Here is a 144,179-nt window from a genome sequence, read left to right on the forward strand (position 1 = left end):
AAATATATATATGCAATTGTAACGTCCTCATTTTCTTTTGTATTATTACAATAATGTCATTGGTAAAATCAATTTGATTTTAGAATTTTAGTTTCACTATTTATATATCAGTCAGTTCTAAGAGGAGCAGAATGCGATTAAATTAGCGTACTGAAAAATGTATGGTATTTGTGAATCCAAATTCTGATTTTTACAATAGCTATTATTTAAATGTTTTATGATTTTAGTAATTAAGAATACTCTGTAGGTCTATATCACTAGCTTACAAAAATGAAATATAAAATTATAAAATGCATAAAAATAAACAGCATTGTACAAGAACCAACTTCATAAATAATTGGTAATTGCAGAGCAATGTTTCAAATACTGAATTTTTGGCCTTTGGTCATGTCCCCAAATTAGTTCATTGAACAAAGGCATTGAAAATCAGACTATAAATATCAAAATATTGATTGGAACTTCAGAAATACTAGTTGCCATTATAATTCTATAAGATTCAGATAGTCATAGATTTCTTAATTGAGCCCAGTGTGCCTTGATAAAAAGTGGTATTATTTCAAGTAAGGAGGAAAAATCTTGCTCTGTCCTTGAATTTCTATGCTGATCCATATAACATAGGATTGAAATAAATTTAACCTAGTAGCACTAAAACATGATAAACATTTATTTGCTAAGCGCTTAATCTATTAAAAACAGAAATGTAAAGGGCATCTTAATGAATATACAGATATTATCATTTCCTAAATATTTTTACATTATGAAATAGAAGTCATAATATGCTTTTAACTTACTAAATATACATTATTTATATAGCTTAAAATATCAAACTATCTCAAGTAAAATAATATAAAAAATATTTTCAACACATCACTTTTTTCTTTACCATTTCTAAGACCCACAAACATGGGAAAAAATGAGAACTATATATTTTATTTATTTAGCAGATGTTATAAAAGAACTAATTAATCACTGGGTATTCCTCAGTACAAAATTATACTGACAAAAATCATTTCCCATGTAATGGGTAAATGTTTGGCTCTGCCTAGTACATATGAAAAATATTTAAAGAAATAAAATTTAATGAATGCATATACAAATTGTTTCGCCTTTCAAATGTTTTAAAAATTTTCTCACAGTGCTGTACACACGGTAATGCATTTGTCTTGCATGCAGCCAATTGGGTTTGATCTGTGGTTCCCTGAGAATTTCCAGGAGAAATTCCTGAATGCAGAGGAAGACTAACCCCTGAACATCAGTGAATATGCCCCAATAGGAAACGAAAGAAACTACAACAACAACAACAACAACAACAACAACAGCAAGCAAAAACAAAAATGTTTTATTTTGCCTCAAATTTTTTTTAAATTGGAATGATATCAAAGTCTTTTTGTGTAATTAATGTTACAGTATATATAAATTGCTTCATTTATTTTAATATATAAAATCTGATATTAGAAACATTATTATTTATGTTTATATGCTTATAAATATGAATGTGTGTTTTATGATAAGCTAGTTCAAATAATTCTGCTTATTTGATTTGTTTTATAATATAAATTAAACATAATGAGATCTTGATGGGATGAGTTTTTAAAATCTTCACTTTAGGAAATAAGGCATAGTACAGCAGGAAAAGCACTTGCCATGAATTTGGCCAACCCAGATGGGTTTCATGGTGTGACACATTATTCCTTGAGCATAGCCAGGAACGATTTCTTAGCATTGAGTCAGGAAAGAGCCCTGAGCAGTCTAGATATGGTTCAACAGAAAATACATGAATGAAATATAAAAAAATAAAAAGCAATATTTCATTATCAGAATAAAAGAAATAATGTAACATATGTGTTGACAAATTTGCAATATTCTAGCTTGATTCCTCCAGCATCCATTTTATGTTTCAAATTCATTCATAGGTGAATTTATTTTTTGTAGTTACGATTATTTCAAAGTCATTTTGTGTAATTAATCCTCAGTGAGGCAAGCTTACCTTTTATTTAATTAAATTAGTTAATTAATTTTGGTCATTGGGACACACCTGATGGTGTTCAGGCTTACTCATGGCCCTGTGCCCAGGGATCATTCCTGGCAGACTCAGGGAATTATATGTGATGGTGGAAATCAAACCCACCATGCAAGTAAAGTGCCCAACCTGTTACAATATTGCTCTGACATGACATAGTCTATTTTTTAAACATTTTGTTATATTTTAATTTAGTGCTTATTGTTTTGATGTGCCAAGTTAACACAGTTTCACTAGGAGACTACCTTCAGAGAGCCTTCTGGAAGGGCTTCCTGTGAGACACTGAGCGTCCCTGCACACACGTGGACATTCACTTCAGGACCTCCCAGGCCCCTGTGCTCCCAGACCTTCTAAGGAATGTGCAGCTTTCAGACAGGGCCCACTCTCCCGGGGAAAAAAAACAAAGAAACCCCCTCTTTAACCTCCCCGACAGCAGCCTGCCTGGGCTTCCCTGCCCTCCACGCCAGAGCCATGGACGCAGCTCTGGCCAAGGTCCAGGCAGAAGCCACCTGCCCCATCTGAGGATGTCCTCGTGGAACCATCACCACGGAATGCAGTCACAACTCGGGCCTTGGCTGCCTGCAGAGGCTCTGGGAGGAGCCACAGTGGGGATTCCCTTGCCCCCTCTGCTGCCACCAGTGCCAGCGGGAGCTCTGCGTGAGCAAGGCAAGTCTGGAAGAGCTTGTGAAGACTATACTGCTCCTGCACCCAAGAAGAGCACGCCCGGGAGCTGAGCCTCTCCAGTGAGGAAGACCCGGCACTGTTGTGTGTACCCTGCGCAGGGCTCCCGGCACAATAGGGCCACCTCTCCTGAGGCCTCCCCAGGGCACTGCACGACCCAAGGCGTGAACTGCAGGCAAAGCTGCTGCAGCTGAGATGCTGAGCCAGGCCCTGGACCGAGAGCAGAAGGGATCGCTCTGCAGGCTGGCAGAGGAGGAGAAGCACCGGGGGCACAAGTTCGGGGTCAGCATCAGCTCCCTGGCAGACTACCTGCAGGCAATCAGGGCGCCGCTGGTGGAGGTAATGGAGCAGAGGGTGCTGGCATCGAAGGCCAGGTTGCTCCAGAGCGCCAGGATGGTGACGCCCGGGGCCAGGTGCTCTCCCCGCACCCACCTCCCCACCCTCAGCCTCCCACTGAGCCAGCACGCGGGGCTACACAAGATCATCTCGTGCTTCTCAGAAGATGGGCATCTGGACCGCAGCACCAGGCAGCCTTATCCCCGGATGGGAAGTCAGTGATCTTCGTGGGAGGTGCAAGTGGCCACCAGGCCGAGTGGGCCGTGGGCATGTGGCAAGGCTCTAACAAGCTCTGAGTCGTGCAGCGGCAGCACAGTGGCCAGTAGTGGCGCCGAGCTCTGCGGCCGCTGTCCCCTGATGAGGGTGGGCAGGCCCCATGGCATCGGTGTTTACCTGGACTGGGAGCTGGGCCAGGTTTCCTTTTACAAGCTCGGCGGCAGGTCGCACCTGTCCAGACCTTCTGGACCACGTTCGCCCAAGTCATCAAGCCTGACATATGTGTAGGGCCTGACCCTATACCCTCTCATCGTGGGGCTCGTGGCAGAGGAGTCTGAAGGCTGAACTCTGGCTTGATATATATTTTTATTTTTATTTTTATCTTAAAATATTTTTTGATGGTGGTAATGGGGTATGTGTATGGCGTGGTGGTGGTGGTGGTGGTCATGCTCAGGTCATGCTCTAGAGGTCAGGGCTCAATCCAGGCTGGTGCTTGAGACTGAACCTCCCGCAGGCTGCTTACAATGCAAGGGTCTTGCCTGCTGTATTTCTCTGGCCTCTGCCTTAATTTTTTTTTTTGCAACACAGAGTGTTGTTCCCGGGTCACTCTGCGGTGCTGGGGGACTCAAACCTGGGTCAGCCACGTGCAGAAAAGTATCTTTACCCTTGCACCTTGACATGATTTAATGTATGAGTGGGAAAAAATGTACAATATCAGTGATTGTAGCGCCAACAAGTTATTGTTTTAATCTTCTTTTTGGAGGGGGCATCCAAATGTATGAGTAAGTAAAATGTGCAATATCAGTAACTTTAGCACCAACAAAAGTTACTATTTTAATTTTTCCCCCTTTTTTTGAGGAGGTGGGGGAAGGGCACATCCAACAGTTATCAGCTACTCCTGGTTCTGCTCTGGAGTGACCCCTGGAGAGCGTTCAGAGGATCTGAGGGGCTGTTAGCAGTTGGGGGTTGGAACTGGAGTCAGCTACATGGAAAACTCAGACTGACAAAGGCAGGCTGGGGCTGCGGCTGAGCACAGGCATGGATTGTGAGGGTCTGGCTTCTAGCCCCCCACTATGCCAGCAAAGGAAGGAGGAGTGTAAACATAATTCTCATTTTTGTTTTCCTTTTGTTTCCTTGGGCTGGAGTGATAGCACAGTGGTAGGGCATTTGCCTTGCATGCGGCCAACCCAGTTGGCCCAGGTTCGATTCCTCCACCCATCTCGGAGAGCCCGGCAAGCTACCAAGAGTATCTCGCCCCCTCAGCAAAGCCTGGCAAGCTACCTGTGACGTATTCAATATGCCAAACACAGTAACAACAAGTCTCACAATGGAGATGTTACTGGGCCTGCTGGAGTAAATCGAAGAACAATGGGAGAACAGTGCTACAGTGGTGGAAATCAAACCCACCATGCAAGTAAAGTGTCCAACCTGTTATAATATTGCTCTGACATGATATAGTCTATTTTTTCTTAAACATTTTGTTATATTGTAATTTAGTGCATATTGTTTTGATGTACAAAGTTAACACAGTTTCACTAGTATCAAAATAGAAATACCCTCATCGTACTTTTTTAATTTCACTTCTAGTCCATCTTTTGCTTTTTTTTTTTTAATTTAATTTTATTTTTTACAGTTGTAGATTTACAATTTTTTGTGCTTGGGTTTCAATTATACAATGATCAGATACCCATCCCTCCACCAGTGCCCGTTTTTCACCACCATGGATAATATCCCTCCACCCCCATCCCCCCAACCCCCCCTGCCTCTGTGGCAGGGAAATCCCCTGTGTTCTCTCTCTCCTTTTGGGTGTTGTGGTCTGCAAAAGATGCATGGAGTGGCAAACATGTTCAGTCCATAGTCTACTTTCGACATGCATCTCCCCTCCTGGGAGGATCATCCAAACATCCTTTATTTGGTGCTCCCTTCTCTATCTGAACTGCCCTTTCCTCTAGGATACCCGGCTGGCCTCTAAGTTATGGAGTAATCCTCCTGGTGCTGATCTCAGCTATTCTTGGGTATTAATCTCATACTTTGTTACTTTATATCCCCCAGATGAATGCAATCTTTCTATGTCTATCCCTCTCTTTCTGACTCATTTCGCTTAGCATGATACTTTCCATATTGTACCACTTGTATGTAAATTTCATGACTTCATCTTTTCTAACAGCTACATAATACTCCATTGTGTAGACGTACCAAAGTTTCTTTAACCAGTCATCTGTTCTTGGGCATTCGGGTTTCTTCCAGTTTCTGGCTATTGTAAAGAGTGCTGCAATGAACAAACAAGTGCAGATGTCACTTCGACTATACATTTTTGCCTCTCTGGGATATATTCCCAGGAGTGGTATTGCTGGGTCAAATGGGAGCTCAATTTCTAATTTTTTGAGAATCGTCCATACTGTTGTCCAGAAGGGCTGAACCAGTGGACATTCCCACCAACAGTGAAGGAGTGTCCCTTTCTCGCCAGATCCATGCCAGCATCAGTTGCTTTTGTTCTTTTGAATATGGGCCAGTCTCTGAGGTGTGAGATGGTATCTCATTGTGGTTTTGATCTGCATCTCTCTGATGATTAATGATGTAGAGCATTTTCTCATGTGCTTTTTTGCCATTCGGATGTCTTCTTTGAGAAAGTTTCTGTTCATTTCATTGCCCCATTTTTGGATGGGGTTGGATGTTTTCTTTTTGTGGAGTTCAACCAGTACTTTATATATCCTTGATATCGACCCCTTATCAAATGTGTATTCGGCGAATGTCCTTTCCCATTCTGTAGACTGTCTTTGTATTTTGGTCACTGTTTCTTTGGAGGTGCAGAAGCTTCTTAGTTTAAGATAGTCCCATTTATCTATCTCTGTTTTCACTTGCTTGGCCAGTGGCGTGGCATCTTTGAAGATACCATTAGCTTCAATATCATGGAGGGTTTTGCCAACTTTATCTATAATGTACCTTATGGTTTCTGGTCTGATGTGGAGGTCTTTAATCCATTTTGATCTTACTTTTGTACATGGTGTTAGGCAGAGTTCTGTGCCTATTTTTTTGCATGTAGCCGTCCAATGATGCCAACACAATTTATTAAAGAGGCTTTCCTTACTCCACTTCACATTACTTGCACCTTTATCAAAGATTAGATGATCATATGATTGAGGGGAGATGTCAGTGTATTCAACCCTGTTCCATTGGTCTGCAGTTCTGCCTTTGTTCCAGTACCATGCTGTTTTAATTATTACTGCTTTGTAGTACAGTTTGAAGTTAGGGAGCTTGATTCCTCCCATTTTCTTTTTCCCAAGAATTGCTTTAGCTATTCGTGGGGGCTTATTGTTCCATATAAATTTCAGGAGTGTTTGCTGCATTTCTTTGAAGAATGTCATGGGTATCCTTATAGGGATTGCATTGAATTTATACAATGCTTTTGGTAGTATTGCCATTTTGACAATGTTAAGTCTCCCGACCCATGAGCAGGGGATATCTTTCCATTTCCTCATGTCCTCTTTTATTTCCTGAAGTAGCGTTTTGTAGTTTTCTTTGTACAGGTCCTTTACTTCCTTAGTTAAGCTGATTCCTAGGTACTTGATTTTCTGGGGCACAATTGTGAATGGGATTGTTTTTTTCATGTTGCTTTCTTCTCTCTCACTGTTTGCGTATAGGAAAGCCATGGACTTTTGGGTATTGATTTTATAACCTGCAACTTTACTATACGAGTCTATTGTTTCTAGGAGTTTTTTGGTGGAGGTTATTGGGTTCTCTAAGTAGAGTATCATATCATCTGCGAATAGTGAGAGCTTGATTTCTTCCTTTCCTACGTGAATGCCCTTAATATCTTTTTCTTGCCTAATCGCTATTGCAAGTACTTCCAGTACTATATTGAACAGAAGTGGAGAGAGTGGGCATCCCTGTCTCGTCCCTGATCTTAGAGGGAAGGCTGTCAGTTTTTCCCCATTGAGGATGATGCTTGCTGTAGGCTTGTGGTAGATGGCTTTAATTATGTTGAGGAAAATCCCCTCTATACCCATTTTGGCTAGGGTTTTCATCATAAAGGGGTGCTGGATCTTGTCAAATGCTTTCTCTGCATCTATTGCTATAATCATATGCTTTTTATCTTTTCTTTTGTTGATATGATGGATTATGTTGATTGATTTTCGAATGTTAAACCATCCTTGCATCCCTGGGATGAATCCTACTTGGTCATGGTGTATGATCTTTTTGATGAGTAGTTGGATTCTATTTGCTAGTAGTTTGTTGAGGATCTTTGCATCTGTGTTCATCAGGGATATCGGCCTGTAATTCTCTTTCTTTGTGGTATCTCTGTCTGCTTTTGGTATCAGTGTGATATTTGCTTCATAGAAACTGTTCGGAAGTGTTTTTGATATTTCAATTTCGTGGAAAAGCTTAAAGAGCATCGGGAGTAAGTCCTCTTTAAAGATTTGGAAGAATTCACTGGTGAATCCATCCGGGCCAGGACATTTGTGCTTGGGGAGACTTTTTATTACCATTTCAATTTCCTTGATGGTGATAGGTCTGTTCAGGTATTCCAGGTCTTCTTGGTTCAGCCTTGGGAGTCGGTAGGAGTCTAGGAATTTATCCATTTCCTCGAGGTTTTGATGTTCCATGGCATAAAGCTTCTCAAAGTACTCCCTGAGGATCCTCTGAATTTCTGTGGTTTCTGTTGTAATGACCCCCTTTTCATTTCTGATTCGGTTTATTAGGGTTTTCTCTCTCCCTTTCTTTGTGAGTTTTGCTAGAGGCTTATCGATCTTGTTAATTTTCTCAAAGAACCAGCTTTTGGTTTCATTGATCTTTCGGATCGTTTTTTGGGTTTTCATCTCGTTAATCTCTGCTCTGAGTTTTATTATTTCCTTTCTCCTGTTCGCGTTGTGCTCCTTTTTTTGGTCCTTCTCCAAGCTCTTAAGCTGTGAGGTTAGGTTACTTATTTGTGCTTGCTCCTCCTTCCTGAGCAATGCTTGTAGAGCTATAAACTTTCCTCTTAACACAGCCTTTGCTTTGTCCCATAAGTTTTGGCAACTCGTGTTCTCATTTTCATTCATTTCTAGGAATCTTTTGATTTCCTCTTTGATTTCCTGTCTAATCCACTGGTTGTTCAATAGTGCACTGTTTAATTTCCAGGTGTTTGATTTAGTTTTCTGTTTTTGTGTGTGATTTACTTCTAATTTCAGCGCATTATGGTCTGAGAAGATTGTTGATACAATCTCTACCTTCTTAATTTTATGGAGGCATGTTTTGTGTCTCAGCATGTGATCTATGTTGGAGAATGTTCCATGTACGCTTGAGAAGAATGTGTATTCAGCTTTTTGTGGGTGAAGTGTCCTGTATATATCTACTAAGTCCCTTTCTTCCATTGTTTCCCTCAAATGAAGTATGTCCTTGCTAAGCTTGAGTCTGGTTGATCTATCAAGAGGTGACAAAACAGTGTTGAAGTCTCCCACTAGTATTGTGTTGCTATTGATGTCTTTTTCCAAATCTATGAGTAGTTGTTTTAAGTACTTTGCTGGTCTCTCATTAGGTGCATATACATTTATTATTGTAAGTTCTTCCTGTTGTATAGATTCTTTGATCAATAAGAAATGGCCTTCACTGTCTCTTATGATATTCCTCACTCTGAAATCGATGTGGTCTGATATAAGGATGGCTACCCCAGCTTTTTTATGGGAGCTGTTTGCCCGTAGGATTGTTTTCCAGCCTTTGACTCTGAGTCTGTGTTTGCTTTGACTATTGAGATGCGTTTCTTGCAGGCAGCAGAATGTTGGGTTCAATTTTCTAATCCATCCAGCCACTCTATGTCTTTTAATTGGTGCGTTTAGTCCATTGACATTGAGAGAGATTATTGTTATGGGATTTTGTCCCATTGTTCTGTTAAAATTTGGTGTATTTGAGGGGCCTTTCTTGCCTTAAATTAGCCCATTTAGTTGTTCTTGTAACCATGGTTTTGAGTCTATGAAGTTCCTGAGCTGTTGTTTGTCTGTGAAACTGTGTGTTGTTCCTTCTATTATGAATGAGAGTCTCGCTGGGTAAAGTATTTTTGGAGAAGCATTTATTTCATTGCGTTTTTTCACTATGTCCCACCACTTTTTTCGGGCCATGAGGGTTTCATCAGAAAAATCAGCTGTGAATTTTAAGGATGCTCCTTTGTAAGAGATTTCTTTCTTCGATCTTGCTGCTTTCAGAATTTTGTCTCTGTCTAAGGTTTTGGTCATTTTGATCAGAATGTGTCTTGGGGTATTTTTATTCGGATTTCTTCTAGCTGGTACCCTTCGGGCCTCCTAAATGTGGTCACGAGTTTTCTTCAGCTCTGGAAACGTTGTAGCAATGATGTCTTTGACAGTTTCTTCTTCATCAAGGTTTTCTTCCTGTACCTCTGGGACTCCAATAATTCTTATGTTACCCCTCTTGGCTTCATCACGATCTTCTCTTGCCATCTGTTCCCGAATTGTGAGTCTCTTTTCCATTTTCTGCTCTTTTCTGGAGAGTCTCTGAACTTCATCTTCGAGTTCACTGACTCTGTTCTCAGCAGCTGTTACTCTGCTGCTGAGGCCTTCCACTGAGCTTTTCAATTCGCCTACAAGATTTTTCAGGTCTGATATTTCTGATTGCATTTTCCTCATTTCTGCCTTCAGATCCTCTTGTCTTCTATTGGCATTGCTTTCCATTGTTTCTTTTAATTCCCTAATCATCCTAAGTAGCTCCCTCCTGAATTCCTTGTCAGAGAGGTTGTCTAACACTACAGTACTGTTGGTGTCATCTGGGCTAGACTCTTCAATATGAAAGTTCGGTGGGCTTTTGCGTTGCTTTACCATTGTGAGAGGTGTGGTTTAGTCCTTCACGTTCACTGTAACTATTCTGCTTGATATGCAGTGTGAGTTAAGATAGGCTTATGAGTTATTGGCTACTGTGTTTCTAGTGGCTAAGATAAAATAGAGAAATTTCCATCTAAGAACGTAGCTTATGGTTCTTATGGCATATGTAGTGGGAAAATATTTCGCGGCCACGTTAGCAGCTGTGGCTCCGGAAAGAGTCCCTGGCACTGGGCGAAGAGTTGGGAACGTCTCCAGTTTGGAATTGGAGCCATTCAGCTTTGTTGCCCAGAGCTGGGCCTCTGTGCCCATCCCGCGCAGCTCAGGGGTTGAAAACCGGCTTTCTAGGGGCTGGATCTATGTGCGCATGCCCAGAAAGGGTCCCAGGCCCTTGGGGGCGGGCTGTACCTGTTTGGAATTGGAGCCGTTCAGCTTTGTTGCCCAGAGCTGGGCCTCCGTGCCCGTCCCGCGCAGCTCAGGGGTTGAAAACCGGCTTTCTAGGGGCTGGATCTATGTACACATTCCCAGAGAGGGTACCAGGCCCTTGGGGGCGGGCTGTACCTGTTTGGAATTGGAGCCATTCAGCTTTGTTGCCCAGAGCTGGGCCTCCGTGCCCGTCCCCCATCTTTTGCTTTTTTGCCTATCCATTTCCTCCACTATTTGGTAATCTCAATTTTGGAATCCAAGGCCAGGATTCCTTTGATAGTGTATCCCCTTGTTTCATTTCTCTTTATCTTACACATGAGTGAGATTTAATATATTTGTTCCCTCTTTTTGGATAACACTTGGTTTTTTCTGCTGCTCCTGCAGGGAGCTTAAGGTTTATTAAACCTTTCCTATAACAATGCAACTGAGGCACAACTAATAGTCCTATATTGCTTTTCTCTTTCTTTTGTATCATTTGTATGGTTTATTTAGCAATGTCCTTTTTTTTGTGTAGACATAGGAAGACAATTTATGCTATGCTATGCTATGCCATGTAACATGGGAGTTGATTGACTATAAATTCTTTTTTTTTTCTTTTTGGGTCACACCGGCAATGCTAAGGGGTTACTCCTGGGTTTGCACTCAGGAATCACTCCTGGCGATGATCAGGGGACCATATGTAATGCTGGGAATTGAATCCAGGTCGGCTGCGTGCAAGGCAAATGTCCTACCCGCTGTGAAATCGCTCCAGCCCCTCCAAAATATTTACTCCTGGGCATCCATATTTACTTGACTTAAGCCTCTGTTGCCCTTAGTTCCTATCACTCCAAGAGCAGGGTCCCAGCGAGGGAATGATGGACCCAAGGCAAACTCTGAGCTACCCTGGCATTTAAATATCCAGGCCAAGCACAATGAAACTTATCTATAAGTTAAAAGCACGGTCATGGACAAACTCTGTCTTGACCCCCCCCCCAAAAAAAAGGTAACTGAGTAAGTACCCTTCTGGGTTAGGAAGACTAACCTGGCCTGAGGATTTTGGTCTGAAAAATACAGTGAGATGTCCCCAGGAAGAACCAAACTTTAACCTTAATATATCTCTTACTGTGCTCATACAAAATGACATTGCTAGAAATATTATAAGTAAATTTACTACGACTGTTTAAGTGAATTTAAGTGGTACTCTGTGCCAGGCTGTTTTCAGCAGGGGTGTCCCAGAGTGGGGTGGGTGAAAGCGCTCCCCACCCCAAGGGACACAGCCCCAGCGACTGACCTCCACTACCCAACTGCCACCATGATTCAGGCTGTTTTTCGAACCATGTGGCCTCAAAGTGGCCACACAACACAGTATAGAACACTTTCTACCCATTTTTCATAATTGTCACACCATATTTGATGGGTTCAGACAGTAGGCAAAAAACCATAAAGAGAAATATATAAATATATGCCTCTCGGAGAGTCAGGCAAGCTACCGAGAGTGTCCCACCTGCACAAGCAGAGCCTGGCAAGCTCTCCATGGCATATTCGATATGTCAAAACCAGTAATGGCAACAGGTCTCATTCCCCTGACCCTGAAAGAGCATCCAGTCATTGGGAAACGATGAGTAAGAAGAGGCTGCTAAAATCTCCGGACTGAGAGGAATACAGACGTTACTGGTGCCCGCTCGAGTAAAATGTCAAATAACGGGATGACAGTGATACAGTGACAGAATAACTATTAATTATTATTTGTCCATGCAGATTATTCAAATACAATACCTATAATTTATAAAATGAATATGTCACCTTGACTATACAAGTAATTTTTTTTACCTTGATTTTTGGGGCCTTATCTGGCTATGCTCAAGAATTACTCCTGGAAGTGCTTGGGATTCATGTGGGATGCAGGAATTGAATCTGGGTTGGTGTGTACAAGGTGTGTACAAGGTAGGGTCCCACTATACTATCATTCCAGTCTAATTTTTAATTGAATATTTAAAATCAAACCAAAATAGAATTGATTTTTAATAATATTACTTTCAATCCATGTTACTTTAACAAGTTACCTGTTACTGTGCTCTATAATTGTCTACAAAAAAACAGTACTAGACATATCTGTCTATCAGATAATTTTTAGACTATCAATTACTTCAATCTTCTTGAAAAAGTCTCAGTGCCACCTTTGAAATATAGAAGGATGCATTGTTAATGAACCACAATAGAGTTCATCAAAACTACAAGTTGAGGTTTAAATGCCAATATGCGTTTAAGAAACGTCTTCATGGTTTTTGGAAGGGGATCCCAATAGTTAGCTGTGAGACTAAAGTCACTTGTATTACTTGTATCACTTGTCATCTTGTTGCTCATCGATTTGCTTGAATGGGTGCCAGTAATATCTCCATTAGTCCTATCAAGTGCTAGTGTAGCCCAATGGTGTATCCTCACTCCAAGAACATGTATAGCATCAAGCCATTTGTTCAGGATCTTGACGAAGAAGTCTGTCCATCTCGTAGGTGGACTGCCAGGCATGCTTTTGGTATTCCATGGAATCCAGTCGGTAATGGCTCTAGTCAGCAGTCATCTCCAAATTCTATTATGTGTTCGACCCACGACCCATCTGATTTCATCACCTTAGCAAATGAGGCAGTCATACACACAAAAAAATCATGCTCTCTCTCAAAAAAAAAAAAAACTGGATCATTTTAGAAGTTTAGAAAATTAGTTATAGAGATAGATAAATAGAAAATAGATACATATATAGTATATCTAACAGTGTTAATAGTATATCTATATAGTATTTATAGTTTATAATACATATGGTATGTATTGCACTATAGCACTGTCCTCCCGTTGTTCATCTATTTGCTTGAGCAGGCACCAGTAACATCTCCATTGTGAGACTTTGGGTTACTCTTTTTGGCATATCAAATACACCATGGGGAGATTTCCAGGCTCTGCAGTGTGGGTAGGATACTCTCAGTAGCTTGCCGGGCTCTCTGAAAGGGATGGAGGAATCGAACCTGGGTCTGCCACATGCAAGGCAAACACCCTACCCGCTGTGCTATTGCTCTAACCAATGGTATGTATTATAATACATATATAAACATATAAGATATATGTTAATATATTCTATATAACATACTATATATATTATAGTGTTATGTATATATGTATACACATGTACTTACGTCTTTTTTTTATCCATTTACCTCTTGAAGGATAATTAGTGAATTCTCACATCTTGGTTGCTGTGAGTAATGCTGCAGTGAACGTGGAAATGCAGCTGTCTCTTGTAATCACGCATTACTTCCTGTGGATCCAAAAGTAAATTCTATTTTGAGTACTTTGGAGAATCTGCATACTATTTGCCATAGTGGCTATAGCATATCCCCACAAATAGTGCATAAGGCTTTCTTGTCTAAGAATTCTCATTAGTGCCTTCCATCATATGTTTTCTTTGTGATATTTAATTTCTTCATTTTTTAAAACTGGGGTGGGGGTAAGTTGGGCCACAAGTGGTAGTGATTGAGATTATTCTAAGCTCAGTGCTCAGGGCTTGCTCTGCAGTAGTACTTAGAGGACCATGTAGAGGTTGGCGATCAACTGTAGACCAGACCAAGCACTTTCACACTTGTCCTATCTCATTGGCAAAATCTTTTTCCATGCAGACATTCAAACAAGTGTGAGTGTGAGATGGTTCTGAGTAATACTACTTTGCAATGTGTGTAAGGGAAGTGTTTTTACCTTTGTGTGCTCCCCCCGCCACCTCTCTCTCTCTCTCTCTCTCTCTCTCTCTCTCTCTCTCTCTCTCTCTCTCTCTCCTCCAAGATAACAAATTTTAGGAGCTAATATTGCAGGCATAAATTGCAATTGTCTGAGAAAAAAATAAATATTGACCTTATTGTGTCGACTTTTTTGCAAAATATACCTATATATTTAAAATAACTACATTTAACAACTTGACCTAAAAAATATTATACTTCAAATATAGCTTGATAGAGCTAAAATATAAAATAAGTAAAACTGAATACTAGTATGGCCTCTGTCTTCTGCCTGGAGGTGGAAAGTAAACGGTTTTATTGAAACATTATCTTTTAATAGAACTTTTACATATTCATATTTCAAAAATAATTTAAAGTTTTTTGTGCTCTTTTTCATTTTTCAGTATAGAAAGATAGCTTTAAATTATAGCTGACTAAAAAAAATCTAAGCAAGTTGCCTCGTAACTCTGTGACACATATTTCTCTGTCTTAATTATTTAACATTTAATACAATAAAACATTTTGAAAATTCTCAAGATATCTATGTCCTATATATCTAAATGCAGTACTTAAAATGTGTCATCCTGGTTGCTCGTATTATGTGCTATCCAATTATAAGAGGAAAGAAAATACTATGTATTAAATATTATTTCAGTGGTTTGTGCTTCAAGATATCTAAAGCAATGATAACTTTTTATTCAAAGTATAAGATCTTTCAACTCATGAGTTGTCGAAATAGTTTCTGTAATTGGTTTCTTCCTTTCTAAAGAAACCCACAAATGCTCCCACTTTATTTCTATACTACAACATATTGCTTCCAACCAAGTCGTCTTTCCATTTCTGGTTGACTGTGTTTCAGTTAAAAGAAAAAAAAACAGAAATTTTCCATTTCCTTGAAAAGATATAATCCTCTCATTTGCGAAACTTAGGGGAATATATAGAGTAGCATGATACACTTTCTAGCTCTTTCTTTGCTCATTGAAATAATCCAGACCCAATTTTTTTTCTGATTAACTTTTATCACTCACCTCTTACCTTTTCCTTTCTGATCCTAATATAAGTTTGCTATCAAGAAAATATGAGTGCTTCCTCTTTGGAGGCCTGCAGGAGATAGACAAACAAAACCCCCATTATAGAGTCATATCTTTGCTCTTGCAGGAAATAATTCACATTTGGAAGGCATACCTACTCATTCTACACTGTCTCATTCTATGAGCAATAAAACTTTACACACCTTCTTGCAAATACCATCCTACATCTCTTTTGCTACCTGCATTTAAGTGACTTCACGGTGGCTTCTGTACAAAATTTTCATCTTATTTCTATACTGTTCTCTAAATCAGTACTCATTCAATGAAGAACAGCCCTGAATTTTGATGGAAAATCATGAAGACAACCAAAAGAATGAGAATTACAAGTACGTCTATAAATACATCAAGGGCGGTAATCCTATTGTAGATTCAAGTTTGCTATGTGACCTTCGTGTCAAACATAAATTGTGGCAATAAATTATTGTGCGCAAGGACCAGAGTATGAATGCTTGCCTTGCGTCCTGCCAATCTGGGTTCATTTTCTGGGATTCCATATGGTCCCCGGAGCCCTCCAGAAGTAATATCTGACTGTAGAGTCAAGAATACTCGAGTACAACTGGATGTGTCTCCAAAATAAAAAAGTGTCCATTTAAAACATTATAAGTTTTTGTTAAATTAATGAACAAGTCTAAATAAGTAGATGACCATAGGCAAATTTTGATAGAGAAATGCTTTTAAAATGCATGTTTTACATCTGCATGCCTCCTCCTCCATATTTTGGTGGTGCTAAATTGAACCAAGGACCTTACACAAGTTTACCAGTGGAGTTGCATCCTCAGCTAAAGGGACATGTATTAAAATATGAATAAAAAATATATTTTAAGTCACAGCATAGTCCAAAGGAACTACATACATATATAATATACATACTTTTACATAGATTTTACAAAGGAAAGATACAAAATAATGTGATGACCAAGAGAAATGGTTCCTAAATGATGAGACAGTGAAACTGTAATTTTACATAAAATGACATCAAGGCTTTTTTTGTTTCACTTTGCAAAAATTTGAGATGAAGGAAATGTTAAATACGGAAGTTTTAAATGGTGCAGTGAAGTTTTTGAGATTAGGTATTGTTCAGCTGTGTGATTTTGGAAAGAAGTTTGAAAAGTTTAATTGAGGTCAGACTAGGAAAAATGCTAAATCATTTCTAAAGATATTTGGAGTTTGACTTAGCTAATGAAAAAATGGGAAATATTTAGTGTATTGGTTTTTCAAAATGCTGATAGTTGCTATGTCTAAGATTTTCCTAAGAACTGCTTATGTGATAAAAGGATCATGTAAATTGGATGTAAAACAGCTAGAAAAAATCTATAACTTTGTACTTTGTACTTATGCTAAGTTTTGAAAACATGGGTTATTCTACCACCATTGTCTTATTATTGTTCATTTTTAACTTTCTAAGTTTAGTCAAAATTGGTCAATTTCATGTAGTCATATTAAAACCATAGTTCACTATTTTCTTGGCTGCTTTTATAAATTGTGGTAAAATACTTGCCTATAGCTACATTAAAACCCCAAAGGCAAAATCACTTTACAATGAGCAATATATATACACAATCTTATTAGGTGACATTTTGAAAACAATTCTGAGAATTTAAATCTTTCATGTAGTAGGATAATGTTAAGCTGACATATTAGATAGCATGTCTTTTCTATTAAATGTAATGATATTGTTGGCACTTCGCTGTTGTACTTAAGAAAGAAAATGTACCTAACCCAGGTGCCTGATTGATAGTATTGGAAATAGGGTGTTTGCCTTACACAATCCTCAGCATTTCATGTGGTCCCCTGAGCCTGCTAGAAGTAGCAAAACATGATCACAGCCCAGTGTAGTTCAGTCCCCAAAACAAACAAGAGAAAAAAATTTGAATTATCCTTCATGTTTCTGTCAATTCAACATTTTTGTATGTATATTCAGTCTTGAAATTACAAACGGTCCCTAAAACCTGAATATAGAACAAAACACAAAAGTTGAAAGAAAAGAAGCAAGAATTATGCACAACATTATTTTAAATTTTCTGTAACTTTGCATAACACTAATATTGGGCATATATAACCAGAAAACAATTGTGTGTGTGTGTGTTGTGTGCATTCTCACTTTTATCTAGAAAAATGATCCCTAATTTAGGCAGAGTTAAAATTGTTCTTCATATTGCTACAGTGTATGTAAGTGGAAGGTAAAAGCACCAGATAGAGTAGTTAATTTAATTGGTCAATTTAAATCTCACCCACTCAACAGCTATATCCCATGTAGGAAGTGGGATAGCTGAGGATGGAAGATAGCAGTAGATAAAAGGAGAAAAGGACCACCCCCAACCCCCTTATCCCCAGCCAAGAAATTTCCTCTCTTTGTCCTCTCAACTATGCCCAGCCAGATGGACACCGATGCCGTTCCTCACCCATGGGCAAAAAACTTTGGCCAGCGACTCAAGAAACCAAAGAAACAGAGATGGGAATAGTATTGTACTAGAGTACAAGAAGAAAAGGCCCAGCAACTAGCTACAGAGCAGGAATCCCCAGCAAGGAGATGCAGGTTAATGTATTACAAGGAATATTTCACACTAGAAAAAGTATACACTGTATGAGTTTTGCTAAAGGCTTATCGATCTTGTTTATTTTCTCTAAGAACAAGCTCTTGGTTTCATTGATCTTTCGGATTGCTTTTTGGGTTTCCATCTCGTTAATATCTGCTCCAAATTTTATTATTTCCTTCTTCCTGTTCGGATTGGGCTTCTTTTGTTGGTCATCCTCCAAGCTCTTAAGCTGTGAGGTTAGGTTACTTGTGTGGGCTCGCTCCTCCTTCCTGAGAAATGCTTGTAGACCTATAAACTTTCCTCTTAACACAGCTTTTGCCATAAGTTTTTTGTCCCATAGGTTTTGGGAATGTGTATCCTCATTTTTGTTTGTTTCCAGGAATCCTTTGATTTCCTCTTTGATTTCCTTTTTAAGTTACTCATTGTCCAATAGTGAGTAGACATGATATCTGTACCTATATGTTCATTGCGGCACTGTTCACAATAGCCAAAATCTGAAAACAACCCAAGTACCCTAGAACAGATGACTGGTTAAAGAAACTTGGTAGATCTACACAATGGAATACTATGTAGCTGTCAGGAGAGATTAAATCATAAACTTTGCTTATAAATGGACAGACATGAAGAATATCATGCTAATTAAAATGAGTCAGAAAGAGAGGGACATACATAGAAGGACTGCACTCATTTGTGGAGTATAAAACAACATAAAATGAGGCTGACACCTAAGAATAGTAGATACACGGGACAGATAGATTGCTCCATTGCTGGAAGTCTGCCTCATGAAAAATTGGGAGAAGGCAGCTGGAATATAGAAGGGATCACTAAGAAAAAGATAGCTGGATGAATCGGTTGGGATGGGAGATATGTGGAGAAAGTAGATAAAGGACCAAATATGATAGCCTCTTAGGGTTTTTATTGCAAAACATAATGCCCAAAAGTAGAGAGGGATTATGGGGAATTATCTCTGCCATGGAGGCAGGAAAAGGGGGGGGGGGTATACCAGGGATATTGATGGTGGGAATGTGCACTGGTGGAGGGATGGGTGTTTCATCATTGTGTGATTGTAACCTAAACATGAAAACTTGTAACTATCTCATGGTGATTCTATAAAATTAAAAAAGAAAAAAGAACAAGTATACACTGGACAAAGAACCATGAAGTGAAAGACTACATCATCATATGCAGAAGACGGTCTGAGGGCAAAGATTAGTCTAGGGTATCACAATCTGGACCAGGCATCAAGAAACAGGCCGGGTGATATTGTACAGATGTAAAAGGAGAGACCTGAATGTTGAGCAGAGAACTGGCGCATCTACTTATATTGTACAGTAAATTTAACTTCTGAAGCGTTTGAGTTTCATATGCAAATCTTTCCTACACTTTCCAAGCACCCACAAGTGCAGGAATAAATCCACTTTGGGGCTAACGGTATATGAAAAGAATAAATGATTTCTAAGTAATCACGGAATAACATCTTTGCCAATAGTACAATAGATTATTTCTCAGATAATGTATTTTCATCAGTTAGACTTAGAATCACACTTTGATGCTATATGTTTAAATTTCACATATCATAAACTGTGTTTTGGATGTGTTTAAGTCTGTTTTTCAAAATGACAGAATTGAAAGACAAGAAGGCATGAGTAAATGTATACTAAATGAATAACTGAAGCAGCAGGTCTTACTAACCTTAGAAAAACCATATGTATTTTAACAGAATGTTGTCTGCCCCTGAGAAATAGTAAGTTCATATTGTGGCTTTTATAACTAAACTGTTGTGGAACTCATCATTGGGAAAGAAATCCTGCATCCATCCCTCGCTTGGATTTCCTCTCCCAATCTGAAATATGAGATATATCACATAAACAACTTCTCAGTATAAATTATGAAAAAAATTGTTTTCTACCACTTCAACATTGGCATAAGATAAATCTGAGTTATTATGTTGACAAATGGTCTGTCTTTAAATACTTCTGGGGTTAGCTCACAAAAATGTAGAAGAAACAATCCTCTGAAGTACATTAAATTGCCAAAGATTTCTGCAATCGACCTGGGTTTCTCCATATTCAGCTCTTTACCTGCAACATCAATTATGTAGCCTCTGAATTAGAGACAAAGCAAGGAATTCTCTTACCACGTGTCATGTTGAAGATTAAATATGATCATGCTACCAGTAATATAATATAGAATATCAAATTACTTCATAAATAAAAATGCAATTGCTTATTCTTATATATCAAGGAACCAAGATAAAAAGAATAAATAATGATAATTACCATTAAGTAATATTTATAACAAGAAAAATATTAAAGTAATAATACACAAATTATCATTAAGGGTTTTCAGAAAGATGGTTTCATAGCCTGACACATGTTTTCCATATGGGAAGATTGGGGATTTGATGCAAGCTCCACATAGTTTACCAAACACAGCCAGAAGTGACCTTCCTAGTCCAGACATGACTCCAAAACTACACCTATCTATCTAAATGTGTATAAGAAATATTAAATATTAGCAGAAAGTGTATAAAACATATACTTAAACCCACTTAAGCATACATGCTACAGAAAATCATAATGATCAGCTCTATTAACTGCAGATAAACACTTGCAAATTGTCTAATATTTTATTTGCTCACAAGCTTATATTTGATTATATAATTACTCAACTATAATTTCAAAGTGAACTAACACTAAACACACATACAGTTGTATGCAAAGATGTAGACATTGACATGATAATTATACTCATGTATGTATATAAAAGTGAATATATACATATGAATTTGGTTGTATAGTTTACTTGATTTTGAATCATTTTTATTTTGAGTGTAAGACATATTAGTCCTTAATTTTTTTCTGACTCTGCTCTCTCCTTTGTGATATGAGTCATTAACTGGCACTCATTGTGGAAAGTGTTCATACCTACTGGTAGGAAAATGATGTTTATTCTACCCCCTTCTGTAATGCCCTGGGTTAGAGATCACAACTTTTCTCTCTCTTTTTTGTTTCTTCACAATGTAATGATTATAATGTCACACTTTCTGTCAGGGTTGTTTGAAGAGCAAGAGTCATGAAAAATGAAAAGCTTTGCAGATGCAAGGTGATTGAGCTGTTCCGTGACAAGGCAATGGATGTTACCACCAATTAATAACCATGAACTGAGATTTTTCACTGGTGAATCTAAATTTTAATCTAAAAAATTTCAAAGGAAGGGAGGCCAGTTAAAAGACCAAGTCTGAGCAGACTTGTAGTTCTTACAAGGTTAGATCTAATCTAAATCAAAGGCAAAGTAATCTCTGCCTTTCTGAAAGGAAATTGAGTTTTCAGTTAATTTTCTAACAGTATTCATATATTTGTAAAGTAAAAACAGGGTTTTTATTTAAAATTTTGTGGAAGGAAATGGAGGGAAGAACGAAAAAGTAACTTGCACTAAGATAATGTGTTCTTCTTCAAAGGTTGCAGGAACCCCAATACACATCCTGGCATTAGATATGAAAATATAAAGACTGTCCTCCCATTGTTCATCGATTTGCTCGAGCGGGCCCTGTAATGTCTTCATTTTGAGACTTGTTGCTACTTTGTTTGGCATATTGAATACATCACAGGTAAAAGTACATATGTCAATAAGGTAGATGCGAGTGACATATGTACTTGGACAGCGTATGTGTGCCAAAAGTGTATATCTTTTTAAAAATTAAATAGATATTCATCTGTAACTCAACAGTATCTTGTAGTGAATAGTCCAAGTAATTTGTGATAATAGTTCATCAGATATGACTTCATTTTCACAGTTTTAATTAGATGATAGGAACTTTCTTCCACAGATTTAAAGTAATAAATCAAGTTTTTTTTGTTTATTTGGTTGTTTTTTGTTCTTGTTCTTGTTCTTTTTAATAATTAAAAGGGATCAGAGGAATAGCACAGCAGGAAGGGTAACTACATCAGCTGAGGCTGACCTGAGTTCCCTTCTGGAATCCCATATGGTGCCATGAGCCCTGGAAAGATTATTGAATGCAGAGCCAGGATCACCCTGAGTGTGTATCCCCGAAACTCCAGAATATCATTCAGAATCCCAACTAGCTTTGGTTAATTTATATTTATTGAATAGGCATGAGATACTATTACAAAGCTTTCATGATTGAGTTTCAGTCATACAACGATCAAACACCCAACCTTCTACCAATGTACATTTTCCACCACCGATGTCTTCAATATCTCATCGGCCAACTCCACCCCTGCCTCTGTGAAAGGCACCTTCCTTCTTACTCTCTCGTCACTTTTGAGCATCATGGTTTGCAATACAGACACTGAGAAACCATAATATTTGGCCCTTAATCTGCTTTTAACACATATCTCCCAACTGAGAGATCCTTCAGTTTAGATGGATCATAAGCAACTAATATTTTAAAATAGTTATTTTGATTTGGAAGGGGCACACCGAATGTTGTTAGTGCTTACTGCTGGCTCAGCATTAAGGAAACATTACTGGCAAGCTTGGATCTTGGGATGGCGGGGCGTGGGGAGCGGGATGGTGAGGTGGGAAGGGGTGACATATGGGATGCCAGAGATCCAACTGTGAAGCCTGGTAGGCCCCTGCAAATCGAGCACTGTACCCACTGTACTGTCTTTCTGTTCTCATATATGATATTTTAATAAGACAATAAACAGGTTTTTGCTGCCATAAATAATGATTTGAAATGACAGTAACTATTTTCCGAAACAGTAACATTTAGTGAATATAAGTCACATTTTCTTTTGTGCAGTTTATTTCATATGTAGCTTCGTGGAAAATAGCTTAAATTTTATATCAGTTTTATTTTGTGGAGGAAAGGGTAGAGGGACCCTTTGTGTTCAGGGATGATTTCTGGGTCTGCACTCAGAAATGATTCCTGGCCGTGCTAGGGGGACCATTTTTGGTGATAGTGAATGAGCATGGATAAGATGCATGCCCACCCAAGTACATACTGTCCTCTGTACTATCTCTCCAGGTTCTCTATCTGTTTTCCTTAGCAACATATGATTTTATTACTTATACTATGAAAGCGCCTCTTGTTTCGTGGACAAAAGTGAAAAATAGAACATAAATTAGGATTTTTAAGTAACTGTGGATACTGTTTGCTTTGTCTATAAAAAGTTTAATGAGAAGTGTTTGTTAAAGGGATTAGAAATGTGGCATCAAAAACCAACATAATGCTTTTCAACCCTCCAATAAACTAAAAACTATTTACCAGTCTTCTATAGCAATATTATATCAATAAATTTTGACCAATCATGAATTAGTTACTAGGAAATACTCATTCAAACACATATGCTGATGGTTTAGATTTATAGCACTTTAATTTGATTCTTTTAGAGTTTCCCATCTCCTCGTTTACAATACTCAGCTCTTACAGTATATTCAGATTTTTTCCCCCAATAGAACATCTGGTGTATTTATTATAAATTTGAAATCTACTTCTTTCATTTAAATGTACTCATTCTACTCCTTAACATTGTGTGTTTAATCTTTTTGAATGCTTGGAAAGTTCTGCTTACAAACTGAAGAGTAAATGTTCAGGTTTGTTTCCTACAGACAACTCGGATTTAAAAATTCATGATTCTCTATGCCATAGCCCATTTCTCTCCAATACTGTGGGGACAGCTTCCATGCAATTCCAATTCTCCACCCAGTTAAGAATTGTTAATTGTCAGTTTGTCCTATTTTATTTTCCTGTTATGAGAGAATGAGTGATAATGTCAAATTCCTTACAAGCAGACTGGACTGAAAATTCTTTTTCTTTTCACAGCATGTGGTAATAATGAATATAAAGACAGCCCAGACAATTTGGTGCTCAGGTATTGATGTGTGCTTAAATGGTAACAGTTTCCTATCCACTGTTTTCATCACAGAGAAAAATTTAAATGGAATATTAATACCAACAAAATATATACAGATAGTTTCATTTTGAAAAGTTAACTCTATCACTTGAAAGAACATTTCTAATATTTCTTTCACTCTTATACAACATTTATTTAACTGTAAGAGTTCCAGTTTCTCAGCTATTTTTATGTATCATCTTCAAGAAGTGCAACATGAACATTTTATCTGTTAGGTGTGTCTGTAGGTTTTCCATTTTTATTCCAAAATTTATAATGAGACCCAGGTATAAATATGGAATTTATTTTTAATTTGTTTCATAAATTTAATTTTATACATTTGAAACTTATTTTAACATCAAAAAGCATTTCTCAATTTTATTCCTTCATTGGTAACATCACACTATGAAGAAGTCTCATTTTATAAAAAGTTAGGTAAGTGAATAATATTTATAAAAAAATAGAAAAAGTAACTTATCTGTGGCCAGAGAAAAGGAGCAACAGGTTAAGTGACTTTCCTTGCACGCAGCCAACTGACTCTGATTATTGGTACATGTATCATTACACGAACACCCAATCTATGGGTGATTTATTTCTGCGTCTTTGGGATCATGGCCGTTAAGCAGTTCAATCAGGAACCAGAGAGGCCATACCTCCAATTATATAGCTGAGCCAAAGGTGGTTTGTGGGTGTGTCTCCTACATACTAACTTTTGGCCATTTACTTTCTTGGTAAACTTTGCCCCAAGTTTTTGGGGTCTGTCCCAAGGCACTGCAGCAAATTTGGGATATCTGGAAGTCTGAAGGCGCCATCAGGCTGCTGATGCACTCACTTCACAAGCACAGATTTACCTGCTGGCAGCACCATACCCTCAGACATACTTTACACATTTTTAATAGAATGCAAAGATACACACACATCCTACTATGTGTCAGGATAATGCCATCATAATAAAGACAATCCACATATTAATTCTCTCAACCTTTAGATGAATAGTTTAAAAATAAGATATCAAAGAAAATATTAATTGTGTGCTTTTTAAATAATTGAAAATATTACAGGTTTTAATAAGACACAGATTATTATTTTGGTTCTACAATTTCTCTTCATGCTCAAAAATATAATTATGACTTCTAAATAATAACAGTTACACATAGAACTTAGTAAAGTTATGGCAATTTTACTATTAATGGTTAATGCAAAAGACTTAGGTTGTCATTAATATTTATCACTTTTCAGTTACTATTTGATTTTCATTTATCAGTGTGTATACTTATTTGTTCATTTTCAAATATGAATAATATATTTAATCAAGGGTTATTATTTGGTAGTGGCAAACATGTATTTTACAACCTAGTAATAATGTGAAAGTAATTGAGTAACAGTCTTTATATGAAGAAAGACTTGCAGTTCCTTGTAACAGAACATAAGCATCAGAAGGTCAGCTATTTATAAAAGTAAATATTAAGTTAATGGGAATTGTAGATTTGATTGAATACCATAGAAAGACTTAGAGTGGTTTTAAATAATCAACCTAACCCCCAAACCAATGTCTGTTATTTGTTTTAACATAAAAATTTTGTATGAGGTATAGCTACTATATAATGTCAAAGTAATCACTCTGTGCATCATGGTCATGGTAAGTTCACGGTCCTCCCGTTGTTCATCGATTTGCTTGAGCGGGCCTAGTAACGTCTCCATCATAAGACTTGTTACTGTGTTTGGCATATATTCATTATACTTAAATCTGAAAAAATATTTGATCTTTCAAAAGTAATAAACATATATGCAAATAGTTTCCAAAGAATGCAATATTACCTCCTTAATATTTTTCACCAAGACACTCATCCAAGTACCTGACTGGTGGCAGGGCCTCTTCCCAGGGCTGCGTGTTTATCTAGACCCCTTGAGAACGGCTGGTTTTCATCCTTGGTCTGCAGGGGATGGAATTGAGACACACTGTGCTCACCCAAAGCTGAATCATTCTGGGCACCCTCTGCTTACTCATCCAGGTTTCCGCTAGGCAGCAGGACTCCTTTCCCTGGCTGCACGTCTAACTAGACCCCCATAAATGGCTAGTGTACATCCTTGGTCTGTGGGGGATTGGAATTGAGATACACTGCACACACTTAAAGCTGAACCATTGTGGGAACACACTGCTCTCTCATCCAGATATCCACCCAGCAGCAGGGCCCTGTCCCTGAGGCAAAGCCACATTCTCCCCCTACATATCCAATAGGAACCATAAATTACCCTCTTAGATGGAACTTTCACTAGGTTATATTAACAACCAGAAACATATTCACTTATGATTCATTAACCCCATCTTAATTAATTCTGCATCATAAACAGAGTAGTAACAGTGAGCATGAAGGTCAAAACCACAGAGGTTACCATGGTAAAGTAATACAGAAGCCCACCAAGCTTATTGAAGAGGCTGGCCCAGAAAACCCCAACAGTAATGAAGTCCTAGACAACCCCTCTGACAAGAAATTTAGAAGGGGGCTACTGAGGATACTTAGGGAGCTAAAAGAAACAATAGAAAGCAATGCCAATAAAATATGAGAGGATTTGAAAGTACAAATGTGAAAAATACAAACAAAATTACAAACAGAAATGTCATTCCTGAAAAACCTGGTAGGTGAATTAAAAAACTCAGTGGAAAGCCTCAGCAGCAGAGTAATAGCTGCTGAGGACAGAATCAGTGAGCTCGAAGATGAAGTTCAGAGACTCTCCAGAAAAAAGCAGAAAATGAAAAAGAGAAACACAATTCAGGAACAGATGGCAAGAGAAGATCGTGATGAAGCCAAGAGGAGTAACATTAAGAATTATTGGAGTTGCAGAGAGACAGGAAGAAAACCCTGACGAAGAAGAAACTGTCAAAGACATTATTGCTACAACATTTCCAGAGCTGAAGAAAATATGCAACCACATTCATGAGGCCCGAAGGGTACCAGCTAGAAAATATCCAAATAAAAATACCCCAAGACACATTCTGATGAAAATAACCAAAACCTTAGATAGAGATAAAATTCTGAAAGCAGCAAGTTCAAAGAACAAAATTTCCTATAAAAGAGCATCCTTAAGATTCACAACTGATTTGTCTGATGAAACCTTCATGGCATGAAAACAATGGTTAGCTATAGAAAAAAAAACTCAATGAACTAAATGCCTCACCAAAAAATACTTTACCCAGTGAGACTCTTATTAATAACAGAAGAACAACACACAGTTCCAACGACAAACAACAGATAAGGAACTTCAAAGACACAAAACCATGGTAATAAGAACAACCATATAAGCTACTTTAAGACAAGACAGGCCCCTCAAACACACCAAATTTCAACAAAAAAATGGGACAAAACCCCATAATAATAGTCTCTCTCAACGTCTATGGGCTAATCGCACAAATTAAAAGACATAGAATGGCAAGATGGATTAGAAAATTGAACCCAACATTCTGCTGCCTCCAAGAAACACATCTCATTAGAGAAAACACAGGCTCAGAATCACGAGCTAGAAAACAATCCTAAAGGCAAACAACTCCCATAAAAAAGCTGGGGTAGCATTCCTAGTCTCAGACCACATTGATTTCAGACTGATGAAGGTCACAAAAAAAGTGAAGGCCATTTCTTATTGATCAAGGGATCTGAATAACAGAAAGAACTTACAATACTAAATGTATATGCACCTTGTGAGGGGCCAGAAAAGTACTTAAAACCGCTACTCATAAACTTGGAGAAAGACATCAACAGCAACACAATACTATTGGGAGACTTCAACACCACTTTATTACCTCTTGATAGATCAACCAGACTCAAGGTTAGCAAGGACTTACTTCATCAAAGGGAAAAAAGGAGCAAAGGGACTTAGTAGATATATACAGGACACTTCATCCTCAAAAAAGCTGAATACACATTCATCTAAAATGTTCATCGACCATTCTCCAAGATAGACCACACACTGAGCAACAAAACATACCTCCATAAAAATAACAAGATAGAGATTGTATCAACAATCTTCTCAGACCACAATGCACTGAAATTAGAAGTAAATCACATATATAAACAGAAAACTAAATCAAACACCTGGAAATTAAACAGCTCACTATTGGAAAACAAGTGGATTTTAAAGGAAATCAAAGAGGTAATCAATGATTCCTGGAAACGAAAAAAAAAATGAGGACATGAATTACCAAAACTTATGGGACACAGCAAAAGCTGTGTTAAGAGGAAAGTTTATAGCTCCTCAAGCATTCCTCAGGAAGGAAGAGCAAGCCCACATAAGTAACCTAACCTCACAGCTTAAGAGCTCCGAGAATGACCAACAAAAGGAGCCCAATCTGAACAAGAGTAAGGAAATAATAAAACTCAGAGTAGAGATTAACAAGATGGAAACCTAAAAAACAGTCCGAAAAATCAATGAAACCAGAGCTTGTTCTTCCAGAAAATAAACAAGACCAATAAGCATCTAGCAAGACTCACAAAAAAGGGAGAGAGAAAACCCTAATAAACCGAATCAGAAATGAAAAGGGGGACATTACAACAGAAACTACAGAAATTCAAAGGATACTCAGGCAGTACTTTGAGAAGCTTTCTGCCACAGACATGACAAGCAGGAAATAGGATAAATTCCTAGATTCCTATAGCTTCCCAAGACTGAGCCACGAAGACCTGGAATACTTGAACTGACCTATCACCACCAAGGAAATTGAAATGGTAATAAAAAGTCTCCCCAAGCACAAAAGTACTGGCCCAGATGGAATCACTAGTGAATTTTTCCAAATCTTTAAACTTCCTCCCAATCCTCTTTAAGATTTTCCATGAAATTGAAATATCAAAAACACTTTCGAACATAATTGAAGTATCAAAAACACTTTTCGAACTTTCTATGAAGCTAATATCACCGCGATAACCAAAGCAGACAGAGATGCCACAAAGAAAGAGAATTACAGGCCAATATCCCTGATGAACACAGATGCAAAGATCCTCAACAAACTATTAGTAAATAGAATCCAATGACTCATGAAAAAGATCATACACCATGACCAAGTAGGATTGATCCAGGAATGCAAGGATTGTTTAACATTTGGAAATCGAACAACATAATGCATCATATCAACAAAAGAAAAGATAAAAAGCATATGATCATATCAATCAACATAGAGAAAGCATTTGGGAAAATTCAACACCCATTTATGAGGAAAACTCTCAGCAAAATAGGCATTGAAGGAATTTCCCTCAATATAGTGAACACCACCTACCACAAGCCCATGGCAAGCATCATTCTCAATGGGGAAAAACTAAAAATCTTCCCTCTAAGATAGGCAAAAAAGAAGGTTGCCGACTTAGCCACTTCTCTTCAATATAGTACTGGATGTCCTGGCCATTGCAGTTAGGCGAGAGAAAGGTTTCAAGAGAATACCGATAGGAAAGGAAGAGGTAAAATTATCACTATTGCAGATTATATGATACAATACTTAGAAAACCCTAAAGACTCTACAGAAGTGCTCCTAGAGACAATAGGTTTGTTCAAGAAAGTGGCAGGCTACAAAACCAACACCCAAAAGTCCATGATTTTCTTATATACAAATAACGAAAGAGAAGAAATAGACATTAAAATACCAATCCTGTTCACAATAGTACCTCAGAAAATCAAGTACCTCGGAATCAGCTAAACCAAAGAGGTGAAGGACCTATACAAGGAACATTACAAAACACTACTTCAAGAAATAAAAAAGGACACTAGAAAATGGAGTCACATCCCCTGCTCATGGATAGGGAGGATTAATATAATCAAGATGGCAAAAGGCCCAGAGCACTATACAAATTCAATGTGGTCCCTATCAGGATACTCATGGCATATTTCAAAGAAATAGACAAAACACTCCTTAAATTCATATGGAACAAATCCCCACGAATAGATAAAACAATCCTTGGGAAAAAGAAGTTGGGTGGAATCACCCACTCCAACTTCAAACCGCACTACAAAGCAGTAATAATTAAGACAGCATGGTACTGAGCTAGAAACAGACCTGTAGACCAATGGAGCAGAGTTGAATATTCTGTCACAGACCCCCAAATATATGACCACTTAATCTTTGACAAAGGAGCAAGAAATGTGAAGTGGAACAGGAAAGCCTCTTCAAGAAATGGTGCTGGAAAAACTGGATAGCAACCTGCAAAAGAAATGAACTCTGACCTCTGTCTAATGCCAGGCACGAAAGTCAGATCAAAGTAGATAAGATACTTCAATATCAGACATAAATCCATAAGGTACATAGAGGGAATTATAGGCAGAACTCCTCATGACTTTGAAGCTAAAATCATCTGGTGGAGGGATGGGTACTTGATCATTGTATAACTGAAACCCACACACAAAAATTTCAGAGTCTATAACTATACCTCATGGTGTTTCACTAATAAAAAGAAATAAATAATTAAATAAATAATTAAATAAACACACACAAAAGAAAATTAAAATAATAAATGGTAAAAAATAATCAAAACAGATGAAACAGCACTGATCATGCAAGTGGAAGAAAACATAAACAAATGGGACTACATCAAACTAAGAAGCTTCTACACTTTAAAAGAAACAGTGACCAAAAATATAGAAAGATCCCACAGAATGGTAAAGAATATTTACCCATTACCCATCTGCTAAGGGATTAATATCCAGGATATACAAGACATTAGTAGAATTGTACAAGAAAAAAACCTCCAACCCCATCAAAAAATGAGGAGAAGAAATGAACAGAAGATTTCTCAAAAAAGAAATACAAATGGCCAAAACACACATGAAAAAATGCTCCACATTGCTAGCCATCAGGAAGATGCAAATCAAAACAATGAGATATCATCTCACAGCACAGAGACTGGCACACATTCAAAAGAATTAAAACAACCAGTGCTGACGTGAATGTGGGGGAAAAGGGATACTCTTTCAATGTTGGTAGGAATGCCCACTAGTCCAGCCTTTCTGGAAAACAATATAGACAGTCCTTCAAAAACTAGAAAATGAGCTTCCATATGACCCTACAATATCACCTGTAGGAATATACCTGGAGGATGCAAAAAAGCAGAGTAGAAATAGAATCTGTACCTATATGTTCATTGCAGCACTTTTAACAATATTCAAAATCTTGAAACAACCCAAGTTCCCTAAAACAGATGTCTGGTTAAAGAAACTATAGTACATCTAAACAAGGGAATACTATGCAGCTGTCAGGAGAGATGAAATCATGAACTTTGCTTATAAATGAATAGATATGGAGAGTGTCATGCTAAGTGAAATGAGTTAGAAAGAGAGGGACAGACATAGAAGGACTGCACTCATAACAACATAACATGAGGCTGCCATCTAAGGACAGTAGATATATGGGACAGATAGATTGCTCCATAGTTGGAAGCTTGCCTCCTGAGCAAAGGGGAGAAGGTAGCTGGAATAGAGAAGGGTTCACTTAGAAAACGAAGGCTGGAAAAATCAGTTGAGATGGAGATGTGTACAGAAAGTATATAAATGACCAAACATGATGGCCTCTCAGTAGCTATATATTGCAAAACAATACCCAAAGTAGAGAGAGAGTTGGGGGAAATTGTCTCCCATGGAGGCAGGGGGAGGTTGGAAAGAAGGAGTACACCATGGATATTGTTGCTGGGGAATGTGTGCTCGTGGAGGGATGGGTGTTTTATCATTGTGTGATTGTAACCCAAACATGAAAGCTTGTAACTATCTCATGGTGATTCAATAAAATTAATATATATATATATATTTTTTCACAATTTTACTTCTGCTCAAATGCAAAGCTGAAAGCTTCTGTCAGTCTAAATGTTTCTCATGAGTGCACTCTATACTAACACAAAAGATGTGTTAGTGACCCAGGAAGGATCTTTTATTATTGCCTCTCTCAAATGAATGTTCCCAAATTCTTTTAAGAAAATTTTAATTCAATTCCTCATGTATGTGTATGTATGTAAAATATATATGCATATATATAGATAGAGAGATACCAAAAGAGGTTGTCTTATACCATGACTACTTTTTATACTTACTTGTAAATAATTTACAATAAATTAAGAAGTTAAGCATTTTAAATATGAACATATTCAGTCAGAAAAATACCAAAGAGAAAGTTCACTAGTTCTCTAATCTGTATTGTAGAATATGACATCCTGTTGCTAAACAGCATGAGATAAAATTTAGAAAAGTTGAGGTTGACTTATCTGTTTTCACATTGGTAAAATTTGTCAAAGTGGGTAAATTATATTATACTGAAGTTATTTTTATACCAAATAGTATTGATAAATATCTTCCTGTGTTGAAAAATCTTTGCAGATCTAACAGAGTAAGTAAATCTTTGTGTGCTTTAGAATATCGTGATGTTATTTAGTTTAAACTTAGTATACTATTAACACATAACATTATAGATAAAATGAAACTATTAATTTTTAGAACAAAAAAAATTTCTCTGATTCTTCTGAGGAAAATATGCAATTATTTAGGTGATGATGGTTGAAGTGTTAAAAAAACATATTTAGAAATAGACCAAAAAAGGAAAAGTTTACAGAAATTCTAGGTTCTATTTCTTTTTCCCCGCACTTTAAATTTTATGCATTATTTTGGCTGCTGCCAAGTCTCTAAAGACCTCAAATATTCAGAAAATTATTACAATCTCTGTAGTAGTCTAGAAGTACCTCTATAGTCTATATCAAGCATTCCATCTCCAGCTTGTATGATCTGTAGAAGAGAACTCTAAAAATTACAATGATTCAATAAAGAAGTAAGTAAGAGCTGGAGCGAAAGTACAGTGGGTAGGGCATCAGCCTTGCATGCAGCCAACTTGTCCGACCTGAGTTCAATTCCTCCACCCCTCTTGAAGAGCCTAGCAAGCTTCCACACAGCAAGCCTGGCAAGCTTCCCATGATGTATTAGATATGCCAAACACAGTAACAACAAATCTCACAATGGAGACATTACTGGGCCCATTTGAGCAAATTGATGAACGATGGGAGGACAGTGCTACAGTGCCACAATAAAGAAAATGATGGTAATGCACTGCTAATAGCCACAGAGCACACACCACCACTTAGTATTACAGTGTCTTTAAACCTATGAGGTAAGGAATCCATGTCCCTTTCCCTAGTAGATATGACAGTTAGTACTCATTTCGCTATATCTGTAGAAGTATCCCGTTAATATGCTGCTTGGAAATAAAATTGTGCCAAGTAATCAAATAATAATCACATAAATAAGCATAATTTAAAAGTATTAATTCACTGAGACCCTGTTTATCTTATTATTTTAATAATAAAAAATACTGTCCTGCCTCAGTCAAAGACAAAAGGGCTATAACTAATCATAATTCATAATTAGAGAGACACCTGTGCTAAATAAAATTATTAAACATCTTTCTACAGTGTTTAAATGATTTTGTATGTTCAATTTACTTCCTGTAGTTATAAAGTGGTTTCCAATTGTGATAAAATATAAAGCAACAGGAAATGATTTTCAGAATATTTAGAAATAATTGGTTTTTAAATGTTATTTTTCTTAAATCCTTACTTTTATGCTTCAGTTTCTAAATTTTTCTGCAATTTGATAATTGGGTGATATTGATCTTGGGTTAATGATATCATCACTGAATTTTTGAAAAGCAAATATTTTCTTCTACTTCAAAATTTCTAACAGTATATGTTTTTATGTATTTAAAAGAATAAAAATGCCAGAGGGATATTCTATTTTCATTTAAATATAATCCTGGGACATGACTGATATCTTCTATGCATTTAGTTAAAAAAGGTTAAAATTAATTTCCTATATAATGTCAACATACAGAAAAAATCTTTTAATACTTAAGAATGTTTTCAATCACACAATATATTGACAGAGACAATGGAAATTCTGCTTTTATATTTTCGTACTCAGGATAATTTCTTATATGTGTCTGTCTTCTGGAAAATGACTACAATTGTAACCTGGCAACCTTGATTATCCACCTCCTTTGCATAGTATTGTCTAAACTTACTCAATCTCTATTTCAAGTGGAAAGGAAATTAGGTTTTAGACTCAATAACCATTAATTCAAAATAACAAATAAGTCAAAACCAAAAAAAGACATCATCTTGCTGATTTATGAATATTAAATATGACTAAAAGCAAGAAAAACTAGATTATTTAGATGGACTAAATTATCTCAATATATGTGTGAAGATTTTACTCATTGTAAATCTACATTTTGAAAGGTGATGTAATACAAAGCAGTGGCCAAAGGACCAAGAGTCCCTTCTGGTCATAGCATACTTACATTCTCAGCCAGATGGGGAGGCCAGAAAATTCAGTGCCACGGCTAGAGCAAATCCAGCCTCCAAAGGCTTGGAGCTGGCCTTCCACAAAGAAACACACAGATGGGGAATCAAACTTGGGATCCCTACTGCTACTCTTTGGTGGTGAAAATTGTTCAGTTGTAGAAAGACTTTTATGCGGTGATGAGAATATACATTCTTTCCATGACACCACCCATGATATTCAACAAGCCCTGCACAAATCCTAATGAGCACCAGAGTGTCGAGAGCAGAATCAAGTGTGGAAAAACTACCGCCAAGTGTGTAGATCTGGTCATAGTAATATCAACAACAAAGAAGGAGGGGGTTCATTTTTTTAATTGATATTTTTGTTTTGTATTTATTCACAGAATTAAACCCATGACCTGTTATGATTGAAGCATGCTCTCTAATGCTGTGATATAACTACATTCAGTATGCCCTTTCTGATAATTCTGACATTTGATAATAAATGAAAAGTAATTTAAATTAACACACAAAGGAGTGTTTTAAATTATTGCCATGTGGTTAACTCCAAGATTTCACCTGAATTATTTCTAGATTTTGGCAACTATTAATAGAGCTGCAATGAACACCACGAGCACAGTTGTCTTTTCTTAATCGATTTTGGGCCCTTGAAATAGGTGTTTAGGAGAGGAATTTCTGAGTCATTTGAAGTTTACTTCTTAGTCTTTTTAGGGGGTGGATTGTCATACCCAGTGGTGCTCAGCATTTATTCCTGGTTCTGAGCTCAGCAATCGTTCCTGGAAGTCTTTAGGAGACCATATGAGGTGCCTATGCTGGAGGCGTGCAACACAAACACCATACCTGCTATAAAATCTCTCCACACTCACATTTCTTAGTAGTTTCAAAAGTATCTATATTGTTTTCAGGAGAACTGAAGCAGGTGATATGTGCTCCAGAGTCTTGAAAGGGACTTCCTTCCACTTCTTCCTTTGATTATTTTCTTCTTATTTTATTTGTAAATTTTGTATTGAGTCACTGTGAGATTGCACAACTACAAAGCTGTTTGTGATCAAGTTTTAATCATACGATGTTCCAACACTCACTCGCCCACAGGGGCACATTTCCCACCACCATTAAATGACCCAGTTTCTCTCCCACAACCCTCACCTTCCTTTATGACAGGCACCCGCCCCCCTCTCTCCTTTTGAGAACTATGGTTTGCAATACAGATACTGAGAGGTTATCGTGTTTGTTCCATTCCCTACTTTTAGTATGCAGTTCTTATCCGAGTGATCATTTCCAACTATCTTTGTCATAGTTGTCCCTTCTCTATCCCAACTGCCTTTTCCCCCAAGCACTTAAGGCAGGCTTCCAAGTGTGGACTACTCCTGGTGACCCTTGTTTTCTAATGTCCTTAGGTTTTAGTATCATATTATGTTAATTTACATTCCACAAATGAGTGCAATGTTTCTGCAATCATTCTACATCTCTCCCTCTCTGTCTGACTCATTTCGCTCAGCATCATACTCTCCATACCCATCCATTTATAAGTGAATTTTATGACTTCATTTTTTAGCCCGGCAAGCTACCGAGAGTATTCGATATGCCAGACACAGTAACAACAAAGTCTCCAATGGAGACGTTACTGGGCCCGCTCGAGCAAATCGATGATCAACGGGAGGGCCTTTACCTTTACCTTTACCTATTTTTTAACAGCTGTTTAGTATTCCATTGTATGGATGTACCATTGTTTTTTTAACCAGTCTTCTGTTCTAGGGCACACGGGTTGTTTCCAGATTCTGGCTATTGTGAATAGTGTTGCAATAAACATAGAATTGCAGATGGCATTTCTGTTGTTTGTTTTTGTCCCCCTAATGCATAGTCTCAGAAGTGGTATTACTGCATCATATGAGAAGCTCAATTTCTAGCTTTTTGAGGATTGCCCATATTTCTTTCCAAAAAGGTTGCACCAGTCAGCAGTCTCACCAACAATGAAGGAAAGTCCCTTTGTCTCTGCCTCCTCCATATCAATGCCAGCACTAGTTGCACTTGTTCTTTGTGATGTGTGCCAGTCTCTGTGATATTAAATAAGATATCATTATTGTTTTGACCTGCATCTCACTGATGATTAGCAATGTATAATTTCTTTTATACAAGAAGTTATATGCAACTTTAATAGAGCTATAATGTGATTTATATTAATAGATTTGCTAATATACCTTTTCTTTCTCAAGATAATCTCTGGCAATAATATTATTCGCATTTATAGTTTTATGTTTCAGTAAATTAAGAATAATTTATTTTATTTTATAAAGTTGTTCATAAATTACATTAAATAGTCTAACACTAATTTCACCACCATTACACCTTCTCACCACATATTTCGAATGTTTTATTGTCTTTTGGTCATCTCTATTTCTTCTTAAAGGAAGCTTCTCTTCATTTCTCCTCCCTATTTTTTGATGGGGTTGGATTTTTTTTGTAAAATTGTACCAAATTAAGTCAGCAATTAAATATCACTTCAGATCAGTGAGACTGGAATACACTAAAAAGATTTTTATAGATATGAGGCGTACATAATAGAAGAGAATGATGTGTCTAATAAAACGTCAGGTTACTAAAGGGATGTCAACGTCTCTAGCATCATTACATGTATAGGGATTAAAACAAAATTTACAAAATTTAGGTGTCTTTGTTCCACCCAGCCCCCAAACTCTGCCCCCGAAGCAAAAGCTTAATAATTTATTTTGTATTTCTTGCTATGAATGTAATCTGCTAAAAATGATCCAAAAAGTATCCTTAGAGGAAAGTGTGTGAATATTGTTGTATTTCACCCTGGAGCCATTAAGCTCTTGTATAAGAGTTTGATAACATGTTGATAAAAGTTGAGCCATTTCATGGGAAAGGGGACGGTACAGGCTCGTCCTTTACACCCTACTGAAGTCACAAGTTGCCCCCCCCCCCCCCCCATGAGCGGCTCTCTGCCAGGGCCATGGCTCCAGAGACAAAAGGACTTAGTCCAGAGCCCAACAGCTTGCGGCAGAAAAGTGAATTGACCATGCGTTAAACTATGGCATCATGCCTCCCTGGGAGGGAAAGGATGTTGCTCCCTTCTGCCTTTCTCCCCCGGGCAGCAAGGTGGCTGCAGCCTCAGAGCTTATGAGCTCTGAGCCGGCGGTGATGGGGTAACTGCAGTCTGATGGGAAGGGGGCCGGTACTGGCTTGTCCTTCACACCCTATCAAGGTTACGCATTGACCCCAACGAGTGGCTCTCCAGCACAGCCATAAAACCAGATGCACAGAAACCAATCTTGTAATTATCTGTTTCTTTGCAGATCCAAAATCATTACATGATTCTCATAACCAGCTATAGAAAACAAGGTATTTCACAATTCCTTTTCAGCAATTCTGATTGTTGGAGGGGAAATTCTAAATAATAATGGTCCATCTTTTGTTGAAATAATGAATGTAATCAATGTAGAGAAGAGTTAAATAGAAATCATCTGCCTCACAGGCATTGGGAGGGGTTGGGGGGTATATTGGGGTTCTTGGTGGTGAAAAATGAGTACTGGTGAAGGGAAAGGTGTTTGATCATTGTATGACTGAGACTTAAACCTAAAAGTTTGCAACTTTTCCCACAGTGATTCAATAAATAAATATAAAAAGAAAATAAATAAATAAATAAATAAAATTATGAAAAAAAAAGTAAGGCGGAGTTCATGCCCAATTCAATCAGCTAATCAGTGGCTCAATAAATAGTTGTACTCCTACATAAAACAAATAAAAAAATAAATAAATAAAAATACATAAATAAAAGTTGAGCCATTATTTGATGTGCTATGCTTGGTACATCAATGGTGTAGAATATGAGATGTTGCAGAGCAGAGGAAGTGGCCACACACTCCAGGAATTCTGAAATTTTAAATGTGGTGATACAGTTGAGGTTAGTGTAATTTCTTTTTCTTTTTTCCTTAACTTGATGGTGACTTTGGGGTCCAGATGCATCTCTGCCGCATGTTACTCTCTTCCTCTTCTGGGGTTTATTTGAGTCTCTGGACCAAGCTCATTAATTAGGTTATATAGTGCTAGAGGCAGTTTGAAGGCATGACTGCCTGGCTACAAGAAGCACAGGGAAATGGAGGAAGGTTGCCTATTCCCAATTCCATATGAGCCTGGAGATTTCAGTCACAAGTCCCTCATACTTCAGTTTTTCAGCAGATTCACTCTTGAATAAAGCTCATCTGATCCTGTGGAGATTGGTTGTGAGCATGGCAGCATTTGGATTCTGGAAGTTTTCCACCGCCAGGGGAGCTTTTTTTTTTTTTTGGTCTTTGGTTATCTCTATTTCTTCTTAAAGGAAGCTTCTCTTCATTTTTGCTCCCCATTTTTTGATGGGGTTGGATTTTTTTGTAAAATTCTACCAAATTAAGTCAGCAATTAAATATCACTTCAGATCAGTGAGACTGGAATACACTAAAAAGATTTTGACAGATATGAGGTGTAAATAATAGAAGAGAATTATTATGTGTCTAATAAAACGTCAGGATACTAAAGGGATGTCAACGTCTCTAGCATCATTACATGTATAAAATCCCTCTTTAGTATAGGAATTAAAACAAAATTTACAAAAATTAGGTGTCTTCAAGGAAAAACGTGCCTGCTGAGATTTAATCCATAAATCAATACATAATGATTTTCAGAAATAGAAGCAACTTTTCTGAAAGAAGTAGAATAGCTCTAAGCTAGTGATATTTGAATAAAACCAATTTAATACATTAAAACTACTTAGAGAAATAATATACCCATCAGAAAACATAGCCAGATACAGAAATTTCACCATAAAGTCTCAGTGCTTTGTAAGCAACGTCTAAAGAAGACTGGTCTCTATTGGAGATTTTAATTTACCTACTCATACATTTTTTTCCTGGATACTATGAAAAGTTTCATTATTTGTTCATGTCTATCTTTGGGTCTGTTTCCCTGCTTTATCAAAATGCCTCCTGGAAAAATTTTTCTTTGAATTTTCATAGAAATTTCTTTGCAAAAATGAAAATACAGCCAACCAGGGCCCCAGGTTTTGGGGTAAACTTGGAAGAAATATGTCTTGTTTCATCATTATTTCTCATAAATTTGTGACACTTAGTTGGAAGTAGAACTAGGGAAAGGGAATTAGTTAATGATCAATTTTGTGACTTCTGAATTTGCAAGAAAAAAATTTTAATATACAAAGGCTACAGTCAGTTGAGAGCAATATTTAGAAGAGGCAACTTTCTAGTCCTGGAGAAGCTGATCAATATCTTTGAACTAAAGCTCCTTGGAATCTGTGTGTAGGTAAGGAATATGGGATTTGTTAGAGTATTTTGCACTGAAATTAAGGAAATATGTTTTGAGTATGTACTTAAACTTTACATCAGAGTAATTACACAATCAGGACATATTTCAGACAATTAATCTGAATAGCTGTAGCCATTTAAAGCACAGTAGCACTGTTATCCCATTGTTCATTGATTTGCTCAAGTGGGCACCAGTAATTTCTCACAACAAATTGTGAGAGGGCTGGAGCGATAGCACAGCAGGTAGGGCTTTGCCTTGCACGCAGCCTACATGGCCGACCTGAGTTCGATTCCTCCGCCCCTATCTGAGAGCCTGGCAAGCTACCGAGAGTATCTCGCCCCCACGGCAAAGCCTGGCAATCTACCCGTGGCATATTCGATATGCCAAACACAGTAACAACAAAGTCTCACGATGGAGACGTTACTGGGCCCGCTTGAGCAAATAGATGAACAACGGGAGGACAGTGACAGTGACAGTGACTGTTTTTGCCATATTGAATAAGTCACAGGTAGCTTGCGAGGCTTTGCTGTGCAGGCGAGATACTCTAAGCAGCTTGCTGGATTCTCCGAGAGGGCCGGAGGAATCGAACCCGGGTAGGCCATGTCAGCCGCATGCAAGGCCATGTCAGCCGCATCACACCTTACCTGCTGTGATATCACTCCAGCCCAGACATTTAAAAAAGATGTGAAATAATCCAAACCAGGTTAATGTTGGCACCTTTATCCTAGTTTACTAGTTCTGAAGGCAAACTAGGTCAGAACCCCAATATCTACTCCTGGGAATCCTGAATTGAATTTTCTAGTTAGCTGAAATTGAAATTTTATTTTCTATTGTACTTATGTCATTCCAAATGCAATGGTAATAATTTACTAATCTGTGTGTTCTACATCTGAATACACCTAGGAAGCCAAGTTATGATATCTCTAATGAAGATCAGTACTCATAACTTATGTGTCACTGTCATTGTCCTCCCATGTTCATCGATTTGCTCAAGCAGGCCCAGTAATGACTCCATTGAGACAATTGTCACTGTGTTTGGCATATTGAATACATCATGGGTAGCTTTCCAGGCTTTGCCATGTGGGCGAAATATGCTCGGCAGCTTTCCAGGCTCTCCAAGAGGGGCAGAGGAATCAAGTCCATGTCAGAACGATCCTGATGTATTGAGTTTGAACACCCTGTTTGGCTAGGGCTTCGATAACTGGTTCTGTCTCAACAGAATCAAAGGCGTTTTTAAATCAATGACCATTAGACAGAGTGGCATCTTGAACTCCCAAGAAACCTCAATGAGCTTGGTTATCATGTGGATATGGTCAATCATGCTGAATCCTTTGCGGAACACGGCTTGCTCGCATGGTTGCCCTTTATCTAGTTTTCTGCCAATCCTATTCAGGATGATTCAAGTGAGCAGCTTGTAGATGACAGATCATAGGCAGATCAGGTGATAGTTGCCAATGTCGTGGATGTATCCCTGTACAGTAGTACAGTCCTGCTGGTTTTCTATTGGGATGGAACCTTGCATTCAGACAGGTAGTGTGTGAAGAGCCGAGCCAGTGTATTGATGAGCTCCGGCTGCAGATTCTTCAGGTATTCGGGTCTGATCTTGTTTGGGTTAGGTGCTGTTCGCTTCTTTACCGATGAAATGGCGTGTCAGATTTTGGAAGGGAGAACATTGGGAACGACATATCCATCCTGCAGAATTTGGTTTGTGGGCAGGTGTATGTGGCTATCGAAGAAATCCGAGTAGAAGTCATGGATAATCTTGTCCATTGCCCTCTTGGAAGATGTGATAGAACCATCATGACATTGGAGGGCAGTCATCTTGGTCTTGTAGTTGGCAAAGGTCAGGCTGGTGTTGTGAAAATTTTTTTCCACCTTCTACCATATCTGCCAGCACCACTGCTCTTCTCTCTTTGAGGTCTTCCTTTATTGCTTCTCTGCACTGCTTTGAGAGCTCGGACATTTGCTTGCAGTTGCCTGAGGCTTGTGCCAAGCCATGTTGGCGAATGAGCTAAAGAGTTTTCAAAGAAAGGCGTTTTTCTGTGGCTATCTCTCTTCAGCATTCCTTGCACAATTATGTAGGTGCTTATGTAGTCGATTGTATTCTTCGTTAATATCATCAATGACGGCATCTTCCTATGTTGCCGCAACAGTACCAAAGAGCTCCCAGTTGATTGTCATTCTGGGAATTCTCTTCTTAAACTTTGCATTCCTTTCTCCCCTCTCCATGAAGTAGAATTTTTCATGAAAGAGATGGTGGTCCGATCCTGTTTGGAATTTTGAGACAACAGCAACATTGGTCAGGCAAAACCGCTGATTGAATATGATGTGGTCAATTTCATTATGAAACTGTCCACTGGAAGACCACATGCCCAACGTTTAGATTAGACCTTCTGGAACTGTGAGTTACCATGGATGGTTTTGGTCAACATGATGAACTCAGACTGTCTCTCACCCTGTTTGTTCCATTCTAGATCATGGGTCCCCATGTGGAATTCTTTGGCTGATCTTCTCGGTCCTATCTTGGCATTAAAATCACTGACAATGATCTTGTACAAGGTGTGGTCTTCTTTATAGGACTTCTTCAGCTCCATGTAGTACTTCTAAATTTCTCCTTCATCATAATTGGGTGTTGGTGTGTAGAAAATGAAGATAGAAGCTGCTGGCAGTGAGCCACATCTATTCAAGTGTAATCATGCAATTTGGATTGTTAAGCATCCGAATGAATAAATACTCATGGACAAGTCTGTGTTGACAATGACACTGACACCTTTGATGCCTCTTTTTTTGTTCCAAGGAACAGTTCTTTTCCAGTGTCGAAAATAGCATGATGTAGTTGATGCCTTCTTGTCTCATTCAGATCACTGATGTCATACTTGGTCTTTCGTGCTTGCATCATTAGGTCCTTGATGGATACATCTAATGCCAGCATACGTGCATTGAAAATACAGACAGTGATTTTAGTCCTTCTTCATTTTGGCAGCCTAGTTCAGCCTTGAGTTTTATTAGCCTCTCCTTCCTCAACCTTCTTAATTCTACCATATTGCTGGCTCTTTCAGTGTCAGGCAAATGACAACCATTGTATTTACTATTTTTGGCATATCGAATATGCTATAGCTTGCCAGGGTCTGCAATGAGGGTGGGATACTCTCGGTAGCTTGCAAGACTCTCCCAGAGGGATAGAGGCTTTTAAGGAGGCCTCTAATTAACCTTGCAGGTGTTCCCATGGTTCAAACCATATTTGAACCCCATCAAATATGGTGCAGTAATCTTGAAAAATGGGTACTAAGTGTCTTATAATGTGTCTGGAGTGGCCTGGAGTGTGGTGGCAGTGCGGTAGTGAAGATATAGTAGAGGTAGTGGAGGTCTGCTGATGAGGTATTTATCTGGTACCGGTAGGGTGGGACTTCTGCGTGTGACCTGTGGGTCACTGGACATTGGTGGGAGCAGACAGAGGATCTCTGTTTCTGGGTCCTATTGAGCCTGGAATCCAAGGTCACAAAGTTCCGCTTACCTGGTTCTGTGGGGCTTCACATGTGCATAAGTCTTGGTCTGAGCATTCGGAAAGTGGCCTAGGACATGGCAGAACCTGGGTAGTGGAGGTAGTGGAGGTCATATGGTAATGACGTTTTTTAAAAATAATTTTGTGTCATAATTTATTTTCTCATTTTTACCCCTATGGGATAATTTTCTTTTAATAAAGGAAAGGTGGGAGAAGGAATATGTTTAATCCTAAAAGGGCACAAGTGTGAAAGGAATTGCATTGTTCTGTAATACGCATTTAGATTTCATAAACTTCCCTTTACATTATTTTTTTGCCACTGCCATTGCTAATGATTTAGGGTTATTGTTTTTTTTTTTAAATAAACTTTTAGATACATAAAAGCTATATTGACAAATTGCCTTAAAACTAAGTATTTTGTTTTATTTCCTCAGGAACAGATATTCGAAAAAGAGATTTCTTTCTAGTGTGGAACATGGCAACAGTTGCCAGAGCAGATAAAATCTGTCCCTTCATTAGTGACCCAGTAGGGAGTGTCTGGGCTCATTTTATAAGACCAGGTATCTGGCCTTGAATCTCACTCAAACCTCCAAGAATTGTCACCTAAGATTAGTGAGCATGCGACACTTGGGTAGTGGAAGTAGTGGAGTTCATATTGTAATGAAGTATTTTTAAAATAATTTTGTGTCATAATTTATTCCTAACAGCAGCATCTAGGCCTAATTTGGATTGCATCTGGAAAACCAGAGTTGAAAAGGTGATAGCTCAGTAATGCTAAACTTCATGTGATTAGACCATCCTCTTAGGCTGAGACCCTTTATAAAATATGTGTGTATTTAGCAATAAAGTGAGCGGCCATCAGCTGTCTTCAGGAATGGTTTCTCCATGCGCCCGTCATTCTTTGCCTCACGTCTGCGCAGACCTGGTGCTCAAAGTGTTTGGGTACGTTGGAAAAACACTGTTCTCCAATACTTTAGAATCCTTGTTTTATTTTTTTTCAGATTTCAGATAAAAAAAACAAAAAAATGTAAAATATTAAAATTAAGACATTGCTCTTGTTCATTAGAATCTAGTTGCACATCTTGTGTTTTTCTATAGTGAATAATCTATTCTGTGGATGAAACCAATTTGTGATATTACATAGCTATTGAATGATTCATGTATGGTTACTTTATCTTTTCTTCTCTAATCTGATTGCCTTTTGTAACTTTTGATTTTCTTGTATTACCTCTTTTATATTGTGGATGAACTTGAATAATCTAAGGTAAATGTAAATGTAATAGCCTTCCTATTAATTTCTTCTATGATCACTGTCCTCCCATTGTTCATCGATTTGTTTGAGCAGGCCCAGTAACATTGTGAGATGTATCACTGTGTTTGGCATATCGAATGCATCATGGGTAGCTTGCCAGGCTTTGCCATGCAGGCGAGATATTTTTGGTAGCTTGCCAGGCTCTCCAAGAGGGGCAGAGGAGCTTATATGATAAATTTAGTATATTTTGTGAGTAAAATATAAATAATTACAGATTTATGTCATAATATTGAATATTCTCCTTTATTATTTTTATCCATAGGATGATTAATACAGTCATAAACAATTAGTAAGTAGTTCTATTACAAATTTCTAAAATTATAAAATATTAGAATTTCAAAGTACTTCAAATATAATTCATTCCAGCATCTATTTTTGATAATGGCTAAAATACACTAGAAATGTAAAGGGAGGCTAAAATAAAAATTGTACCTCTCTAACCTCAAAATCTGGGATTAATTACTGTTTAGAAAACAGAAGCAAGAACATAAATTCTGGATATATAGCCTCGTTTTATGCTTTGAGACTATTTAGAAAAACATATATTAAAGCCAACCTTATGTATGTCCTATTTCTGAAATAAATACAAACCATTTAACAAATTCAGCTCATGCCCCAATAGCCAAGCTATTCAGCTAAAGGAGAACAGTGAGTATCAAAGCGACTTTGGGCTATGATGAATAATGTGTAAGCGAACGGGCTAATTAATTACACCAGGACAGTGTAAGTCACTTCATTGGAGCTTTAAATTTTGGTTGCAAAAAATGCATAGAAATGATTAATATTCACTACATAAGGTCAATAAAATTTACTTTTAATATTAGGAAATCCAATTTTATATTTTATAAGTAGAGTAGAAAAGTGGTATTAAAAAACTTTATACTAGTGGAGGGATGGGTACTCAATCATCATATAACTGAAACCCAAGCACAAAAATTTGTAAGTCTACAACTGTATCTCATGGTGTTTCACTAATAAAAGTTAAAAAAAAAAGAATAATTGACGTTCACTCCATGTCTTGGAGGCCAGGCACACCTGCTAGGGGAAAAGGCAGCTCAGATAGAGAAGGGAACACCAAATGAAGGGTGTTGGGAGTATCCTCCCAGGATGGGAGAAGCATACTGAAAGTAGACTATAGACCAAACATGATTGCCGCTCAATGCCTCTTTTGCAAACCACAGCACCCAAAAGGAGAGAGAGACTAAAAAGGAATGCCCTGTCACAGAGGTGGAATGGGATGTATGGGGGAATGAGAGAGATACTAGGATCACTGCTGGTGGAGAATAGGCACTGGTGGAGGGATGGGTACTCAATCATTGTATAATTGAAACCCGAGCAGAAAAACTTGTAAGTCTACACTTACCTCATGGTGTTTCAATAATAAAAATTTAAAAACATATCCTTTATGCTAAAATAGAAACAATTGCAACACAATTTATATATCCTGACCAAAAAAAATTGTGGACCATATTACACAAGTAGATTCAAAGGATAAATTTTTAATTTTACATAAAAACAATTAAAAATTAATGAAATAACGACATGGTCAAATCATTGATTCCACAAAACGCTTATTGAAAAATAATTTATCAAACTTAAAAAGCGTTTAATTTTAGGATTTTATGTACTAGGTATGTATATTTAATATTTAATTCATTAAATAGAAATATAATTTTAGAATTTGCAAAAGTTCTCTGTCGATTAGGCCCCTAGTAAGTTATTATTTTTCTTTGTTTTTCTTCTTAAATTCAAGTTATTACTCATATTTATCAGAATTATTAATTCTGGTAAATGTGTGTTATTACACACATTACAGTATCTAATCTTGATTTGTTGAGTTATTTGTATGGTTACACTTAAGTCTCTCAAAATCTACCATACAGTTTTATGTTTTCTCTTTATATCCTCTCTTTTCATCACTAAAGTCTTCATTTTTATTCTTTTTCCTATCTTCTACTGTTTTATTAGCTACAACAACAACAACAACAAAAAGCAATATAGAAATTAAAAAGTAAAAAAAGTGAATAAAAAAATCCACTGGAATCTCCAGATGAGATCTTTATATTTTATTACACTATTCAATATATCATCGTGATGAAAATTTTTAATCCCATGATAAAAAGTTCACATTTTTCCATTGCAAGACAAACTACATAAATATCATTGATTATCCCTTAGTTGTAATGTAAAACAAAATATCTATACACTAAGAGACAGAGGGGTCTTGTTTTAGTAACTGACTATAAAAATTTTAATAACTAAATAGAAAGTTTAAAATTAATGTTCAGGATCACGATCATCCTGTTGTTCATCGATTCCCTTGAGCAGGCACCAGTAACGTCTCCTTCTTCCTAGCCTGAGACAGGCACCAGTAACGTCTCCTTCTTCCTAGCCTGAGATTTTAAAAGAGCCATATTCAATGCTCTTTCAGGGCTAAGAGAATGAGACCTATCATTGTTACTGGTATTTAGCATATTGAGTATGACACAGTAAATTTGCCAGACTCTGCCGTGTGGGCAGATTACTTTGGGTACCCTGCCGGGTTCTCCAAAGTGAAAATGAGATAATAAAATGTCGGGCAGCCGCAAATGCGGCTGCACACTTCCGGGAGCTGGGTTTTATAGTCTCTGGGTCTTGGCCATTGATGGGACCACCTGGTGCCACCAGCAGCTAGTGAGTGTAACGCCTACCTATTGGAAGATGGGGGATCTGGGTGGAGAAGGCACAGTCCCAATCTGAGTAGGCTTGGAGATCTGAGCCCTGGGATCCAAATGCCTGGGTTCCTCTGCCGGTTCCTTCATGCGTGAGGTTTGTCTGGACATATGGAGAGTGGTCTCAGCATGACTGTGGCTGCTTCTGGAGGTCTTTGGCTGCCAGGGGTCTGCTCAGGGAGGGGAGGGAAACTCAACCCTCCCCCCTCCAAGGGGCCCCAGTGAGGATAGCCAGGCGCGCGAGGGGCAGGGGCAGGAGACTCTGTGCTGTTCTCTTTCAGGAACTGGGTTTTAAAGTCTCTGGGTCTTGGCCATTGATGGGAGCACCTGGCGCCACCAGCAGCTAGTGGGTATAATGCCTACCTATTGGAAGATGGGCAATCTGGGTGGAGAAGGCCCAGTCCCAATCTGAGCAGGCTTGGAGATCTCAGCCCTGGGACCTGCATGCCTGGTTTCCTCTGCCAGTTCCTTCATGCATGAGGCTTGTACGGACGTGTAGAGAGTGGTTTCAGCATGGCTGTGGCTGGTTCTGGAGGTCTTCGGCTGCCGGGGCTCTGCTAATAATTAATGTTAATAAATTAGAAATATTTTCTGAATAATTACTGTGTCCTCCCATTGTTCATAGATTTACTTGAGTGGACCCAGTAACTTCTCCATTTTGAGACTTGTTGTTACTGTGTTTGGTATATTGAATATGTCACGTATAGCTTGCCAAGCTTTGCCGTGAGGGCGAGATACTCTCAGTAGCTTGCCAGGCTATATTTAATATTTATATTAATTTTACTAAACATAGAATTACCAAAATTGTCAAATTTGATAATTATTAGATAAGAAATTTGTTGTTTCCCTCAAAGCATAGTACTTACTATTTGAAACATTTAGTAAATGCTCATTTGGGGCCATGTATATAATAGACACAGAGCATTATATTAAATTTAGTAATATTTTCCCTTAAATGACCCTTTTCCTAATTTCGATATTTTTTCTCCATCTGAAATATGAAAGAGATTTATTATTTTTCTAAAATCTACTGTTCTTTCTGTAACCTTTATCTCATCCTTTTCTGTTTTGTTCAGTTATATATACATATTTAAAATTTATATACATATATATAATTTTTGAAACTTCATTTTAAAGCATCCCTTCTACCCAAAAAAAATTCTTTTTTTTTCCCCTTTATTTTATTTTATTTTTTTTAAAGTTGTACATTTACAATTTTTTGTGCTTTGGTTTCAATTATACAATGATCAGATACCCATCCCTCCACCAGTGCCCATTTTCCACCACCATGGATAATATCCCTCCCACCCCCATCCCCCCATCCCCCCTGTCTCTGTGACAGGGCAATCCCCTGTGTTCTCTGTCTCCTTTTGGGTGTTGTGGTCTGCAAAAGAGGCATTGAGTGGCAAACATGTTCAGTCCATAGTCTACTTTCGACATGCATCTCCCCTCCTGGGAGGGTCCTCCAAACATCCTTTATTTGGTGCTCCCTTCTCTATCTGAACTGCCCTTTCCTCTCGGATACCCGGCTGGCCTCTAAGTTATGGAGTAATCCTCCTGGTGCTGATCTCAGCTATTCTTGGGTATTAATCTCATCCTTTGTTACTTTATATCCCCCAGATGAATGCAATCTTTCTATGTCTATCCCTCTCTTTCTGACTCATTTCGCTTAGCATGATACTTTCCATATTGTACCACTTGTATGTAAATTTCATGACTTCATCTTTTCTAACAGCTACATAGTACTCCATTGTGTAGATGTACCAAAGTTTCTTTAACCAGTCATCTGTTCTTGGGCATTCAGGTTTCTTCCAGTTTCTGGCTATTGTAAAGAGTGCTGCAATGAACAAACAAGTGCAGATGTCACTTCGACTATACATTTTTGCCTCTCTGGGATATATTCCCAGGAGTGGTATTGCTGGGTCAAATGGGAGCTCAGTTTCTAATTTTTTGAGAATTGTCCATACTGTTTTCCAGAAGGGCTGAACCAGTGGACATTCCCACCAACAGTGAAGGAGTGTCCCTTTCTCGCCACATCCACGCCAGCATCGGTTGCTTTTGTTCTTTTGAATGTGGGCCAGTCTCTGAGGTGTGAGATGGTATCTCATTGTGGTTTTGATCTGCATCTCCCTGATGATTAATGATGTAGAGCATTTTCTCATGTGCTTTTTTGCCATTCGGATTTCTTCTTTGAGAAAGTTTCTGTTCATTTCATTGCCCCATTTTTGGATGGGGTTGGATGTTTTCTTCTTGTGGAGTTTAACCAGTATTTTGTATATCCTGGATATCAACCCCTTGTCAGATGTGTATTCGGTGAATATCCTTTCCCATTCTGTAGACTGTCTTTGTATTTTGGTCACTGTTTCTTTGGAGGTGCAGAAGCTTCTTAGTTTAAGATAGTCCCATTTATCTATCTCTGTTTTCACTTGCTCGGCCAGTGGCGTGGCATCTTTGAAGATACCATTAGCTTCAATGTCATGGAGGGTTTTGCCAACTTTATCTTCAATGTACCTTATGGTTTCTGGTCTGATGTTGAGGTCTTTAATCCATTTTGATCTTACTTTTGTAGATGGTGTTAGGCAGAGTTCTGAGCCTATTTTTTTGCATGTAGCCGTCCAGTGATGCCAGCACAATTTATTAAAGAGGCTTTCCTTACTCCACTTCACATTACTTGCACCTTTATCAAAGATTAGATGAGCATATGATTGAGGAGAGATGTCAGTGTATTCAAACCTGTTCCATTGGTCTGCAGTTCTGCCTTTGTTCCAGTACCATGCTGTTTTAATTATTACTTCTTTGTAGTACAGTTTGAAGTTCGGGAGGTTGATTCCTCCCATTTTCTTTTTCCCAAGAATTGCTTTAGCTATTCGTGGGGGCTTATTGTTCCATATAAATTTCAAGAGTGTTTTCTCCATTTCTTTGAAGAATGTCATGGGTATCCTTATAGGGATTGCATTGAATTTATACAATGCTTTCGGTAGTATTGCCATTTTGACAATGTTAAGTCTCCCGACCCATGAGCAGGGGATATCTTTCCATTTCCTCATGTCCTCTTTTATTTCCTGAAGTAGCGTTTTGTAGTTTTCTTTGTACAGGTCCTTTACTTCCTTAGTTAAGCTGATTCCTAGGTACTTGATTTTCTGGGGCACAATTGTGAATGGGATTGTTTGTTTCATGTTGCTTTCTTCTCTCTCACTGTTTGCGTATAGGAAAGCCATGGACTTTTGGGTATTGATTTTATAACCTGCAACTTTACTATACGAGTCTATTGTTTCTAGGAGATTTTTTGGTGGAAGTTATTGGGTTCTCTAAGTAGAGTATCATATCATCTGCGAATAGTGAGAGCTTGATTTCTTCCTTTCCTACCTGAATGCCCTTAATATCTTCCAAAAAAATTCTTAACAGACAAAAGCATTTAACCAATAAATCTCTTATTATCATTAATTTCATGGAACTAAAAAAAAGTAAGCAATAATCTATGTTATGATCATTATAATTTGGAAAGGATGATACTGTCCCTCCAACTCTAACCGAAATCGGACATTTTCTGTAGGAATATTATATATATATATATATATATATATATATATATATATATATATGGCCAAACTGAGTTCTATTCTTCCATCCCTCTCAGGGAGCCCAGCAAGCTATCGAGAGTATCCCACCCACAGGTAGACTCTGGCAAGCTCCCCCCAGCATATTCAATATGCCAAAAACAGTAACAAGTCTCACAATGGAGATGTTACTTGTGCCCGTTCCAGCAAATCATTGAAAAATGGGACGACAGTGCTACAGTGCTTTGTTCCCAAAGCATAACCATTTTCAATTATTTAATACATTTACTATGTTGTTAAATCTCAACATTTTATTGATAGCCACTCTAATCTCACAATGAGACAGCAAGGTGGCTCAATGTGTTGCCTGTTTAAACTTTCCTATGATTTCCATCTGTGTGGAAATAAAAGAACTTCAAGCACAATCTAACTTCAAGGCGGTGGCATAAATTCATGCATCCACACAATGATGGAAACATTTTGTGAAGATAAGCAGGAAGCTAAACTTTTATATCACCTCTGCTATCAAGTACTCTGAAGTGAACCGAAGCATGCTTTACTTGCTTTAATTTGGACTCAGTTGCTTTACTTTGGACTCAGTTGAAGATAATACCAAGCACCACCTTATTTTGTGTGCTCACACTAAACCTCAGCAGACAGCCTAGAAAGTAGATGATTAAATTATAACCTAGACTCTCAACATAAAGCACAAGATCTCAAAGACAAAACTGAAAAATGACTTGACATAACAATAACTGTGAAAATAATTACTTATATGAGAACAAAGCAATGAGTGGGTGACAAATTTAAGTCAGTTGCTAGAATCATCTGACAATTTAGAAGCCTTATTCTGTAAAAATTTCCACAAGCCATTATAGAAAATAAATCAAAACATCTAAAATTTCAATAAAAAATTGGAGATTGAAAAAGGAATTAAAGAAAATTTTACAAAAAAGGAAGCAATAAGCCCTTCAAAAATTCAATATAAATAAAACATTTTAAAAAATTTAAACCAGAGTAACACATTTTCTAATCAAAAAAAGAGAAAAAATATTTTAGAAATAATAGCTGGTAGCTCATAAGACAATAGCAAAAGATCTATTACACAATTATAGTCCTGATAAGATAGAGGAAAGCAGATGGCTTTACAACAGCAATTAAAGAAATAATGGCAGAAATTTTCTCTAATGCAGTGAAAATTAATAGACCAGTTGTTTCCAAACTTTTTGTACCTGTGACCCATGCTGTGCTGTGTATACCAGCTATCAAAGCCTACTGTTATTGAGTCAATAAGTTGAACAGACTCCAAGTATGATAAAGGTAAATTAATGCATGTCAAATGATCATAATTGAATATTTTTGAAAACTAAAGATATAGCATCCTGGCAACTTTCTATTTGCTATAAGTTTTAATAAGCTAATGTTTCCTGCTTCTGCAGAGCCCCACAGAATTGTTATATTGTGTTTGTTTTCTTTATGTTAGTTTGTGGTTTGTTCCTCATACTTGTGAGTGCTCAGGACTTAATCTTGGATATGTATTCAGGGATCAGGGATCACTACTGGAGAGGCTTGAGGGACTATATGGGCTGCCAGAGATTGAATCCAAGTCAGCTGCATAAAAAGCAAATGCAATACTCTCTGTGATATCACTCTAGCCCTGTTTTTTTTTATTATTATTAGACAGTGGAGTTGTTCATTGGTACACTTAAATATTACAACATTTTAGGTGTTTAATATATTTCTTTTTATTTTTCTGTCTACTTTGATGTCTACTTTGTTTCCAAGTAGTCAAAGAATATATTTAGCAAGATTCCAATCAATATTAAATCTTGAAGCATGTTTTATGATCAGAATATAGTTTGGGTAAATATTTTTATTTGAAAACTCCGGGGTCTTCTCAAAGTGTGGGGAGATCTCCCACAGCCTCTTTCCCTATGCTCTAGTACTGCTGGAAGCACACCTACATCCCACAGCCACCATAAAAATACTTCATGACTATTTTTTTTTTTTGTATAGATGCGATTCCAATGTAACTCCCAGGTATAAAGATTCTGGAGCTGCTGGAGCATGACACCTTCAAATTGCATAGCGAAGGCAACCCAGATAAGAGCCCAGCAATTTAGACAGGAAGGCAGCGTAGATGCCAACTAAACTCAATACTCCTGCACCATGTCCCTCACCAGAATACAATACTCCTCCACTTTTGTCACAAACACTTCTCCCTCACTCTTTCTCTGATAGCCTCAGTTCTCAGTTCTTTCTATAGTAGCTAAGAGTTTGTTTCTATAAAGCAGTGATTATTCTCTTGCTTCAATTCTTTATACTTCACATGTGAGTGAGAAAATATCACATTTGTCTTCTCAAGGTTGAAATTGAACCTCGCAAGTACTCCTTTAGTATTTGTCTTAGACTAAATACCTCACTGTATAATATTACAGAGAAATAAGATAACCCTATTTTATTTTTGTGGACAGCATGTAATGTTATTAGATTTCACGTCACATGCCTTCAGTGTTACAACTTTTGGATCTAACAGCTCTTTATTTAACAGCTCACGTAGCTCATGTGGGCTACTGCTTGTCTCCACCAATTTGAATTGCTGTCCATATCTGTTGAGCTGAATCATTTGTTTCTGCCACAAGCAGAAACATCTTCCTGCCTGTGTCATCTGTTAGTGCTACTTACTGAGCCTTAGCCTATGTGGTGAATAGTTCCATTCACTCTGTTTAGCTTTACTGCTACCTGCTCGGTTATACCCTATGTAAACAAGATTAAAATTACTATTGTCTATCTTGATTCACTATTCCCCTTTTTCATTTCCTCCCAAATACTACAAAGATGCTTTTATAAAATTTCTATTTTTGTCTCTACTTTGCCTGTGAGCTCTGTGTTCATTTTGGTCAATGATTACCAAAGACTACTTTTGTTATCTTATAAGAGGTTGTATGGATGATATTGAAAGAATAGCATGAAGAAATAACAGCAGAGTTAAACATTTGGAGTTTCTGAGGCCTTTTGCCAAGTGACTACTTGTTTGTGACTAGTTATTTGTCTTCAATCAGACTCTACAGAATTGGTTTCCTTCCCCTTGGTTTTGCCTTTTGTTGACACTAAAGTTATAGTGTTACTCAACCTGATAAGTTAGTTAACAATTATCATCTGCTTTTCATCATTCAGAAATGTAATTTCCTACTCTGCTGCTCTTTGTCTAAGAGACTTAATATTATATAATTTCTTCCAATATTTTACTAAAATGTTGTGGAAGACGGGGTGGTGCGATAGTACAGCGGGTAGGGCATTTACCTGGCATGCGGCTGACCCAAGTTTGATTCCTCTGTTCCTCTCAGAGAGCCCGGCAAGCAATTGAGAGTATCCCGCCTGCATGGCAGAGCCTCGCAAGCTCCCTGTGTTGTATTCGACATGCCAAAAACAATAATGACAAGTCTCACAATGGAGACATTACTAGTGCCTGCTCAAGCAAATCGATGGACAATGGGAGGACAGTGCTACAGATATGGAATGTTAAATATAATATTTATTAATTTTCTTAGCTCAGTGAGGAGTTTTTAATTGCTAAAATAGCTAATCAACAATACTTGTAATAGCCACTAAAACTTTCTCCCAATAAAATAACACATTTCATCAAAGTGATTTCAGAACCTAAATTAAATGTTTTATTTTTGTTTGTTCTTGTTGTTTCCTGATTTTGCATTTAATATCCCTCAAAAAAGAGAGTGTCAAATGACTTATATTGATTAATATTGTTAGTGCTGCAATGGAACTGAAATACAATCTATCTTTAAAAAACAATATTACTTGAAGGCGCTTAAGAGAGAGTACATTGGGTCGGATATTTGCCTTGCATGCAGCCAATTTGGTACAATCCCTGATCCCACATGGTGTTCTCAGACAGAGCCAGGCAAAAACCCTGAGCACTACTGTATGTACAACCCCCGCCACACAAAAACAAATTAGTTAAGATAGCTCTGCTATTGTTACTTACATTGTTAGGTGATTATTTTCTTATTACTTTTGAATTAAATCATGCCGACTATTGTAGTTTTGTTTTGGTTTGTTTCAGTTCTGGGGCCACAACCCAGGGTACTCAGAGCTTATTCCTTGTTTTGTGCTTGAGAATTACTCTTGGTTGGTCTCCAGGGACCATATTGAATACAAGAGATTGAATCCAGGTTGGCCATGTGCAAGGTTAGCGCCCTAAATACAGTACTCTCTCTCTTGTTCAGCATACAGATATTTTAAAAAAGCAGAAAAAGGAAGTAATAACTGGATTGAAATGCAATGTAGTCTCAACATTTTGAAAAAAATTTCTTAACTTGCTCCTTTCCTTGCTCAATGCCCTGAGGCTTTATGCTGGGTGAGATACTCAATAAAAATGCTAAAGTGTATTCAAGTGTAACTGTAAGCTCAATTAGGTACAGAATTGTCAGTTTCAAGCAGCAAGTTACACCCATCTTACTGAAAATGAACCCTACAAAACTTATTTTGTGAGAGAGTTTTTACAGGACCCTAGCTATGCACTGAATATACCAGTCTATTACTGTACAAGAATTGTGCACAGTTGAAAGAGCACTGCTTCAAAGCACTGTTGTGATATAAAATTTTAAAAGCAAAGGTACAAGGTCAGGTTTAAAAAAATTACAGCAGAGAAGTTTAAAAGCATTCTTGCACCTGGGAGGTCTTTATTTTTCATTTTTGTTTTCTTTTTTTTGATAGATTGACATCACAAATATTTGTTTCCTAGAACATAAAATCAAAATTTTAAATTTTAATTTCTACTAAACTTATATTAACCAATAATATATTTTAAAATATATTTTAAAATATTTAAAATATATTATTTAAGTTATTTAAAATATTTTTATTGGATTGACTGAAAGTGACTTATATAAGTCTAAAATTAATTGTTATGGAATGAATTTAAAATAGCACTTTTATTGATTTATTTATTTTTCTTTTGGGGTCACACCCAGCGATGCACAGGGGTTTCTCCTGGCTCATGCACTCAGGAATTACTCCTGGTGGTGCTCAGGAGACCATATGGGATGCTGGGAATCAAACTCGGGTCAGCCGCGTCCAAGACAAATGCCCTACCTGCTGTACTATTGCTCCAGCCATAAAATAGAACTTTTAAAATTCAGTCAACATTTAAAAAATTGAGGCTGTCTATCAGTTGAAAATAAAAATTCTCCCATTTATTGTGATAAATGAGTCATTTGGGTCAAATTGCTTTGACTAAAATGGAGGAAAATAGGTAGAGATAAGAAAACATTACAACTTGATAGTGTTTATTAGACAATAGAATTTAAAATTAGTTTGAAAAGTCAAGCTAAATTTGCTAAGTTGGGAATATATATTAGTAAATTTAGGAGTTAAACCATTGGTTCATTGAGGAATGATTTTTCGAGGGCGCTGGAGTCCTAGTACAGTGGCCTTCCCAACAGCTGAGAGGTTTGATCATCAGTATTCCACATGGTCCATAGAGCCCTGCAGAAATAACTTCTGAATCCAGAGCCAGGAGTAAGTTCTGAGCCTGAAAGATCTGACCCTAAAACAATAACAAGAAAAACAACAAAGATATTTCATAGTGATGGTCAAAGTAAGAAATGAACATGTTGTATTGTTTTAATGCCTTTTCTTTTTTTTTTTTTAACTGTTTCCCTTATGGGTAAATTTTGTAACTATTCCTTCTCTGCTTCTGACTTAGTCAAGAATATAAAATAATTTATCTCTATTGTTCTCCTTTTCTAAATTATGACTCTCCTTTCTTTTCTCCCTCTTGATCCACTCTCTCTTCCATTTTTATTTTCTCTTCACATAAAACACGAGGAGCTGGAGCGATAGCACAGCAGTAAGGCGTTTGTCTTACAAGCAGCAAACATGGCCTACCCAAGTTCCATTCCTCTGCCCCTCTTGGAGAGCCTGGCAAGCTACCGAGAGTATCTCGCCCGCACGACAGAGCCTGGCAAGCTACCTGTGATGTATTCAATATGCCAAACACAGTAACAAGTCTTATGATGGAGACGTTACTGGGCCTGCTAGAGCAAATTGATGAACAACGGGAGGACCGTGATCCGTGAACCATGATCACATAGAACACAAAGCTAGTAGAATTTTAAACTTTAAAAATCTTACACGAGATATTTTACTTATTAATGTCAATGAATTCCTCTATGAATATAATTTTATTTTTATCAAATTTTATTGACTATGGTTCACAATTACCATATAATTTTGGTCACAATTTTTTACACCTAATATGTGTGTGATTTACACACCTATAAAGTTTTATTACTATACACTATCATATTAACACCCTTTGCCCATTCTTTCTAATTTTTATTCCTCTTTTTATTTTTAATAACCACTATTTTTCATAGACTGGGGATGTTTTTAATTGGCTATTTTTATTGTTATGTAACAATATACCAAAGAAAAGTCTTTAAGGCCTCTGTTATTGGCATTTTAATACAATGACATAAATGGCCAATATTTAAAGTATGTTTTATACAAGTTCCCCTTTCTACACAGTTTGTTGTCTTCTCTTATTTTTGTCTGTTTTTTTTTTTTTAAGTTTTTGTAACATGCCGTGCAATGCTGCGAGTCACTCTTGGCTCTGCACTAAAGAATCAGTCCTGACAGTGTCAGGGGACCATATGGGATGTTGGGGACAGCACAGTGCCCACCTGCTATACTGCCTCTCAAACCCTGTCAAATTGATCTTAATCTTCAGTTCAATTTATTAAGAATCAGAACTTAAATTCTTAAAAATATCACTTAATGGATAAGAGAAGGAACACATGGAGGGTGCGGGATCCCGGAGGAAAAAAAAAAGAAAAAACAGGTTCCAAAAAGAGCCGAGATGACCGGCAAGTTCCAGATGGAGTAGGCGCCGCATCCCGCCTCCGCCAGATGGAACCCCGGTGACCAGAAGCCTCTAAAAACACAGCTCGAGTATGCGGGAACGAGGACTTTTTCTCAAATCTGCCGGACTACACCTCCCAGGTAACCTCTGATTCCGAAAGTCATGCCCACAGTCCGCCCCCCAGCGCCATCTTTGAAGCGCTCAGCATAAGAGAAGGAACACATGGAGGGTGCAGGATCCCGGAGGAAAAAAAAAAAGAAAAAACAGGTTCCAAAAAGAGCCGAGATGACCGGCAAGTTCCAGATGGAGTAGGCGCCGCATCCCGCCTCCGCCAGATGGAACCCCGGTGACCAGAAGCCTCTAAAAACACAGCTCGAGTATGCGGGAACGAGGACTTTTTCTCAAAACCGCGTGGCCGCTCTCTATATACAAAGTGATCAATGAGAAGTAAACCACCCAGTCTTTCTCCCTGAAAATCAGAGTTAAGTTTGGAGCACGGCCACAGCCCCAGAAACACAAGGACTTAATGCAGAACCCAGCAGCTTAGAGCAGAAAAGTGAACGGACGATGAGTTAACCCAGGCCATCATCTCTGCCCAGAGGGGAAAGGGTGTTGCCCCATTCGCCCTCTCATCTCTGGAAAGAAGGATGGCGGCCGCATGGGAGCCTTGTGGACAGCAGGTATGAGCCGGGGGTGTGGGGGCGACTAAAACCTCATGGGAAGGGGGGCGTTCCAGTCCATCCTTCACACCCTACCAAGGTCACCAGTTGCCCCCCACGAGCGGCTCTCCAGCACGGCCACAGCCCCAGAAGCACAAGGGCTTAATGCAGAACCCAGCAGCTTGGAGCAGAAAAGTGAAAGGACTATGCGTTAATCCAGGCAATCATTTCTGCCCAGAGGGGAAAGGGTGTTGCTCCCTTCCGCCCTCCTGCCTCTGGAAAGAAAGATGGCGGCCACATGGGAGCCTTGTGGACAGCAGGTATGAGCTGGGGGTGTGGGGGCGACTAAAACCTCATGGGAAGGGGGGCGTTCCGGTCCGTCCTTCACGCCCTACCGAGGTCACCAGTTACCCCCCACGAGCGGCTCTCCAGCACAGCCACGGCCCCAGAAGCACAAGGACTTAATGCAGAACCCAGCAGCTTGGAGCAGAAAAGTGAACGGACTATGCATTGATCCAGGCCATCAAGTCTGCCGGAGGGAAAGGGTGTTGCCCCATTCGCCCTCTCCTCTCTGGAAAGAAAGATGGCGGCCACAGGGGACCCTTGTGGACAGCAGGTATGAGCCGGGAGTGTGGGGGCGACTAAAACCTCATGGGAATGGGGGCGTTTCGGTCCGCCCTTCACGCCCTACCGAGGCCACCAGTTGCCCCCACGAGCGTCTCACCAGCACGGCCACAGCCCCAGAAGCACAATGACCTAATGCAGAACCCAGCAGCTTGGAGCAGAAAAGTGAAAGGACTATGCGTTAATCCAGGCAATCATTTCTGCCCAGAGGGGAAAGGGTGTTGCTCCCTTCCGCCCTCCTCCCTCTGGAAAGAAAGATGGCGGCCACATGGGAGCCTTGTGGACAGCAGGTATGAGCCGGGGGAGTGGGGGTGACTAAAACCTCATGGGTCGGGGGGCGTTCCGGTCCGTCCTTCACGCCCTACCGAGGTCACCAGTCACCCCCCGCGAGCGGCTCTCCAGTACGGCCATGGCCCCAGAAGCACAAGGACTTAATGCAGAACCCAGCAGCTTGGAGCAGAAAAGTGAACGGACTATGCATTGATCCAGCCCAGCAAGTCTGCCGGAGGGGAAAGGGTGTTGCCCCATTCGCCCTCTCCTCTCTGGAAAGAAAGATGGCGGCCACATGGGAGCCTTGTGGACAGCAGATATGAGTCGGGAGTGTGGGGGCGACTAAAACCTCATGGGAAGGGGGCCGTTTCGCTCCGCCCTTCACGCCTTACCTAGGCCATCGGTTGCCCCCCGCGAGCGGCTCTCCAGCACGGCCACGACTCCAGAACACAGAAACCAATTTCTTAACTATCTGACTTTCAGTAGAAATACTTCCAGGGTCAATAGGTAAAATAGCAGAAATCCAAAACCAACATTTAATTCTTGAACCCAGCTGTAGAAAGCAAATCACTTCACAATGCTTTTTCAGCATGTCTGATTGGGGGGGTGGGGTAAACTCTAAATAATAGTGGTGAATCTTATTGAAATAATGAATCTAATCAAAGCAGATAGAGTGTTAACTAGAATTCATCTGCCTCACAGGGACGGGGAGGGGTGGGGGGTGGGGTTTTATTGGGGTTCTTCAGGGTAAAAAATAAGTATTGGTAAAGGGAAATGTGTTTGATATTTGCATGACTGAGACATAAACCTGAAAGCTTTGTAACCTTTCCCACAGTGATTCAATAAATAAATAAATAAATGAAAAAAAAATCACTTAATGATAAGCACTCTTTAGTATTGTATATCCACATGCCTGAAAAGAAAAGTTTCAGGAGCAAGAAAGACAGTGTATGATGGAAGGGATATAACTTGCATGTTGTTAGCTTTGCATAGATTTCTAGCACCATGTATGTTTTCCTGAGACAGCCAAGAATCAATCCTGATCAGAGTCTGGGTGAATTGCTGTGCCCTAGGGAGAGATCCCAAATCAACCCTTAAATAGTATTTTATTTAGAATATCAAGATTAAGTGAGTAGAATCATTTGAATACACTTGCACTATAAATTCTATTTTGCCTTAATTTGCTTTAAAGTATAGAAACATAAGGTACTACTTTTACAAAAAAGTGGGTGAGCAGTGGGAAGGACAAAGAAAACTCTGGCAAAAACAATTGTTTATCTCCTAGAAGGGCGAGGAATTTACCCGGGTTTGATGCCTCTGACAAGCTACCGAGAATATCTCGCCCACAAGGCAAAGCCTGGCAAGCTACCCGTGACATATTTTATATGCCAAAAACAGTAACAAGAAGTCTCACAACTTGTTGAGACGTTATTGGTGCCCGCTTGAGCAAACCGATAAACAACGGGAGGACAGTGCTACAGTGCTAACGTGCAAACCTTGCCAACACTAGGCATAAGCAATCGAATGCATCACAGATATGGGTAGGGGCAGCAGCTAGAGCACATGAAAGGGCAACACAGCTGGAAAATTGCTCTTGAAACTGTCTTCTCAACCCACATTGGTAGAGTACTGGTCTGGACCGAACATTAGTACCCCCTTGATGGCAATCACAGAGTAGACAGCTGAAAAAAGTAGCTGGTGGCCAGAGAATCTAAGAAAGTCGAAAGGAGAAAGAGCCACAAACACCAAGGACAGGAAGACCACAAAGAATCCATGAGAGAGGCTGACCAGGACAGTGGTAGGCTTCAACCTACAAACCAGCAAAAAACCAATATGGACCAAGGATAGCATACACATAAACCACTGAGAACCACCATGAAATCTTGACATGTGTCATCAGGAAACCGCAAACCAACCTTTATTTTAGATATTCAGAAACATTTTTTTCCAGTTGTAGATTTACAATTTTTTGTGCTTGGGTTTTGATTATACAATGATCAAATACCCATCCCTCCACCAGTGCCCATTTTCCACCACCATGGATAATATCCCTCACACCCCCATCCCTCCCATCTCACCCTGCCTCTGTGGCAGGGCAATCCCTTGTGTTCTCTCTCTCCTTTTGAGTGTTGTGGTCTGCAAAAGAGGCTTTGAGTGGCAAACATGTTCAGTCCATAGTCTACTTTAAACATGCATCTCCCCTCCTGGGAGGATCCCCCAAACACCCTTTATTTGGTGCTCCCTTCTCTATCTGAGCTGCCCTTTCCCCTAGAATGCCTGGCTGGCCTCTAAGCTATGGAGTAATCCTCCTGGTGTTGATCTCAGCTATTCTTGTGTATTAATCTCATATTTTGTTTCTTTATATTCCACAGATGAATGTAATTTTTCTATGTCTATCCCTCTCGTTCTGACTCATTTCGCTTAGCATGATACTTTCCATGTTGTACCACTTGTATATAAATTTCATGACTTCATCTTTTCTAACAGTTACATAGTACTCCATTGTGTAGATGTACCAAAGTTTCTTTAACCAGTCATCTGTTTTGGGGCACTCAGGATTTTTCCAGATTCTGGCTATTGTAAAGAGTGCTGCAATGAACAAACAAGTGCAGATGTCACTTCGACTATACATTTTTGCCTCTCTGGGATATATTCCCAGGAGTGGTATTGCTGGGTCAAACGGAAGCTCAATTTCTAATTTTTTGATAATCGTCCATACTGTTTTCCAGAAGGGCTGAACCAGTCGACATTCCCACCAACAGTGAAGGAGTGTCCCTTTCTCGCCACATCCACGCCAGCATCGGTTGCTTTCGTTCTTTTGAATGTGGGCCAGTCTCTGAGGTGTGAGATGGTATCTCATTGTGGTTTTGATCTGCATCTCCCTGATGATTAATGATGTAGAACATTTTCTCATGTGCTTTTTTGCCATTTATATTTCTTCTTTGAGAAAGTTTCTGTTCATTTCAGTGCCCCATTTTTGGATGGGGTTGGATGTTTTCTTCTTGTGGAGTTTAACCAGTATTTTGTATATCCTTGATATCAACACCTTGTCAGATGCGTGTTCGGCGAATATCCTTTCCCATTCTGTAGACTGTCTTTGTATTTTGGTCACTGTTTCTTTTGAGGTGCAGAAGCTTCGTAGCTTAAGATAGTCCCATTTATCTATCTCTGTTTTCACTTGCTCGGCCAGTGGAGTGGCATCTTTGAAGATACCAGTAGCTTCAATGTCATGGAGGGTTTTGCCAACTTTGTCTTCAATGTACCTTATGGTTTCTGGTCTGATGTTGCGGTCTTTAATCCATTTTGATCTTACTTTGGTACATGGTGTTAGGCAGAGTTCTGAGCCCACTTTTTTGCATGTAGCTGTCCGGTGATGCCAGCACAATTTGTTAAAGAGGCTTTCCTTACTCCACTTCACATTACTTGCACCTTTATCAAAGATTAGATGATCATATGATTGAGGGGAGATGTCAGTGTATTCAACCCTGTTCCATTGGTCTGCAGTTCTGCCTTTGTTCCACTACCATGCTGTTTTAATTATTACTGCTTTGTAGTAATGTTTGAAGTTCGGGAGGTTGATTCCTCCCATTTTCTTTTCCCCAAGAATTGGTTTAGCTATTCGTGGGGGCTTATTGTTCCATATAAATTTCAGGAGTGTTTGCTCCATTTCTTTGAAGAATGTCATGGGTATCCTTATAGGAATTGCATTGAATTTATACAATGCTTTCGGTAGTGTTGCCATTTTGACAATGTTAAGTCTCCCGACCCATGAGCAGGGGATATGTTTCCATTTCCTCATGTCCTCTTTCATTTCCTGAAGTAGTGTTTTGTAGTTTTCTTTGTACAGGTCCTTTACTTCCTTAGTTAAGCTGATTCCTAGGTACTTGATTTTCTGGGGAACAATTGTGAACGGGATCATTTTTTTTTTCATGTAGCTTTCTTGTCTCTCACTGTTTGCGTATAGGAAAGCCATGGACTTTTGGGTATTGATTTTATAGCCTGCAACTTTACTATACAAGTCTATTGTTTCTAAGAGTTTTTTGGTGGAAGTTATTGGTTCTCTAAGTATAGTATCATATCATCTGCGAATAGTGAGAGCTTGATTTCTTCCTTTCCTACCTGAATGCCCTTAATATCTTTTTCTAGCCTAATCGTTATTGCAAGTACTTCCAGTATTATATTGAACTGCAGTGGAGATAGTGGGCATCCTTGTCTCATTGCTGATCTTAGAGGGAAGGCTCTCAGTTTTTCCCCACTGAGGATGATGCTTGTTGTAGGCTTGTGGTTGATGGCTTTAACTATGTTGAGGAAAGTCCCCTCTATACCCATTTTGGCTAGGGTTTTCATCATAAAGGGGAGCTGGATCTTGTCAAATGCTTTCTCTGCACCTATTGATATGATCATATAATTTTTATCTTTTCTTTTGTTGATATGGTGGATTATGTTGATTGATTTCCGAATTTTAAACCATCCTTGCATCCCTGGGATGAGTCCTACTTGGTCATGGTGTATGATCTTTTTGATGAGTAGTTGGATTCTATTTGCTAGTAGTTTGTTGAGGATCTTTGCATCTGTGTTCATCAGGGATATCGGCCTGTAATTCTCTTTCTTTGTGCTATCTCTGTCTGCTTTTGGTATCAGTGTGATATTAGCTTCATAGAAACTATTCGAAAGTGTTTTCGATACTTCAATTTCATGGAAAATCTTAAAGAGGATTGGGACGAAGTCCTCTTTAAAGATTTGAAAGAATTCACTAGTGAGTCCATCTGGGCCAGGACTTTTGTGCTTGGGGAGACTTTTAATTACCATTTCAATTTCCTTGATGTTGATAGGTCTATTCAGTTATTCCAGGTCTTCTTGGTTCAGCCTTGGGAGTCTGTAGGAGTCTAGGAATTTATCCATTTCCTCGAGATTTTGATGTTCCGTGGCTTAAAGCCTCTCAAAGTACTCCCTGAGGATCCTTTGAATTTCAACCCACATTGGCAGAGTACTGGTCTGGACCGAACATTAGTACCCCCTTGATGGCAATCACAGAGTAGACAGCTGAAAAAAGTAGCTGGTGGCCAGAGAATCTAAGAAAGTCGAAAGGAGAAAGAGCCACAAACACCAAGGACAGGAAGACCACAAAGAATCCATGAGAGAGGCTGACCAGGACAGTGGTAGGCTTCAACCGACAAGCCAGCAAAAAACCAGTGTGGACCAAGGATAGCATACACATAAACCTCTGAGAACAACCATGAAATCTTGACATATGTCATCAGGAAACCCCAAACCAACTTTTATTTTAGATGTTCAAAAACATTTTTAAAAAACTGTTCTGTATTTAATTTTGTCTGGTAATTTTGTCTCAAAAAAAAAAAAAACAAAAAACAAAAAAAAAAACAAGGACCCAATCATGAACTAGCCGTTTCAGCCATTTCACTCTCAACAGTTCCTGGTATTGCTCCATATTTGAGAGGAGACAGTTAAATTAGGTTTTAATACATTTGATCTCATTTCATCTTGAAAGCAATGGTTTAGATCTGATAGAATATACATAGTTGTGTTTTCTAGAAGAAAAAAAAGTACACTGTCAAAATAACATATTGATATTACCTAAGTTCCAATAGGAAAAAGCAGTAATTCAAACTCATACTTGCTCTCAGGATAAACTTTTTGTTTGCTTATTTGTTCTTGGGGTGGGGGTTACATCTCTTGCAAGGCCTGACATTCTGTACTATTCTCCAAACCTAAACCCTCATGATACCTCAGATATGTTTGAAAACAATAAATTCTCAGTCATGTTTTCGATGAAAACTGATCTTCATAGAAATAAATATGAAAATGATGTAAATAAGCATACTTTGCTATAAGTCCCCATTGTTACATCCCAAATCCCAGAAACAGTCCTTTTCCAATGCAGTATTACAAGCTGTATCTATAACAGGTTGTCCTTATTCACAGAGAACAGTGTCGGTAATCATTTGTGATTACTCTTAAGAATAAGTTATAGGGGCTGGGGAGATAGTGCAATAAGTAAGGCACTTGCACGTGCCTAACTTTGATTCAATCCCCTAGAATCCCAAATGGTCCCAGAAGGACCACTAGAAATATTTCCTGAGTGCAGAACCAGGAATATCCCTTGAGCATCACCTAGTGTGGCTCCAAAACCAATTGAAAATGAAAAATAGAATCATTGACAGTCTAACCCTCAAACGTTTTTTATTCTGAATTATATTATAATATTTCCATATTTCTTCATCTTTTCAAAATTTCAAAATCTTTATATTTTATCAAAACTTAGCAGTCAATGTATTTTTTTTACAAAATATCCACTCAGACAGGGTATAGAATATGTTTTGCCTTACTTAACAGAAGTAGAAAAATAACAATAGTAATACAACTCACACAGCGGGTAGGGCGTTCGCCTTACAAGTGGCCAACATGGCCGACCCGAGTTCGATTCCTCCGCCCCTCTCGGAGAGCCCGGCAAGCTACCGAGAGTATTGGATATGCCAGACACAGTAACAACAAAGTCTCCAATGGAGACGTTACTGGGCCCGCTCGAGCAAATCGACGATCAACGGGAGGGCCTTTACCTTTACCTTAATACAACTCACACTGAGTGTTCTTCTGAACCCTGCACAAGAGGTTATATGGAATCTCGATTCCAAAACATAGCAAGATGTAACATGTCTGTTTGATAAAGAATTTGGGGTCTAGTGCAATAATTATGTAAATAGAAACAAATAGAGTAGAATGTACGTTTGAATAAATCTATAAGAACCAAACTCATAACCTCTATTGCATTTATTCTGCGTAATAGTTGCAATAGAAAAAATTTTATGGAAAATTTTAGGCAAGCTTTTAATTAATAATAATTCAAATATGTCATTAAAATGATTAGGCTTCTTGCCCAATGTAACATAAGGGACAGATGGTTGTTTTCCATATTTAAGTATCTTTAAATCCAATGCAATAGCATATTATACTTCTTGTTAGTAACTGGAAATTTATATTAGACTTATTTTACCCACAGTCCTTAAGGCATAATTTTGATATCCTCAATGATAATCTCAAGGGAAAGATTGAATAGAGTGGAAGTAAAAGTAGTGTAGGCAATAGACATTTAGGAACTTAGAATCGACATAGGGTAAATCAGATGTGAAAAGCTCAATTGAAATAGTTTAAAATTAGACTCAAGGTATTAATACTCACCAGTAAAAATGGACTAAATTATTGCCCGGAATCATTGGCCTTTGCTATTTTATATGTTAATAGAAATTTAGCTAAGTGGTCTTTTTTGTCCTTTAAAGTTTTCTCTTGTGTTTAATTCCCAGAGACCTCTAGAACAAGCAATATTGCCTGCCATTAAATTAGAGTGTCATTTATGGAGTTGAGCATATGGTTAATCCAATCATAATTAAGGAAATGATTTAGCATAAGTCTGCTAAAATTAAATTTTATAAATACTAATATAATTATAATTCCTATTTGGTGAAAGATATACACAAATTTCAAGTCATTAAGATGAAATAATTAGATTACACTTAGAAACCATTGTTCCATAAAGCAAAAGTAATGTGAAATATATAATCTCTAATTATTTTTGCAGTTATTCAGGAAAGAAAATATAAACAAAGCATAAGTAAATCTAAATGGCTTATTACTGGTATAAGCAGTTTATGTACTTTTGAAAAAATTAGAGTTTTTAACTATATTATATTAGAGAAAAATTTTACTACAAGATTAATGGAAAATGCATACAATTGTATTACTTTTTTAATTTTGCATGCACAGGGGGAAATACACAAAATAAAGTGAACACCCAGGCCTGAGAACTAATATACCATCTTCATAGATGAAATAAATTCAGAGAAAAGTAACATAGGAGAGATAAAGTGCATTTTAAGAAAGAAACATTCAGGAGAATCAATGGAAGTTATGATAACTTATTGCTGTCTATCTAGATGTTGTTCTGATTACACTCCTGCGATAAAATTTAGTTTTTCCTGACATGAAAACTATCAAAAGAGCTCAGAGCAGAGCAGCAAGCCCTCAGGCAGAAGGACATCCTTTCTCAAACTTTTTTTTGTTCTATTCAGGAATTCAGTTAGTTGAATGAAGCTTAACCTTCAGGGATGACAATCTGCTGTATTCAATTGGCTGGTTCAAATTGTTGATCTCTTTATGAAATTCGAACAAGCAGATGCAGAATGTTTGGCCAAATGTCTGTCACCTTTGAATCAGTCATGTTAATAATACACAGAGATAATTGTTGCATTTTACCACTATTTATTTGTAAAGCAATAATAGGAGCCAGAAAGATAATACAAGAAGGAAGCTGTTTGCCTGCACTTGGCTGTCCTGGGTTCAATCACTGTCATCGCATATGGTCCTCTGAGCCACGCTAGGAGAGTTCCCTGAGCACACAGCCAGGAGCAAACCTTGAACGAAGCTATGTGTTCACTCCTCCAGCCCTTAAAAAGAATAAAGCAATAATAAATATTTTCCTTTATGATGACATCTTATATAGCACTTCACTGAACTTCCAACTGCTCTCTAACACCTTTCATTTGACCAGGTTTTGTTATCTGAGACTAGTCATTTAGGTGATATATTCTAAGAAAGTTCACACTTTTGTGTACTCTTTTTTCTTTTAAATAATTTTATTGAATCATCATGAGATAGTTACAAGCTTTCATGTTTGGGTTACAGTCATACAATGAACAAACACCCATCCCTCCACCAGTGCACATTCCCCACATACAATATCCCGGGAAAACCCCCCTTCCCCACCCTCCCTCTGCCTCCATGGCAGATATGATTTCCCATAATCTCTCTATACTATTGGGCATTATGGTTTTCAATACAGAACCTGAAAGTTTATCATGTATGGTTCTTTAACTATTTTCTGCGCACATCTCCCATCTTGACCGATTCCTCCAAGCATCTTTTTCTTAGTGATCCCTTCTCTATTCCAGCTGCATTCTCCCCTTGCTGATGAGGCAGGTTTCCAGCAATGGAGCAGTCTATCTGTCCTTTGTATCTACTGTCCTTAGAAGTCATCCTCATGTTATGTTGTTTTATACTCCACAAATGAGAGTAGTCCTTCTATGTCTGTCCCTCTCTTTCTGACAAATTTCACTTAGCATGATACTCTCCATGTCTATCCATTTATAAGCTAAGTTCATTACTTCATCTCTCCTGACAGCTGCATATTATTCCATTGTGTAGATGTACCAAAGTTTCTTTAATCAGTCAATTGTTCTAGGGCACTTGGGTTGTTTTCAGATGTTGGCTATTGTGAACAGTGCTGCATTGAACATACTGATCTATTGTGCTTTTTTTGCATCCTCGGGATATATTCCCAGAAGTGGTATTGTGGAATCACACGGAAGCTCAATTTCTAGTTTTTGAAGGACTGTCCATATAATTTTCCAGAAAGGCTGGACTAGTGGGCATTCCCAGCGACAGCAAAGGAGTGTCCCTTTTCCCCCAGCACTGGTTGCTTTTGTTCTTTTGAATGTGGGTCAGTTTCTGAGGTGTGAGACAATATATCACTATTGTTTTGATTGCATCTCCCTGATGGCTAGAAATGTGAAGCATTTTTTCATGTGTGTTTTGGCCATTTGTATTTCTTTTTTGAGGAAACTTCTGTTCATTTCTTCTCCCCATTTTTTGATGGGCTTGGAGGTTTTTTTCCTCATATAATTCTACTAGTTTCTTGTATATCCTGGATATTAATCCCTTATCAGATGGGACACTTGACCACTTGACTTCCCGGCAATTGTTGATTTGCTTGAGTGGGTGCCAGTAATGTCTCCATTTGTCCCTGTCCTGTGCTAGTGTAGCCCAATGGCATCTGTTTGTTCTAGGAACACGAAGAGGCTTAAACCGATTGTTCATGATCTTGATGAAAAAGTCTGGCCATCTGGTAGGTGGGCGGCCATGTGGTCTTTTAACATCCCATGGAATCCAGTCGGTAACAGCTCTAGGCAAGCGGTCGTCTCTAAATCTCATTACTTGTCCAGCCCATCTGATTATTGATGCCTTGGCAAACAAGACAGCGTCCCTGATTCTTGATCATCAACGCAGGTCAGAACTCTGTATTCTTTCTCTCATTTGAGTGAAAATTGATACTCGAAGCATAGCTCTTTCACTTCCTATCAGCTCTTTCAATTTTAATGCACGTACCTTAGCATCAGGTGGGTATTGGATAATATCCTTTTCCATACTGTGGGCTCTTTCTGATTTTTGGTCACGGTTTCCTTTGAAGTGCAGAAGCTTCTTAGTTTGATGTAGTCCCATTTGTTTATGCTTGCTTTCACTTGCATGTTCAGTACTGTTTCATCCTTAAAGGTGATTTTAGCTTCAGTGTTGTGGAGAGTTCTGCCTATATTTTCCTCTATGTACCTTATGAATTCATGCCTGATATAGAAGTCTTTAATCCACTTTGATCTTACTTAGGTGCATGACATTAGACAGAGGTCAGAGTTCATTTCTTTTTCAGGTCGCTATCCGGTTTTTCCAGCACCACTTTTTGAAGAAGTTTTTCTTGTTCCACTTCACATTTCTTGCTCCTTTGTCAAAGATTAAGTGGTGATATATTTGGGGGTCTGTAACAAAATATATGACTCTGTTCTATCAGTCTGCAGGTATGTTTCTAGCCCAGTACAATGCTGTCTTAGTTACTACTGCTTTGTAGTACAGTTTGAAGTTTGGGAGGGTGATGCCACCCATCTTCTTTTTCCCAAGGATTGTTTTAGCTGTTTGTGGGGGTTAATTGTTCCATATGAATTTCAGGAGTGCTTTGTCTGTTTCTTTGAAAAGTGTCATGTGTATCCTGATAGTGACCACATTGAATTTGTGTAGTGATTTGGGCAGTATTGCTATTTTGATAATGTTAATCCTCCCTATCGATGAGCAGGGGATGTGTCTCCATTTACTAGTGCCCTCTTTTATTTCTTGAAGTAGTGTTTTGTAATGTTCCTTGTATAGATCCTTCACCTCTTTGTTTAAGCTGATGCTGAGGTACTTGATTTTCTGAGGTAATATTGTGAACGGGATTGTTATTTTAATGTCTCTTTCTTCTCTTTCGTTAATTGTATATAAAAAAGCCATGGACTTTTGGGTGTTGATTTTTTAGCCTGCCACTTTCCTGAACAGACCTGTTTTTCCAGGTTTTTTTTTTTGTAGAGTCTTTACGGTTTTCTATGTATATTATCATAAGGTCTGCATAGTGATAGTTTAAGCTCTTCCTTTCCTATCTGTATTCCATTGAAACCTTTCTCTTGCCTAACTGCAATGGACAGATTCCCAGTACTATATTGAATAGGAGTGACAAAAGTGGGCAACCTTGTTTTCTGCCCAATCTTAGAAGGAAGACTTTTATTTTTTCCCCATTAAGAAAGATACTTGCCATTGGCTTCTGGTAGATGACATTTAAAATATTGAGGAAAGTTCCTTCAATACCTATTTTGCTGAAGGTTTTCATCATAAATAGGTGCTAGATCTTGTCAAATGTTTTCTCTGTGTTGATTGATATGATCATATGTTTTTTTTTCCTTTTCTTTTGTTGAAGTGATGGATTATGTTGATCGATTTCCAAATGTTAAACCATCCTTGCATCCCTGGGATAAATCTTACTTGGTAATGTTGTATGTATCTTACTTGGTAATGTCTCCCCCTCTCGGAGAGCCCGGCAAGCTACCGAGAGTATCCGATATGCCAGACACAGTAACAACAAAGTCTCCAATGGAGACGTTACTGGGCCCGCTCGAGCAAATCGATGATCAACGGGAGGGCCTTTACTTACTTTACTTTAATGTTGTATGATCTTTTTGATGAGTCGCTGAATTCTATTTGCTAATAGTTTGTTGAGGATCTTTGCATCTGTGTTCATCAGGGATATTGTCCTGTAATTCTCTTTCTTTGTGTCAACTTTGTCTGCTTTTGGTATCAGGGAGATATTTGCTTCATAGAAACTGTTAGAAAGTGTTTTTAATACTTCAATGTTGTGGAAAAGCTTAAAGAGGATTGAGAGTAAGTCCTCTTTAAAGATTTGATAGAATTTACTAGTGAATCATCTGTGCCAGGACTTCTGTGATTGGGGGGATTTTTTATTACCATTTCAATTTCCTTGATGTTGATAGGAGTGTTCGGGTATTCCAGGTCTTCTTGGTTCAGCCTTGGGAGGCTATTGGAATCTAATAATTTATCCATTTCCTCGCTGTTATCATGTTCTGTGGCATAAAGCTTATCAAAGTACTCCCTGAGGATCCTTTGAGTTTCTGTAGTTTCTGTTGTCATGACTCCCTTTTCATTTCTGATTCAGTTTGTTAGGGTTTTCTCTCTCCCTTTATTTGGAAGTTTTGCTAGAGACCTATAAATCTTGTTTATTTTCTCAAAGAAACAGCTTGGTTTCATTGAACTTTCGTATTTTTTTTTTGGGTTTCCGTATTTTTAATCTCAGCTCTCAGTTTTATTATTTCCTGACTCCTGTTCGAATTGGGCTAATTTTGTTGATCATTCTCCAAGCTCTTAAGCTGTGAGGTTAGGTTACTTATGTGGGCTCGGTCCTCCTTCCTGAGGAATGCTTGTAGAGTTATAAACTTGCCTCTTAACACAGCTTTTGCAGTTTCCCATAAGTTTTGGTAACTCGTGTGCTCATTTTTGTTCATTTCTAGGAATCTTTTGATTTCCTCTTTGATTTCCTTTCTAAGCTACTTGTTGTCCTATAGTGAGCTCTTTAATTTGCAGGTGTTTGATTTATTTTTCTGTTTGTGGGTGTGATTTACTTCTATTTTCAGTACATCATGATCTTATTAATTTTATGGAAGTATGTTTTGTGGCTCAGCATGTGGTCTATCTTGGAGAATGTTCCATGTACATTTGAGAAGAATGTGTATTCAGTTTTTTGAGGATGAAGTGTCCTGTATATATCTACTTAGTCCCTTTCTTTCATTTTTCCCTCATATGAAGTATGTCCTTGCTAAGCTTGAGTGGTTCATATATTAAGAGGTGATTACACAGTGTTGAAGTCTCACACTAGTATTGTGTTGCTATCAATGTCTTTCTCCAAGTCTATGAGTAGTTGTTCTAAGTACTTTTCTGGTCCCCCATTAGGTGCATATACATTTAGTATTGTAAGTCCTTCCCTTTGTACATATTCCTTGATCAATTAGAAATTGACTTCACTGTCTCTTGTGACTTACTTCAGTCTGAAATCAATGTGGTCTGATAGTTGGGTGCCTACCCCAGTTTTTTTATGGAGTTGTTTGCCTGTAGGATTGTTTTCCAGCCTTTGATTCTGAGACTGTGTTTACTTTGTCTATTGAGACGTGTTTCTTGGAGGCAGCAGAATGCTGGCTTCAATTTTCTAATCCATCCTGCCACTCTGTCTTTTAATTGGTGCGTTTAGCCCATTGGCATTGAGAAAGATTATTGTTATGGGTTTTGTCCCATTTTTCTGTTGAAATTTGGTGTATTTGAGGGAACCTGTCTTGTCTTAAAGTAGCCCATTTAGTTGCTCTTGTAAGCATGGTTTTGAGTCTATGAAGTGTCTAAGCTGTTGTTTGTCTGCGAAACTGTTTTTCCTTCTGTTTTTAATGAGAGTCTCACTGGATGAAGTATTTTTTTGGTCAGGCATTTATTTCATTGAGTTTTTTCACTATATCCCACCACTGTTTTCAGGCCATGAGGGTTTCGTCAGACAAATCCCCTGTGAATCTTTAGGATGCTCCTTTATAGGAAATTTCTTTCTTTAATCTTGCTACTTTCAGAATTTTGTCTCTATCTAAGGTTTTGGTCATTTTGATCAGGATATGTTTTTGGGTATTTTTATTCGGATTTCTTCAAGCTGGTATCCTTCGAACCTCATGAATGTGGTCGCATGTTTTCTTTAGCTCTGGAAAAGTCCTAGCAATGATGTCTTTGACAGGTGCTTCTTCATCAGGGTTTTCTTCCTGACCCTCTGGGACTCCAGGAATTCTTATGCTACTCCTCTTGGCTTCATCACGATCTTCTCTTGCCACCTGTTCCCAAATTTTGAGTCTCTTTTCCATTTTCTCCTCTTTTCTGGAGACTCTCTGGACTTCATCTTCGAGCTCACTGGCTCTGTCTTCAGCAGCTATTACTCTGCTGCTGATGCCTACCGCTGAGTTTTTCAATTCGCCTACCAGGTTTTTCAGGTCTAACATTTCCATTTGTAATTTTGTTTCCATTTATTTTCCTCATTTCTACCTTCAAGTCCTCTTATCTTTTATTTAATTGCTTTCCATTGTTCTCTAAGCATCCTCAGTACCTCCCTTCTAAATTCTTTGTCAGAGAGGTTGTCTAGCACTTCATTACTGTTAGTGTCTTCTGGATAGGCTCGTCAGTAAATAAGCTTGGTAGGCTTCTGCGTTGCTTTACTATTGTGACCTGTGTGGTTTAGTTCTTCATGCTCACTGTTACTATTCTGTTTAAGATACAGAATTAATTGAAATGGGCTTAATGAATTATTGGCTAATTTGTTTCTGGTGGTTAAGCTATCCTAGTGAAAATTCCATCTAAGAGGGTAACTTATGGTTCCTGTCGAATACGTAGGAGAATAACTCACGGCCAAGTTAGCAGCTGTGGCTCGGGGAAGGGTGGCTGTAGTTACACGTGCAGCCCTGGGGAGGGGAGCTGCCACCGGACAGGTACCTGGGTGAGTAAACAAAGGGTGCCGGAATGGCTCAGCTTTGGGTTTGTGCTGTGTGCCTCAGTTCCCTTTCCCTGTAGACCAACAATGAAAACCAGCCATTCTCAGGGGATCTAGTAAGATGCGAGTGTCGGGAAGCGGCCCTACGGCTGGGCTGGTACCATGATGAGTGAGCAGAGGGTGTCAGAATTGCTCAGCTTTGGGTTCGCAAAGTGTGCCTCAAATCCCATCCCCCGCAGATGAAGGATGGAAACCACCCATTCTCAGGGGACTTAATAAGCTGTGCAGCACCAGGAAGGGGCCCTGCCACCAGGCGGTTCCTGGATGAGTGAGCAGAGGGTACTGGAACGACTCAACTTTGTATTTGCGCAGTGTGCCTCAGTTCCTGGCCCCCACGGACCAAGGATGAAAACCAGCCATTCCCAGTGGATCTAGTAAAATGCGCAGCCCTGGGAAGGGGCCCTGTAGCCAAGTGGGTAGCTGGATGAGTGAGCCCACACTATCTCTTTTTACAGACCAGTATTTGGCCCTCATGTTGATGGTCACACACACAAAGGTGTCAATGGTGTCTATCACCATTCTAATAGGGCAAAGGAAATCACCCTAATGAGCATCATAGTCCCTTTCAGGGTATATATTAGCATGCCTAAAGTAAGAATGGGTCTTTGCTCACGGAACTTTACAGAAAAGGAGGAAAAGATCAGTGTAAAAACACTAAATTAGTGTAAAAATAAATATCTGTAGGAACAAAATCACAGTAAGTTAAATTTTAAAAATGTTACAAATAACATAATAGAATCAAGCAAAAAAAATGTTTTCCACTTATTGAACATTAATGTTGTGATACCTTCAATATATATTTAACTATGTTATTAATAGCATGATCTATGGTGGTCTTTTAATGCAACAGTGCTATGACCTGTTTCCTTAAAGAGAATAAAAAGAAATAAATAATTAAACTCAGACTTTCATTTATCAATCACGATTGAAATGTTTGGGGTGAGAAGAGTGATGAGGTTTTGTTGTTGTTATTTTTTCAATTTTATTATTGTTTTCTTTTCAGAGTTGACAGTGCTCAGGAGCAACTTTTGTCTCCGTGTTTAGGGACCATACAGTGCTATTGTAAGAATCCAGGGCTTCCCACATGTAAACCATGTTCCCCATACCTTTGAGTTTTCTCCCCAGTCTTTGTGTTTTGTTTTGAGTAATTTAGAAGGCTTTTTTTTCCACAGTCACGATCATGGTCCTCCCATTGTTCATCGATTTGCTCAAGCGGGTCCAGTAACATTGTGAAACTTGTTACTGTGTTTGACATATCGAATACATCACGGGAAGCTTGCCAGGCATTGCCAAGTGGATGAGATACTCTCGGTAGTTTTCCGGGCTCTCCAAGAGTGGCGGAGGAATCGAACTCTGGTCGACCATGTTGGCTGCATGCAAGGCGAACCCCCTACCTGCTGTGCTATCGCTCCAGCCTTTCTTTTCCACACCATAAATTATTTGTAAATTCAAAGTGATTGAAAAATTCTAGGAACTGTCAATTTCTTTCATACATGAACACTGAAAAACATTAATTGTAATAGTAATATGAATTTTTACAAATGGGTATAATAAAAAATCTATTTTTTGCAATTCATATCAAAAAGTAAAGTAATGATAGACTTTCAGTTGTGAATAATCTACAAGTAACTCTATCCCCACCTTGAAAAAAATCTTCATTTTTAATTAGGGCTCAGGAATAATTTTACTTTCTGCCTACAGTTTTGCATGGCTAACAATTAGGAAGGGGCAACAACCAGCAGTGAAAACTCAAGTACTGGTCCAGCTTAATGTCTGTAGTGTCATTAGTATGTTGTAGTATGGCGACAAGAAATGAAGGGGAAACTTGAAATTCTCTTAGAGTTGAGAATAGTTGTGTGAACAGAATGGCTAGGACAATTAAGAGTGTTTATGGCTTGCAGCTGCCACCACGACCATGGCCTCCAGCAGCAGGGGAGTTGTACTCGCCTACCTCCTGTCATGCTTCCTCCTCCTGCAACCAAATGGAGTTCAGCATTGTTCCTATACAGCTTCCGGAAAACATCTGTATATTGACAAAAATGCGAAGGTTATTTGCCAGGGTTTCACTGGGAAGCAGGGTACCTTCCATAGCCAGCAAGCATCAGAGTATGGCAGGAAGATAGTTGGAGGAACCAGCCCAGGCAAAGGAGGAAAGACGCATCTGGGCTTACCCGTCTTCAATTCTGTGAAGGAGGCCAAAGAGCAGACAAGAGCGACAGCATCTGTCATTTATGTCCCTCGGCCTCTTGCTACTGCTGCCATTGATGAAGCCGTCGAGGTGGAAATGTCCCTGTTGGTGCATCACCATGGATATCCCGCAGCAAGATAAGGTTCGAGTCAAGCACAAACTGCTGCGCCCGGGAAAGACCAGGCTGATCGGACACAACTGCCCTAGACTCATCAATCCTGCAGAAAGCAAAATGCAGAATGCAAAATTGGTATCATGCCTGGTCATATTCACAAGAAAGGAAGAATTGGTATTTTGTCCAGATCTGGCACACTGACTTACGAAGCTGTTCACCAAACCACGCAAGTGGGGTTGGGGAAGACTCCGTGTGTAGGCATGGGTGGGGATCCATTTAATGGAATAGATTTTATTGATTGCCTTGAAATCTTACTGAATGACCCAGCCACAGAAGGTATCATACTGAATGGTGAATTGGTGGTAAAGCCAAAGAAAAATATTTCAGAATTTCTAAAGAAGAATAAGTCAGGTCCCAAGGCCAAGCCTGTTGTTTCCTTCATTGCTGGTTTGACAGCTCCTCCTGGCCAGAGGATGGGCCATGCGGAGGCTATTGTTGTTGGAGGAAAACGTGATGCCAAAGAGAAGATCTTTGCCCTCCAGAGTGCCGGTGTCCTTGTCAGCATGTCTCCGGCACAGCTGGGGACCACCATCTACAAGGAATTTGAAAAGCAGAAACTGCTATGAAAGGAACAAAAACACATGAGTTCCCTGGACCGTGGAATGAATCACCCAGCGATAGGAACGAACACCACAGCCAGCTTCCTCTGCCTCCCTCTCCCGTCAGTCTGTTTCGGGCCCTGGTCTTTCCAGACAAGAGAACCAAAACAAGTCTTGAATGTCCTCTACCGAGATGTTTCGACCTCCTCATATAACAGAGACGACCAATAAATCTGATGCTTGATTTGAAAAAAAAAAAGACTTTATGTTCTCCCAGAAAAAAAGTAAAATGTGGGAACATATTTCATTTCTTTGTAATAACGACAGCTTTTTCAATGTCTAATCCCTTCAAAGAAAATTCATTTCTAATCTGGTTCTCATTATCTTTGAGTTTATTTCATCCAGCACTTTCTAGCTCATTGTGATTGCTTTCATAATTAAAAATGGAAATATATTTTAAATTCTGTTGTGAACTCTGCAAAAGATTTCATATATTTTGCAAATTCTTTATATTTTCTATGACCTTGTGATTATAACAGGGCATCTAATGGCAAAGTTTTTAAAACTGTCTTTAAAGAAGCAGGCAAAAAACCTTGGTACTTTGGTATGAGATTGAGACCATGATGGTCTCAATATCTTGCTTTGACTACACTTTTTGACTTTACTTTTGTACAAGCTAATTTTCCTTTAGCTTTTTAGTCAATATAGAGTTCCTAAGATTATTTCAAAATTTATAGGATCTTTTTTTTTACCATCACCGCAGCCATTGAGAATATAATCAATACTTACCAAAGCAAAATGAAACCTTTGAAATATTGTAGCTCTCAACTGTTTTAGTCTACCTTTGGAAAGTATCAATAGGTATTATGAATTTTTAAAATATACTTATTTCTTTTGCAGCTATACCTGACAGTGCTCAGAAGTCACTCCCTCCTTATGAGATCATATGCTGTCAGGAATTGAACTCAGGACTTCTGCATCAAAATTCTCATTCTAGTCTGTATAATATCTCCAAGGGTCAGCCAGGGAGAAGCCCTGACAGCTCTTCCCCTAGCTGTCCACATTCAGGTGGGCCCCGGGCTGCTCCTTCAGCCAGGGTGGTCCTGGTCATGGGGCAGATGGAAGGAGGAAACGTGAGCCAAGCCAGGTGGTTGATCAGATGCTGTTTATTCCATTCTCCCCACGTGCCTGCTCCAGTCTCGCTGAGCCCTCCCATTCTAGTCTCACACTGCCGCTCATTCCTGTATCCTTCTGTCTCTCCGGCTCATCCCTCCATGCTCCATCTCACAGCCTGGGCTCTCTCTCCATGTGAATGCTCCTGTATTCTTCTTCTATATCCTTCTTTCTCTGTCCCTCTTGCTAGTCTCTTCACACTCCATCTTGCTGTCCTGTACTCTCTCTCATCTCCCCAACTCTCCTTTTTCTCCATCTCCCTTTTTTCTCCAACTCCCCAGCACTCTGGGCCACACTGAACCCAATCAGGTAGCCAAATCAACATAAGAAAACCCTTCCTGACTGCCAGGCTCAAGGGCAGAAACATCACCCAGGGGATTTCCAAAGCCCTTCCTTGACTGCCCAAGGGCAAAATATCTCCTAAGGTGTTTTTCTCCTTTCCTCAGTCCAAGAACTCAATTAATATCTTAATACTAGTTATTTTTATATGGACACAGAAAGAGATATATTGAGGCTTGTAGGGCAGCTCTTCTGGGAACATCTTGCCACAGGCTCAGATTACAGAGCTCAGACCAGATTAATCATTCCTAACCCTAGCAGGGTCCGAATCTAGTTATTACTTTTTGGATCATGACAGCATTTATCCATGACCAATCTCTTAACTTATAGTTAAGCATCATGGCACTTTTGCCAGGCCCATCTCGATGCCAGGGTAGCATATAGCTAACTGCTTGCCCCGGTTCCATCCAGTCACTCGTCAGTGATAGGAAATGGATCGTGATCTCCCTTTAATGACAAAGAGACTCCAGAGACTGCAAACAGCAAGCAAGATTTATTGTAAGACTGGCTAGCCAGGGTCAAGGCATCAGGTAAGACCCCGAACTTCTTCAAAGGGGATCTTATATAGGCCTTCACTGGCCATTAAAGCAAAGCCCATGCATTTCATAGCCAATAGATTTGTAACAACATATACTTTCTTAACCAATCCATTTAAAAGTACATCACTCCTTAGCCTATAGATTCAAAGATCAGCATTTACATACATAGGCATTGTGGCTATTGGGTATCTGGTAACTCAGACATTTGGTTATCTTCTACGTTTACGTGGCTCCCTTTGATTCTCATCTCAAGGCCCCTGCATTCTGGTCAAGGCAGATAAAGGAAAAGTTACTAACAGAGGTAACAGATAAGGAAGGGCCAACAGATGGTTTCAGAATTTACATCCCAATAAGGAAGGGTCAACAAATGGAGACAGAATCTATATCCCAAGTAAGAAAAGTCAACAAATGGAGACAGAATTTACATCCCAAGGCTTTACCAGGGAGAAGGCAGGTAAGGAAGAGTTACTAATTAGCAGAGTTTAGCTCTGGAATTTCCCTCAGGGTCCCAAGGGACCATACAGTCAGGACCCTGCCTTTGGGGTGCTAGGAAGTAAGGGCAGATGAGGCTTAGGTAGAGAGAACAGATGGTCAGGAGGAAAATATCGCTGAGTCAATAAACTCCAGCATTAAAAAAGCATAGCATTTATTGCTTTCTTGTGTCCATACAAAAAGGACAGGGCTCTGAATAAGCTATGCAAAGGACTTAGGAGAAGAGAAAAACAACATTTACAAGTCAACAGAGCACAAAGAAAGAAGTTACAAATAAACACAGAGAAATGGGAGCACTGTTATGGGAGCAAGCCAATAAACCTAAACTACCTGAGGCTATGCAAGAAGGACAAACCAATGTAATCCTACACTAGTCATTGAACCATATCCCCAGCCCAGCAGTATTTTGTTTAGTGATTTTTGGTGACATTAGAAAAGCTAAATGTTTTTAGCTTGCTTGGTTCATCTCTCCACAATGAAACACACATTTTGAATAAGCAATAAGTTATATCCAGTCATTTGTATTTGACTGCATTTTCTGAAAAATTACTACATTTGTATATGTTAGTTATCTCATCAATTTCATTCTACGTAGGAAATCGGGGAACATTGTAAATCTAAAATAATATAATTCCAAGCATTTTACACATAGGAAAAGTTTGGCAGAGCCCTTATTGAATCTGAAAATTGTACTACCTAGGATTTTGTAGCCAGGCTAGCATGTGGGCGTCATTAATTGTTTTCTCAATTATTTGGAATATATCATCTGCTATCTTTTATTTGCAGATACAATAATATTAGGAAAGGAGTGGGGAAAATAGCACACATGAGAAGAGCAGATGCTCAAGAACAATCCCAGGTTAATATCCCCTTCATCACTGAGCACCAATATTTGTGACCCAAGAAGCCTGCTGAGTACATCACCTGACAAGTAGGTCTCCAGATTCACTGGGGAATCTTTAATCAAACACCCATAAAACAAATTTTCAAACCTCTGTAAAATAACAAAAAAGGAAATGCTTTAAAATGTAGCATCTCAGCTTGACAAATATTTGAGAGAACCATTTTAAAGACAGGAACTTTCCAGAACCTCTTTGCAATAAAGGAATGAATATCCATTTTCATAATTGAGCAAAAATAAGAAAAAAAATATGATCTGTATATTTAGATGTTTCAATTTTAGGAAAATATGAACACTGCTTGAGAGTTGGATTGCGTTGAAATAAAATTCTAAGATACTAATTAGTAATAATGTTTTCTATTCTAAGAGGCTTTTGTGTGCATCTATAAAATGATCAAATGAATATATCAATTATGTGATACTTTGTAAAAGTAACATACACAAGAACCAGAGATGTAGTACAAGAAGTGACCATGAGCTGATATCAATTTAACCCTGGTCCCTTAAGCAACTCATGGTATAGTCCTGTAAAGTCACTGTGCATCTCCCGGATGGCAAATCAATCCCCGAGAATGCAGGGTTTTCTTGTTCCTCACCCTTGAGCCTTTACATTGCGCCACTGGCCTAATTGTCTGAATATTGGTGGGCAGAAATGCCTAAACACATTTCAGAAGTTCTCTTGCTCCAGCGACTCCCCCAAATGCAGCCTCAAAGATAATGATAACAATAATATTTTGATCTTTTCCCTCCTCTTATGATTATGTTATTCTTATTATAATTCTTGCTTTTGTTTAAATTTGGGGGGTCATACCTGGTTGTCACATGGGCTACTCTCAGTGCTCAAGACCATTCCTAAGAGTGTTCTGGAGACCAAATGTTGCTGAAAATACTTTTAATTTTATGTTGCATGCTTCATTGACATGAGAAATTAAAAAGTGTCTTGAGTATATTTTATTTTTTTATCACTTGTCTTTAGTTCACAACTAACAATATTGTTTGAATTTAAATGGCTTCAGGATACAGATGATCAGTAACTGGAAACATTCGGTAGGTGTAAAATTTACCCACTTATAAAATTTACAGATGAGTGAACAGCAGATTGATTTGATAAGTTTGGAATGAGCATGTTGCATATGCATACAAACTATCAATGAGTAACTCTGTAAAGGTAATTTTGATAACTCCTATCTTAGATTTCTTTTCTGATGATTTTCATTTTACTTTCCATACAAGAGAAGAAGATGATATAAAAAGACAAAAAAAAGTGAGAAAGGGAAATAAATTAACTAACACATTTTAAATTACCCTGGCAGAATTATATACATTTAGAGTAAAGATTATGTCTTGATAAAACAAATGAATATAACACACTTTGCATATAAGCAACAATAAAGATCATAGTAACATTTTCTCTATTGTGATGTAAGAGCTGGAGCGATAGCACAGTGGGTAGGGCGTTTGCCTTGCACACGGCTGACCCAGGTTTGATTCCTCCATCCCTCCCAGAGACCCCAGCAAGCTACCGAGAGTTTCCTGCCCTCATGGTAGAGCCTGAAAAGCTACCAAAAACCGAGCTACCAAAAACCGTATGCCAAAAAACAGCAAAAACAAGTCTCACAATGGACACGTTAACTGGTGCCTTTTCGAGCAAATCAATGAACAACGGGAGAACAGTGCTACAGTGATAGTGCTTCTGTGATATAAAGGATGATTATGTAGTTTCATGTTTCTGACAGTTATTCTAAGTGGCATAGAGCAGACGGAATTGAAGTTGACCCAAATCATTCATATATCTTATTTGTGGGTAATTAGTTGTAATAAAAATAATTCTGTTTTTGTGTGCACAAAACTACATAGTAAATACTGAGGCAAGAAATTCAATCTTTTATTCATATGCATCAATAGTTTTTGAAATTCATAGTGGAAGCAACACAAAGGGTAGAAAACTATATTACAATAAACCTTCTTACTCAAGTTTTATGTTCTTTAAAAGCCTATATTATACTGTGTCATAAAAAAAGAAAAGTAAGTAAGTAAGTAAAGGCCCTCCCGTTGATCGTCGATTTGCTCGAGCGGGCCCAGTAACGTCTCCATTGGAGACTTTGTTGTTACTGTGTCTGGCATATCGAATACTCTCGGTAGCTTGCCGGGCTCTCCGAGAGGGGCGGAGGAATCGAACTCGGGTCGGCCATGTTGGCCACGTGTAAGGCGAACGCCCTACCCGCTGTGCTATCGCTCCAGCCCCGAAAAAAAAAAAAAGGGGGGAAAAAAAGAAAAGGGGGGAAAAAAGGGGGGGAAAAAAAGAAAAGGGGGGAAAAAAAAGGGGGGAAAAAAAAGAAAAGGGGGGAAAAATTAGACCACACAAGATACAACCATAGCTGAAAGGACAGTAATAAAACTTGGTAGAAAAGCTTGCTATCATGCTTTTTTAAAAATTTACTTTAATTCAAATGTGGCCTATTATTTTGCAATCAGATGTGTGAAAAAGAGGTAGTTAACGAAAGAAAAGGTTGTCAAAATAGTTGCTGAAATTAGTGAAAAATGTAAGAATAATAACAAGTGGGCAGAAAAGGGAATTCTCAAAATCTTTTGAAAGAGTTATTGAAATAAATATGCATTTCTAATTTTTGAAAACTGAATGCACATATTTCAATAGCTAAGGAAGGATGGATAGCTAATTATGAGTTTTCAGTGTATCTAGTAAAAGTGTGAGTCACTAATTTCTTTTGACATAAGAATATGGGAGTTATATCATATAGTAGAGATGAATAATCTAGATAATATCAAAGTTTTCTTATTACTTATTATGCCCAGTGCAAAATCACTATCCCAGATAATAAATGTAGTTTCATAACTTTGGCATTTAGGAGATAGTGAATAAGATTTTTGAGTAAATTCTATCCATAATTTTGTACAATATGGGATGCCCAAAACTAAGTCAATTATTTTCATCTTCTATTCCTAATATTTAAGATTCAAAATATAGAGATCTTGGGAAAGATATTATAGTATAATATCATTACTATAATAAACATCCTTCACACATTGGGGTCATAGAATGATTACACTTTTTGATTTTAAGGAGTATTATGAAAATTTACTTGGAGTGTAAAGTCTGTGTAAACTTTAATAATAAAATGTTTAATTTCTAAAACATTCATAATCTAAAATATTACAAGATATGTCTACTTGCATTATTAGTTTCTTTTTTTTTCTTGAGGGGCAGGACAATTAGTTTTCAAATATACCTAGCAGTGCTCAGAGCTTTCTACTGGTTCTGTGCTTAAGTGTCACTCATAGCATTACTCAGGGGACCATATTTTATTTCAAGGCACATATGCTCATCTGATTGAACCAGGGTTGACAATATACAAGGCAAATGTTTTTCCTCTATACAATCATCCCAGAACCACCATTAAATTTTTATAAACAATTTTGTACATAAAATCCAACTACAAAGGTATATTTGTATCTCTGTATTTTATAAAGCCCTCATGATTATAATATTTTAATACCAATGCTAGAGTTTGAAAATCATCAACCATTATCATATTAAGTGCATGTAAAGATAATCTCAAAACATGATAATCCACTGGTAGTTTTATAGCACAACTGACTTAATGTTTTTCCTACAATGCAAGATACAATGGACTTGGATTTTAGACATGGCTATATATCACTTCCTAATGTCATATGTTGGATTTTTTCCAGAAATTCTTGAGTACATTTAGAGTGAATGACTTAAAGTCTTTGCAGTCTATATCATCACCAGCCACAACATGTGCAAATTTTGACCTTTCAAGTTACTCTCCAATGACATATTTTTAAACAGAAGACAAAGAAATAAGGAAAAAAATCACTCACCAGAACATTTAAATTTTCTTTAGTGTCATTCAGCTTTTGATTTTTTAAATAAAGTTTAATTTATAACTAGTTTCCCAAAGAGAGCAGGAATAAGACTGAAAAATATACTAAATCTTAAAACTGGCAGAGCAGAGGAAGTGAACATATTTTTAAAATGATATAGGAAAATACTCTGATGGTTGCCTAAATTCATATTTCCAGTTCTTCCATTCTTCTGGACCTAGTAAATCAGGTTCTTTCTCCAAAACACTGTCAGAACTTTTCTTTTTCAGATACTTGCACACATATTATCTAAAAGTCTGTTTTTTGATTTGGTTTTACTGTTGCTTTTATTATTTAGAAATATCAATAATTCTTTCCTAAAATACTTTTTATTTCAAGGCACATATGCATATCTGATTGTCATCCTACTTGCAACATAATCCTTTGCAATCTCTTTCACTAATTTTTTCTCTTTCCCGTAGACACCTAATGAAATGCTCTTGGCAATACCATCAAGTTATATTGCTATAAATGTCACCACTGCAGTAAAATTATTTTTTTTAATTTTTTTTATTAGTGAAACACCATGAGGTACAGTTGTAGATTTACAATTTTTTGTGCTTGGGTTTGATTATACAATGATCAGATACTCATCCCTCCACCAGTGCCCATTTTCCACCACCATGGATAATATCCTCCCCACCCCCATCCCCCCATCCCCCCCACCTCTGTGGCAGGGCAATCCCCTGTGTTCTCTCTCTCCTTTTGGGTGTTGTGGTCTGCAAAAGAGGCATTGAGTGGCAAACATGTTCAGTCCATAGTCCACTTTCGACATGCATCTCCCCTCCTGGGAGGATCCTCCAAACACCCTTAATTTGGTGTGCCCTTCTCTATCTGAGCTGCCCTTTCCTCTAGAATGCAGTAAAATTCTTAACTTAGAGACTACTTGTAAAAATAAAGACTAATATATGCAACTGTACATCCAATATGTCTAGTTGGAAATTATACTTAATCCTCAAACTTTATATGACTAAAACTAAATAGTTGATACCCAACCTTTGCCCCACCAATCTACTTCCCCCACTATATGCCAAATATGGTTGGCTGGTCAATACAATCTCTGAAAAGCCTTGGAATCTCTCCCATCCATCACTAAATTTCTCTGTAAACTACAGCAATATTACCTAAAATTACTAGCAATGTTGAACAATTTTTGCTACTTCAATTACCATCATAATCCATGCCATTGTAATCTACTAGTAGCATTGTTTTTATTCGGGAAACACATCAGTTTCTTTTCAAAAAGACAGGTGTGTTGCTAAAATCAGATACTGCATAATCGATATCCATCCAATAATAAGAGGAATGTTTCATAACTTTGCAGTGGTTTTGCACTTACAGCTTTATACAAAGTTGAGGGTTGAGATATATGTTGGAAAAACTCTGGGGGCCAAAAAAGAACCAAAATTTAATTTCAAAACTTTCTAACTTGAAAAAAATTGATTGTTAGACTCTTAGACATTGAAGATAAATCTCAATGCTGAAACTTCTCATTCCCAAACTCAACAAAGATTAAACAAGTTTGATAAAATTTCCAAACCACTTGGTAGAAGAAAAAGAATATAGTCCTTTACCTCCAAAAGCAGAGGAAAGACATTCAATTTTAAGCATAAAAACTCAGTATAAGTGTACCATATAAAGAAGAGACTGGTCTTGGTTTTAGAACAGACAAGTGTAACAACAAAAAATAATAGAGAAACACATTTAAAAAATGAAGGCAAAGGTGACACTGCAGACTATTGGAGAAACAATCTTTACAATAAATAGTTCTCAGTTATCTGAATATTGAAAATGGAAAACTATAAATTTTTATTTGTACCTCACACCATTTGTTTGAGGTGCATTAAAGTTATAAAACAAAAAGTAAAACTTTGAAGATATTTAGTAGGAGAGTACTCCAAAGAGTACAGACATAACTACTGGTGGCAAATATGTGTCCAAACACTTCTTGGAAAGCCACAGCAGGGAGGAAGCCTGAGAAAATGAGCTTTAGACATAGAACTGGGACCCAGGGATGATTTCAAATATTTTTGTGAGTTAGCATTGAAATGGGAGGTGAGCAAAAGTGAACAGGATAGATATCTCACCAAATGTGGACAGAACTAATAATGGGCGTGAAAAGATATTGACTTTTGGAACAAAGGGAGTCTACAAATTTTTTATGAATCTTAGATAATAAGAGAAAAATATGAATCAACATTAAACTGTAATTTAGCATAGTGTAGCAGAGCAGTCCATTGTAGCTTTCTGAAAATCCTTATGTTGATTTATCACAATTCCTAAGACTAGAAAATACATTTTCAAACTTTTTTATGAATAGCAAGTATTCTCTTTATCGCTCACTTATTGACAGAGATGTTTCATTTCCTAGTAAATGAAATTATTCTCAAGATAAAAATAAAAGCGCTAATAACAAATAAGCCAGACTCACTTACTGAGTATATACTTAGGAATAAATAAAAATAAAGAGAATAACACCCACAATTCAGTGAATAACCTTGGGAAGAAGGGATATATGAAACAAATCTGACTTCTGACAGTCATATTCACATATTAACTAGGATTTATTCATGCACCTGAGGTGTTAACTGCACACCAGAAAACATCTTGGCTGAAAATTACGCATGATGCTCCCATGTTCTCTGGCATGCAGTTAATCCTATGATGTTTATAAGATACCCAGTGTCTATCTCTTATGCATGTCCACCCAAAACCACCATAAGAATATTTTACCTTGGTACCATTATTGGGAAATTTTAAATTCTGTATTGGCTCTCATACCCCCAAATAACTTTTTTTTTAAAAATTGTGTGTGTGTTGAAGTGGGGGCTGCCCCAACCAGAAGTGCTCAAGATATATTCCTGAATCTATGCTTAGGGACCACTCTTGGCAGTTTTAGGAAACCTTTGTGAAGTGCAAGGAATCAAACTAAAGTTGTCCAAATGCCACGCAAGTACCCTAACCTCTGTAATCAGACTGTATCTTTTTTTTTTTAAGAAATTGATGAAAATGCAATTTTACTAACATTTCTACTGCTCCTGACCTAGAGCATCTAGGTTACGTTTAGAAGATGCTTAAACCAGCAACTTCACTCATTGGAATAATTATTACAACCTTCAATTCAGTCATCTTGCTCTCATTGTTTATTTTCAGTGTGTGTGATCCTGTCAATCAACAAAACTTTACGAGGGGAACTTGGGCTGGGGAAGTGGCTTAGAGGTAGAGTAACTGCCTTACCTGCATGAGTCCGTCAGTTTGATTCCCCAGAACTGTTCCATATCCTTGCCAAGTGTCATTTGTAATGTTCAGCAGTGCAGCCAAGTGTCAGACACTTAACGCATTACAATGATGGGCACACATCTACAAGAGGAAGTGAGAAAAAGGGGAGGGAGCTTTAGAGTGACTTCATATTTTTCTTTAAGAGCTGAAGATTTCTTATCATTGTTAGTGGCTCTTAAATGATCTGATTCTTACTTATCTCTTTCATCTATTGCTCCATCATTTCTCTTGCTTACTTTATTCACACAATTTCCTTCTTGGTCCTCAAACTTAACATGCACAACTTTACATTGGGGTTATTTTACCTGTGATTTGTTAAGCCAGTACTACCTACCCCTATATACTAGCATTCACCTTTTTGCCGCTTTAGTCCTGTGTTCGAATACTATTTTCTAAGGTTTTGCATGGCCCCTATTTTAAGAATCTCAGGTCCTAGTCCAGAATTACCCTTCCCCTGTAATTATTAAATTATCCTCATTGACCTCTAGATAATTACATTGTAGCAGTGTTCATGTGTCTCAATACAGAAAGCTACTGAGAGCCAGAGGTCAGTCAATTCTCTTCTTTTGTTTCCAGAATCTGGGCAGTGCCATTTAGATCATTGTTAATTTGGGGGGAGTAAGTGGGTTAAAGACAAAACATAGATACAAATGTCCATAACCACATTTGAAATTCTGAATTCCCATATTTCTTTATACCAAATATTTAAAGCACTGGTTTAGATACACAGGATTCAATTTATACCATTTTGCAACAACATTCAATAGCAAAGAACTAATGAGCCATATTTGAAACCTGGATATGTCATTTTAGATGATTGGCTATAGTGATTTTGTTTGCAATTGTTCAGATTCCCATCTAAAATAGAGAAGACATATTACCATATTTCACGATGGACACGGGTCTTATAATTTTATGAGCTAAAAGTGAAATTTATTCATAATTCTTATGAAAACTGTTTTTATATTTTATATAATAGGAAAACTTTTCAAAGACTATGTGCCCCTAAATAAAGTATTGATTTGAGCAGTTACTACCAAGAGCCTATCATTTACATTTACTTTAAAAGAGTGTTTCTAGTTCCCTTTCTCCATGGTCACTGATTTGACCTAAGTTTTAGCACAACTATTGTCAAATTTTTTTTGTCTTCAATCTTAACCGTCCCAACTGCGCAATATTTACAGAGGCTGAAAATAACATTTCCAAAGCTTATAAGATAAAATGTGCTAATTTCATAGCACCTTATCCAAAGATTTACAAGATCAGTCTAAACTCTAACTTTACATCACACCCTGGTATCACAGTGTTGTCCCAGTCAGGATCAAAATATTTGTCTTTATGAAGAAGTCTAACATACAAGTGTTCCATCTGCAAAATATTTCTTCCCTTCCGTCTCCTTACAAACAACTGCTAATACAAGAGAGTTAATCTAAATGAGTTACTTTCCTTGTATTGCAATTTACACATGGTTTTATTACAGTTATTTCTGTCCTGTGATTTCACTTTTGATACATTTAAAAATATCTACCTCAATACTGTGTTATCTTCCTTGGCAGGAATTATAGCCCAACACTTTTATAACTCATTCTTGTCAGAGCCTGTTTCCTTGAAAGTTACATTCAATAAACAAATAACAGAATTTCAGAGCATTTATATAGTCGCAAAATAATAGAAATGTTGATAATAAAATAAAAAAGAATGTATTGCCTTTTTCTGTCAAATTTCTTTAGAATTAAAAATTTGGTGAAAGTCAGAGCTGATGTTTTTCTTGAAATTTCTAGTTGTCACCATACTCACATCACTGGAAAGGAGAGTTTTTTTTTTTTTTTTTTGCAATATACTTTCTATTAGACTGGGAAACTTGCTCCCCTGTACTATAGTAAACTTAAAACTTCTTCAAGTGAGAATAATTTTAAACAATATTTCCCTTACTTCCAATTCATCAGCTCCAGTTCCTCCTTGTTAACACAAAGAAGTCCAGAGTCAGGTTTCCGTCTTAAACTTTATCCTTGTGATATCTGAAACAGTCAATTCAAAATGTCATCAATGCTGTTTTTAGCAGCATATAGCTCCAAAGGAAGTTCCTGTCCCCTTTCCCTTGCTGCTGAATCATGTTACCATCTATATAAATAAATCTCAAATATTTTCCAGTTGTAGGAGACTCATAATGTGTTGACATTGAATTTTATTTATCTTCCAGTTAATTTAAAGGTTTTATTTCCAGGTCCGTATTATTGTTTTGCTGGGTCTTCAAAAATGTGTTCTTTAGTTTAAATTTAATTCTCAGTGATCAAGAAAATATGCTATCTTGCATTTAATAATACAGGAAAGAGGAAATAAAGACAAAATTCTATTCTCATGGCTTAAACTTTAACCTCATGAGTGATGTAAATGGGTGCTGTTCTCTTTTTTAGCATGTGGATGTCAATGATTTCATCATTTATTGAATACACTTCTTTCTCTATGATGCAGTTGTTCTGTTGTTAAATAGTGGTTGATTGTAAACAACTTGGTTTATAGCCATATACAACTGGCACTAATTGCTGTTTTATTGGTCTATCTATCTGTTTCTATGTTAGTTTGTGTTTTTATTTATTTTCATTCATTTATTTTGTGCAGGTGTTTTTGTTTGTTTTGGGACTACATCTGATAGTGCTCAGGGCTTACTCTTGGCTGTGTGCTCAAGAATCATTCCACTTTAAAGGCATGCAAGGAGAGCATGCTACCAGCTCTATGATCACTCTGGTCCCTCTTTTTTTTTCTAATGTAGAAGTACTGCTATTTATTTAGCCACTGATCAGCTGATTGAATTGGGCATGAACTCACCTTACTTTTTTTTTCATAATTTTATTTATTTATTTTTCTTCTTATATTTATTTATTGAATCACTGTGGGAAAAGTCAAGAAGCTCTCAGGTTTGATTCTCAGCCACAAATGATCAAACACCTTTCCCTTCACCAGTACTCATTTTTCACCACCAAGAACCCGAATATATCCCCCTCCCACCCTTCCCAATGCCTGTGAGGCAGAATGATTTCTACTTAACTCTTCTCTACTTTGATTACATTCATTATTTCGATAAAAGATGCACCATTATTGTTTAGAATCCCCCCCCCCCCCGCAACCCAACAATCAGAATTGCTGAAAAGGCATTGTGAAATACTTTGTTTTCTATAGCTGGTTATGAGAATCATATAATGTAATATAATGTAATTTTCTGGGTCTTTGCAGATTTTGGATTTCTGCAAAGGGAAGATAATTACGAGATTGGTTTCTGTGAGTCTGGTGTTATGGCTGTGCCAGACAGGCACTCATTGGGGTCAACTCGTGACCTTGAAATGCGTGAAAGATGAGCCAGTACCGCCCCCCCCCCCCCCATAAGATTGCAGTTGCCCTGTCACTGCCGGTTCATATCTGGCTTTCCTATAAGCTCTGATGTAGCAGCCACCTTGCTGCTGGGGGGGAAAATGGCAGAATGGAGCAATACCCTTTCCCTCCTGGGGAGGCATGGTGTCGTAGTTTTACGCATGAACCAATCACTTTTCTGCCGCAATCTGCTGGGCTCTGGACTAAGTCCTATTGCCTCTGGAGCCATGGTCGTGCCAGAGAGCCGCTCGTGGAAGGCAACTTGTGACCTTGGTAGGGAGTGAAGGACAAGCCGGTACCACCCACCTTCCCATGAGACTGCAGTTGCCCCGTCACCGCCGGTTCACACCTGGCTTTCCAATAAGCTCTGAGGTGGGGGCTACCTTGCTGTCAGGGGGGGGAAAAGGTGGAAGGGAGCAACACTCCCTCTTGGGGAGGCATGGCACCGTAGTTTAACACATGGTCCATTCACTTTTCTGCCGCAATCTTCTGGGCTCTGGACTAAGTCCTATTGCCTCTGGAGCCATGGCTGTGCCAGAGAACTGCTCGTGGGGGGCAACTCGTGACCTTGGTAGGGCATGAAGGATGAGCCGGTACTGGCCCCCTTCCCATGAGACTGTAGTTGCCCCATCACTGCTTGCTCATACCTGGCTTTCCAATAAGCTCTGAAGTGGTGGCCATCTTGTATGCAGTCCAGATGCATTTCTGCCAAAAGCCCCCAGGTTTCAAGATTTGTTTCTGAGTTTCTGGGATCATGGCCATTAATCAGCTTGATCAGGAGCCAGAGAGGCTGTTTGTAGGTAGCAACTCGGGGTCTCGTTGGGATGGGAAGGAAAGGGCCAGTTCCATCCCCATATGGTGAGGCCCTGCATGTCTCATCATTGCAGGCCCATACCTGACTATCCAGTGTCCTCTGGCGGATGACGGTCACTGGGCCACCAGGGGGAACTAAATGCACAAAACCTATTTTCACCTGGAGTGGCCCAGCACCAGTAACCTACTGCAGGAACAGGAAGCATATCTGCCAAAATCCTTTGGGTTCCGAGATTCGTTTCTGAGTCTCTGGGATCATGACCGTTAAGCAGTTTGATCAGGAACCAGAGAGATCATGCCTCCAATTACATAGTTGAGCCAGAGGTGGTTTGTGTGTGTCTCCCACATACCTAACTTTTGGCTGTTTACTTTCTTGGTAAACTTTGCCTCAAGTTTTTGGGGTCTGGCCAAAGGCACAGCAGCAATTTTGGGGTATCTATAAGTCTGACAGTGCCATCAGGCATCTGATGCACTCGCCTCACAGGAACAGATTGACCTGCTGGTGGCACCATACCCCCTCCCTCTGATTTTTTTTTTAATCGTTGGCTTCTCTGTTTAATCACATGGCTTAGTAGTTTATTTTTCTTGGGCTATTATAAATGTTGATTGTCTCCTGAATTTATTTTAGATAGTACATTTTGACTCTCCAAATATAAATAAATAAATAAAAGCTCGGACTGATTTTATGACCCAAAAATTTTTACTAAATATGTTTCTTAGTTGTAACTCACCTGTAGAGGTTTTGACATTTCCCTTTCTTCTTTTCAGGGGAGATTTGTCAGAGGAGGGTTCTCAAGACCTTCTCTGGTGCCAGAAACCATTTCCAGTTACCCACAGCTACTTGTAGCCAGAATAGTTAAATGCCAGAGCCTGAGGATGTGAAGTTGTCCAGGCAGGACCACCAGTGCTACACTGGCAATACTCAGGGACTCCAGACACTCAACTCAACCACCAGTGATCAACGGACATTGTAATCCAGTCTCAGGCAAGAGGACATTGTCTGCATGATATTTCTGGCCAAGGCACAGTCCTCCTGTTCTGAGTTTTCTATCCAAAAGAGACTTCATTGGTGAAATAAAATTGATTGCTGTATTTCAGAGAGGAAGGAAGGAAGGAAGGAAGGAAGGAAGGAAGGAAGGAAGGAAGGAAGGAAGGAAGGGAGGGAGGGAGGGAGGGGAAAGAGGAAGAGAAAATAGAAGAAAAGAGAAAGAGGAGAGAAAGAGGAGAAGAAGAAAGAAGACAGGAAAAGAGAGAAAGAAATAAGAGAGGAAAAAGAATGAAGAGAAAGAAAGAGATGAAGGTGGAGGAGGGGGTAAATGAAAAAAAGAAAAAAAAGACACAAAATTCTCTTTGGGATATACCTTGGGTTCTTTAATAGTGACTCAAGTATGTCCAATAAATAGTTTCCAAACTTTATATAATCTATCTTTTGCATCACCCCTTAGGTGATGTCCTAAGAAAAGACCCCTTAAGACAAAACTAAGCTTAAATCCTTACCTATGCAGTGAGTACTCCCGAACCCAAGCAATAAAAATAACAATAAATTTATATTTACATAAGCCTCATGCTTTGAAAGTGATAACTTTCACCTAAATTGAAAAGAAGTAAAATTTATAATGACCTAACAATACAGTGCAAGTTTTATTTCTTTAAGCAACTAGTCCAGTGGGTAGGACTTTTGCCTTGCATGCGGCCAACCCTACCGATCCGGGTTCGATTCTTCCACCCCTCTCAGAAAGCCCAGCAGCTATCGAAAGTACTTCGCCTGCACAGCAAAGCATGGCAAACTACCCGTGATGTATTCGATATTCCACACACAGTAACAACAAGTCTCACAATGGAGACGTTACTAGGCCAGCTTGAGTAAATCAATGAACAACGGAAGTTCAGACAGACAGACAGACAGAAGCAAATAACTCAGTTCAGTTTTTGCTCTATGACAGAACATATGTTTCCTTTCCAAAGTCATTCAGCTATCTGAAGCTTAACTGAATTATTTCAATAATTAAATATCTATTTTAAATGTGAAGCAAACCTTTCAAATTTGAATGGAGAAAATATATGAATATGAATTTATAACCCCAGGTATCTTAAAGGTTCATAATCCTTTGAATGTACTCATACAGTTATATTTTTGCAGGAGCAATTATTTTCTCAACACAGAAATTGTTAAAAATTATTAGCTTCATTTTGAAATCCAGGAAGCATTACTCTCCTTTTCATGTTTTAGTATCATTGAATTTTTTTATTTGTCATGCTTTCTGTACCCACTATTTTTTCATTACAACTATACTTCTTGCCTGTCCTTCGACAACTACAAGGCCAAGATGACTGCCCTCTGATGTCCTGATGGATCTATCACATCTTCCAGAAGGGCAATGGAGAAGATTATCTATGACATCTACTCGGATATCTTCGATAGCCTCTTCCACCTGCCCACATACCAAATTCCACAGGATGGATTTGTCGTTCCCAATGTTCTCTTTTCTGAAATCTGATGCCATTTCATGAGTAAAGAAGCGAACAGCACCTGGCCCAGACAAGGTCAGACCCGAATACCTAAAGTATCTGTCGTCAGTACTCATCAATACGCTGGCTCGGTTCTGCACATGCTACCTTTCTGAATACAAGATTCCGTCCCAATGGAAAACCAGCAGGACTGTACAACTGTACAAGAAGGGAGACATCCACGACATCTGTGACAATTACTCAATCTGCCTGCTTTCAGTAGTCTCCATGTTGTTCACTCGAGTCATCCTAAATAGAATAGGCAGAACCATAGACAAAGGACAACAATGAGAGCAAGCTGGGTTCCGAAAAAGATTCACCATGATCGACCATATCCACACATTGACCAAGATCATTGAGGTTTCTCAGGAGTTCAAGATGCTGCTCTATCTAGCATTCATGGATTTAAAGAAGGCCTTTGATTCTATTGAGACTGAAGCAGTCATTGAAGCCCTAGCCAAATAGGGTGCTCAAACTCAATATATCAGTATCTTTCATGAGCTGTATTACGGATTCACCACCAGGATCTCACCACAAGGAAGTGATAATTTACATAAAGGATTGGATCGGCAAGGTGATACCATTTCACCGAAACTCTTCAGTGCTACCCTTGAGAACATCATGTGATGACTGGAATGGGAAAAAAGGGGACTGAAGATAGATGGTCAGCAGCTACACCACCACCGTTTTGCTGATGACATCGTTCTAATAACACCAAAAATTAGATAAGCAGCACAAATACTGACCTACTTCCACCATGAGTGTGAAAATGTCAGACTGCAGATGAATCTCACCAAGACAATGTTCATGAAAAACAAGTTAGTCCCTGATGTTCCATTTGGTCTCAATGGAATGAACATCTCTGAATGCAGCAGCTATGTGTACCTGGGTTGAGAACTCAACATGAGGAACAACTTGGTGCCAGAACAGTGCATGAAGAAGAGACTGGTGTGGAATGCCTTCAAGAGCGTCGGGGAAGTTGTTAAAAGGATGAAGAACCTCCGGCTCTGGGCACAGCTTTTCACCTCCATTGTTCTTCCTTCACTAACATATGCCTGAGAGACCTGGGCCCTACAAAAACAGGATGAGAACGCTATTTGGATCACCTAAAGAGGAATCGAAAGAGCTATGCTTGGAGTATCATGCTTCAGTCAAGTGAGAGAAGGAATCTAGAGTTCCGACCTTCGTCAATGATCTAAGATCAGAGACACTGCCTTGTTTGCCAAGGTGTCAAAAATCATATGGGCCAGACATGTAATGCAATTTGGAGATGATTGCTGGACTAGACCCATTACCGACTGAATTCCACGGGATGTCAAAGGAACACCTGTCCTCCCACCTAAGAGATGGTCGGACTTCTTCGTCAAGACTCTGAACAAACTGTTTGATGCTCTTCCTGCTGCTGGAGTGAGCAGACGCCATTGGGCATGCAACATAAGCATGCAACAGCATCAAGACGTTACTGGTGCCCATTCAAGAAAATCTACAAAAATGGGATGACAAGTGATTACAAGTGGCAAGTGATACTTTTCATAACTTATTTTTATTTAGTAAACTTTACTAAAATATTACAAATATAACATATAATTAGCATATCCAGAGAAAAAAATATAAAGTAAAAATATAAGTTTGACCCTTCCTTCCATTGACTGACTTAAGAATGTATGCTGAGCCAAGGAAAACAGAAGAATGAAATTTAAGCCTTGTGTGATATAGGCATGTATGCCTTTATGTCTGGTTTTGATATAGGCACTTCATGATCCCACAAACACTGTGCCAGAAGTCCCCCCAACTATTTTGTGGTGTGGTTAGAAAACAAACTAACAAAATAAAATTTAAGGAAGAATGCAATGCTTAAAGGATTGCAAGTATATTCCATAGTATCCTCCATATGCATAAAAATGTACAGATATGGTGCCTAGAAATGTCTGTACATATTATGGTTATGTCTTTCCTTTGGTTGGATTTTCTTATTTCACTATATAATATATATTTATAAATATATAAATATATATTTATATATAAATTTATAAATATATAAATATATATTTCTATTTTATATATATAAATTTATAAATTTATAAATATATATTTCTTATTTCACTATATAATATATTAATATTTTTTCTCCTTTAAACATTTGTTATGTTTGTCCTCTATTTCAACAGATAACCAACCAACAGCTTTATAGTATTGTGTTGTCCCTCACCAGTTAATCACGTAAATATTAAATTTATTTAAATATATTTGTAGTATTTGTCAGTTTTGATTGCATAATATAAATTTATTATTCCTTTATTTTGTTTGCCATATTTAATTATTTGTGAATTTTATAGGATATTATGCCCTATACCATCTTGTGAGATATGTTTTTTGTTTTCATATGTTCTTATCAGATAAGTGAAAATAACTGACCCATAATAGCAAAGACTGTCCAATTCAAGCTATTGAAGCAGATGTCACTGCTACATGTACTTAGTTTTGAGTCTAATGTTTGATGCATTTTCTATGTAAATTTGTGCAACTGATATCCAAGCTTATTTATCCTGTGAGAAAAATAACACTACAAACACTTCTACATTGTGGTCTTTGAAAATGAACACTCTAAAGTCATCAATAAATCTTTTAAGGAGGCAAAGCAGTGAAAAAATTCCCTTCTTCAATATAAAAACATGTCACTTGCCAATGCAAGCCCCTTAACAGAAAGTTAAATGAAAAGGTCAACTGTGGTAGATTTAGTAGGCAATAGAATATTTGAGACATTTTAAAAAACTGATTATTTATTGTTTTATGAAAAAGCAAAACTTGGGACTAGAGAGAATCAAGAATGAGTTTAATAAAAGAAATACTCCTTGATATCAGAATAACTGTGTTACTATTGCAGGTAAAAATTGTACAGACGACTCATGGCATTTATAAAGTGGTATGTTACTTTCCTATCAGATTCACTGAGAGAGTAAAGAAAATCTATTAGTATATGCCCAAAACTGTCTCAGAGGTATAATAAATACAATATATTAAACTAGTAGAGTTTGATATCCAACAAGCACATATGATGCATTTGTTGAATATGAAGAGCAATTAAAAAGTACTGTAGACTCAGATAGTTTAATTACCCCCCCCCACACCCCGGTTTAAAATTTTATTTTCTGGGCCAAAGAGATAACATAGAGGGCAGAACACTTGCAGTAGACCTGCAATCCTTCACTGGCAGCACATATGGTCACCCCAGCACCAATAAGAGTGATCCCTGAGGGGATGGAGTGATATTACAGAGGGTGGGGCATTTGCCTTGCACACAGCCAACATGGCCCCCAAACACCACCAGGAGTAATTCCTGAGTGCAAAGCCAGGAGTAATCAATCTCTAAAAATCGCTGGATGTGACCCAAAAAGAAAAAAAGGTAGAGTGATTCTTGAGTACAGAAGCAGGAGTAAGCCCCTGAACACTGCTAAGTGTAACCCCCCCCCCCCCCAAAAGACATTAAAATTAAAATGGATCCTCTTCTATTCCTTTTGTTGTTGCTGCTTTTATTACACCACACAGTGGCTTGTGGTGTCCACACATATACTTTCTGGAGGTCACTCTATTTGTGATGCGTGTGAATATTTTATTGTTGGTACTCACTTAAGATCAGCTATTCCAGTCATGGTGCTTGCACACACTTGATTGCAATGCACAGGAGATGACACACTTTGTTGTGACATTGGGGATACCAAACAGTATTATTACTACCCTCATTCTCAGCACATGTGGGGTAGAGCAAGTGTTAAAACATAGAGCTTCATGTTGGCAAAACAGTTGTTCTGCTAGGTAGCTCTCTCAGGACCCCTAAAGAACTCATTTAAATTCAATCTATTTCCTTCTAAAATTCACTGTAAGAAAACTTTACTTCTAGATCAACGGAGATTGAAGATTTCAGTGGTTGACTCCAGATAGAAAAGTCAAACAAAGCTGAATGTTTGAGAACAGGGACATACAGGTGTAAGAGTTTCTCAATGATGATGGCAGGATAAGAAAAGAATTCTTTGCAAAATAACTGAAGAGCTGCAGATCTATCCAGCTCAAATGGAAGGAAATTGGTGATATGAGAGGCCCAGTTCAAACTACATGAACCAGCTTTCTGACCCAAATTTGTCACCTTGGCTACCTCAGCAACAAAGGGAGTGTCAGGACTATGATGCCAAGTCTGAGACTACCAGGAAACTGGAAGTGGCCACCAGGGGCCACCAACACAGCTGGAGTATTTTTCCCCAAAGTTACTGGATATAAAATTGGCAGATAGATAGAGAACCCATGCTGAATGACTTTTCAAACCAATTGTGCATGTCTTTTAAAGTAGTATACTAATTAACCATACATTCCTACCAATATTTGGAAAGTGTTCCCCATCAGCTTTCTGATTTCATTCTATATTTGCTCCAAAGTTAAATAGACTTTATGCACAGCAAATTGATGTTGTATTTCATCTAGATGCCAATAAACTGCCTACTCAGCTCAATTTTCCTTTAAGCACTAGAAAGAAAACTAGATAGATTTTTAGACATATTTTCTATCTTTTCTTAGTACAAAGTAATATTTTCTGGCTGTCCTCACTGGGGCCCCTTGGAGGGGGGCGGGTTGAATTTCCCTTCCCGCCCTGAGCAGAGCCCTGGCAGCCGAAGACCTCCGGAACCAGCCACAACCATGCTGAGACTACTCTCCACACGCATGAAGGTACCAGCAGAGGAACAAAGGCATGCGGGTCCAGGGGCTGAGATCTCCAAGCCTACTCAGATTGGGGCTGAGCATCCTCCACCCAGATCCTCCATCTTCCATTAGGTGGGGGTCACACCCACCAACTGCCTCCTGGTGCCTTGTAATCCCATCAATGGCCAAGACCCAGAGACTTTAAAACCAAGCTCCCAGAAGCTTATTTCTTGCTTTGGACAACCTAGCAGGCTACTGAATGTAACCTGCCTACATCGCGGAGTCTGGCAAACTCCCCGTGGTGTACAAAATATGCCAAATACCAGTAACAATAATGGGTCTCATTCTCCTAACCCTGAAAGAGCCTTGTATATGGCACTTTTTAAAATCTCAGGGCTTGAATGAAGGAGACATTACTGGTGCCTGCTCGAGGCAATGGACGAACAACAGGATGATCGTGATCGTGATTTTCTCTTCAATTTATGCAAGACTCCATTTGTGGAGCACAAAAGACCACCTTAGCAAAACTATTTTCCTAGTAGCTTGATGATTTTCTTTCCATTAACAAATTGCTATCAATATACTAGTTACGGAAAGACTTTTGTAGGATGAATTACCAGAATAGCTAATAGATCATTTATGTAAATCAGAAACCCAGAATTATGCTTTTACCCCAATAAAATTTCCCTAAACATATAGCCCCAGAAAAGTAACTATTCATTTTATTAATAACAGTTGACATTTAAAAGTAAATTAAGTATATAGTAAGTTACGATTAAAATCCCAGTTAAATCTTTACAACCTCTGATAAAAATGAAAAATTGTGTTAATTTCAGGACAAATTAAGCTTTAAAATTAATTTTCTTGGGTTGCCTGCGTATCTCAAACAAATGAGACCTTTTAGTTCAATTTGTACAAAGTGGCCTTAATTTATCCTGGTATTTTGTGCAAAGTCTCAATTCTCTTTTTATTGAAATAAAAATATATAAATAGGAGAAATTGAATTCATGTTATATTTCATTAAATCTCTGTAAATGTCTTCTTTAGTGATATGGTTCAATATTCCTTATCAAATAAAGCAGAGGTTATTTTAAGAAGATGTGCACATTTACACACACACACACACATACAGACACACACACATTTCATATTGTGACTGCTTTCAAATTCCTTAGTAGTACTTCTATACCCAACATCAAATGTTATATTGCTTTGTGACTTCAAAGTATCATCTAATCAAACAAAATAAGATATTCTTTACCTATTTCTTAGCACACACAAAACTGATTTGGGGACAATTGAGTATCAGGAATAGAGCCTAATAAAATGAAGGCATCCCACTCACCCCCTTCCCTAAAAATTTAGTTTCACATTGTAAGAGACCGAAGTGCTTTTGAAGATTCTGCAGTCAGAACTATAAACAGATATAACACCTTATTATGATATCTCTTGCTTTTGGCATTTTAGAGGATTTAACTTCCTTAGAGTTGTCTTTAAAACGCTCTTTAAAATTTTTAGATAAATTCTAAACCCAAGTCTTTAGATAAGTTTGCTTGATTCAAGTTAGATAGTCCACTTTAATACCGAACAATCACCCTGGCTGTGTTAACCATGAGTCAGCATGCAAGTCTAACCAACTCCAGGAATTGCACTCCATGTACTTCCACTATTGCCAGGTACTACGGTTGTAGTGGGTGGAGTCACTTGAGTTCTTGTCCTCAAGCATTAAAAATTGTAAGCAAGGGACAGGAAAGCAAGGAGCTAATTCAGTAAAGCCTTTATTTAGAGAAAAACAAAGGAGGGGAATGTAAGGCAAAGAAACAAGGCTAGGGGAGTGGTCTCTAGGATGAATCCTAAAGAAAATCTGAAGTCTTTTATACCTTCTGAACAAAGGTGGTGAATGACCATTTTCTTATTATGCTTTAAGAATTTGGGCCTTTAAAACAGGGGCGATGATGCTGAGATGACTCTTTTCTGGTGTCTAGATCCAGCAGGGCCAAGGCTAACCCAGGTAACCTAGGTCTCCCTGGTGACTTTCCAAATATGGTGAATTCTTTTAGTCTGTGCCAGATTCCTAATCTCACCTTATCTGGTCCCTTTGTCTCTATCACTAATTCACACTGAAGTGAATAAAGGAAAACCTAGAAACAATCACCTGACCCTCCAAAACAGGATTTGTCTTTGTTATAGTAGCACTGTAGCACTGTCCTCCCATCGTTCATCAATTTGCTCGAGCCGGCACCAGTAGTGTCTCTATTGTGAAATATGTTACTGTTTTTGGCATATTGAATATGCCATGGGGAGCTTGCCAGGCTCTGCCATGTGGGCGGGATACTCTCAGTAGCTTGCCAGGCTCTCTGAGAGGGATGGAGGAATAGAACCTGGGTTGGCTATGTGCAAGACAAACGTCACTGTGCTATGACTCCAGCTTTTATGTAGTAAATAGGGTTTTTAATGTAACCATTGGTAGTAGGACTTAAATTTAGCCTGATTTCAGGATAAAATTGAAACAATCACTTGTCATTCTCTTCTCAATTAAGTATCCATCATTTTTTTTTTTAGATATTTAAAACCAATCAAAAATGGTGGCAGCAGATGAATCGATACCTCCAAGGGTTGAGCACATGCATGGCATGTGGGAAGCTTCATTTTAGGAATGCATTTCCCTCAAGCTCAGAGAATAGTCCCATACACATCACATTGGACACATTGGATGTAGCCTCCAGCATCACACTTCTGCTTCCTTCACCCCCCAAAATAAATCTATAGTCACAGTTCCAAACCAGGTCTGTTAGATCTCAATGACTGAATGCACAGATTACAAAATACTCCGGGGCTTAGAGTAACTGAAAGAATTAGAATTGTGTCCTCTGGGTGTCTTCTTAAAGCTTAGTGTCACCTAATTAAATAACTGCCTATAATTCCCTATGTGAGAAACCAGGGTATGAAATGTGGAAGTGGCAAATATCCTCTGGCAAAGCTGCTTAGAATAGATCAAAGAGGAAACAGGACTCAGCAACCCCATTATCTTGAACTCAGCCTATAAATACTATTTTCCCAAATCTAAGAAGAGGACCTAACATCTTAATACAAGATTTGCGTAGAAGCATTTGGTGGGTCTACAGACTTTCGGTTCTTGGTCCTACTCTTAAATCAAGTCATGAGAAATGTACTATTTAGGATACAAATAAAGAAATAGTAAAACTTGGGGCCAGAGGGATAATACAATAGGTAGGGCATTTGCTTTATCATATGGCTGAACCAGGTTCCATCTCTGACATCCCATATGGTCTCCCACTGCTGCCAGGAGTGATTCCTGCATGCAGAGCCAGGAGTAACCCCTGAACATTTCCAGGGGTGACTCAAAAAGTTAAAAAAATAAATAAAAAAAACAGTAAAACTGATGCATCAAAGTTTCCAAAATTTAAGTTGTCAGATTTTTAAGACAAATATATCTGGTTCATTGTTCTGATGGCTTTCTCTTTCTATTTGACAAATTATTCTTTTTAGGAAAAACTGATATTTTGTGCAACTATCAGAGTAAAAATCACCTGCACCTGTGTAAACTCAAAAAAGACAGCACTGGCGGTGGCTCTGTCTCTCCTGCCGCCCGCATCCGGTAGTCTCATGCCGCTTCCCCCACCCCTGGGATAGGCAGGCAAGGGAACGAACGAGGGCCAGGCTGGTTGGTCTTGGTTGCAGTTTATTGAATTCCAATCTCCATTCTCCTCTGATTCTCCTCCTGCTTCTTCCTCCCCCGTGCTACTTCATTCTCCTTCTCTATCCCCTTTCATCCTCCTTCTCTGGAGTCTGGGTTCTGATCCTCATCTCTCAGCCCACTCTTACTTGATCACTTGACTTCTTGTTAATCGTAGATTTGCTCAAGCGGGCGCCAGTAACGTCTCCATTTGTCCCTGTCGCGTGCTAGAGTAGCCCAATGGTGTTTGTTTGTTCTAGGAACACGAAGAGCCTCAAACCGATCACTCATGATCTTGGTAAAGAAGTATGACCATCTGGTAGGTGGGAGGCCACTCAGTCTTTTGACATCCTGTGGAACCAGTCGGTAATGGGTCTAGTCCAGCAGTCATCTCTAAATCTCATTACGTGACCAGCCCATCTGATTTTTGACGCCTTGGCAAATGAGACAGCGTCCCTGATTCTTGATCGTTGACAGAGGTCGAAATTCTGGATTCTTTCTCTCATTTGAGTGAAATGTGATACTCCAAGCATAGCTCTTTCAATTCCTCTTTGGGAGACCTTAATGCGTAGGGCCCAGGTCTCTGAGGTGTATGTTAGTGCAGGAAGAACAGTGGAATCAAAGAAATGTGCCCGGAGCCTTCATCCTCTTAGCTATTTCTTTGATGCTCTTGAAGGCGTTCCAAGCTGCTCTCTTCCTCCTGCTCAGCTCAGGTGCCAGGTCATTTGTCATGTTGATTTCTCGACCTAGGTACACTTAACTGTTGCATTCAGAGATGGTCATTCCGTTGAGAGTGAATGGAGTGTCAAGAACAAGGCTGTTTCTCATAAACATTGTCTTCATAAGATTTAGCTGTAGTCCGACCTTTCCACACTCACGGTCGAAGTCAGCCAGCATTTGTGCTGCTTGGCTAATGTTTGGTGTTATTAAAACAATGTCATCAGCAAAGCGGAGGTGGTGTAGTTGCCAACCGTCTATCTTCACTCCTATTCCTTCCCATTCCAGTTATCGCATGATGTTCTCGAGGGTGGCACTGAAGAGTTTTGGTGAAATGGTATCACCCTGCCGCACCCCTCTCTTGACATGGATGATTACTTCTTTATAGAATGGTAAGATCCTGGTAGTGAATCTGTAATACAGCTCACGGAGGATCCTGATGTATTGAGTTTGAATGTCCTCCACTACCTCCACTACCCAGCCCACTCTTACAGTCTAGTTAAATCCCCAAGCATGAGGGTTTGGGGTAACAATTACACATAGGTGCGATCACAATCAATAGGGATAGAATTCTTTCCCTCTTTCCCTCAGGGACATCCACTCCTAGGACAGATCCTCATTATCAGATCAATCTACCCTAGAGCAGATTCTCCTGGGTGTGTTTCTCCTCTCCTTGTATAGCAAACATATAAACATATATAATATAAATCATTTTGTATGGATACAATAGGAAATACCTTAAACTTATAGAATTGCCTTCCTAAGTCCATCTCGATCTCAGTACTACAGTGCTCAGGCTGGATAGTCTTTCCTACCCCTAGCAGGATCCTATTCTTGTTGTTACTTTTGGATCATGACAGCATTTTTCTATGATTAAACTCTTAACTTATAGCTAAGAATCGTGGCACTTTGGCCTGGCTCATTTTGATGCCCTGGGTATTGCAGACCGCTTGCCCTGGGTCCATTCAATCCTTTGTCGGGACCCTGCTTTTGGGGTGTTAGGAGCTATGGGCAACTGAGGCTTAAGTCGAGAAAGCAGATGCCTGGGAGTGACTAACATTCAAAGCCAATTAAATCCTAAGTTACAAAGCATAATGTTAACAGTCTTTCTGTATCTATACAAAAAGGGCATTGCTTTAAAGTAAACTGTTCATAAGACATAAGGAGAGGAGAAAGGCAGTATTTCAGTCATACATATAAAATCATAGATTTCTGAGGAATCTAACCTTACAAGTTAACAGAGTCTGATTAGGGAGAAAGCTGATTAACTGGTTGGGGAGGAGAGCATAGGGAAGAATTTACAAATAAACACAATGGAATGGAAGTGCCTCAGGAGCACTGTGATGGATGTAACCAGATAAATCTAAGTTCCTTGTGGAGAAAGAGGGAAAGAACAAAGCAATGCCATCCTACATGCACCAAAATATCTCTTTGGCACAGATTTTATTTCATACGAGGCCCATGAGGCAAATATCAACTCTGCACGCAATTATACCAGGATATTATGGCTTTATTGGTAACTTTGCTGTGGTTTCCAGAGCCTCCTGACTCAGCTACAACTGCATTTGACCCCACATTGATGCTGTTAAGTTGATCAGACTCTCTCTCATGTATGCCAAATGTTCAAGTTATTCTTAAACTCCTTCACTTTTTTATCCATTCAATTAGTTGTGTGCTTGCTTGATTATTTTTCACCCTGGAAGAACCCAATGACTCATGATGAATTGTTTTACACCCTAACAATTGGTACTTAACAATATACAGCAGGTGGGGCATTTGCCTTGAACGTGGCTGACCTAGTTTCAGGTTTTATCCCTGTTATTCCACATGTTACCCTGAACACTAACAGGACTAACTCTAGAGGGTAGAGCCAGGAGTAACCACTGATCATTGCCAGCTGTGGCCCAAATAAAATAAACAGATACAAAATTGCAGAACAAGACTTTTAAAAGGACTTTTGTTGTATCACCATCTAATTATCCAAATGATTCAAGAAAATAAATTTACATACCTTGCTGATTACTTAGATATCATTACCATTGTAGCTATTTTTGTTCATTCCTATTCCAAATTTAGTCTACATCTTATGCAGGGTTGGGACATCTTTTAAAAAAATAGATGATCTTACAAGACTTTTCTTCTCTGCTTTACTTTACTCTTATATATTAATTAAAATATTAGATTGTGAGTTTTTTAAAAATCAGAAAGGATATAAAAACATTTCCCAAGCTTGTTCAATCAGTCAGCGTGTAAATACAGTTTCCTCTCTCAGGACAGATAACAGAGACACACACCTTCCTTCTACATTTCCAATCGACACTCACTTGGAGTTACAGATTCTTTTCTCATAGTTTCCACTTTAGTATTATATAGTTCCCTGGCATCCTTCCAATGGTTTCTACTTCTCAGAAACCTGGTTTTCACTGCCTCATTGTTGACAGTGCATTCAAACTCCCTGGCCCTTTCTCTGCTTCTGCTTTTCAGTCTCCCATTTCTGAGTAAATGGGACCCCACAAGCCTCCCTGCTGGGCACGATCTACTTTAGAAAGTGACTTTCTAATGACTGAGAGACTGTTCTTTCAGAATTTCAATTCTACCCCATGAATCTACCTTCTTAGCATGCTTTCATATTTTAGAATTCCTTTGTCCGGAAACTCATTCAGAGCTGGCTAGCCAAGCGGAAAAGTCTGGAGGTGAAATACATTGAAATGGGGCTCCAGTGTGCTTCTTGCTCAGTGTTCTCACTCTATGGCCCTGAATGACAACATGTGAGTCAGAAATAGAAAAGCTTTTTCTCTGCTCTTCACTTTGACCCTCCTTTCTACTCTTCTGCTCAGAGTTCTTCTCCCTCCCTGTAATGCTACAAAAAAAACGTTAAAGGAGAAATTGAATCCTATACAAAATACTTTGTCAAAGCAGTGAGATGCTGCTAGCTAGAGAGGAACAAAATGGTGGACTGCAATGCAAAATCATAAGTATGTGTCAATGAATATGATAGTGAAGATAATATTTGTATGCAGGATCTGTTATGCATACTTGGATCTGATATCCAAGTATCAGATGTGATGTCCATGATACAGAGTACAATTTGTTCTTCACTACCTTTTTAACATGTGTCTGCAATACAATGCCAGTTATAAAGATATGGAAAAAATGCAGAGGAATTTTAATTATGTTTTAACTTGTTATGGAATCTGAATCTGGTTGACATAATCAAAATAAATAAATAAATAAAAGTTGTTGCAAGGAAGAGTGGTTGATTCAGGGATCTGAGAAGATGACAGATCCATGTCAGAAACTTGGGTTTTCTTTTGTTTGTTTGTTTGTGTTTGTTGGCTTTTTGGGTCACACCTGGCGATGCATATGGGTCACTCCTGGCTCATGCACTCAGGAATTACTCTTGGCGGTGCCTAGGGGACCACATGGGATGCTGGGAATTGAACCCGGATTGGCTGCATGCAAGGGAAACACCCGACCAGCCGTGCTATCGCTCCAGCCCCAGAAACTTGGGTTTAAATTTACTTCCTTCTTCTTCATCCCTTCCAATATTCACTACAACTGGAATATATTTATTTATGTGTCTGAGTTCATGAGCTCTCAACCTCCTCACCCCAGAGCTCTACCATCTCTAACATGGACTGATAATACAGTCACTTCATTGGGCTATTGACCATCTAACTTCTTTTCAGCTCATCTGTGATCCATTACTTGTCTGCATAGTCCCAAGCGCCATTGTTATGTGAAAAGAAATCAGAATAGCACATTGTTATAAATGGTGAGTTAAGACTAGTGAAATCCACCAAAAAATTGCCTTATAGGATCCTTCCCTGAAGTAAACCAGTGAGGTAAGAGCAAGTAAAAAATTCTGATATTATTTTTGAGGATAAGATAAGGAGATAGTGTCATCTCTGCCAAGACAAGTTATCTAGTTTCGAATATTGAATTTAAGTAAATATTTGAATGTTATGAAATGGTGTCACACACACTCATTAAAATGGAGAACACCAATGTTGAGTAGAAATACTGAAAAGAAAATTCAGGGGAGTAAACTTTAATGGGCACTTGTTATCTTTTGGGGGTAATAAAGGTTTTGAGCTTTGTGATTGTCTAACATTATTAAGGTACTAAATGTCTCTGAATTTCTCAGTGTACTTTTTAATGTTTTCAACCAGCATGAGATAGACAGTACAAAGGTGTTCATAATTGAATTTCAGTCATACAATGTTTCCACACCTATTCCTTTATTACTTCACATTTCCCACTACCTATGTCCCCAATTTTCCCTCACAATCCTCACTTTAGAATCAATTTAAAAAAAAGTAAATAAACAGGGGCGGAGTGATAGCACAGCAGATAGGGCGTTTGCCTTGCAAGCGGCAGACCTGGGTTCGAATCCCAGCATCCTATATGGTCCCCTCAGCACTGACATGAATGATTCCTGGAATGCAAAGCCAGGAGTAACCCCTGAACATCGCCAGGTGTGACCCAAAAAGCCAAAAAAAAAGTAAATAAACAGTATTTAAAGGAGGTTAGCACTGTAGCATTGTCATCCCATTTTTCATCAATTTGCTCGAACGGGCACCAGTAACCTCTCACAACAAATGATGAGACTTGTTACTGTTTTTGGCATATCGAATACATCTGGGTAGCTTGCCAGACTTTGTTGTGCAGGTGAGATACTCTCAGTACCTTACCAGACTCTCTGAGAGGAACAGAGGAATCGAACCCAGGTCGGCTATGTGAAAGGCAAGTGCCCTACCAGCTGTGCTATCGTTCTAAAACCTGTATATGTTTTCTCCAGTTGTCATTAAAATGTCCAAATGACCCAAAAGTCACCACATTCTGAGAAGTTTGAAGAGTGGGAGTGCAGGTGAGCCGAAGTATATTATATTTTATCTGAGGGCTGATACTCTTAAAGCAGTATGAAATCCTAGTGACCACTGGTAGTATAGAATACAGTCTTCTGCACATTGGTAGTGAATGCTCGTACAGAGAGAACTGAAAGTATCATTTGTAACAATGTTCTCCAACTTTGAAAAACCCTTAAATTTTGAAACATCCTGGGGCTGGAGCAACAGCACAGTAATAGGGCATTTGCCTTGCATGCGGCTCACCCAGGTTTGATTCCCAGCATCCTACATGGTCCCCTGAGCACAGCCAGGAGTAGTTCCTGAGTGCAAAGCCAGGAGTAACTCCTGTGTATCTCTGGGTATGATATATAATTGAACCATGCAGTATGGAGAGGAGTCTAGCTAGGAGATAACCACATAAAAGGCAAGAAAGTTGACTCCTATACTATCTCTTTCCCCTCCTAATGCTCCCCTGGTGGTTTGTGCACAAAAAACTCTGTGCACATATCTCAATATTTACTCCATGCTAATATTATACCAATGTCTAGAAATGTCTATAAGTTTTCATAAAACAAAGTTCTTTGTCTTCATTCTTCATTTATTTGTATATTTTTCCACATAGCCACAGCTTATAGAAATATATGCACTTTAGCTGAAATAGTTCTAATTAATATATTTAATAACCATTAAAAATGTTAGCATTTCAATTTATCTTTTCTTCAGTACTCTCTATTTGTGGTTATTCATGGTTTCCAATTTTTATACCACTCAAAAGATTTCTACAAATGTCTGTTTATATGCTAATAAAACTCCATTTCTTTATAATGACTCATTTGTGGTTGAATTTAGCATAAAATTTTCTGCATTAAATTTTATTCTATAGAGAATGTAATAAATATAGTTTCACATAGAAAACAAAATTTTTTAAAACTTTATTCAGTCTCTAACTTTTCAGTGTTTTTAGTCATTACTTTATGAAAAACTATGATAATTATATTTTGGCACATAATCATTTTTAACAATTTAAGATTGTTTTTAACAAAGGGAAGCTTTATTGGAACCATGGGCATAGCACAGTGAGTAGTAGGGTGCTTGCCTTCACGTGCATGGCCCTTGTTTGATCTCTGGTATCCCCAAAAGGTTCTCTGAGCCATTCAGGAATGATTCCTAAGCACAGAGTCAGTAGTTAAGCCATGGACCCAGCTGGATCCGGCTCCAAAATTAAAAAAAATTAAAAAATAGAAAAATAAAATCATAGACGCTTCACACAATGGTCTCATTTTAATTTGAGGGGAATAAATGGAGGTGGGAGTGGGGCAAAAAAATCAGTGATCATTATGAAATAAAATTAAGTATTTAAATCATGCGTGTTAAACATTTCTATAAAATAAGCATATATAATATACCAGACATAAGGAATTGCACAATAAAACTTCTAATATAAATCTACATATAAAAATTACAAATCTGAGTAAAATATATAAATATCCATACCTGTATTATTTAAAGAAATTAGAGAGTTGCCAAAATTTTCAGAGCAAGAATGTAGCTTTTAAAGAAGAAACATACAGGCAAGAGTCCTTTTAGTAATGGTAGGGATCAAACAGAGAGGGCCTCACACACTGGAAGTCTGAGTTCTCCCTCCGAGTCACAGCCATACCCCCTGAACTACAGTACTTTGCATTTTCTTCTACTTCAGTTTTATCTAACATATACTTGCTTTTCTACCTCAGGATATTTTTGAAGTGTTGCCATTGAATTTGCATAAATATCACACATTAGGTATTATTTCATAGATGTTTTTCCTTAAGAATGGTTTGAAGGAACTATCTTCCCCCCACCCCCACCCTCCCACCTCACCCCATAAAGAAGTTTCTGTGAAAGATTTAGAGAGTCAGAGTTATTTGACTAGTGAGAGGTGATTTCTTCAGCTTATTGCAATGCTGACAGAAAGAATAACAATGAAAAGTGAAGGAGACACTGTCAGGGAGAGAAAACACAGGAGGTTTGGTGGGAAGAGTAATCAGCATGCTGGTCATTTATTTCTTAGCTTTCTGCACCACATTTCCTAACAAGTTGTGGTCGCAATATGTGTTTACCGGCATTCTAATGATAAATTACATAAAACTAATGAGGGAGAGAGCCATTTCATCTGCTGTGATATGGATATTCCCTGTCATAATGTAATTTAGAAATATATTGACAAGGCTCAGTTAAAGAAGTTTTAAAAGTAATTACACTTCATTTCAGCAGAGCATGATACTTTTACTCTCATTGAATTGATCTTAGACATCAACTCATTCCTTAGAATAATATTCCTCTCATTTAGGTCTCTTAAACACCTCTAAGCATTGCAAGTTTGTCAATACGAGTTTGGAAGATGAAGGATGGGTTTTGAATTTTTTTCAAAGTTTTCCAGTCCTAGTGGTAAGTTTTGTGCTGATGGATTTGATGAGCATTTTGCTTTGAGGTCTTGGGATGAAAGTGAGTCTTTAGGACTGATAAGATAGTATAGCAGGTAAGGTGCTTGCCTGGCTTGCTGCTCACCAAGAGCATAAAGTCAGGAGTAAGTCCTGAGTACCTATGGGTGTAAGCCTAAACCTAAAAGCACTGTATCACTATTATCCCATTGTTCATTGATTTACTTGAGCAGACACTGGTAACGTCTCCATTCTTCCCAGCCCTGAGTGTTTAGTAATTGTCCCCTTAATCGTCCTTCCCAATGTTGCCATATTAGAGGATCTTTCAGGTTCAGGGAACTGAGACCCATTATTGCTACTGTTTTGGGCATATCAAACACGCCATGGGGACTTGCCAGTGTCTGCCGTGTGGGCAGGCTACTCGAGGTAGCTTGCCGGGCTCTTTGAGAGGGGCAGAGAATATATATAAGAGAATACAGCAAGAATGTTAAAACCAAACACATGTGTGCTGCTTAGGTACATCAGTGAGCTAGACTATAAGAGGTTGCGTGAATGCAGCTGCACTTCCCAGAGCGTTGTTTTATAGTCTCTGGATCTTGGCCATCGATGGGATTACATGGCTCCGGGGCCAGTTTGTGGGTGTGACTGCCAAGCTACTAGAAAATGGGTGATCTAGGTGGAGGAGGCCCAGACCAGATCCAAGCAGGATGGAGATCTCGGCCCAAGGTCCCACATAACGCCCTAATTGCTGTACTATCCCTCTGGCTCTGGTGGAGACATTTTAAAAATCAAGAGGATAATAACATTAACTGGGCTTCCACACTGGCGGTGCAATGTACACATTAAAAATGAAAACCAGAGCCTGGGAACCTCTCTGGGCATGCGCAGCTAGATCCAGCCCCTAGAAAGCCGGTTTTCAACCCCTGATCTGTGCGGGACGGGCACAGAGGCCCAGCTCTGGGCAACAAAGCTGAACGGCTCCAATTCCAAACAGGTACAGCCCGCCCACAAGGGCCTGGGACCCTCTCTGGGCATGCGCAGCTAGATCCAGCCCCTAGAAAGCCGGTTTTCAACCCCTGATCTGTGCGGGACGGGCACAGAGGCCCAGCTCTGGGCAACAAAGCTGAACGGCTCCAATTCCAAACAGGAGACGTTCCCAACTCCTCGCCCAGTGCCAGGGACTCTTTCCGGAGCCACGGCCGCAAAATATTTTTCCACTACGTATGCCATAGGAACCATAAGCTACCTTCTTAGATGGAAACTTCTCTATTTTAGCTCAGCCACTAGAAACACAGTAGCCAATAACTCATAAGCCTATCTTAACTCACACTGCATATCAGGCAGAATAGTAACAGTGAACGTGAAGGACTAAACCACACCTCTCACAATGGTAAAGCAACGCAAAAGCCCACCAAACTTTCATATTGAAGAGTCTAGCCCAGATGACACCAACAGTACTGTAGTGTTAGACAACCTGTCTGACAAGGAATTCAGAAGGGAGCTACTTAGGATGCTTAGGGAATTAAAAGAAACAATGGAAATCAATGCCAATAGAAGACAAGAGGATCTGAAGCCAGAAATGAGGAAAATGCAATCAGAAGTGTCAGACCTGAAAAATCTCGTAGGCGAATTGAAAAGCTCAGTGGAAGGCCTCAGCAGCAGAGTAACAGCTGCTGAGAACAGAATCAGTGAGCTCGAAGATGAAGTTCAGAGACTCTCCAGAAAAGAGCAGAAAATGGAAAAGAGACTCACAATTCGGGAACAGAGGGCAAGAGAAGATCGTGATAAAGTCAAGAGGGGTAACATAAGAATTATTGGAGACCCAGAGGTACAGGAAGAAAACCTTGATGAAGAAGAAACTGTCAAAGACATCATTGCTACAACGTTTCCAGAGCTGAAGAAAACTTGTGACCACATTCAGGAGGCCCGAAGGGTACCAGCTAGAAGAAATCCGAATACAAATACCCAAGACACATTCTGATCAAAATGACCAAAACCTTAGACAGAGACAAAATTCTGAAAGCAGCAAGATCGAAGAAAGAAATCTCTTACAAAGGAGCATCCTTAAAATTCACAGCTGATTTTTCTGATGAAAACCTCATGGCCCGAAAACAGTGGTGGGACATAGTGAAAAAACTCAATGAAATAAATGCCTCCCCCAAAATACTTTTCCCAGCACGACTCTCATTCGTAATAGAAGGAACAACACACAGTTTCACAGACAAACAACAGCTCAGGAACTTCATAGACTCAAAACTATGGTTACAAGAACAACTAAATGGGCTACTTTAAGGCAAGAAAGGCCCCTCAAATACACCAAATTTTAACAGAACAATGGGACAAAATCCCATAACAATAATCTCTCTCAATGTCAATGGGCTAAACACACCAATTAAAAGACATAGAGTGGCAGGATGGATTAGAAAATTGAACCCAACATTCTGCTGCCTGCAAGAAACGCATCTCAATAGTCAAAGCAAACACAGACTCAGAGTCAAAGGCTGGAAAACAATCCTACAGGCAAACAGCTCCCATAAAAAAGCTGGGGTAGCCATCCTTATATCACACCACATCGATTTCAGAGTGAGGAAGGTCATAAGAGACAGTGAAGGCCTTTTCTTATTGATCAAAGGATCTGTACAACAGGAAGAAGTTACAATAATAAATGTATATGCACCTAATGAGAGACCAGAAAGTACTTAAAACAACTACTCATAGATTTGGAAAAAGACATCAATAGCAACACATTACTAGTGGGAGACTTCAACACTGCTTTGTCACCTCTTGATAGATCAACCAGACTCAAGCTTAGCAAGGACATACTTCATTTGAGGGAAACAATGGAAGAAAGGGACTTAGTAGATATATACAGGACACTTCATCCACAAAAAGCTGAATACACATTCTTCTCAAGCGTACATGGAACATTCTCCAAGATAGACCACATGCTGAGCCACAAAACATGCCTCCATAAAATTAAGAAGATAGAGATTGTATCCACAATCTTCTCAGACCATAATGCGCTGAAATTAGAAGTAAATCACACACAAAAACAGAAAACTAAATCAAACACCTGGAAATTAAACAGTACCCTATTAAACAATGAGTGGATTAGACAGGAAATCAAAGAGGAAATCAAAAGATTCCTAGAAATGAATGAAAATGAGAACACGAGTTGCCAAAACTTATGGGACAAAGCAAAGGCTGTGTTAAGAGGAAAGTTTATAGCTGTACAAGCATTCCTCAGGAAGGAGGAGCGAGCACACATAAGTAACCTAACCTCACAGCTTAAGAGCTTGGAGAAGGACCAAAAAAAGGAGCACAACCCGAACAGGAGAAAGGAAATAATAAAACTCAGAGCAGAGATTAACGAGATGGAAACCCAAAAAACAATCCGAAAGATCAATGAAACGAAGAGCTGGTTCTTTGAGAAAATTAACAAGATCGATAAGCCTCTAGCAAAACTCACAAAGAAAGGGAGAGAGAAAACCCTAATAAACCGAATCAGAAATGAAAAGGGGGTCATTACAACAGAAACCACATAAATTCAGAGGATTCTCAGGGAGTACTTTGAGAAGCTTTATGCCACGGAACATCAAAACCTCGAGGAAATGGATAAATTCCTAGATTCCTACAGACTCCCAAGGCTGAACCAAGAAGACCTGGAATGCCTGAACAGACCTATCACCATCAAGGAAATTGAAATGGTAATAAAAAGTCTCCCCAAGCACAAAAGTCCTGGCCCGGATGGATTCACTAGTGAATTCTTCCAAATCTTTAAAGAGGACTTACTCGCAATGCTCTTTAAGCTTTTCCATGAAATTGAAATATCAAAAACACTTCCAAACAGTTTCTATGAAGCAAATATCACACTGATACCAAAAGGAGACAGAGATACCACAAAGAAAGAGAATTACAGGCCGATATCCCTGATGAACACAGATGCAAAGATCCTCAACAAACTACAAGCAAATAGAATCCAACTACTCATCAAATAGATCATACACCATGACCAAGTATGATTCATCCCAGGGATGCAAGGATAGTTTATCATTCGAAAATCAATCAACATAATCCACCATATCAACAAAAGAAAAGATAAAAAGCATATGATTATATCAATAGATGCAGAGAAAGCATTTGACAAGATCCAGCACCCCTTTATGATGAAAACCCTAGCCAAAATGGGTATAGAGGGGACCTTCCTCAACATAATTAAAGCCATCTACCACAAGCTTACAGAAAGCATCATCCTCAATGGGGAAAAACTGAGAGCCTTCCCTCTAAGATCAGGGACGAGACAGGGATGCCCACTCTCTCCACTGCTGTTCAATATAGTACTGGAAGTACTTGCAATAGCGATTAGGCAAGAAAAAGTTATTAAGGGCATTCAGATAGGAAAGGAAGAAATCAAGCTCTCACATTCGCAGATGATATGATACTCTACTTAGAGAGCCCAATATCCTCCACCAAAAAACTCCTAGAAACAATAGACTGGTATAGTAATGTTGCAGGTTATAAAATCAATACCCAAAAGTCCATGGCTTTCCTATATGCAAACAGTGAGAGAGAAGAAAGCAACATGAAAAAAACAATCCCGTTCACAATTGTGCCCCAGAAAATCAAGTACCTAGGAATCAGCTTAACTAAGGAAGTAAAGGACCTGTACAAAGAAAACTACAAAACGCTACTTCAGGAAATAAAAGAGGACATGAGGAAATGGAAAGATATCCCCTGCTCATGGGTCGGGAGACTTAACATTGTCAAATGGCAATACTACCGAAAGCATTGTATAAATTCAATGCAATCCCTATAAGGATACCCACGACATTCTTCAAAGAAATGGAGCAAACACTCCTGAAATTTATATGGAACAATAAGCCCCCACGAATAGCTAAAGCAATTCTTGGGAAAAAGAAAATGGGAGGAATCAACCTCCCTAACTTCAAACTGTACTACAAAGCAGTAATAATTAAAACAGCATGGTACTGGAACAAAGGCAGAACTGCAGACCAATGGAACAGGGTTGAATACACTGACATCTCCCCTCAATCATATGATCATCTAATCTTTGATAAAGGTGCAATAAATGTGAAGTGGAGTAAGGAAAGCCTCTTTAATAAATTGTGTTGGCATCACTGGACGGCTACATGCAAAAAATAGGCTCAGAACTCTGCCTAATACCATGTACAAAAGTAAGATCAAAATGGATTAAAGACCTCAACATCAGACCAGAAACCATAAGGTACATTGAAGATAAAGTTGGCAAAACCCTCCATGACATTGAAGCTAATGGTATCTTCAAAGATGCCACGCCACTGGCCGAGCAAGTGAAAACAGAGATAGATAAATGGGACTATCTTAAACTAAGAAGCTTCTGCACCTCCAAAGAAACAGTGACCAAAATACAAAGACAGTCTACAGAATGGGAAAGGATACTCGCCCAATACACATCTGACAAGGGGTTGACATCCAGGATATACAAAATACTGGTTAAACTCCACAAGAAGAAAACATCCAACCCCATCCAAAAATGGGGCAATGAAATGAACAGAAACTTTCTCAAAGAAGAATTCCGAATGGCAAAAAAGCACATGAGAAAATGCTCTACATCATTAATCATCAGGGAGATGCAGATCAAAACCACAATGAGATACCATCTCACACCTCAGAGACTGGCCCACATTCAAAAGAACAAAAGCAACCGATGCTGGTGTGGATGTGGCGAGAAAGGGACACTCCTTCACTGTTGGTGGGAATGTCCACTGGTTCAGCCCTTCTGGAAAACAGTATGGACGATTCTCAAAAAATTAGAAATTGAGCTACCATTCGACCCAGCAATACCACTCCTGCGAATATATCCCAGAGAGGCAAAAATGTATAGTCGAAGTGACATCTGCACTTGTTTGTTCATTGAAGCACTCTTTACAATAGCCAGAAACTGGAAGAAACCTGAATGCCCAAGAACAGATGACTGGTTAAAGAAACTTTGGTACATCTACACAATGGAGTACTATGTAGCTGTTAGAAAAGATGAAGTCATGAAATTTGCATACAAGTGGTACAATATGGAAAGTATCATGCTAAGCGAAATGAGTCAGAAAGAGAGGGATAGACATAGAAAAATTGCATTCATCTGGGGGATAAAGAGAAACAAAGTATGAGATTAATACCCAAGAATAGCTGAGATCAGCACCAGGAGGATTACTCCATAACTTAGAGGCCAACCGGGTATCCTAGAGGAAAGGGCAGTTCAGATAGAGAAGGGAGCACCAAATAAAGGATCTTTGGAGGATTTTCCCAGGAGGGGAGATGCATGTCGAAAGTAGACTATGGACTGAACATGTTTGCCACTCAATGCCTCTTTTGCAGACCACAACACCCAAAAGGAGAGAAAGAACACAGGGGATTGCCCTGCCACAGAGACAGGGGGAGATGGGGGGATGGGGGTGGGGGGATATTATCCATGGTGGTGGAAAATGTGCACTGGTGGAGGGATGGATATCCGATCATTGTATAATCGAAACCCAAGCACAAAAAATTGTAAATCTACAACTGTAAAAAAAAATAAATAAATAAAAGAAGACAAGTTAAAATTTAATGAATTTATTATTGTATCATCTTAAAGAATTAAATGCTCTTTAAAACTGAAAAAAAATGAAAACCATATCCTATAGTTACTAGTACCATGTGATTTTCTCTCTATCCTCTACATTTATTGCCGGTACTTATAATGTGAAGATGGTTTCCACCCTTTCTGATTCTCTATCCTCCCAGAGAAAGAATGACTTAGTGGCAACCAATTTCTTTCTTTGAATCACCCCCATCTAAACTAGGACCCCATTTCTCAAGTAGTGCTACAAGGAAAGGCTGAGATGCAACACTGGAAAGACATTTGCTGTTTCTCCTTTAGCTTCAAGTGAATCACTAGATGGTGGACTTCATAGTGATGAGGTGGATGAGGTAACTTCATTTTCTTGCCTGCTAACTTGACTGCTAAGTCCATCATAAGGCATGCAGTTTTGGGTGTCTTGGAGTAAAGTTCAAGGAACTAGTCACTGCACTTTTCAATAATGGAGTGGAGATAACATCATTTTATTGCCTGGTTATCTGGCGGTTTGCTAGACACAGAAATATTTCCTTGTTTTATGTCGTTTCCAATTGTGTTCATAGTTTTAATGTGTCAAATGCTCTTGTCTTGTGGTACAGAGGTTGGTTAAAAAAGTTAGTGGGAGGGGTGTCTCTGTACTCCTTAGCAATGTTTTCTCTTTGGCTTTTGCACACTTCTCTTTGACCTCCTGACAGAAAACTCATCCAAGAAAAGTGATGCTTTTGCACCCATGCACTCTTGCCTGCTTGGGGATTTTGAATATGTGTGTTTTGTTTATAAACATCGAGGGAACCTGAACAGGTATAATTATATAGCTCATCTTGCGGAATTTCTTTTTTAAAAAATTGGAAGCATCAACCTTAGGAAGCAGAAACAAATCTCTTAATAGAGTGAGGCAGCTCTTTGTCTAGTTTTCAGTCTCGACAGACATTAGATACCTCTTCAGTCTGCAGAATCATTTGATACAGTTCTTAGAAATACAAAAAAAAAAACTAAAATAAAGAAATAAAATAAAAGTGATTATTTTACCTAAGTAATAAAAACTATCTTTTTTACTGTTGATCAGAATTTCATTTCATTTCATCATTTCATCATCCTGTTATTCGTCGATTGCCTCGAGCAGGCCCCAGTAACGTCTCTTTCATCCTAGCCCTGAGATTATATTCAAGGCTATTTAGGAGAATGAGACCCATCATTGTTACTGGTATTTGGCATATTTGGTACGCCACGGGGAGTTTGCCAGACTCTGCCCTGTGGGCAGGCTACATCCGATAGCCTGCAAGTTTGTCCAAAGTAGGAATAAGACAATAAGATGTCATAAAAAAAGTTCTGTTAAGATGTCGCGCGGCCGTGAATGCGGCCGCGCGGTTCCGGGATCTGGATTTTATAGTCTCTGAGTCTTGGCCGCTGATGGGATTACACGGCGCCAGGGGGCCAGGTGGTGGGTGTGACCCCCGCCTACTGGAATTGGGAGGATCTGGGTGGAAGATGCTCGACTCCAATTCGAGTAGGCTTGGAGGTCTCGGCCCCGGAACCCGCGTGGCTTTGTCCCTCTGCCAGTACCTTCATGTGTGCGGAGAGTGGTCTCAGTATGGTGGTGGCTGGTTCTGGAGGTCTTCGGCTGCCGTAGCCCTGGTCGGGGCGGGGAGGAAAGCTCAACCCGCTCCCCTCCAAGGGACTCCGGGAAGGAACACCCAGGCGCGGGGGCAGAGACTGCACTGTAAAATCCAGATCCCAGATCCCGGACGAGAACAGTGCAGTCTCTGCCCCCGCGCCTGGGTGTTCCTTCCCGGAGTCCCTTGGAGGGGAGCGGGTTGAGCTTTCCTCCCCGCCCCGACCAGGGCTACGGCAGCCGAAGACCTCCAGGACCAGCCACCACCATGCTGAGACCACTCTCCGCACACATGAAGGTACTGGCAGAGGGACAAAGCCACGCGGGTTCCGGGGCCGAGACCTCCAAGCCTACTCGAATTGGAGTCGAGCATCTTCCACCCAGATCCTCCAAATTCCAGTAGGCGGGGGTCACACCACCACCTGGCCCCCTGGCGCCGTGTAATCCCATCAGCGGCCAAGACTCAGAGACTGTAAAATCCAGATCCCAGATCCCGGACGAGAACAGTGCAGTCTCTGCCCCCGCGCCTGGGTGTTCCTTCCCGGAGTCCCTTGGAGGGGAGCAGGTTGAGCTTTCCTCCCCGCCCCGACCAGGGCTACGGCAGCCGAAGACCTCCAGGACCAGCCACCACCATGCTGAGACCACTCTCCGCACACATGAAGGTACTGGCAGAGGGACAAAGCCACGCGGGTTCCAGGGCCGAGACCTCCAAGCCTACTCGAATTGGAGTCGAGCGTCTTCCACCCAGATCCTCCAAATTCCAGTAGGCAGGGGTCACACCACCACCTGGCCCCCTGGCGCTGTGTAATCCCATCAGCGGCCAAGACTCAGTTGATCAGAATAAGCACTAGATTTAAAATCATTTCTACCCATCATCTAAAAACTAACTGAAAATCAAACTAATGCAAAATATATATTAATGTAAGTCATTTGATTATTATTTTTTTCAAAGACAGGGAGGTCGGGTCACACTCAGTATGCTCAGGGCTTATGCCAGCCCTGTATTCAGGGATCACTTCTAGTGGTCTTGGGAGACCATAGACAGTTCGGAGATTCAACCTAAATTGTCATGGGCAAGGCAAGAATCTCACCTGCCATACCACCTCTCCGCCTTCTGTTTACTTAGTCTTATACATTCAGAAATAGCGCAAGTGACAAATGTGTTCCATTATACAGCTTTCTGGTTCAAATGGCAACATGTAGACAATGAGATCAATCTGTAAATATGTAGCTCTGGCACATGGCACACTGGATATAAGTAATATATACTTAATTAATAAAATAATAATGAGAAGATAAGTTTAAATTAGTAGAATTAATACAGAGATAAATAACATACTAGCTGTAGAGAATTTAGCAAACCAGTGGAAAATAATATCAGCTGTCTGATATTATTTATTTGTCTTTATAATATTTCATTTTTCTCAGTAAAATGTACCTGCTAGTTCATAGCATATGGGACATGATGTGATTTACTTAGAAATTACATCTATTGTAGTAGCTTAAGGAAGAGTCCTTTGACAAAAAATTAGAAAACTAAAGATCCAATGTCATTATATATTAAACTTTTTATTTAATCTTAAATGTATAAATGCATTTTCATATACCAAATTTATTATGGGTCAATAACTATTTTATAAATTTCCACCTGTATTATTCACAAGTCTAATATAACTTTCAGGATTCTCATGCATATTTTTAAAGAAACGCTTGGAACTGGAAGAAATATGACTACTGGATTTTATTTATTTACATTTTTATTTGGATCACTCCTAACACTGCTTAGGGGCTACTTCAGCTCAATTCTTTGGGACCAGTAAGATAACTATGTAGTAACAGGGATGAAACCCCAGGTCTCCTACATGCAAACCATGTATTCCAGCCTGTTGAGTCACTCATGCCTATACCAAATTGTATTATTTTTTGATAATATAATTTTGAAAAAAATCATAGAATTTTAGTAGCAAAGACAGGGAGGTCGGGTCACACTCAGTTGCCAGGTGTTAAATGCAAGAGTAGCTTTTAAAATTATTTTATAGTCCTATGTTGTCAATTTTAGTAGATTCTTTAAGAGAAAATTCAATAGAACATGAGTAAATATAATTAAGTACATCATAGATATTCAGTATGTTTTATAGAATCAGGTAATGTTTACATATTTATTTGTTTCAAATAATTAAATACAACTTTTTAATTGTATTTATGAAAATCATGTAGTTTTTTGGTTTGATTTGGGGGGAGTGGTTACTTATACCCAATGCTACTTTTGGGAGAATGTATGGTGCCAGGGATCAGACTGGATCAGACTAGTGTTTATATCCTCTAGCTCTTTCAGCCATTTCTCTGGCTCCTTATGTTTACTTTTCACTGTATCACTGTTATCCCATTGTTCATCGCTTTCCTCGAGCAGGCACCAGTAATGTCTCCATTCATCCTAGCCCTTAGATTTTAGCAAGTGCCACATTGGAGGATCTTTCAGAGTCAGGGGAATGAGACCCATCATCATTACTAGGTTTTGGCATTTCAAATACACCACGGGGAGCTTGCCAGACTCTGCCCTGTGGGCAGGATACTCTCGGTAGCCTGCTGGGTTCTCTAAGAGCCAGAATTAGACAGTAAGAGGTCGTTTCCAGGAGCTCGGTTTTACAGTCTCTGGATCTTGGCCATTGATGGGATTACATGGTGCTGGGGGCAGTTGGTGGGTGTAACTGCCTAGCTAGGATGGGGGATCTGGGTGGAGGAGACCCAGTCCTGATCAGAGCTGGCTTGGAGATCTCAGCCCTGGGTCCCACACACCTGAGTTCCTCTTCTGGTTCCTTCATGCATGAGGCTTGTCCAAGCGTGTGGAGAGTGGTCTTAAGCATTTAAGAACCCAGGTGAGGGGCAGATTGAGTTTCTCTCCCAGCTCCAAGCAGAGCTCCGGCAGCTGAAGACCCCCAAAACCCAACCACAGCCATGCTTAAGACTACTCTCTACATGTTCAGACAAGCCTCATGCATGAAGGAACTGACAGAGGAACCCATGTTTACTTTTAGTCTACATAATATTTTCAAAATTAAAGCAATCTTAAAATATGGATATAATTTAAGTATGGAAGAGCTTTCTCAAAAGTAATTATTAATATCACTGTATAACTGTCATCCCGTTGAATGTCGAATTACTCGAGCGGGCACCAGTAACATCTCTATTCCTCCCAGCCCTGAGATTTTAGCAGCCTCTTCTTACTCGTCTTTTCCCAATGATTGGAGGCTCTTTGAGGATCAGGGGAATGAGACTTGTTGTTCTTACTGTATTTTATATATCAAATACGCCACAGGGAGCTTGCCAGGCTCTGTCTGTGTGGGCAGGATACTCTCACTAGCTTGCCAGACTCTTCTAGAGGCAAAAATGAGTAGGAAGTATCTTATAATGTGTTGCTCCGCCTTGATTTTGGCAGTGGTTGGGCAGTGGAGGTCAGCTGCCCGGGCTGGGTCCCTTGAGGTGGGGAGGGTTTGCACCCGCCTCACAGCCTGGAGCAGAGTCCAGTGGCATGGTTCTGGGAGCCTCATTTTATACTCCCATATAGGAAGAACATCCATGAGTTCTTGCACAGGCTGATGAGGAGATTATCTAGTGCCAGCAGGGTGTAGCTTATGGGTGTGATCCCTGAATCACCAGAGACTAGGGGAAGCAGGCAGAGGATCTCTTTTCCAGGTCCCATTGAGTACAGAGTCCAAGGTCACAAAATTTCGCATTATCTGAGTTCCATGAAACTTATCAGGATGTTTCTTAGAAATCTTATTTTCATCAAAATGTGAAATTGTGTGTGGCTGTCTAGAAACCTAATTTTAGTCTTTCTTCCTTTAATATTGTTCATTCCATTTCATGATATTGCACTGGTGTATGCTTTTACAAAGTTCTTTCTGTTTCTCTTGCTGTTACACAATGTAACTGACTATTGTTCAGTTTTACCATTTTCCTAATTTCTCTTGATGTGAACATTCTTGAAAGTGCTTCCTCTTTCAATATATTTTTGCTAAATTATAAACCCAATTTTATTATAAGGGTTTTACCATTTCTCCCAATTTTCCAGTCTTTAGATGATAAATAAGAAGTTCATCAAATGAGAAGTTCATCATAATATTCCATTATCAGGTGACTGTTTCTGAATAAAATTAACTATGCAGTATACTTTTAAAAACTATTCTACTGCAGCTCACACCTCTGTTTTACAGAAATAATTCTTATTTTACAGAAATAATTTTTTTATTTCCATACGTCTTTATTATTTGCCTGTCTCTTTGAAAAGTAAAGGCAATAGGTTGACAACGCATCAAGTTTCAGTGCAAAAATTTGCATCAGTAAGATATTTCTGATGCCCAAAGAACAATGAATCTCTTCATTCCTTATACCTCTTAGGTCTGAAAGTATATCTAATTTTTGTTACTTCATGATGTTGCTTTACTTGGAAATTGATCAATCACTCCTGTGATGTTTATATTTTATCTTTATTTTTAAGTTTTTACATATGTATATTATGAGGTCATAATATGTTATCTTTGTGATAAAATTTATTGACATTTGTTTTATTGTATGGCTTATCTCACTAGTTGTTCCATTTCTTAAATAAAAGGAAAAAACACTTTTAAATTTTGTCTCTACTAACACATAAAGCAGTGTCTTATTAAACTAAAGATTTAGATTTTATCACTTAGAAATGATTAATTAAGTAGTTAAGAGACAGTAATAAGGCAGTTACCTTGCACATGGCCGACCTGAGTAAAGTCTTCAACCCCATCAGGAAGATCCCTGAGCAAAGAACCAGGTATAAACCCTAAGCAGACTTGAGTGTGGTTCAATACACCACACGCACACACACACACACACAAACACACACACAAAAAAAACACAGAAATTACTCATGAAAGTGAAGCAATTTGATTCTTAAAATGCCAAGATTTTATTACAAGTTTTTTATTTAATTGATCTTTATTTTATTCTTTTTCCATTTTTATATTAAAATATGACATTCAGAGTCATTAAAACCTACCATTAATAGGTTATCATTTATCCTAGAAACTGCTCATTCAGGAAGCATTTTCCTCATTTGGTTCCTTGCAAATCATTATTGTATGTAAATTTCTATTAGATGGATTTTGTTTTCTCAAATAGACCTTTTTATGTTTTCCAACGATTATAATGAGAAACAGATTACTAGCCATAAAAATAACTCATGGCACTGTTGTTCTTATTTTTGAAAAAATATCTGTGCAATTATGTTGAAAAGTACTGATAATGAGATTCTATTCCAATTAACATGACATAGAATTTATGCTGTCAACGCTATTCACAACAGGAACACTTCAAGTCTGTTTAAGCACTAATTACTTCATAGAAATATTTTAGAATTTTAAAAACAATAAAAGGCTGGATTAATTTGGCATGTGATATGGAGTCCATAACAAAAATATTCTATATCTGGAATCAGAGGTAAATATTCTTTATCATATAAAGTATCCTGGGGCTCTTATTCTGTAAGATCTAAAAAGACACTTACTTATTTTACAGCTAAAGAAAAGGCACACAGAGACCAAAAAAGAGAAAAGAACTGTGTGCTGATATTCAAAACTAAATAAAAAAAGAGGATTATAACTATATCAATCAAAGAGAAAAAAGGGATAGGAAGAAGCTATAAATCTTTGCCCAGAATCCAAATGAAGTCTGAAACAATAGGAAGTAATCAATAGAAGACAGAATGTTCTCCAGAACTGACAAGCATGTAGGACAAGGTCATGAAGAATATATATGAAACTATATCAACCTGGGAGAAATTGTAGATCACATAGTGTCTGAGAAATAGATTGCTAATTTTAAAAATGTAAAACTAGAAGAATCTTTCATCAATTAATTGATTTCTCCGTTTCCTCATTTCTCTTCCTTCTTCACTTTAATGTAAAACAAAAAATAAAACTTCATACTGGGTCTCATATCCTAAATTCTACAGAACAATCAGATCCATCATTGAGAACTAGGATCTCTGGACAACATTTTACACATAGTCACACACACACACACACACACACTCACACACACACGCGCGTGCGCGCGCGCACGTGCGCACAAACACACACACATATGAACACATACTTGAAAACTAAGAAAGCCAAAATGTCACTAAAGAATAGAAGAAAGAAGGTAGAAGAGAAAAAGACCTAAAGAGAGAGGCCTACAAGCATTGTTGACTTTTTAAAATGTAAAGCTCATCAAAGGGTGGCCCTGTAAAGCAGCCTTGGTATCAGACAAATTCTCCAGCTACACTCTGACTTATTGAATCAGAAATTCTAGATTTGAAGTCCAGAATCAGAGTTACACTAGAATTTGATACTCTCAATTCCAGGAGGATTTTATTACGACAAGTTCAGTAGACAGAATCTACATAACACCAGATCTTAGGATCATAGTGCTGATGAAATAAAATGTCTAAGTTTTAGACCCCAAGGGGATTATCTGTAGATAATATAAAGAAGCTTCTCTAAAATTTATATTTGCTTAAAGATTATTCAATACATTAGAAGCATAAAAACTGATAAATCAGATAACTTAAAATATATAATGAATATTTCATTAATGATATTGTATCTTTTTTACATTAAAGGATAGAAGACAATTTTTCATAACATAATTGATTCATGGTTCATACTTAAGATATATATTTTGAACAGCTCTTATACATCAATATAAAGATACAATCTAAATTAAATGGAAGTGTGCAGCTAGAGAGATAGTACAGCAGGTAAGGTACTTGCCTTGCAACACAGACAACTCGGGTTTTATCTGTGGCATCTCATATGGTCTCAGGAGTAATGTCAAGTGCAGACCTAGGAGTAACCCCTTAGCATCACTGGGTATCACCGAACCCTCCCTCAAACACATAACAAAAATGGAAGTAAGAATTTCTAGGAAAAGCATAAATACAAGACAAAGTCAATTCTAAATTCAGGATTAAGTTTAGACCATAGGTCTGTGCGTTTCCAAAATCTCCAGTTTGGGCTATCAACTGAAAACCACCCCAAAGAAATGTAGGAGCTTAATTCAAAATTAAATGCAAACTCCTCCAGGCAAGAGCTTTAGAAAATATAGAAAATGTAACCCTTATCTCCAAAGGCTATTTACTCCAGAGAGAATGTGTATGCTGGATCCTTAACCAGAAATATTTTTTAGATTTGCACATATGATGGAGGATGCCTCAGAGGGTATTTGTGCAATAGTGATTATTGGTGGTCTTTTAGCCAACTAATCTTCAGAATCTGTCCTTTCTAAAAATATTTTCTGTTTTCCCTATGTTTACAGTGACTTGGTCTTTCTGAGAAAATGAGTCTGCTGGTATATTTGCTTAATACAATTCATTCTCATCCAATCATCTTATCTCTTGATTGGCTTCTCAAAACGGTGAACCAATACCTTTACCTCAAAGGTAACAGTGCTATGAGTTTGGCAATAAAAGCAGTAAATAAACTGGAGCCACAAATGTGAGGGGAATTAGTACTCCAAAGAAAATATAGATACAGCCTTGCTCCCTGGATAAAGATACATTTGGTTTGATAAATGTAACTGATATTTACCACCATCAGTTTGAGGACTTCAATGCAAGCTATATAATTTCCTTATCAAAATGAACATATGTGAGAAATAAGGTAAAAATCACCATGGATGTTGACACCTCTAAGTACATTCTTCCGCTGTGAACAAAGCTATTAAGTTTAATCTTGTAAAGCCAAAGGAACAAAAGAAACAGGTATTGCAGAGGCAGTTTACAAGAGCTTAAGCAATGCAATAAATACAGGCCATGGATTAAAAGTTTTGAGAGTGACAGGGCCTCTTTTACTTTGGAATTTAGAAATAATTATTCCAGACTTTTTTTTTAATTCTTAGGCATGGCACTGTCAAATCATCTTGTGAATATTCTGTATTCTAAGGAAATACAGAAGGAAATTTCCTTGCCCTGAGAAATTGGTCTTTAGGAGGTTGTTTCAGGATTTCCTAAAATTTATCATTTATGTTTTCCAGCTTAATATGCATGATTATGAAGATAATAGAGTATTGAATGTGTTTTATTTAAGAATAATAATCTTTCCATATCAAGGATAAGTCATCATCGGATGTGGATTTACTGAAAGAATAGTCAGGGTTATTGAGGAGAAAGATTTGGAAGCATTTAGGAAGTACCAATGCTGATCTGAACAAAGTCTACCTCTTTCAATATATAAGTTCTACAGAGAACTGAAATCTAGATTTTTATCTATTCACCATTTGTATGACAATATCTATAAAAGAATACATCCAGAGGTCACTGCAGAGGCTAAAGCAAGTGATCCTTTTCCTTCATTTGTCTTCAACATAATCCTTTTATTCAACAAAGAATTTTAGATGTTTCAGATATGTTAAAACCTCCTCAGAAACAAAGAATACAAAATATGAAGGGGAGAGGACTTTATAATTACAGTAAGCATGATACAACTATTAGACACTGAAATTAAAATATAATATAGATTTGAAATAGCCAAAAGCTCCCCTAAGATTACTTTAGAAACTCCAAACACTATGCTAAGGACCAACATATCATTCATTTCCTCTGGCTAATTTAAATTTTAAAATGTCTTCTTTTCACCCCTAGGTTTGTGGTCTAGAGGTGAATTAGGGCAATTATCTTAATTATCTGATTTAGGGCAATTATCTTAAAATACCTACAATTGTAAATTCTTTCCTCTGCCCTAAAAGTTGAAATTTTTGACCATTTGTTTTGCTTTGCTTTGTTTTGGGGGCCACAACCAGCAAAGCTCACGAGTTACTCCTTACTCTGCACTCAGGAATAATTTCTAGAGAGCTTAGGGGACCATATGGGATGCCAGGGAGTGAATCAGTGTTACCCATTTACAAGGAAAACAACCTCCCTGCTGTACTCTCTGATCCCAGATACAGATCTTCTTAAAATCTTCTTGTCATCCCTGAACTTTTTATTTTCATTCAAAGATCTTGAAACAATCCCTCTAAGATATAGTGACTGAGGAATAACTCTTACTCTGCCAGTTTCTCAGAAATGATAGAAGTTACTTTTCTTGGGAGTAGGGTTATCAACAACATGCTGTCTGCAGAAACAAGTTTACTTATTCTTCCACAAAATGCAACTAGCAACCGAAGTGTTTCAGTTCTTCTCTGATAAGAGGAAAAACTCCAGTGTCTTGTTGTAGAGTAGTTAATCTCAAATAGAATCTATTATCTTTCTTACATTTTAGTAACTTTGGACAAAAGATTCTTTGTCTATTTAATTTTATTGAGTGTAATTTTCTTTGACAAGAATTCTTTTTTCTTTTTATCTCATATGAATATAGTGGTTTGATGGTTGGGATAAATGGATAAGCTCATGTTGAAAAGCCACTTGTACTGAAGGGCATGATCAAGAAAGTAAGGATGACTATAATAAGAAATTAAATAATTCTTTCATGTTAGGGAGCTGCTAATAATGTAATATTCAATTACATAATACTTTGTAGAACTCATTTAAGATGGAATTGATTAATTTATTAAAGTACCTATGTGCATTAAATAGTAAACTATAAAGAAGTATTGAAAAGAATCAATGGACCAAAGTTATAGCCTGAGTGCTTGGATACACACATAAATAAGAAAACTCCCATGAAGTTAATCTTAGCTTTATAAAAAGTTTTATGAATTTGGCAGCATCCCACCGAACCAGTATAAATAAGCTTTTTTAAAATGCTGTAAAAATTTTAAAAATCATGGTAAGAAAGAGGGTAAGATGAGGAATAACTTCAGACTTCCCTAAAGTCTTTCATTAAACTGTGAATTATTCTATAATGTTGTATACAAATGGTGATATTAGAGTTCTTGACTTTAAAACAAGTATTCTTGATTCTAAGAGATCATTAATAATTATGCTTGCAAAAGATATTTTCACACATTATATATCAGAAGAAATGCACTTCCATTTTCTTTTTAAAATTTTAATTTTTAATTTTCAAAGAATTAAGTCCATGTAAGATTTGAGACTTATGCTTACACCTGTATACTTTGAGCATTCAAACAGCTAAATCTGGGTATACTAAATAACTGGAGCTCTTCATAAAGATTTCCAGCCATTAGTACATGAAGACAAGGAGGTGTTGTGACTGACAACTGTGTTCATTATGTCGACCATAACCATCCATGGTAACTCACAATTTCAGAAGTCCAAATCTAAATATTGGACATGGTAGTCTCCCAGTGGATAGTTCCACAATGAAATTGACCAGATCATATTCAACTGACGGTTTTGCCTGACCAATGACACTGTTGTCCCAAAATTCCAAACAGGAACAAACCACCATCTCCTTTGTGCAAAATTCTACTTCACAGAGTGGGGAGAATGGACTGCAAAGTTTAAAAAGAGAACTCCCAGAATGACCATCAATTGGGAGTTCTTTGGCACTATCGTGTTAACATGGGAAGATACCATCATTGATAACATCGATGAGGAATACGATCGACTGGTTCAATACCTCCATGACTTCACAAGAATACCACGACTGTGAAAGGCACAAAAAGATGCCTTTCTTCAAAAACTCTTGAGCTCATTCACCAACGTGGTTTAGTACGAGCCTCAGGCAATTACAAGCTACGGTACGAGTTCGAAAAGCTGTGCAGAGAAGCAATAAAAGAAAACCTCAAAGAGAGAAGAGCAGCGATGTTGGCCAGTGTAGCAGAAGCTGGGAAAAGTATTCTCAACACCTGCCTGTCATTCACCAACTACAAGACCAAGATGACTGCCCTCTGATATCCTGATGGATCGGTCACATCTTCCAGACGGGCAATGGAGATGATTATTCATGACTTCTACTGAGATCTCTTCAATAGCCACGTCCACCTGCCCACATACCAAATTCTGCAGGAGGGATATGTCGTTCCCAACATCCTCCCTTCCGAAATCCGACATGCCATTTCGTCAGTAAAGAAGTGAACAACACCCAGCCCATAAAAGATCAGTCCTGAATACCTGAAGAACCTGCTGTCAGTAATCATCAATACACTGGTTTGGCTCTTCTCTTTTGTTTGAATGCAAGGTTATGTCCCAATGGAAAGCCAGGAGGACCAGTCTGTTGTACAAGAAGGGAGACATCCACGGCATTGGTAACTATCATCCTATTTGCTTGTTGTCCGTTGTCAATAAGTTGTTTGCTGATGTCATCCTGAATAGAATAGGCAAAACACTAGAGGAAGGAAAACCATGCGAGCAAGTGGGGTTCTGAAAAGGATTCAGCATGATCAACCATATCCTCATGGTGACCAAAATCAGTGAGGTTTCTAAAGATTTCAAGATGCCACTCTGTGTAACATTCAATTATTTAAAGTAGGCCTTTGATTCTATTGAACCTGAAACAGTCATCAATGCCCTAGTCAAACAGGGCGTTCAAACTCAGTATATTAGGATCGTCTGTGAGCTGTATTACAGATTAATCACCAGGATCTCACCATTTTAAAAGGAAGTGATCATCCATGTAAAGAGCGGGATTCGGCAGAGTGATACCATTTTATGGAAACTCTTCAGTGCTACCCTTGAGAATGTCAAGTGATGACTGGAATGGGAAGATATGGGAGTGAAGATGGATAGTCGACAGCTACACCACCTCAGCTTCGCTGATGATATCTTTTCAATAACACCAAACAATAGCCAAGTGGCTCAAATGCTGGCCAACTTCTACTGTGAGTGTGGAAAGGTCAGACTGCAGCTGAATCTCAACAAGACAATGTTTATGAAAAACAAACTAGTCCCTGGCATTCCATTTTCTCTCAATGGAATGAACATCTCTGAATACAGCATCTATGTGTACTTGGGTTAAGAACTCAACATGAGGATCAACTTGGCACCAGAACTACGCAGGAGGAAGGGAGGGGCATGGAATGCCTTCAAAAGCATCAAAGAAGTTGTTAAGAGGTCGGAGAACCTCCAGCTCCAGGCACATGTTTTTGATTCCACTGTTTTTTTCTGCACTAACATACGCCTCAGAGACTTGGGCCCTAGGAAAACAGGACAGGAATACTATGAGTGTATCCCAGAGAGGAATCAAAAGAGCTCTGCTTGGAATATCACATTTCACTTAAGTGAGAGAAGGAATCAGGCGTTCCAACTTCTGTCGATGATGAAGAATCAGGGATGCTATCTCATTTGCCAAGGAGTCGAAAATCAGATGGGCCAGGCACATAATGAGATTTAGAGACGACCGCTGGACTAGAGCTGTTACTGACTGTATTCCATGGGACGTCAAAAGGATATGTGGCTGCCCACCTAGAAGATGGTCAGACTTCTTCATCAAAACCCTGAACAAACAGTTTGAGGGTTTTTGTGTTCCTGGAGTGAGCAGATGCATTGGGCTACACTAGCATGTGACAGGGATGAATGGAGACAATACTGGTGCCTACTCGAGCAAATCAAAAATCAATGGGATGACAAGTGATAGAAGTGATATAAAAAACACTCCAGTTCATATGCATGGCACTGTCACTGTCCTCCCGGTGTTCATCGATTGGCTCCAGTAGGCCCATTAATGTCTCCATTGTGACACTTGTTAGTGTGTTTGGATACCGAATACGTCATGGGTAGCTTGCCAGGCTTTGCCACGTGGGCAAGATACTCACAGTAGCTTGCCAGGCTCTCCGAGAGGGTTGCAGGAATTGAACTCGGGTCAGCCATGTTGGTCATTTGCAAGGCAAACGCCTTACCTGCTTTGCTATCACTACAGCCCATGCATGCACAAAAATAATTAATACATTTGGGTCAGAGTCCTGTAAATGGTCTTCTAACTGTCTCATATCAGTAAAGACAGTTTGATAGCCTTCTGAAATAGGAAGTATAGCACTGTCACACTGTTCTCCCATTGTTCATTGATTTGCTTGAGTGGGCACCAGTAACATCTCTATTGTGAGACTCCTTGTTACTGTTTTTGGCATATCAAATAAATCATGGGTAGCTTGCCAGACTCTGCTGTGCAGATGCTATACTCTTGGTAGCTTTCCGAGCTCTCCAAGAGGGGAGAAGGAATTGAACTGGGGTCGGCCCAGGTCAGCCTCATGCAAGGCAAACGCCCTACCTACTGTGCTATGGCTCCAGCCCAATAGCAACAACAACAGTAATAATAACTGAATAAAATCTTTAAACAAGGTCACTTTCAGGGGGAGTTCAGATTAATCCCATCAGTGTTCAGGGTCTTCTCCTAACTCAGAAGGTCCCTCCTGGACGGGCACAGGGGACCATATGCAGTGCTGGGGATCTAACTGAGGTCAGTGGCATGCCCTACCTCACTGCCTATCACCTGCACTTGCTACAACAGTGCTCTCTCTCTCCAGTTCCAGATGAGGTCATTTGAAGCAGTGGGGTTCCCCCACCTGCCAGCACCCAAAATGTAACCTACCCTCTTCCTTGCAGACCCTGGGTGTGCTGTGAGGAGGAGCAGAGTTGGATTATTCCTTGCTTGCATTTTTTAGTTCACTCAAAAGACTGAGTTCTCTGCCCCCAAAGTTCTTCCTGTCCCCCCAAAGTTCTGGCACTCAGCAGAGCCTCAGGGACCATAGAACATTGTCATAACAACTAACAGAGGTAAAGCCACTCCTACAGGGGAAGTTCTAGATTAACTCAAGTACAAAATCTCATTGGAGGGTTCAGCACTCTAGATTACTAGGAGATCCACTCAAGGATGGGATTCCATCCAGGGTATACTGCTCTCTCCTTTCCTCAGCTAGTAATCCATCTAACCAATCATAGTAAGTTTACTTCTTATAATATTTCTAGTCATTTGTATGAACACAGTAAGAGATATATTAAGCTTAAAGGTTGGCGCTTCCTGGGGACATCTCACTATATATCCTAGACCACAGTCCTCAGGCCAGGTTAGTCTTTCCCAACCCCGGCAAGGTACTTATTCAGTTACTTCTTTCGTGGTCATGACAGAATTTGTCTCATGACCATGCTCTTAACTTATTATACTTATGGTGCTTAGTTTGTCCCCTTTCGACAACAGGGTACCTTATAGCTTGCCCTGGGTCCATCCAGTCCCTTTGTCGGAACCCTCCTTTTGGGGATGTTAGGAAGTAAAGGCAACTGAAACTTAAGTCAAGTAAATGTGGATGTCCAGGAGTAAATAATATTATTTGGAGTCAATTAACTCCCATGTTACAAATCACAGCATGAACTGTCTTCCTGTGTCTATACAAAAAGGACATTGCTAAACCATGCAAAGTGACATAAAGGAAAGAGAAAAACAATATAGGATTATTAGTGCTTGATGGAATTGGTTGTGCTCGAGGGGCACTGTTGTGGGAGTAACTCAATAAACCTAAGCTCCCTGCAGGAGGAGCAGGGACAACCCAATGTTATCCAACATTCAGGGTAGCCCTTTCTTTGTCCTCATGAATCCCCACTTTTGTTTGTTTTGGAGATGGGTATATAAATAGAGAATCAGAATAACTCTGTCAAGCTCATCTCCTCTTCCTTAGGTGCAGAATTTTCCCTTCTATTTCGCTTCTGTGGCCCTGAGGCTCGCTGTTCTGCCAGAGACCTAAAGGGCTAGAGTAGCCCCTTGGACAAGCACCCAGCCTGGTTGAGTTTGACCTCCACTGTGTAACCTGGGGTGGGTTCCTTGAGCAATCTGGGCCTCCTCTGGTGAAAGGGCTCCAAGGGGCACCCCCTGAAGATGCTGTGCTAACAGATTCTGGGTGTTGAGAGCAACTCCTGGCAGACCCTCAGTGCGCAACCCGAAGGTCCCAGGGGAAGGTGTTGGAATCCAGAATCTAGGGCGGGGGCCGGGGATGTCCACAGCCACTTTCTGGGGTTTCGGGCCAGTGTCTGAGACTCCCCTTCCCTGCTCTGGCCTCTCCCCATATTCAAGGGAGCCAAAGCAAGAGGAAATGGTGAGACGGAGCATGTGGACAGGTGGCCGCAGAGTAAGCTGCCCAGGTGGGCAGCTGCCACCTTCCCTGCACTGCAGACTCTCCTTCTCCTCCCCTCTTAACCCTCCTGCCCTCCCCCAACCCTGCAGCGGGAAGCTCCGAGTCCTACCTGCACCCTAAGGAGGCAGGCCCGGGGCTTCGGGTTGGAACAGGTATCGGGGAGGGGAGGTCAACAAGCTGTCCTGTCTGCTCAAGATCCTGGGTACCCCTGGATCCCAACCCTGTGCATCAGTGAGGAGTGATCTATTGTACCCCCACCCCATGTTGCACCCTCTGAGCATGCCCCACCCATACCCTCAACTTGCTTGGGATGGACCAGCCCAGGGGCCCTTTGCCTGCTTACTGGTGGGGATGGGGGGTAGAGAGGGCAGCTTCCTTGCAGACATAAGACCAGCACAATTCAGAGGCGGCTCAACAAACCAGTGTGGTCACTCACCCGTAGGCCCGGCCATGGCCCTGGATGGAGGAGCCAGGTCAGCATCCTGCACACAAGCACCCTGGGACTGGGTTGCGAGCTATAAGGGAGCCAGGGAGTCTGGGAGGGTCTGGAGCAGGATGCCAGAGCCTGGCATGCTGCCCATGATCTATTCGATATGCCAGCTACTACTCTCCCCAGCTCTAACCAGCGACATGTCCACTCTGCCCCTTGGGCTGTGGGCGAGCACCAGAACTGGAGGAGCAGAGGGTTGGCTCAGAGACATAGGAAGTATATCACCAAATATTTAAGATGAATAAATTGAGAAAGGCAAAGTACCTTTCTGGTAATCAGAGAGCTAAATAAATGGATTGAATGCTTGAATGTGCTTTCCTTGAAAAAAAAATGGACTCAGTAGCTGTCATTCCTCAAACAGAAATTTTGTTTGTGGCCATTAAAATTAATTTTTAGACACACATACATATGCACAAATTCAAGATAACTATACACTTTGGTTTTGGAGTGTACAAGGTTATAATATTGGTGAATTCACTGTGTATTTATTATTAGGGTGCTAAGGTAGAAAATCAATGATGCAGGGCAAAGAACACAAGGAACTTTCCTTTAAATGGTGTGTAGATGTAGTTAGCTCCCTAGGCATTGAGAACACACATCTCAAACTCATTAGAAATGAAAAAGACAGCAGGTAGATGGACAAGACAATACCCATCCTCAACTCATGGTTTTCCTTTTCTGTCTAAACCTTAAGATTGAAATAATCTAGAAATCAAATATATAACAAGGTATTATACCCGCAAAGAATAGGAAAGTTACTATTGTGACAAGAGCCATGTCATAAGACTGTCATCTGAAAAAAAGAAGAGGAACAATTAATAGCAAAGAAGGGCTCAATTGAAATGAAGACAGCTGAGGTGGGGAAGCATATCCACCAGTATGGGCTGAAGAACAGCTTCTAAGAGAGGGAGTAGACACATAGTCTAGGTTGATTTTTCCCCACATTTATGAGGGAGAAAAGTGGGCACCCTTAATTGATAATCCAGCAGTGAACATGCATTTACATACAGAAAATGATGAGGAAATGTCATCAAGAGTATAATGTTTAGGAGCTGGAGCAATAGCACAGTGGGTAGCGTGTTTGCCTTGCACACAGCCGAGCCAGGTTCTATTCCCAGCATCTCATATGGTCCCCCAAGCACTGCCAGGAGTGATTACTGAGTGTTTGAACCAGGAGTAACTCCTGCGCATTGCTGGGTGTGACCCAAAAAAAGCAAAAAAAAAAAAAAAAGAGTACAATGTTTAGTAATGTAATGGCGAGGAAGATGAGTAGAGTTCAGGAAGGACTTTACTAACAGACTTTCCACTGGCAGATTCCACACAGACAGGGCTCTGGAGTTTTTATTCATACAACAGCGTTCTTAAGGATTTGTCTTGGATCCATCAGAATCAAGAGAAGAAAATATATATGAATTTTCAGATAGAATTATAAACAAAAAAGTTACCAATCACCAATTTTATACAAAAATATCTGTTTGCACTATAATATTATCAAAGCAATAAAAATTAACATTCATATCACATGTTGAGCTATTTTGACTTCAAAAATATACAACTGAGAGGAACAGTTAACATAATCCCAATTGTTAACTGACTGGGAACACTATGTGTTGGTTTGGAACTCTTGTTTCCTAAAAGAGAAGAATTCATTGAGGAGGCCCAGGACAGAACAGGGTGATAGAAATTTTATTTATAAGGCAAAGATAAAAGAGATAAAAGGCCCTCCCGTTGATCATCGATTTGCTCGAGCGGGCCCAGTAACGTCTCCATTGGAGACTTTGTTGTTACTGTGTCTGGCATATCGAATACTCTCGGTAGCTTGCCGGGCTCTCTGAGAGGGGCGGAGGAATCGAACTCGGGTCGGCCATGATGGTCGCTTGTAAGGCGAACGCCCTACCTGCTTTGCTATCACTACAGCCCATGCATGCACAAAAATAATTAATACATTTGCGGTAGGGCGTTCGCCTCACAAGCGGCCATCATGGCCGACCCGAGTTCGATTCCTCCGCCCCTCTCAGAGATCCCGGCAAGCTACTGAGAGTATTCGATATGCCAGACACAGTAACAACAAAGTCTCCAATGGAGACGTTACTGGGCCCGCTCGAGCAAATAAGGGAAAGAAAAGAAAAAAAATATTTCAGTGGCATTTAGAACAGGTGAAACTAAGAATGAGGAAACAGTCATGTGCCATGTTTTTCATTTGGCTATCTCTTCCTTGTTTTCTGTATTTTATAATATCCTGGGTTTCCTGCTGCTTTACTCAACATCTGTACATGCTGCCATCTTGAATTTTACCCCCATGATTACATGGGAAAAATCAACAGTGGGCAATAGATGGCGATCAAAGGGTCAAAGCCCCAGTGCAGGTGAGGTTAAGTAGGACAGGGACAAAGTCTCTTTTTCTGGTATTCCTTGTAATATACTTTATAAGTGGGAAAGTCTTGTACTATCTGAATGTAAACTTTCAAGAGAATCCTGAAATTTGGCATTCTGGAACACTGAAATTCAACTATCTCTGAGAGTTCTTCATTCTAGCCAGTTCCCTGGGTCAACATTTGAGGGAAATACTGGGATATCCTCTATTACATAATCTCCCACTTCTGTTCATTTCTAACTAAAGAACTTAAGCCAGAAAATTACCATATAAATTTATTTCACTTAGTCTATCTATGGATTTATTCAATGGATGCATTTTGAGCATCTTTTATGTGAGAAGCAACGTGTGTGTGTGTGTGTGTGTGTGTGTGTGTGTGTGTGTGTGTGCGCGCGTGCACGCGCTAGGGTTATAGCAGTGGAAATACTAGAAGGCGTTTACTTCCTAGGAGCTGATTAGACTCTAGTTAGAGTAGAAAATGGATTTTCTCTGAAAAGGAAACATGCACAGCCTGAAGGAGGGAATAAGTCACAGGACTCTTAGAAAGAGAATTAGAGGTAAATGGAACAAAAACTGCCACAAAACAGAAATACAGAGGGCATGACCATGGTTCAGCATCAAATCCATCATTGGTGAAGAGGAGAAAGCAATAGGAACTAGTTCTAGAGATCAGGGAAATACAGAAACCTGGATTGTTGCAGAATTTGTGAGGCATTTGTAAACTTAATTGTTAAGTCAAATGGAATAGGAAGACAAAAAATTATTTGATAACTTGGCATGATCTAATAGTTGATTTTAAAAAATGATCCTATGATGATTTTGTTAAAAATAGAGTTTTCAGGGTTGAATGCAAAAGGACAGCACCTACTAGAGAACAAAATAACAACACAACTTTTTCCAAAATAGTCTGAGAAATAGTTCTAATCTTATTATACAATAATTGATTGCCCCGGTATGATATTCAAATAATTTATCTATTATAAGTTTATGAAATTCATCAAAATCATGTATTACATGTATAGTTTCTTATATATCCTTCCAGAGTTTTGGTTTTAGCTCATCGGTTTAAGGGTCATATCCAGCAGTGTCAGGACATATTTTTGGACCTATGTATACGGATCACTCCTGGAGATGATTTGGAGACCACATGTGGTTGTGGGAGATAGAAGTGTGTCCATCGTGTACAAGGTATGTGAATTTATCCCTAACTATCTCTCCAGCCTTAGAGAAGCAGAGTCTGCACTATATCTTTCAACTCTGCTTCCCACTGTTTTTTCCTGCTATTTCAATGACTGGAGGTCACACACATTGATTTGTGGTGCTTCTCACATGATTGCATACCTTAGTTTCTCCACTCACAGACACACTTGTCTGAGATTATGGTCTTTATTGTACTGCTGGGATTGAACTGGCATTTGGGGTACTTCCAGGTATTGAACTGTGTGGTCGTATACCAGCAATGCAGGGTTCTAAGGAAGCAGAGTTGAAAGATATAGTGCAGACTCTGCTTCTCTAAGGCTGGAGAGATAGTTAGGGATAAATTCACATACCTTGTACACGATGGACACACTTCTATCTCCCACAACCACATGTGGTCTCCAGTTCCTGGGGCCCCCATCTCTGCTCATTTTATGTATATATTTGAAGTAACAAAATTTTATTAACACAGGAGAGAGGAAAGGGAACATGTTCAAAAGAGAAGGAAGGATCTTCAGAAACTGCAAAAAGCCTCAGTGAAGGAAAGGAACTATACACCCCAAGCTGGGATGGGGGGAGGTTTTCACGTAGAATGGACTAACTCAGCTCCTTTTAAATAAATGTGTCCATCACTGAACTACTGCAATGATGTTCCACTGACTTAGTGACTGGGCTGACATTTTCCTGTCTGACAGTCACAATTTACTGCATTTGTTATTTCAGAATTTTTCTTTCTAAAATAAAAAAATTGCACTTGAGTTATAGCCAATGCTCTTTTTTTGGCCCATTTAGTGCACAATATTGATACAATTTCCAAAATTGTAAATAGACTTACAAAGTTGAACTCAGTTTGATATCTTTGGTTCAATATTATCGAATCTGTTGTTTGTTCATATACGTGAATGCCTATTGAAACAACAAAGAATACAAAGAAATTATGAAATCATCACAATATCTGTACAGACAGTTCCGTAGCAGTACTCAGGAATCACAGGTCACTCCCAGTGATACACAGACCAGGCTGGATTGTTGGTTGCTCCCCCTAGCCCACCGTGCACAGAGTGCTCTATAGAGCCTGAGATAAAGCAGATGTGTCTCAGACAGTACTCAGGTCCTTCCAAATGAGAGGCATATACTCCAGAATGGAGAAACATCTCCCTTGCCCATTTTGTCCCCTGTTTATGATGTAAGATGCAGCTAAATGAGATTGTGTGTAATTAAATATGTGTGCATTTTCCAGCAAAGAACGAGGAGAGGTGCAAGTCAAAGCTTTGGGACTCAGCTGGGATTAAACAATGAGATAAGAGCTGTATCACATGGGGAACAGTGTCAACCTGACAATGCTTGGGAGCCAGATGAGTTGCCAAAGATAGAACCACGGTTAATATTTGTTCAATGAATGCAAGTGCCTTAACCCTTGTGTTCACTTCACTAACCCTGCAGAAAAACGTTAATTCCACTCCCCACCCCCACCCCACCACAGGTTCAGAGCAAGAGTCTAACACGTAATTGCCTTGCACTCAGCCAAATCCGTTAGATCCCTAGCATCCCATATGATCCCCTAAGCACTGCCCGGAGTAATTCTTAAGTGCTGAGTCAAGAATAAGCCTTGAGTATCTTGGGGTGGGCAAAGCAAAACATACATATGATTTTTTCCCTCTACCTCAGGAATAAATATTACTAGTTTGAATTTCTTTTCTCATTGAGCATTTTAGTTCCACTTTTGCAACTTCTATTGACAATGATTACCTCTATAACATACTATTTGGCAAGTAATTTATTTTCACTGTAAAGGTATGCACTTCCTTTTTCCTGCATAATTCATTGTCCTGCTTTAGTTTTCTATGCTGTCTTATTTTTTCACCTTTGTTCTTTTCATGTTTTTTACTTATAGTTTGTATATGATACATGTATCTTTAAGAGAAAGCAAAATATTTAATAGAAGCAAATTCTTCTATTTCCTTGGGAAAATTATTTATGAGTGGTGCATTTTTAATGTGATATTTTAATGTAATATTGTCTTGTAATCCCACCTGTTTAGTTGTGATAGCTCTGGTTCTTTGTAATGCGTTTTCAATTTATTCTCAATTTTCTGTAATAAGCCTACACTAAGCTTTTACTTAGTATATTATTGAAGATCCTATCATTGTATATATAAAATTTGTTAAAGGGGTGTTGAGTGGTTTAATTTGTTATTCATTTTTATCTCCGGTTGCCCAGCGCTTATGAAGAGAGATACGCCTTATCATCTACCTATCTGAATTTAAGAACAAAGAGAGTGTACACTGCTAAAATGATTAAGGCTAGCAACATCTTGCGTTTTCTACTTTTTTTTCATTACTCTCCGTGTGTATTACAGAGCGCAGAGTGACTGCAAAGTTTGTAATTTCCTCTTGAAGGAAACTGTCTCTGCCTCTGGAAGAAAGCAGAACCCATGTGTTGAATCCTTTCTGCCAACACAACTCAGAAAGATGTAAACTTCTTCATTTTGATATTTTCTTTCCTTTCTTTCTTTATTTATTTTTGGTTTGTCACCACACCCAGAAGTGCTCAGGGCTTATTCCTAACCCCACACTCAGGATCATTCTAGTGGGCTTAGAGGACTGTATGGGGTAGCAGGGACAAAACTAGGGTCAGTCACATGAAGACAAGAGCTTCACCCCCCATGAACTATTTCTCTTGCACCAAGAGAGAAGTTTCTTAAGATGTAAAAGAACACTTTGGTTAAAGACGAAGAAATTTGATGAATTTTTCCTATTACTTAAAATTTTAAGTCATTTATACTCTGAACCTACTATTAAAATTAATGTTTATCCTTTTTATAGAGCAATAATTGACAGTAAGGAAGAAGGGTGAAGGAAATTGCAGTCTCCAAAACACTTGGCCACTCTACCCAGGTACCTGCCAGTCAACAGGGCTCCTTCCCAGGGCTGTGCATCTAACTACACCTCCAGAGAGCACTTGGTTTTCATCCTTGGTCTGCGGGGCACAAGAATTGAGGCACACCATGCACAACCAAACCTGAACCATTCCAGACACCCTCTGCTCACTCACCCAAGCACCCACCTGGTGGCATGAGCCCTTCCCAGTGCTGTGTGTCTAACACAGCCCCCTTCCCAGAGCAATGGCCACTAACTCAGTCACAAGTTATTCTTCTCCTACACATCCAATAGGAGCCATAAGTTACCCTCTTAGATGGAACTTTCACTAGGTTAACTCAACAAAAAACACATTAGCCAATAATTCGTTAAGCCCACCTAAATTAATTCTGCATCGTAAGCACAAAAGTAACAGTGAGCCTGAAGGACTAAACAAAACAAGTCAGAATGGTAAAGCAATGCAGAAGTCCACCAAGCTTACTTATTGAAGAGGCTAGCCCAGAAGACATCAATGGTAATAAAGTGCTAGACAACTCCTCTGAAAAGGAATTTAGAAGGGAGCTAGTAAGGATGCTTAGGGAGCTGAAAGAAAGAATAGAAAGCAAGACCAATAAAAGAAAAGAGGATTTAAAGGTAGAAATGAGGAAAATGCAAGCAAAATTTCAAATCGAAATGTCGGACCTAAAAAACCTGGTAGGCAAATTGAAAAACTTAGTGGAAGGCCTCAGTAGCAAATTAACAGTTGCTGAGGACAGAATCAGTGAGCTGAAGGATGAAGTCCAGAGACTCTCCAGATAAGAGCAGAAAATGGAAAGGATATTCACAATCTGTGAACAGATGGCAAGAGAACATTGTGATGAAGCCAAGAGGAGTAACATAAGAATTATTAGAGTCCCAGAGGGACAGGAAGAAAACCCTGATAAAGAAGAAACTAAAAGGACATCATTGCTACGGCATTTCCAGAGCTGAAAAAAAAAACATGCGACCACACTCAGGAGGTCTGAAGGGTACCAGCCAGAAGATATCCGAATAAAAATACACCAAGACACATCCTGATCAAGATGACCAAACCCTTAGATATTAAAAATTCTGAAAGCACCAAGATCAAAGAAAGAAACTTCTTATAAAGGAGCATCCTTAAGATTCACAGCCGATTTATCTGATAAAACCCTCATGGCCTGAAAACAGTGCTGTTATATAGTAAGAGAACTCAATGAAGTAAATGCCTCACAAAAATAATTTATGCAGTGAGACTCTGATTCATAACAGAAGAAACAACACACAGTTTCATAGACAAACAACAGCTCAAGAATTTCATAGACTCAAAACTATGATTACAACAACAACTAAATTGTCTATTTTAAGAAAAGATAGGTCCCTTAAATACACCAAATTTCCACAGAAAAATGGGACAATGCCATAACAAAAGTATTTCTTAATACACCAATTAAAAGAAACAGACTGGCAGGATGGATCAAAAAATTGAACCCAATAGTCTGCTGTCTCAAGAAACACATCTCAATAGTCAGAGCAAACACAGGCTCAAAGTCAAAGGTTGGAAAACAATCCTACTGGCAAACAATTACCATAAAAAGTTGTGGAAGCCATCCTAGTATCAGATCACATTGATTTCAGAGTGAAGAAGGTCACAAGAGACAGTGAAGGCCATTTCTTATTGATCAAGGGATCTGTACAACAGGAAGAACTTGCATACCAAATGTATATGTACCTAATGAGAGACCAGCAAAGTACTTAAAATAACTAATAATAGACTTGAAGCAAGACAATGATAGCAATACAATACTAGTGGGAGACTTCAACACCACTTTATTCCTCTTGATAGATCAATCAGACTCAAGCTTAGCAAGGACATACTTCATCTGAGGGAAAAAAATGGAAGAAAGGGATTTATTAGATATATACAGGACACCTCATCATCAAAATGCTGAAAATACATTCTTCTTAAGTGTGCATGGAACATTCTCCAAGATAGACTACATGTTGAGCCACAAAACATACGTCCATAAAATTGACAAGATAGATGTTGTATCAACAATCTTCTGAGACAAAAATGCGCTGAAATTAGAAGTAAATCACACACACAAACAGAAAACTAAATCAAACACCTGGAAATTAAACAGCTCTGTTGGACAACGAGTGACTTAAAAAGGAAATCAAAGAGAAAATTAAAAGATTCCTGGAAACAAACCAAAATGAGGACACAAGTTACCAAAACTTATGGGACACAGAAAAAGCTGTGTTAAGAGAAAAGTTTATAGCTCTACAAGCATTCCTCAGGAAGGAGGAGCAAGCCCACATAAGTAAACTAACCTCACAGCTTAAGAGCTTGGAGAAAGACCAACAAAAGGAGCCCGATATGAACAGGAGTAAGGAAATAATAAAATGCAGAGCAGAGATTAATAAAATGTAAACCCAAAAACAATCCAAAAGATCAATGAAACCAGAGCCCATTCTTTGAGAAAATAAACAAGACCAATAGCCTCTAGCAAAACTCAAAAAAAAAAGGGAGAGAGAGAAAACCCTAATAAACTGAATCAGAAATGAAAAGGGGGACATTACAACAGAAACTACAGAAATTCAAAGGATAATCAGGGAGTAATTTGAGAAGATTTATGCCACAGAACACAAAAACCCTGTGGAAATAGGATAAATTCCTAATTCCTATAGACTCTCAAGGCTGAGCCAAGAAGACCTGGAATACCTGAACTGACCTATCACCACCAGGAAATCGAAATGGTAATTAAAAGTCTCCCCAAGCACAAAAGTCCTGGCCTAGATGGATTCACTAGTGAATTCTTTCAAATCTTTAAAGAGGACTTCGTCCCAATCCTCTTTAAGATTTTCCATGAAATTGAAGTATCGAAAACACTTTCGAATAGTTTCTCTGAAGCTAATATCACCCTGATAACAAAAGCAGACAGAGATACCACAAAGAAAGAGAATTAAAGGCCGATATCCCTGATGAACAAAGACGCAAAGATATACAACAAACTATTAGCAAATAGAATCCAATGACTCATCAAAAAGATCATACACCATGACCAAGTAGGATTCATCCCAGGGATGCAAGGATGGCTTAACATTTAAAATTCGATCAACGTAATCCATCATATCAACAAAAGAAAAGATAAAAAACCATATGATCATTTTAATTGATGTAAAGAAAGCATTTGACAAGATGCAGCACCCGTTTAGGAGGAAATCTCTCAGCAAAATAGGTATCAAAGGAACTTTCCTCAATATAGTCAAAGATATCTATCACAAGTCCATGGCAAGTTTCATTCTCAATCGGGAAAACCTAAAACTCTTCCCTCTAAGAATGGGCACAAGACAAAGTTACCCACGTTTGCCACTCCTATTCAATATCACACTGGAGGCCCTGGCCATTGCAGTTAAGCAAGAGAAAGTATCAAGGGAATAGTGATAGGAAAGGAAGAGGTCAAACTATCACTATGATACTATACTTAGAAAACCCTGAAGACTCCACAGAAAAGCTCCCAGAAACAATAGGTTGGTTTAATAAAGTGGCAGCCTACAAAATCAACACCCAAAAGTCCATGGCTTTCGTATGTACAAATAATGAAAGAGAAGAAAGAGGCATTAAAAAGAAATCCCATTCACAGTAGTACCTCAGAAAATCAAGTACCTCTGAATCAACTTAACCAAAGAGATAAAAGACCTATACAAGGATACTTATAAATCACTACTTCAAGAAATAAAAAGACACTAGGAAATTGAGACACATCACCTGCTCATGGATAGGGAAGATTAACATCATCAAAATGGCAATACTGCCCAAAGCACTATACAAAGTCAATGCGGTCCCTATCAGGATACCCATGGCATTTTTCAAAG

General features: G+C 38.7%; 1 protein-coding gene across 1 annotated transcript; it reads left to right on the plus strand.

Annotated features, from left to right (window-relative positions):
* The first annotated feature begins 2,896 nt into the window (after positions 1–2,896).
* LOC130041370 (succinate--CoA ligase [ADP/GDP-forming] subunit alpha, mitochondrial-like) lies at positions 2,897–76,522 on the plus strand. The gene is given in 4 exon segments (XM_056133534.1): positions 2,897–3,251; positions 75,458–75,869; positions 75,871–75,982; positions 75,985–76,522. Coding segments are annotated over 4 exon segments (1,398 nt in total). The 3' UTR covers positions 76,504–76,522.
* Positions 76,523–144,179: the final 67,657 nt, after the last annotated feature.

Source organism: Sorex fumeus, unplaced genomic scaffold (assembly GCF_029834395.1).
Source record: "Sorex fumeus unplaced genomic scaffold, SorFum_2.1 ptg000002l, whole genome shotgun sequence".
NCBI lineage: Eukaryota > Metazoa > Chordata > Mammalia > Eulipotyphla > Soricidae > Sorex > Sorex fumeus.